General features: G+C 37.0%; 1 pseudogene; it reads right to left on the bottom strand.

Moving 5' to 3' along the window:
• Window positions 1–104,503: 104,503 nt before the first annotated feature.
• On the bottom strand, window positions 104,504–104,655 carry LOC136321483 (U2 spliceosomal RNA; annotated as a pseudogene).
• Window positions 104,656–144,179: the final 39,524 nt, after the last annotated feature.

Consider the following 144,179-nt stretch of genomic DNA (forward strand, 5'->3'; position numbering starts at 1 on the left):
TATTTTCAAAAATCACTTTATGGATAAGAAACTAAAGCTTAGTAAAATTAAGTAACATCAAATTTAGGGTTTTTTGACTCTAGGGCTTAAACTTTAGAATTTGTTTTCTGTGATGCTGAAGATTCTGGTCCTGTGACCACACTTTGGGGAACTCTGCTATGATAATTTTCTCAACTTCTTGTTGAAGGTCTCCGAAAATCACATTAAAATGCATATGCATACTTCTTAAATGAAAATATAACACTTTGAAGGAAAACTCTCCACAAGAAAAACTGTGATGACTCCAGTCCTAAGTTAAGATACAGGCACAGCAACCCCTGTATTAGATGACTTCTTCAGTGGCTGAAGGTATTTTGTGGTAAGCTTATATTTCCCACAATGCCTAGGGCACATAACTTAGGTACTATGGTGCCTAACTCTGTGATTTATGATTGTCATTTGAAATAAAATACTTCTATGCATAGTAAAACAAAGCAGGAAATGAGGACCTGGAAATGGTTGTGGTTTGTCAATGGTAACTCATTGGTATAATGATTATTTGTTTGTTTCTGAGGTTTTAAAAATTGCTTTAGAAAGCCTTGGGGCAGAAAGCTTCACTTAATTAAAATATTTTAAATCAAGTCATAGAAACTTCAGTTCACAAAGCCTCAGGGTACAACCAGCAATTGTAAGAAACTCAAATGCAATAGGGCCGATGAATATAATAATATGGGGTATAACTTTCTGTTATTATTTCTGTTTGCTGGGTTAAAGTAATTGCACAACAGAAAATCTTTAGTTAACTATTAAAATTCTGAGAATATTCATTAATTGCTACACAAATGGTTTAGTGTTTCCCAAAGAGTGTTCATGGAGCATTGGGATAATGTTTCTGGGTTGTGCAGTGAAGAAAGGATCGTCTTTAGAAAGTGTTGCTCCGCTCTGTTGGAAATAGACATTGCCTGTTTGCTTAGGAAAGGTTCTTAGAAGGTTCTGCAGTAAAGAAACCTGCTTAACCAATTTAAACCATCATTTTGCAAAGTGTTTTGGCCACAAATCTTCTCTCCCCACTCTTTCCAAAAATCCTACTACAATTAACACCTTTTACAAACTATAGGTCTAAAAAATTTTTTAAGGCAACACTGATGCATATTTTTAAACCAATATTTGTAATGTACCAGTTGTGTGTATATATTTCAAAGCTAAGTTTCTCCCACCCATAATTCCTACTTTTTCATAAGTGTTGTCTATTTGCTCTTTGCTGAAATAAGGACATGAATCATTTGATGACAAATATATACAGCAGGGGTCGAGAACCTATGGCTCGTGAGCCAGATGTGGTTCTTTTGATGGCTGCATCTGGCTCGCAGACAAATCTTTAATAAAAAAAATAACATTAAAAATATAAAACATTCTCATGTATTAGAATCCATTCATTTCTTACCGCTCATGTTCATGGTTGCGGGTGGCTGGAACCAATCACAGCTGTCCTCCGGGACAACACCAAATTTTTATTGGATAATGCCTAACGTACACAGGTTGTTGTATGGCTATCACGGAATTACATTTTAAAATATGTGGTGTTCATGGCTCTCTCAGCCTAAAAGATTCCCAACCCCTGATATACAGAGTGGGGCAAAATAGGTTTATGGTTGAGTATGTGAAACAAGAGTTCTTATATTACTATTTATTAATTATTGTATTATTTTTTTTATACAGACAACTGTAAATTTACTTTTGTCCCATCCTGTAAACAGTAAGAGATGCTAGGATTGCTTTCTGAGTATATCAGTAGGTGGAATTCAGTAAAACCAAAGAAATTAGCCTAATTTGGAGGGGGTGGGGGAGGGAATGGATCAACCAGACTTGTGGAAAGTTTTAAAAAAGTTTTAATTTCATTACCTCCAACAGATAACTTTTATTCCTTGAGTACTGCCTAGAAAAGGTCCTTGGGGGGAGTCTATTCTAATGACTAGAAAGAAATGATTTATAATTACAGTAGCACTTGTTTATCTGTTAAATTTACTTAAATTGTCTGAAAACTACTTGCTCAGTCAGTGAGATGTTTTGTCCTTGGAAGTAATAATTTGCCTGGCAAACTTACTTTTCCTGGGTACAGAAAGTAATCCTCAGCTACTTTTTCCCCAGCTGGAGGAAAGGTAAACTTTAACCTAACCATTTTTTTCTAATTATCACATGTTTTGAATTAATAGGGTTCAAATTAATTAAGGTTTTATTATAGCTTCATCCTTAGGAGATAAGGTTTTATTTCTCTCTTTCAAAGTATTTTCTGTCTGAATCAAAAGATGATTAACCCCGCCTTTCTCACTGCTAGAAGCCAATGGGTTACACCTACTTTTTGCCTTCTCTAACAGACCAGATTAGGAAGAACTCCCTCTGTAAGGGAAAGATGAGGTGCGTGGGGGGCTATAATTAGGAAAATCTCCCCCGGTGATTCTGATAAGCTCCCTTACCCTTCTTGAGAATCCTGGGTTTTTTGTACCCCTCAAGCAAGCATGGAATTGGGGCAGGAAAGGCAGCAGAGTCCCCCTCAGGACTTCAGCTAAGCGAGGGCTCTCTGATGGCAGGGGTTTTGTCATAAGTAGTCAGCAAAGGCACAGAGAATCAAACGTACAGCAGGCACCATACGCAGTACCAACAGTCAGCTCTCTCCACCATTTGTACTGACTGAACTTTGGGTGTTGATAACCCAGGGAACAACCAGAAGGAAGGAGGCTGAAGGCCTCTGGTATAAGCAGAGGTGGAGATTAATGCTGGATCTATGAATGAGATGGAAAAAAGAACCACATCCATGTGCTTTCCCATCCTTTCTCCAACCTCGGCCACAGTCTTCCGAGGTTGCTGATAAAGAGAGACGCTATTAAATATGGGTTCATAGGTGATAGAAGTGGGGTGTCTCTAAACCAGGCAGAGGGGCTTAAAGGGGACTTGTAGAGAAAATTAACAGTACAATAAAAATTATTAATAAAATCACCATAGTTATTGCTTTGAATTTTTATTTTGAGCTCTTTTGAAGGCTTAGATGACATAAGAATAATAGCTGTTGAAGATAACCAAATATTTAAAAATCCCATTTTTACTTGTAAGCAAAATGTTCTATGTTGGTAAGGTTCACATTTCCTTTGATAGTGATATACTGAATATTGTAGGTTATTAAACAAAAAGCCCTTTGGGATATAACTTGCCCTTACCTAATGCTCTTATTGTTTTCCTTTGTTCCAGGACTAGTTAGACGCTTATATAATTACATCTGTATTCATTTAAGTTCCTTTTAACTGCTTGTCCACATTTGATAACATTTTAGTTGTCATCTAAATATTTTAACTTGAGGGCAGATCTGTTGATTAGAGTTAAAGACTGATATAAAAGAAGATCACCGCCTCTCGATGCTGTCTCCTCTCATACATTCCAGGATGTCATTTAAAGCATGTGAATACCGAATGACTCATGTTCACTCATCACCGAATTGGAATTAAATCAACAGGATTGGGCTGGTTGTCAAGAGCTCTGTGTTCTCATAGCTCTGTGAGCACAAGCAAATAAGTCACTTCAGCTCTTGGAATTTCAGTTTCCTTGTCTATGGAGTAATGGTTTCTTCCTGAGGCTCCTGTCTGATTTTGTAGGTCAGTGACATCTCACTTAAGTTTTAGGTTTTGGACACTAGGTGGTGATGTTGTGCTGCATTTTAAGAGATCTGGACCAAATGTAGTCAAGGGTCTCGCACTAGGCTTCTCATTTTCACAGATTTTAATAAATAGGGTGTATGACTAATGAAACCCTAGCCATGAAACAAACATAATTGAGCATGGAAATAGCACAAGGAGCCAGAAAAAATACCCCAAAATAACCTCTGCATGCGTTTTGATATGCTAGCTTCCAAACACATTGAATCTTATCTTAATTAATGTAATCACTCTTTGGCATCCCAGGTATCTAGCTCCTTTTCTCCTCTCACGTTTATGTCTGACAACACATTGATCTGTTGCAGCCTCACTGTCAGACCTGGCTCCTGGTACTGACTTCTGTTTCTCCCTCATCTGGTACTCACCCCCTCAGATACCTGGAACTTGTTCTCCTCAGAAACACTTATGAGGCTTTTGGCTGCATATTGAAATGCCAGAAATACACATTTGACCCTTGAACAATGATGGGACTAAGCCTCTAACACATCCATCCATCCATATACACACATACACAGTCAAAAATCCTAGTGTAACTTTTGCCTTCCCGGAAACCTAACTATAGTTGGCCTTCTATATCCACCAGGCATTGGTTCCACGATGTGGGCAGTACCTCAAATTCAGGGATGTTCAAATCTCTTATTTACAGGGTGGTGCAAAAGTAGGTTTGCTATTGTTCATATGGAAAATAATACAATAATTAATAATAATAATAAAATAATAAACGGTTTCATGTACTCACAACTGTAAATCTCCTTTGCCCTACCCTGTGGAATGGTCCAGAACAATGCATACTGCAGCCTAATGTAGGCTTTGTTCAGAAACCAACTGCTCAAGAATATGTTTCCTCATCACAGGTCAAAGAGCCTGACAACAGTTTTCTCAGGGCTTCATCATTGACCACGTATTGCTTGTTTACTAGAGCAGCTAGGTGAGGAGAGGGGGTTTACTAAAGTGGCGGTTGCCTCTCTCTTCTTGGGAGTATTTTTGAGTTCCAAGCACAAAAGGAAATGCTGAAAAGTGCTTCAGGAACTTGTTTTTATTGGGGTCCTTCAATTCCCTGTCCTGGCTCTGCAGATTTGCTGGAGGGTTTCATGCTGAGCTTGCCTAGCCCAAGCTCCTCCCCTGCAGAGGGCCAACTTATTAATGAAAGCAGATGTCTGCTAAAACCTCCGCCACCCTGGGCCTTCATCCTTCAAACAGGGAGTAGCACTTTTGAAGACAATATGTTCATTTTGAATAATTCAAAAGATCTTTTTATTTTAATTTTATTTTTTTAATGGGGCGACATCAATAAATCAGGATACATATATTCAAAGATAACATGTCCAGGTTAACTTGTCGTTCAATTATGTTGCATACCCATCACCCAAAGTCAGATTGTCCTCTGTCACCTTCTATCTAGTTTTCTTTGTGCCCCTCCCCCTCCCCCTTTCCCTCTCCCTCTCCCTCTCCTCCCTCCCCCCGTAACCACCACACTCTTATCAATGTCTCTTAGTCTCACTCAAAAGATCTCTTTAACATGATATAATTCACTGAAAAAATGCACCTTTACCTTTTCCCTTGTCACGGCACACTCCTTCATGGACATGAGTAATTGGAAACAGGAAGACCCTTTACTAGGGATCTCATGTGCTGTCCTGGGCAGGGCTGGGAGACTGTGCCACCTGTGGGTACTGCTCCCCTCAGGCACGGTCATCCTCATGACAAAACTGACACTTGCTCTGGTTCTCTCTCTCTCTCTCTCTTTTTTTCTGTATTTTTCCGAAGTGAGAAACAGGGAGGCAGTCAGACAGACTCCCACATGCACGTGACTGGGATCCACCCGGCATGCCCACCAGGAGGTGATGCTCTGCCCATCTGGGGCATTCTCCTTTGCGGCTGGAGCCATTCTAGAGCCTGAGGCGGAGGCTGTGGAGCCATCCTCAGCACCCGGGCCAACTTTGCTCCAATGGAGCCTTGGCTGCGTGAGGGGAAGAGAGAGTCAGAGAGGAAGGAGAGGGTGAAGGGTGGAGAAGCAGATGGGTGCTTCTCTTGTGTACCCTGACTGGGAATCGAACCTGGGACTTCTACACACTGGGCTGATGTGCTACCACTGAGCCAACTGGCCAGGGAACTTTGGTTCTCTTGATAGGTGAGGTCATTATATGTCATGACCTAATCCTAGATCTCAACCAGAGCAGATCCATCTCTGCCCTCTCTTGGCTAGGTGACACGATTGTCACTTTACTTTTCTTTGGCTTATATACTTGAACACATTGAAATTTAATTCATTTGAGGCTTATGTGGAAAAAAAAATGGTTTTAAATTTGAAATGTCTCACTCCAAATAGATAAGGCTGAATGAAAATGAACTTGACTCTTATAATCCTTTAATTTAAGGTTAAGAGAAAGGAAACCTTTTCACACTGTCCAGAAACATGCACTTCATAGGCATTTTTATTGCTTTACCTGACGCAGAGATAGGCTCCCCAAGCACTTAAGACTCAGAATTTACAAATTGAATTCTTATATGGTTTTCCCCCTTCAGCGAGCAATGGAAAAAATACAACTAAAGAGTACAAATAAACAAAATGTGAAAGTAATGGCAAAGGGTACTTAGAGATAATTTTATATAGCCAGAAAAATGGACTCACAGTGGAGGTAGAAAGAAAATTTTTTTAAGTGAATTCAGCCTGTACTTAGGTGATAGCAAGGAGATAAATACATCACGGCACAAATGAATAGACATTCATTCTCACAATTTCTCAAACCATGTCTGCTTTAATTTCATTGTACAGCTCTATCAGAGAAATTTATAAGACCAGAATAAATGTAACTCAAATATTTCTCTATCTTAGATTTTACAAATATAGTTTGAACTAAATTGTGGCAAATAAGTAAAAAAGCTATGGAAATAAATACATAACAGTCTAGCATTATACTTAAAAGGGAATAAAAAACACTAACCAAATAGACTCTATATTTTAAAACATGTTCCAGATATTATTTAGGGATTTTTTTAATCATTTTTTGGGTCATATGGTAGTTCTATTCTTAATGTTTTTGAAGAGCCATAATACTTTCTTGAGGTATGGCAGATAATGGCAAATATAGTAGGACTTGTTAAGAGAATTTCATCAGAAGCAATAAATAGGTAGGATAAAACCTGATTATATTCTTATTTATGTAGTTCATTTAAGTTCTGGGCCATTTCTTCTGGCAAATGTAGATTCCTTGAATCTAAAATTTCTATAAGAGTGATTTAGTCACACATAAAAAAAGGCTTTATACTTGGGTACCATATAAGTTTTAATCATATTCTTTCTCTTCTGTTCTGTGTTTTCTATATGAGGCCTTTTAGCCCCCAGGATTATTATTTTCCACTGGGAACCTTTATTTAAAAAAATAATGTAAGGGATGAAAAAAATTCTTAAATCTTTAAAAAAAATTATTTAATTTATATTAGTTAATAAATTATACAGGTTTCAGGCACACAATTTTATAATATATCATCTGTATATGGCATTGTGTATTCACCACCCCAAGTCAAGTCTCCTTCTATCACCATCTAACCCCTCTCTCCACTCTCCCACCCTCTCCCACCTTCCTTGCCCTCCTATAATCCACACACTGTTGTCTATGTTTATAAGTCTTTACTTTGCTCCATCCCTTTACTTTTCACTCAGTTCCCCAATCATAATTCCCTTTGACAGCTGTCAGCCTGTTCTCTGTACCAATGAGACTGTTTCTATTTTTTTTGTTAGTTGATTTTGCACATTAGATTCTATGTATATTGTAAGTGAAATCATATGGTAATTGTCTTTTTTTGACTGGCTTATTTCACTTAGCATAATCTCCAAGTATATCCATGCTGTCACAAAAGGTAAGATTTTCTTCTTTTTTTATGGCTGAGTAGTATTCCATTGTGTAAATGTACCACTGCTTTTTTATCCACTCATCTACTGATGGGCACTTGGGCTGCTTCCAAATCTTGGCTAGTGTAAATAACACTGGAATAAATATAAGGGTGCTTAAATCTTAACAGAAGCTTTTTTATTTGTTTGTTTTGCTTTGTTTATATAAAAAACCCAAAATTTATTTTTTACAGTAACGGAAGCTAAAAGTCCAAAATTAAGGTAACAGCAGGTTTGTTTTTTTCTTCATTTTAAAATTTTATTTAGAAAATGAAATTTAACAGGGTGACATTGATCAATAAGAGTACATAGGTTTTGCCTGACTTGTGGTGGCACAATGGATAAAGTGTCAACCTGGAATACTGAGGTCACCGGTTTGTATCCCTGGGCTTCCCTGGTCAAGGTACATATGGGAGATGATGCTTCTTGCTCCTCCCCTTCTCTATCTCTCTTTCTCGCTCACTCTCTCCCTCTCTCTCATCTCTAAAATGAATAAATTAGTCTTAATAAAAAAAGAGTACAGCCTGACCAGGCGGTGGCGCAGTGGATAGAGCATCGGACTAGGATGCAGATGACCTAGGTTCGAGACCCCTAGGTTGCCAGCTTGAGAGCGGGCTCATCTGCTTTGAGAAAAAGCTAACCAGCTTAGACCCCAGGTCGCTGGCTTGAGCAAGGAGTTACTCGGTCTGCTATAGCCCCATGGTCAAGGAACATATGAGAAAGTAATCAATGAACAAGTAAGGTGTTGCAACAAAAAACTAATGATTGATGCTTCTCATCTCTCTTCACTCCTGTCTGTTTGTCCTTCTCTATCCCTCTCTCTGACTCTCTCTCTGTCTCTGTAAAAAAATAAAAATAAAAATAAAAAAGAGTACATAGGTTTCAGGTAAACATTTCTATAGCATTTGAACTGTTGATTATGTTGTATACTCAACACTCAAAGTCAAATCATTTTTTGTCACCTTATATTTGTCCCTCTTTAAACCCTACCCCCTACTTCTTCCCCCCACCCCCTTCCCTACATTCCCCATCCATGATAACCACTTCATTTTTATCTATGTCTGAGTCTCAGTTTTATATCCCACCTGTGTGTGAAATCATACAGTTCTTAACTTTCTCTGATTTACTTATTTCACTCAGTATAATGTTCTCAAGGTCCATCCATGTTGTTGTAAATGTTAGTATATCACCATTTCTTATGGCTGAATAGTATTCCATTGTATTTATGTACCCCATCTTCTTTATCCAATCCTCCATCAAAGGACAGTTTGATTGTTTCCTTGTTTTGGCCACTGTGAATAATGCTGTGATGAACATGGGGCTGCATATGTCTTTATGTACCAGTGTTTTCAAGCTTTTGGAGTAAATACCCAGTAGATGCATTGATGGGTCATATGGTAGTTCTATTCTTAATGTTTTGAAGAGCCATCATACTTTCTTCCATAATGGTTGTACTACTTTACATTCCCACCAACAATAGATGAGGGTTGCCTTTACTCCACAGTCTCTCCAACACTTTTTATTACCTGTTTTGTTGATAATAGCTAATCTAACTAGTGTGAGGTGGTATCTTGTAGTTTTGATTTGCATTCCTAAAAAAGCTAGTGAAGATGAGCATCTTTTCATATACCTCTTGGCCATTTGTATGTCCTCTTTGGAGAAGTGTCTTTTCAGGTCATCTCCTCATTTTTAATTGGATTGTTTGCTTGTTTGTTGCTGAGCTTTCTGAGTTCTTTGTATATTTTAGATATTAACCTCTTATTGGAGCTGTAGTTTGCAAATATCATCTCTCAGTTACTTGGCTGCCTATTTGTTTTGTTGTTAGTTTCTTTTGTTGTGCAGAAGCTTTTTAGGTCGATATAGTCCCATTCATTTATCTTTCCCTTTCTTCCCTTGCCTTTGGGGTCAAATTCATAAATTGTTCTCTATAGCCAAAGTCCATGAGCTTAGTACCTGTGTTTCCTTCTATGTAAGGCTTTCTTTTTTCCATTGTGTGTTTTTGGCTCCTTTGTTGAAGATGATTTATCTATATATGTGGTTTTATTTCTGGGCTCTTGATTTTGTTCCATTGGTTTGTATGTCTGTTTTTCTACCAAAACCATGCTGTCTAGATTATCGTGGCTCTATAGTATAAATTGAAGTCAGGTAGTGTGATCCTCCAGCCTCATTCCTTTTCTCAGGATTGCTTTTGCTATTCGGGATTTTTTATGGTTCCATAAAACCTGGTAATTTTTTGTTCTATTGCTTTAAAGAATGACATTGGAATTTTGATGGGGATTCATTAAATTTGTATATTACTTTGGGTAATATGGCCATTTTAACTATGTTGATTCTTCTGACCACATGAACATGAAATATTTTTTCACTTCATTGTGTCATTTTCAATTTCTTTCAATAATGTTTTATAGTTTTCAGTATATAGGTCCTTCACATATTTTGTTAAGTTTATTCTTAGTCATATTTTGTTGTTGTTGTTGCCATTAAAAAAGAATTGCCTTTTATGTTCAATTTTCCAATATTTTATCATGGGCATATAGGAAAATAGTGGACTTTTGTATATTGTTTTTGTATCCTATGACTTTATTGTATTGGTTTGTTGTTTCTAATAGTTTTTTGGTACAGTCTTTGGTGTTTTCTATATACAGGATCATGTCATCTGCAAAAAGTGATACCTTTACTTTTTCTCTCTTAATACAGATGCCTTTTATTACTTTCTCTTGCCTGATCGCTCTGGCTAAAACTTCTGGAACTATGTTGAATAAGAGTGGAGAAAGTGGGCAGCCTTGCCTTGTTCTTGATTTTAGAGGAAAAGTCTTCATTTTTCATCATTTAGTATGATGTTAGCTGATGGTTTGTCATATATGGCCTTTAATATGTTGAGGTACTTTCCTTATATTCTGATTTTATTGAGTGTTTTAAACATAAAGGGATGTTGTATCTTATCAAATGCCTTTTTTGCATCTATTGATAGGATCATATATAATTTTTCTTATTTGTTTTGTTGATATGGTGTTTTATGTTAATTTCTATATGGTGAAACATCCTTATGCTCCTGGAATGATTCCCACTTGATGGTGTTGTATTATTTTTTTTCATGTGTTGTATTCAATTTGCTAGTATTTTGTTTAGGTTTTTACTTCTGTATTTATTAAAGGTATTGGTCTGTAGTTTTATTTTTTTGTGTTGTCCTTGCCAGGTTTAGGTATGAGAATTATGTTGGCCTCATAAAATTAGTTAGGGAGTATTGCTTTTTCTTCTATTTTTTGGAAGACTTTGAGAATAATAGGTACCAAATCTTCTTTGACAGTTTGGTAAAATTCGCTAGTATAGCCATCTGGTCCTGGACTTTTGTTTTTTGGGAGGTATTTGATAATTGTTTCTATTTCCTCACTACTTGTAGGTGTACTTAGGTATTCCACTTCTTTATGATTCAGTCTAGAAAGATTGTACAGTTCAAGCAATTTGTCCATTACCTCTGGGTTGTTGGATTTGGTGGCATGTAATTTTTCATAATAGTCTACTGTGATTCTTTGTATATCTATGATATCTGTGATAATTTCTTCTCTTTCATTTCAGATTTTGTTATATGAGTCCTTTCTCTCTTTTTCTTAGTGAGTCTAGCCAGTTGTTTGTCATTTTTATTGATCTTTTCAAAGAACCAGCTCTTTTTTCTTTTTCTTTTTTTTGTGATAGAGACAGAGAAATAGACAGAGAGATGGACAGATAGGGACAGATAGACAGGAACGGAGAGAGATGAGAAGCATCAATTCTTTGTTGTGGCACCTTAGTTGTTCATTGATTGCTTTCTCATATATACCTTCACCAGGGGGCTACAGCAGACTAATTCCTTGCTCAATCCAGTGACCTTGTGTTCAAGCTGGTGAGCTTTGTGCAAAGCAGATGAGCCCGCACTCAAGTCAACAACCTTGGGGTTTTGAACCTGGATTCTCTGTGTCCCAGTCTGATGTTCAATCTACTTCATCACTGCCTGGTCAGGCCAGTTCTTTCTTATTTTGTTTTTTTTAAAAAACTTTATTTATTTACTCATTTTAGAGAGGACAAAGAGAGAGAGAGAGAGAGAGAGAGAGAGAGAGAGAGAAAGGGCGAGGAGCAGGAAGCATCAACTTCCATATGTGCCTTGACCAGAGAAGTACAGGGTTTTGAACCTATGACCTCAGCATTCCAAGTCAATGCTTTTATCCACTGCGCCACCACAGGTCAGGCTAGGCCAGCTCTTTCTTTCTTTTTTTACAGAGACAAGAGAGAGTCAGAGAGAGGGATAGATAGGGACAGACAGACAGGAATGAAGAGAGATGAGAAGCATCAATCATCAGTTTTTCATTGCTACACCTTAGTTGTTCATTGATTGCTTTCTCATTCATGCCTTGACTGTTGGTCTTCAGCAGACTGAATAACCCCTTGCTCAAGCCAGCAACCTTGGGTCCAAGCTGGTGAGCTGTGCTCAAACCAGATGAGCCTGCGTTCAAGCTGGCAAACTTGGAGTCTTGAACCTGGGTCCTCCGTGTCCCAGTCTGATGATCTAGAAAGGCAAGCCAGCTCTTTCTTGTATTAATTTTTTCTATAGTTTTGTTCTCTATTTCATTTAGTTCTGCTCTAATTTTTACTATTTCCTTTCTTCTGCTGACTTTGGGTTGCCTTTGTCCTTCTTTTTCTAGTACCTTATGGTGGGATGTTAGTTTGTTTATGTGGGATCTCTCTTGTTTCTTGATATAAGCCTGTAATGGTATAAAGATTCTTCTTTTTACTGCTTTCATTGCATCCCAGAAATTTTTATATGTCAAGTTGTCATTTTTAATTATCTGTATATATCTTTTGATCTCTTCTTTTATTTCTTTTTCTACCCAGTCATTTTTTTAGAAGTATGTTTTTTAATTTCCATAGTTTTGTGGGTTTCTTTACTTGCTTTTTACAGTTGTATTCTAATTTCAAAGCCTTATGGTAAGAAAATATGCTTGGTATAATTTCAGTCTTCCTGAATTTGTTGATGTTAGTTTTGTGGCCCAACGCACATTCTATCCTTGAGAATGTTCCATGTTCAATGGAAAAGAATGTATAATTTGATGTTTTGAGATGAAATGTCCTGTAAATGTCTATTATGTTCATTTGGTCCAGTATGTCAGTTCAGAGTGATATTTCTTTATTAATTTTGTTTAGATGATTGATCTGAAGCTGTCAATGGTGTGTTGAAATCTCCAACTATGATTGCGGTTTTGTCTGCGTCAATTCTTAGATCAGGTTTGTTGATGTCTTATATATTTTGGTGCTTCCTGGTTCAGTGCATATATATTAAGAAGTGTTATGTTTTCTTCATGCAATGTCCCCTTTGTCATTATGAAATGTTAATCTTTGCCTCTGGTAACCTTCATTGTCTTGATGTCAGGTTGTCAGATATGACTGTGGTTAAATTTTCTTTTCTTTGGATATTATTTGCTTGGAGAATTGTTTTCCACCCTTTCACATTGAGTTTACTTTTGTTCTTGAAGTTTAGGTGTGTCTCTTGAATGCAGTATATGATTGGGCTTTGCTTTTATATCTAATCTGCTAGTCTGTGCTTCATAATTGGTGAGTTCAGTCTATTTACATTTAGGGTAATTATTGACTTGTGAAGATTTTCTATAACCATTTTATGTTGTTTTGTGGTAGTTCTCTGTCTTGTTTGGTTCTTCTCTTTTTTGTTTGTCAGTTTCTGTTTGGTGATGTTCCATACTTTTTTCTCATTTCTTCTTTTTTTAAGTTATGTGCTTCAATAGTGGCTTTTTTCATGGTTGGTTACCATTAGGTTAAGAAAAAAATGTTCATATGTATGGAGTCATTTGTCATATGAGTGCTTGTGCACTCCATCTTCCTTTGCTACTGCTTATATTTATCCTCTTGCCTTTTATGTTATTGTTCTCACAGATTATCCTTGTTTTAATTGTGACCCTGTTGGAATTTTTACTTGGAGTTTTGATTTATTTTTTTCTTTATGTCTAGTCTAATAACCCCCTTGTTTTTTTTCTGCAGTGGGGATTTTCTGGTGATAAATTCCCTCAGCTTCTGTATGTCTGTAAAAGTCTTCATTTCTCCTTCATATGTGAAGGATGACTTTGCTGGATATAGTATTCCTGGCTCATAATTCCTCTCTTTCACTGTTTTGAATGCTTGGGCCCACTCTCTCTTGACTTGTAGAGTTTCTGCTGAGAAGTCTGATGATAGCCTAATGGGCTTTCCTTTATATGTTATAGTCTTCTTTTCCTTAGCTGCTTTGAAGATTCTGTCTGTGTCATTGATTTTTGACAATTTTATCATTATGTGCCTTGGACTAGGTCTGTTTGGGTTGAGGTAAATCAACATTCTCTTTGTTTTTTTGGATTTGAGGTTCTAACTCCTTCCATTGGCTTGGGAAGTTCTCATTAATTATTTGTTTAAATAGGTGCTCCATTCCCTTCTCCCTCTCTTATTCTTCTGATATCCCTACTATTCTTATATTGCTCTTTCTGATGGAGTCATATAGTTTTTGTAGAGCTCTCCCAGTTTTTTTAAAAATTGTGAGCCTCTCTTCTCTTCTCTCTGTAGCATCTCTAGTTGCCTGTCCTCTATGTCACTGATTCTTTCCTCTATATGACTTGTTCTATTAGCCAAACTTGCTACCTTAGTCTTTATTTCTTGTATTGAGTTCTTCATCTATGTTTTTAAAGTTTCAATCTCCTTGGTGAATTGTTTGTTTTGTTCATTAATTTGTTTTCTGAGCTCATTAAGTTGCCTATTGGTGTCTTCTTGTATCTCATTAAATATTTTCAGAAGCTTTATGTCTTTAGCTTTTCTGCTTCAGCTTTCCAGCTTTATGACTCTAGCAATGGCTATCTCAGGGTTCTGGGTGCTCCTCCCCATGTCTCACTAGACCTGGGGACTGAATGCAGAGCACCTCTTTTCTTCAGGGAAGATAGTGGCTCTGGATAGCTAGCTGTGGGGTTTATCTCTGCCACTCTCTGTACCATGAGGTGAGGAAGGCAGCATCCAGGAAGCTTGGGGACCACACTTTAGTTTTCTTTGTCTCTGCTAAGTTTGAGCTGCAGGCAGACCATGGGAACACTGGCTGTGACTTCACAATCTGTCTGCTTTGGTTTATCTTCCCCTCTGCCCCTCTATCTCATTGCTCCTCCTGACAGAAGGAGATCTAATCACTCCAACTTTCTCTCTCTGTATCCCCCAGTCAAAATCCAAACAGCCTGAGCTTTCCTCCTTTCCATATTCTGATAGAGAAAAAAATAACTCTGAATTTGTCTCCTCCCCAGAGCCAACTGTGATTGCGTTTTATCTTCTGTCTCTCTTTCCAACCCATCCTACCTTTAGTCCATTCAGTGCATGAATCTTTCAGGCGTGCCTGTGAGCCTAGCTATGGTTCCTTCTCTGCATTATAGTTGTTCAATTTGTTGAAATTTTAAGAAGCAAGATCAGGAGTATTTATCACACTGCCATTAGTCTGACGTTATTCTGTTTGTTTTTTTTCTGATGCCTTCTTGACCTGCACATGGCAACCTTCCTTCTGTGTCTTCACATGCTTATCCCTTTGTGCATGCACATGTCTTCTCCCATTCTCTCCCTTCTCTCTCTTTGTCCTAATCTCCTCTTCTTTTTTTTTTAATTTTATTTTTTATTTTTTTATTCATTTTTAGAGAGGAGAGGGAGAGAGAGAAACAGAGAGGGTGAGAGAAGAGAGAGAGACAGAGAGAGAGAAGTGGGAGGAGCTGGAAGCATCAACTCCGATTTGTGCCTTGACCAGGCAAGCCTAGGGTTTCGAACCAGCAACCTCAGCATTTCCAGGTCGATGCTTCATCCACTGTGCCACCACAGGTCAGGCCTAATCTCTTCTTATAAGGACACCAGCTATGTTGGATTATAATCCACTCATACTTTCTCATTTTACCTCAAATTTTGTTAAAGTTCCTGTCTCCAAATACAGTCACATTCTGAGGTAGTGGGGGATAGGACTTACACATATAATTTGGGGGTTTGGTAATACAAATCAAAATCCTATGTTTAATTCTATGAGAAACTGCCAAATTGTTTTCCAAAATAACTATACTGCTTTATATTCTCACTAGTGAGGCATTAGGGTTCCAATTTCTTCAAATTCAAAACAACACTTGCTATTGTCCGTCTTTTGATTGTAACCATTTTAATGGTATGAGAAGTGGTATCTCATTGTGGTTTTGAATTACACTTCCTTAATGAAGAATGATGTTGAGCATCTTTTTATGTGCTTGCTTATTGGCCATTTGCATATCTACTTTAGAAAATGTCTGTTCAAATCATTTCTCTATTTTAAAATTGGGTTACTTGTCCTTTTATTGTTTTGTTCTAGGTGTTCTTTATATGTAACATGCAGAATATGTAGTATGCAGAATATATATATATATATTGTATATATATATACACACACACATTTTGTATACTAGGCCCTTATCAAATATACAATTTGCAAGTCATAAAACAAATATACTATTTGATATTTATGGGTATATTAGGAATGAGCCCCTATCTAACTCATTAATAGTCATCATGATGAGGAGTGAGATTTCTTCTACCTCACTGCAAAAAGAGAACTTTCTTCACATTGTCTCTCTGGTGGTGAAAGAAAGGGCTTTACTGCTGTTGGAGTGGGCAGGCTATGCTCAGGTGTCATACTGAAACCAGTCCCTCCTTCAACAGATATGATTCAGATTCACTAACTGGTACTCAATGCCAGGGCCCAATACAATGGTAAAAAAATAAACCCCTTAGGTGAAGTCAAACATGGAGCAATAGATTCTATAAAGAATAAGTGTTATATAAATGTACAGGGCTCTCCAGAAGGTCTAGAACAGGGGTCCTCAAACTTTTTACACAGGGGGCCAGTTCACTGTCCCTTAGACCATTGGAGGGCCAGACTATAAAAAAAAACTATGGACAAATCTCTATGTACACTGCACATATCTTATTTTAAAGTAAAAAACAAAACGGGAACAAATACAATATTTAAAATAAAGAACAAGTAAATTTAAATCAACAAACTGACCAGTATTTCCATGGGAATTAGGCTCCTCTCACTGGCCACCAATGAAAGAGGTGCCCCTTTCAGAAGTGCGGCGGGGCAGATAAATGGCCTAGGGGGGCCGCATGTGGCCCACGGGCCATAGTTTGGGGACCCCTTGTCTAGAATATGAGAGAAGGCATGGGAAGGAATTAGCTGGGTGAAGGAGGCAGGTAGCAAGAAGCAAAGCATGTGGAGGCAGAAAGCTATTGGGGAGCATGACATGTGATATGATGGTGTGGGAAGCAGGGACCATGCCATGATGGAACCTCAAGGCTCTACTCAATATAATGAGAAACCTGAGAAATATTTTAAACAATAGAATGTCATTAATAGTTTTGCCTCCATCATAACAATCTGATTATAATATATGAGTTAATATTTGAATTTTTCTGCTGTTTTTAAATTTTTTCTGCTATTTTTAAATCTTTAGAGGAAGTCTCATTATGACTTTTATTAACAGCACAAATTCATTCAAGTTGTGAACTAATTTTATTACCTAATTTAGAGAAGGCCATTTGAGTTTTATATGAGAATAGAAGTTCTTATTAAAGTTACTAAAATTATAAAATGATAGCCAATTTATAAAGATATACTTTATAAACTGCTTGATGTAAGAACCTTTTTAGGCCCTGACTGGTTGGCTCAGCAGTAGAGCATCGGCCTGGAGTGTGGAAGTCCCGGGTTTGATTCCCAGCCATGGCACACAGGAGAAGCGCCCATCTGCTTCTCCACCCTTCCCCCTCTCTTTTTTCTCTATATCTGTCTTTCCTTCCCGCAGCCAAGGTTCCATTGGAGCAAAGTTGGCTCGGACACTGAGGATGGCTCCATGGCCTCTGCCTCAGGTGCTAGAATGGCTTCTATTGCAATGGAGCATCACCCCTTGATGGGCATGCCAGGTGGGTCCTGGTTGGGTGCATGCAAGAGTCTGTCTGACTGACTCCCTGCTTCTCACTTTGGAAAAATAAAAGGAAAACAAAACTTTTTTTTTTTCATTTTTCTGAAGCTGGAAACAGGGGAGGCAGTCAGACAGACTCAGCATGTGCCCGACCGGGATCCACCCGGCATGCCCACCAGGGGCGATTCTCTGCCCCTCTGGGGCATTGCTCTGTTGCATCCAGAGCCATTCTAGCACCTGAGGCAGAGGCCACAGAGTCATCCTCAGCGCCCAGGCCATCTTTGCTCCAATGGAGCCTCGGCTGCTGGAGGGGAAGTGAGAGGCAGAGAGGAAGGAGAGGGAGAGGGTGGAGAAGCAGATGAGCACTTCTCCTGTGTGCCCTGGCCAGGAATCGAACCCGGGGCTCCTACACACCAGGCCAACGCTCTTCCGCTGAGCCAACCAGCCAGGGCCAAAAAACACAACTTTTTAAAAGTAACCTTTGTAGTGATTTAATATTTATCCTGGAAAGTTTAAATATAGTTTTGAAAGGATAATAATGTACTCATTTGACCAACTCCCAATTTCAACTACTATAATTTTTTCATATACTTTGTTTAATCTTAAAAATCCAATAGGCAATTTAAAATAGACATATAAAGACTCATTACATCAGTGGTAGTCAACCTGGTCCCTACCGCCCACTAGTGGGCATTTAAGCTTTCATGGTGGGCAGTAGCAGAGCAACCAAAGTATAAATAAAAAGATAGATTTAACTATAGTAAGTTGTTTTATAAAGATTTATTCTGCCAAACTTAGCAAAAATCTGACATAAAGTACTTGGTAAGTAATTATTATTATATGCTTTAACTTGCTGTAACTCTGCTTTATAAATTTTATAAAGTAAAATTACTTCTCTACTTTATAAATTACCATTACTGTGGAACCGATGGGTGGTTAGAAAATTTTACTTCTAACAGAGATACAAAAGTGGGCGATAGGCATAAAAAGGTTGACTACCCCTGCACTATATGGACCTGCTGGAAAGTCAATAAGCAATTAATTTACTGAGTCCTCTGACATATGATATTTTTAAATGCAGTAATGTGAAAGGGAAAATTTTATTGGAAGTTAGATCAGTTTAATTCTGATTTTTATGGATGTTGTGGAGAAGAGATATGCGATTATCACTATAATCTCTAAAATAAGAATTGTTTGTGTCATTAATAATTGATAATTTTAGAATTATCAAAGTGAGGATAAGTTTTGCTCTCTTTAAATATATGTGTGTAGGTATAATTGTGTATATATATGTACTTATATGTATATATGTGGGTATACACAAACATAGACACATATTCAACTGTGCAAGAAAAAAATATCATATTATTTTCTAAAAACTAAGAAACTGTTGTCCCAAGTTTTCACCACACCAGAGTGATGAGGAATTCAGTCCCATTTGTTACTGGGTATCCCTTTCTGAATAGATTGATAAGAGAGACCAGAATTTTATAAGTAGCAACATGTTTGAGGCAGCCCTTTAGTTTTGGTCAATCTGATATCCTCATGACTCTTAAAGATGGTACTTCTTCTTGTTCCAGGCCGAGCTTGGTTCTGGGAATCTTTGCTGAGCTCTGGAACCTTGAACAATTACTTTCTGAGGTCCTGATACCACTTCAAGCAAAAGGACACAGATTCTACTATTCTCAGTTTCTTGCCTGATCTTGAAAAAGCTTTGAAAAGACTTCTAAGAGTTTAAGCTTCTGAAGCTGAAAGCCAGGGAGTGGTCAAGGGATGTTTGTAGCTAAGTTCTGTGCTCAACACTAGAATACAGCACACACAAAAGCATTTTCTGACCAGGAAAAGGGCAAATACAGTGAGAATGAAACAAAGAGTTTTTTTTAGATTATTTCACCATTAATGTGCTTTTTATTTTTTATCTAGTCAATTAACTAGGTGCTATGAGTTTATGTATGTTCCAAAATTATTATATTCATCTAATATAATAATTAAAATAATGGTGAAAATAATAGCCAGAACTGAGCATTGCATTCTTACTGTATGCTGGGTTACTGGGAAGCTGAGAGATTTATAGGCACTGTTGACTCATTTTCTCCTCACAGCCCATGAAAAGTGCTCTATTGCTGTCACTGTTTTAGAGGTAAGGAAATTGCAGTTTATCAAGGTTGAGTAACACAGGTCTTAGGTGGTAGGGCTGAAATTGCTCTGGCTCCAGAGCCAAACTATTCCAGGGTTCCCCAATCTTTTTACACAGGGGGCCAGTTCACTGTCCCTCAGACCATTGGAGGGCCGCCACATACAGTGCTCCTCTCACCGCCAATGAAAGAGGTGCCCCTTCTGGAAGTGCAGCAGGGGGTGGATAAATGGCCTTAGGGGTCCGTAGTTTTGGGACACCTGTACCTTTGCCTAGCTTTTGCCTTTTTCATAAGAATCACTCCTCATGCTTTGGGAAATGTGGGCTTTTCACTGTGATACACTGTCCTCCATCAGCTCCAAAGCAACCGGAAATAACCGTAAACATGCTGTTTCTTTTCCTTACCACCAGAGTTCTTTTGCTGCAAATTTCCAGTGGATTGACATCACATAAGGGAACATTAAAAGTGCTTAGAAACTGAAATTGGATTTAAAATAAAGTCACTGATTTTAAAGACATGATTACAATGCTGATATTGAAACACGTGCTCTAGGGCAGGCCCCTTTGCCAACATGAAGCCACATGCATTACTCTTGCTTTTATCTTCATGTTCCTGGTCTAGGGCATGTTTTGGCATTAAGCAGATTTATGTGAGGCATTTCAAGTCAGTTTTATAATGACAAAACTCAGCTGTAAATTTATTTTCTAGACAAATTGCTATCTATTATTTTGTACAATGCTTCTCTTTAGGCTAATAAATGAAAAAACACCCATGTCAAAGAAAGTTCATTTACTATCTTGCTGCTTTGCCACTTCAAATACTTTTCAAAGCTTTTATTATGCATACAAATGCACATATAGATATATTCATTCATACAAACACATATATAAATGGGTATGTGTGTATGTTTTCCTCAAAGGAAACATTAGGTGTGTTTCAATATATTCATGATATTATGTTACAATATTTCAATAATATATTATTTAGCAATTATGTTTATTTATGACCCATATTGTTTTACTTTAATGAGTATTAAGGACATTTTTAAAATTTTATTTAGACAATTTAAATGGGGTGACATTGAACAATTGGAGTACATAGATTCAGAGAAAACATCTCCAGATCATTTTGACATTTGATTATGTTGCATATCCATCACCCAAAGTCAAATTGTCCTTTGTTACCTTTTATTTGGTTTTCTTTATGTCCCTCACCTCCCCCCAGTCCTTCCCTCTCCTCCCTTACCATCCCCCTCATAACCACTGCACTCTTATCCATGTCCATGAGTCTCAGTTTTATGTCCCACCTATGAATGAAATCATACAGTTCTTAGTTTTTTCTTATTTACTTATTTCACTCAATATAATGTTATCAAGATCCATCCATATTGTCGTAACTGATCCTATATCATCATTTCTTATGGCTGAGTAGTAGTATTCCATAGTATATATGTACCACATCTTCTTTAGGGTTTTTTGGTTGTTTCCATGTCTTGGCCACTGTGAACAGTGCTGCGATGAACATGGGGCTGCATGTGTCTTTACGTACCAATGTTTTTGAGTTTTGGGGGTATATACCCAGTAGAGGGATTGCTGGGTCAATGGTAGTTCTATTCTTAATTTTTGAGAAGCCACAATACTTTCTTCCATAGTGGTTGTATTACTTTACATTTCCACCAACAGTGAATGAGGATTCCTTTTTCTCCACAGCGTCTCCAACACTTGTTATTACCTGTCTTATTGATAATAGCTAATCTAACAGTTGTGAGGTGGTATCTCATTGTAGTTTTGATTTGCATTTCTCTAATAGCTAATGAAGATGAGCATCTTTTCATATATCTTTTGGCCATTTGTATTTCTTTCTGGGAGAAGTATCTGTTCATATTCTCTTCCCATTTTTTTATTGGATTGTTTATTTGTTTGTTATTAAGTTTTGTGAGTTCTTTGAATATTTTGGATATTAAGCCCTTATCTGAGCTGCTGTTTGAAAATATCATCTTCCACTTAGTTGGCTGTCTGTTTGTCTTGTTGTCAGTTTCTTTTGCTGTGCAGAAGCTTCTTAGTTTGATGAAGTCCCATCCATTTATCTTTGCCTTCACTTCCCTTGCCTTTTGAATCAAATTTATAAAATGTTCTTTATGGCCAAGGTACATGAGTTTAGCACCTATGTTTTCTTCCATGTATTTTATTGTTTCAGGTCTTATATTTAGGTCTTTAATCCATTTTGAATTAATTTTGGTGCAAGGAGACAAATTGTAGTCGAGTTTTATTCTTTTGCATGTGGCTTTCCAGTGTTCCCAGCACCATTTATTGAAGAGGCTTTCTTTTCTGCATTGTGTGTTTTTTGCTCCTTTATCAAAGATGATTTGACTATATATATGTGATTTTATTTCTGGGCTCCTATTCTATTTCATTGGTCTGAGTGTCTATTTTTCAGCCAATACCATGCTGTTTTGATTATTGTGGCTATATAATAAATTTGATGTTAGGTATTGTAATGCCCTCAGCTTCATTCTTTTTTCTTAGGATTAATTTGGCTATTCGGGTTTTTTTGATAGTTCCTTATAAGCCTCATGATATTTTTTGTCATTTCTTTAAAAAATGACATTGGAAATTTTATGGGAATTGCATTAAATTTGTTTATTGCTTTGAGTTATATGGTCATTTTGGCTATATTTATTCTTCCTATACAAGAACAGGAATATTTTTTTATTTCACTGTACTTTTTTCTATTTCCTTTAACAATGCTCTGTAGTTTTCATTATATGGGTCCTTTACATTCTTTGTTATATTTATTCCTAGGTATTTCATTTTTTTGTTGCAACCATAAAAGAGATTTTTTAAAATTTATTTTCTGATGTTTCATTGTTGGCATATAGGAAGACAATAGACTTCTATATATTAATTTTATATCCTCTGACCTTACTGTATTGGTTTATGATTTCTAATAGTCTATGTACAAGATCATATCATCTGCAAAAAGTGAAACCTTTACTCTTTCTTTCCCAATATGAATGCCTTCTATTTTGTTCTCTTGTCTGATTGCTCTGGCTAGAACTTCCAGCACTATGTTGAATAAGAGTGGAGGGAGTGGCAACCTTGTCTTGTTCCTGATTATAGAGGAAACATTTTCAGTTTTTTGCCATTTAATATGTTAGCTGATGGTTTGTCATCAATGGCCTTTATTATGTTGAGATATTTTCCTTCTATAGCTGTTTTCTTGAGTGTTTTAAACATAAAATGATATTGCATTTTATTGAATGCCTTTTCTGCATCTGTTGATAAGATCATATAATTTTTGTTCTTTGTTTTGTTGATATGGTGTATTATGTTAACTGTTTTATGTATATTGAGCCATCCTCATGATTTTGGGATGAATCCGACTTGATCATGATGAATTATTTTTTAATGTGTTGTTGTATTCAATTTGATAGTATTTTGTTTAGGGCTTTAGCATCTGTATTCATTAGAGATATTGGTCTGTAGTTTTGTTTTTTTGTGTGTGTGTGTATTGTCCTTGCCAGGTTTTGGTATGAACGTTCTGTTGACCTCATAAAATTTGTTTGGAAGTATTGCTTTTTCTTCAATTTTTTGGAAGACTTTGAGTAGAATAGGAACCAAATCTCCTTTGAATGTTTGATAGAATTCACTAGTATAGCTGTCTGGCCCTGGACTTTTATTTTTTGGGAGATTTTTGATAGTTGTTTCTATTTCCTCACTGCTTATGGGTTTGTTTAGGCTAGCTACTTCTTTGTGACTCAGTCTAGGAAGATTATATTGTTCTAGAAATTTATCCATTTCTTCTAGATTGTTAAATTAGGTGGAATATAGTTTTCATAGTATTCTACAATAATTCTTTGTATATCTATAATATCTGTGGTGATTTCTCCTCTTTCATTTTGGATTTTGTTTATATGAGTCCTTTCTCTTTTTTCCTTAGTGAATCATACTAAAGGTTTGTCAATTTGGTTGATCTTTTCAAAGAACCAGATCCTGTTTTATTGTTTTTTTCTATAGTTTTTCTGTTCTCTATTTTATTTATTTCTGCCCTAATTTTTATTATTTCCTTTCTTCTGCTGGTTTTGGGTTGCCTTTGTTCTTCTTTTTCTAGTTCCTTAAAATGTGATGTTAAGTTGTTTACTTGGGCTCTCTCTTGTATTTTTTATATAAGCCTGTAGTGAGATGAACTTCCCTCTTATTACTGCTTTTGCTGCATCCCAGAGATTCTGATATGTTGTATTGTCATTTTTGTTTGTCTGTATATCTCTTTTGATCTCTGCTTTCATTTCTTCTTTGACCCACACATTTTTTTAGAAGTATGATGTTTAATTTTCACATTTTTGTGGGTTTGTTTATTTCTTTTTTGCAGTTGAATTCTAGTTTCAAAACTTTATGGCCAGACAATATACTTGGTATAATTTCAATCTTTCTGAATTTGTTGAGGTTAGTTTTGTGGCCCAACACATGGTTAATTCTTTATAATGTTTCATGTACACTGGAGAAAAATGTATACTCTGACTTTTTGGGATGAAATGTCCTGTAGATGTCTACCATATTCAATTGTTCTAGTGTTTGGTTTAAGGCCAATATTTCTTTATTGATTTTCTGTTTGGATGAAGAATCTAGAGCTGTCAATCGTGTATTGAGGTCTCCAAGTATGACTGTATTTTTGTCAGTTTTTATTTTTAGATTAGTTAGTTGATGTCTTATATACTTTGGTTGTCCTTGGTTTGGTGCATATATAGAGAGAAGTACTGTCTTCTTGATTCAATGTCTCCTTTCTCATTATGAAATGACCATCTTTGTCTCTGATTATCTTTGCTGTCTTGTAGTCAGCATTGTTAGATATGAGTATGGCTACACCTGCTTTTTTTTTTGGTTGTAATTTGCTTGGAGAATCATTTTCCAACCTTTTACTTTGAATTTGTTTTTATCCTTTTAGCTCAGATGTGTTTTTTGAAGGCAGCATACAGTTGGATTTTCTTTTTTGTTCCATTCTGTTACTCTGTATCTTTTTATTGGTGAGTTCAATGCATGTACATTTAATGTAATTATTGACACTTGAGGGATTCCTATTGCCATTTAATATATTGCTTTCTATAGTTCTGTATCTTGCTTGGTTGTTCTCTTTTGTTTTTCTGTCATTTCTTTTTGTTTGGTTGTATTCCATACTTTCCTGTTTCTTTCTTTTTTTAAATCATGTGTTTCTGTAGTGGTTTTTTTAGGGGTGGTTACTGTTAGGTAATAAAAAAATATATATATCATATATCATATTCATTGTAGTACATTATCTCATGAGTGCTTCTGAACTCCATCCTCTTTTGCTATTGTTAATCTTTGTCCTCTCCTTTTTTTGTATTTTTGTCACAGATTAATCTTGTTTTTATTGTGATCTTGTTGGAGTTTGACTTGTAACTTTGTCTGTTTTGTTCTTTGTATCTGGTCAAATAACCTCCTTTAATATTTCTTGAAGTGGGGAATTTCTGGTGATAAATTCCCTCATCATTTCTATGTCTATAAATGTTTTTATTTTCCCTTTGTATTTGAAGGATAGCTTTGATAGATATAGTATTCTTGGCTGGACATTTCTCTCTTTCAGTACTTTAATTACTGGGGTCCACTCTCTTCTGGCTTGTAGAGTTTCTGCTGAGAAATCTGATGATAGTCTAATGGGCTATCCTTTATATGTTGTATTCTTCTTTACCTTGGCTGCCTTGAAGATTTTTTTTGTCATTGGTTTGTGATCATTTCATTATAATGTGTCTTGGAGTTGGTCTGTTTGGGTTAAGGTAACTCAGTGTTTTGTTTGCTTCTTGGATTTGAGGCTCTAATTCTTTCAACAGGATTGGAAAGTTCTCATCAATTATTTGTTTGAATATGTTCTCCATTTCATTTTCTCCCTCTTCTCCTTCTGTTATACCCATTATTCTTATGTTGCTCTTTCTGATGGAGTCAGACAATACCTATAGGGCTTTCTCTATTTTTTTAATTCATGAGTCTCTCTCTTCTTTTTGTAGTATCTCTAGTTGCCTGTCTTCTATGTCACTAATTATCTCCTCTATTTGACCTATTTCATTAGCTAATCTTGTTACCTCATTTTTCAGTTCATGTATTGAGTTTTTCATCTCTGTTTGATTCCTTTTTATAGTTTCAATTTCCTTGGTGAAGTATTCTTTTTGTTCATTAAATTGTTATTTGAGCTCACTAAATTGCCTTTCTGTGCTTTCTTGTATTCCCTAAGTATTTTTAGGACTTCAATTTTTAATTCTCTATCTGACTCCAAGGTTTCCAAGCAATTAAAATATTTTTCTAGAGATTTTTCATCATATATCTGAGCTATATCTCTGTGTTTTGTATCCATGATATTTGATTTCTTTTTTCTTAATGGCATTAAGAGTAGTATTGTTAATAATGCTAATAAGAGATAATTAAAAACTAGAATAAAAATTGAAAAGATACAGTGAAAAAATGAAAATTCTATAATATGTAGAACAAAAACTACAGAGAACGGGGAACAGGAACTGAGAAAAAATGACTAGATATAAAAAATAAAGTAAAAAACACACAAAATGCCACAAAGAAAAATACAATTTCAAAATAAAATAATTTGTTGATAAATGATGATCAAATCAGAGAAATAGAGGAAAAAAATGTATAGGTTTTTGAAATGAAACTCTCATAAAAAAACAAGAATGAAAATGTAACAACTATAAATAATAAAGTTCAAAAGGAAAAGGAAAAAATAAAAAAGAAAGACGATAAAATGACCAAAATGAAAAAAGAAAGTTTTAAAAATATATAATTTTTTCGGTTTTGAGAGGTAACTTCTTCCTTTTTTGGGGCAGTTGGTGCTGCACTACAGGTTTTGCCCCTGTGGGGCTCTTGAGTAGAGGTTTGCCTTCGTGTCACTGTGGCAATGACATAGGCTGGGCCTTAGTCTTGTTGGTAGGTGGGGCTTGTTAGAACTTAGAGGCTCTGACAATGGGAGTATCAGTTTTCCAGGTGCCTCTCTCCACATTTCTCCCACCTGAGCCAACAGCCTGGGGACTTAGTTGTGAGGTTCACCCCAGCCACTGCTTGCAGAGCAAAAGGCTCTAAGTGAGGCCAGGTTCTTTCTCCACTACCATTCAAAGCACAGTTCTGGGTAAGGCTGTGCCAACCAGAGCAAGACCAAGAGCAGGCAGAGCTGGGAGCCGATTGCAGATGTAGTGCCTCTCTAAGGCCCGGTGGACAGGTCTAGCACATCTCAATTTACTGCATGCTGGGAGCCAATTGCAGATAAAATGCCTTTCTAAGGGCCTCAGGCATGTCTAGTATGCCTCAGTGCTCCATGGGTCTAATCTCCAGAGGCTTCTCACTTGTGCACTGTTTGGTAGCCTGCAGCAAGCCACATGCACCAGCCCCCATGACTTCAGCAGTATACACGGAGGTCTGCTCCCGCCCACTAGGTGCACAGCGCCTGTGATCTCAGTCAGAGCCGGAAATGCAGGAATGAGCTTTGAACCTGTATTGGCCTGTAGAGGTGCCCTGCCTAGACAGTCTTAGGCCTAGGGATCCTGGCCCATACATACATCCCATGCTGGTGGTTGCAGCACTGGGAATACACAAAGGTGCTGCCAACAGCTCACACAGATGTTCACCACTTGTAATCTCGGATTAAACCCTCTAGCCCACAAGTGTGCATGCCCAAGACAGAGGTGCCATGTGGTGCCACTTGCACACCAACCATGATTTCAGAGCTGGAAGCGAACAAAGCTTCTGGCATTGGTGCTGGCTCTCATGAGCACCCCACATCGGCAACCTTTGTCGGAGCCTGCCGCCTGTGCTCACCCTGTGTCTTCAATCTCAAGCAGAACCGGCACATTCTCTCCTCTGCTTGATCTCCCACTCTAACCCAGATTCTTCCCTCTGCACCAAACCCTCCACTTTGCTCTGTTCCAGACAAAAGCATTTCTTCCTCAGATCAGTGAGGAAAGTGGAATACTTTGTTCTCCAACTTAATTTTTTCAGAGTGGATTATATATTCAGCCACCTTTTTGCCCAATCATACCTTTGTCTGGTGTGTGTATACTTCAGGTGTGCCTGAGATTTTCTCTCTGTCTTTAGTTGTTGAATTTGTTAAAATTCCAAGGGGAGATATTAGGAGCACCCCTCAAGGTGTCATTTCTCTGACGTCACCACTGTTAAGGACATTTTGATGAAACATGTTTGACACCCTGAATGCTGTCTTCTGTCCTGTTGTGGGAGAAGACATTGAAGACAGGCTGGAGTCACCATAGGGTTTCAGCAGGTACTTCTCCCCAAGCACCAGTGAGAATCTTGACAACCCACCAGAAGGAGTTTGATGCTTCTTTCTGGTGTAACAAGTCACTAGGAGGGCATCTACTTTTCTCAAAAAGTAGATGTGTTGAGATGTGGAAATAAATGAATTCCAAGTACAAGACAGGGAAGATTCCAACCATTAGATAGCAACACTTAAAATTCTTCTACTGCCCTGGCCGGTTGGCTCAGCGGTAGAGTGTCGGCCTGGAGTGCGGAGGACCTGGGTTCGATTCCCAGCCAGGGCACATAGGAGAAGTGCCCATTTGCTTCTCCACCCCCCCTCCTTCCTCTCTGTCTCTCTCTTCCCCTCCCGCAGCTGAGGCTCCATTGGAGCAAAGATGGCCCGGGTGCTGGGGATGGCTCCTTAGCCTCTGCCCCAGGTGCTAGAGTGGCTCTGGTCATGGCAGAGCGACGCCCCGGAGGGGCAGAGCATCGCCCCCTGGTGGGCAGAGCGTCATCCCTGGTGGGCGTGTCAGGTGGATCCCGGTCGGGTGCATGCGGGAGTCTGTCTGACTGTCTCTCCCCGTTTCCAGCTTCAGAAAAATACAAAAAAAAAATTCTTCTACTATAAGATTGGCTTCTATTGCCTTAGGCTTTTGAGGAAATTCCTTTTGCTTCATTAACATGGGGAAACTTTATTATATGTTATTTCATGACATAAGAGTAATGGCAGCATGAGAGATACTCCTGATCTCTCGCCTTGAAATTTCAACAAATTGAACAACTGTAATGCAGTGAAGAAACACCAGCTGGGCTCACAGAAGCACCTGAAATATCCACACACCAAATTAACTAAAGGTGGGATGGGGTAAAAAGTGGGGTACAAGATAAAATGCAATTGGGGTGGGATGTGCAGAGGAGAGAAGACAAACCTGGTATGACTGGGTTTTTTCTTTTCTCTACTGAACTATGGGAAGAAGAGAAGCTCAGGCTCTCTGGGTTTTGTCTGAGGGGTATGGAGAGGGAAACTAAGAATGACTGGATCTCTTCTGCTAGAAAGGGTGGTGCAATAAAGGGGCAGAAGGGGAGATAAAATAAAGTGGTCATAGTGGGGGGCCATGGCCAATGTTCCCGCAGTCTGCCTGTGGCCCACACTCAGCAGAGACAGATAAAACTAATGTGCATTCCCCAGCATCCCAGATCTCATCTCCTTCACCTTGCAGTGTGAAGAGTGACAAAGACAAATCTCACAGCTAGCTCTCCATAGCCATTCTTTCTCCTGAATAACAGAGGTGCTGCATGTCTGGTCACCAGGTCTGTTGAGACAGGAGAAAGAACACCTGAAATTTGAAATCACCATTGTTAGAGCCGTAAAGCCCTCACAACACTCCCACTTACCAATGTGACTGTGGTGCTGAGTACATTACTGTGACAACAATATCTCAGTGGACAGCCCAGGAACTTCATAGAGCTAAGAGTTGTAATACAGCAACACCTACTGGAAGAAACCTCACAAAACTAAAATTTTTATTCTTAATTGGGTGTTTTGTTTTTGATTTTTTTTGCTTTTGATCTTTCTTTCTTGTGGTTTTTCTTTATTATTTGTAATAATTTTTAAATTTTTATATATTTCATAGTAGTTTTTTAATTTTTCAATTCTTTTAGTTGTTTTCATTTAGTGGTTTTCTTTTTTGATAGGGTGCGTAACAATATCACTCTCAAATGCCATCAAGGAAGAAGAAATTGAATACCATGACTACACAAGACAAAGATGTTTTTCAGAAAGAAAATGTAAAATATCCAGGAAAAAAAATCTCATCACATAGAAGTCTTGGAGTTAAAAGAGAATTGAAAATTGAAGTTCTGAAAATACTCAACAAGATGCAAGAAGACACCAATAGGCAACTTAATGAGCTCAGAAAAACAAATTAATGAACAAAACAAACAACTCACCAAGGAGATTGAAAGTTTAAAAAACAGAGTTGAAGAACTCAATCTGGGAACTGAAGACTTAGGTAGCAAGTTTGGCCAATAGAGCAAGCCATATAGAGGAAAAAATCAGTAACATAGAGGACAGGCAACTAGAGATGCTACAGAGAGAAGAAGAGAGAAGCTCATGATTTTAAAAAAACTGAGAGCTCTACAAAAACTATATGACTCCATCAGAAGGAGCAATATAAGAATAATAGGTATATTAGAAGAATAAGAGAGAGAGAAGGAAATGGAGAGCTTATTCGTACCTTGACATATGAACAGACCAATATACAATTTTTTTTTTTAAGATATGAGCTGAGACTTGGTCGGCATTTTTGTTCGAGATCCGAGAGAAATTCTGAGATATGAGTTGTGATTCAGGAAGCTGCCGCTAGTTGGCGTGTTAGTGCACAGGTCCAGGATTGGCAGTTTGATATACAAGTTGACTGACTTATGAGATTGGTTACAGAACAAATTAAATTCATATCTCAAGGTACCACTATAATTAATGAGAATTACCCAAGCATATGGTTGGAGTTAAAACCTTGAATCCAAGAAATGAAGAGAATGCTGATTTACCTCAACCCAAACAGACCTAGACCAAGGCACATCATAACAAAATTATCAAAAATCAATGACACAGACAGAATCCACAAGGCAGCTAAAGAAAAGAAGAATAAAATGTATAAAGGAAAGCCCATTAGTCTATCATCAGACTTCTCAGCAGACATTCTACAAGTCAGGAGAGAGTAGGCCCAAACATTCAATGCAGTGAAAGAGAGAAATTATGAGCCAAGAATACTATATTCATCAAAGTCATCCTTCACATATGAAGGAAAAAATGAAGATTTTTACAGACATATAGAAGCTGAGGGAATTTATCACCAGAAAATCCCCAAAGCAGAAGTACTCAAGGAGGTATATTAGACCAGACACAAAGAAAAAAACAAATCAAAACTAAAAGTAAAAGTTTCAACAAGGTCACAATAAAAACAAGGATAATCTGTGAGAACAATAACATAAAAAAGGAGAAGATAAAGATCTGCAGTAGAAAAGGAGAACGAAGTGCACAAGCACTCATATGGCAAAGACTTTGTACATATGGACATTTTTTCTTAACCTAATGATAACAACCCACAAAAAAAGCTGCTACTGAAAACACAACTTATAAAAGAAGAAACAGGGGAAAAGAATATGGAATACAACAAAAGAAAAACAATTTACAGTAACAAAAAAAGAAAGAACCAAAAGACACAGAGCTATCTGAAAACAAAAAATAAAATGGTTATAGAAAATCCTTAAAAGTCAATAATTACCCTAAATGTAAATTGACTGAACTCACCAGTAAAAAAGCACAAAGTGGCAGATAGAATAAAAAACCAAAGTCAAATCATATACTGCTTTCAAGAGATATATCTAAGCTGCAAGGACAAAAGTAAACTCAAAGTGAAAGGTTGAAAAATGATTTTCCAAGCAAATAATATCCAAAGAAAAGCATGTGTAGCCATAGTCATATCTGACAACACTGACATCAAGACAATGAAGGTTACCAGAGACAAAGATGGACCTTTCATAATGATAAAGGGGGATTGCATGAAGAAGACATAACACTTCTTAATATATATGCACTGAACCAGGGGACACCCGAGTATATAAGACATCTACTAACTGATCTAAAAATTTAAGCTGACAAAATCACAGTCATACTTGGGGATTTCAATGCACCATTGACAGTTTATTAAATAAGTCATCCAAACAGAATTAATAAAGAAATATTGGCCTTAACTGACATACTGGACCAAATAAACATAATAGACATTTACAGGACATTTCATCCCAAAATGTCAAATTATACATTCTTCTCCATTGTGCATGGAACATTCTCAAGGATAGATCTTGTGTTGGGCCACAAAACTAACAACAAATTCAGAAAGACTGAAATTATACCAAGCATATTTTCTTACCATAAGCCTTTGAAATTAGAATACAACTGTAAAAAAAAAAGTAAAGAAATCCACAAAACTGGAAATTAAACAATATACTTTTATAAAATGACTTGGTCGAAGAAGAAATAAAAGCAGAGATCAAAAGATATATACAGAAAATTGAAAAGGACATGACATCTCAAAATTACTGGGGTGCAGTGAAAGTAGTAATAAAAGGGAAGTGTATATGATTACAGGCTTATATCAAAAATCAAGAGAGATCCCAGGTAAACAACCTAACATCCCACCATAAGGAACTAGAAAAAGAAAAACAAAAGCAACTCAAAATCAGCAGAAGAAAGGAAATAGTAAAAATTTGGGCAGAACTAAATGAAATAGAGAACAAAAAACTATAAAAAAATTAATAAAACAAAGGGCTGGTTCTTTGAAAAGATAAAAAAAATTGATAAACCAGTGGTTAGATGCACTAAGGAAAAGAGAGGAAGAACTTGTATAAACAAAATCCAAAATGAAAGAGGAGTAATTACCACAGACATTATAGATATACAGAAGATCATAGTAGACCCTGACCAGGTGGTGGTGCAGTGGATAGAGCATCGGACTGGGATGCGGAGGACCCAGGTTCAAGACCCCGAGGTCGCCAGCTTGAGTGCAGGCTCATCTGGTTTGAGCAAAAGCTCACCAGCTTGGACTCAAGGTTGCTGGCTCTAGCAACGGGTTACTTGGTCTGCTGTAGCCTTACGGTCAAGGCACATATGAGAAAGCAATCAATGAACAATTAAGGTGTTGCAACGAAAAAATAATGATTGATGCTTCTCTTTCTTTCTGTTCTTGTCTGTCCCTATCTATCCTTCTCTTTGACTCTCTCTCTGTCTCTGTAAAAAAAATAAAAAAAGATCATAGTAGAATATTATTGAAGTTTATGTGCCACCAAATTCAGCAACCTAGAAGAAATGGACCAATTTCTAGAACTATGCAATCTTCCTAGACTCAGCCACAAAGAAGTGGAAAACTTAAATAGACCTAAAAGAGGGGCAGAAATAGAAGCAACTATGAGAAACCACCCCCCAAACAAAAGAGGAAATGGACCAATTTCTAGATCTATGCAATCTTCCTAGACTGAGTCACAAAGAAGTAGAAAACTTAAATAGACCTTAAAGAGTGGCAGAAATAGAAACAACTATGAGAAACCTCCCCCAAAACAAAAATCCAGGATGAGATGGTTACAGTAATGAATTCTACCAAACATTCAATGATTTAATACCTATTCTTCTCAACATCTTCCAAAAAATAGAAGAAGCAATGCTCCCAACACATTTTATAATGCTAAAATTAACCCTCATACCTAAACCTGGAAAGGAAAACACACATACACAAACTACAGATCAATATCTAATCAATACAGATGCAAAAATCCTAAAGAAAATACGAGCAAATCAAATGCAACAACACATTAAAAAATAATACATACCATCAAGTGGAATTCATTCCAGGAGTACAAGGATGGTTCAACCCACAGACATAGATCAATGTAATATACCACATCAATAAAACAAAAACCAAAAATTATATGATCCTATCAATAGGTGAAAAAAAGCATTTGATAAAATATAACATCCCTTTATGTTTAAAACATCTGGAATAAAATCGGAATAGAAGGAAAGTACCTCAACACTATAAAGTCCATAGATGACAAACAATCAGCTAATATCATACTAAATGGTGAAAAAAAATGAAGGCTTTTCTTCTAAAATCAGGAACAAGACAAGGCTGCCCACTCTCTCCACTTTTATTCAACACAGTGGTGGAAGTTTTAGCAATAGCAATCAGACAAGAGAAAGAAATAAAAGGCATCATAACAGGAAGAGTTAGAGTCGAATCCAAGAAGCAAATGGGATGACGAATTACTGCAACCCAAATAGACCTAGTCCAAGGGACATTGTAAAGGTATCACTTTTTGCAGATGAAATGATCCTGTATATAGAAAACCCCAAAGACTCCACCAAAACACTATAAGAATCAATAAACCAATACAGTAAAGTCGCAGGATACAAACTCAACATACAAAAGTCTACTCCTTTTCTATATGCCAATAATACAACTTCAGAAAATGAACTAAAAAACAAAAACAATTTCTTTTACAATTACAACAACAACAACAACAAAAAGTACCTAGGAATAAACTTAACTAAGAATGTGAAAGACCTATATACTGAAAAATACAAAACATTTTTGAAAGAAATTAAAAAAGATACAATGGGATGGAAGAATTGACATTGTTAAAATGGCCATATTACCCAAAGCAATGTACACACTTAGTGAAATCTCCATCAAAATCCCAATGTCATTTTTTAAAGTAGAAAAAATTTTACCAGGTTTGTATGGAACCATAAAGAACCCTGAATAGCCAAAGCAATCCTGAGGAAAAAGAATGAGGCCAAAGTTATCACACTACTTGACGTCAAATTATACTACAGAGCCACAATAGTCCAAAGAGCATGGTATTGGCAGAAAAACAGGCATACAGACTATTGGAACAGAATTGAGAGCCCAGAAATAAAATAATGCCATATATATATATATATATATATACACACACACACACACACACACACACACACACACATACACACACACACACATACACATACATACACACATACATATTATTTTCAACAAAGGATCCAAAAACATACACTAGAGAAAAGAAATCCTGTTCAATAAACAGTACTGGGAAAACTGGAAATCCACATGCAAAAGAATGAAACTTGACTACAGTTTGTCCCCCTGCACAAAATTAATTCAAAATGAATCAAAGACCTAAATATAAGACCTGAAACTATAAATTACATAGAAGAAAACATATGTACTAAGCTCATAGACCTTGGCCATAGAGAACAATTTATGAATTTGACCCCAAAGGCAAGGGAAGAAAGACAAAAATAAATGAATGGGACTATATTACACTAAAAAGCCTCTGCACAGCAAAAGAAACTGACCACAAAACAAATAGGTATCCAACTAAATGGGAGATGATATTTGCACACCACAGCTCCAATAAGGGGTTAATATCTAAAACATATAAAGAAATCACAAAGCTCAGCAACAAACAAGCAAACAATCCAATTAAAACATGGGTAGAGGACCTGAACAGATATTTCTCCCAAGGGGACATACAAATGGCCAACACGTATATAAAAAGATGTTCATCTTTGCTAGCTTTTTGAGAAATGCAAATCAAAACTACAATGAGATACCACCTCACACCTGTGAGATTGGCTATTATCAAGAAGACAGGTAATAATTGTTGGAGAGGTTGTGGAGAAAAAGAAACCCTCATTCACTGCTGGTGGGAAAGCAAATTAGTACAACAATTATAGAAGTAATTATGGCGGTTTCTCAAAACATATAGAATAGAATTTCCACATGACCCAGTAATACCCCTGCTGGGTATCTACTTTAAAAACTCAAAAATATTGAGACATAAAGACACATGCACCCTTATGTTCATTGCAGCATTATTCATAGTGGCCAAGACATGGAAGCAACCAGTGTCCCTCAATAGAGGACTGGATAAAGAAGATGTAGTACATATATACAATGGGATACGATTCAGCAATAAGAAATGATGACATAGTGACATTTATGACAACATGGATGGACTTTGAGAACATTTTACTGAGTGAAACAAGTACTAGTAAATCAGAGAAAGCTAAGAACTGTATAATTTCACACATAGGTGGAATATAAAACTGAGGCTTATGGACATAAATAAAAATGAAGTGGTTACTAGGGTGAAGGGAACATGGTGGAGGGGACTTTAGTCAATGGGGAGGGGGGGAAGGGTCTAAAGAGAGAAAAATATAAGGTGACCGAAAATGATTTGACATTGGGTGATGGGTATACAACATAATCAACACTTCAAATGCTATAGAAATGTTCACCTGAAACTTTTTGATCAATGTCACCCTGTTAAAATTAATTTTCTAAATAAAATAAAAATATATAATTATTTCATATTGACCAAATCCCAAGTCTATCCAGAGGAAGCTAGCAGGTCTGTGGGGAATGGCATAGCTCATTACCTCCATAGAAATGTGGTTGTTCAGTACCAGCTTCCATAGATACGTGAATGTGATCTTTTCAGTGTTTGTGTGGCCTGTGTACTCATTCTGGGGGAAGAGCACCTTGCCCTTGGTTTGATACCTCTTTTTAATAAGGCATCCATGCTACTGAACATTGTGTATTGTTTGTCCAGCATAATTTTGAAAATGACCCTTTCAGTGCTATTGAATCACAGCCCTTAAATGTCCTTGACTCTTAAATGCATTCACATTGCCTTTAAACAGAATTTGTGTTTTGAAAATTTAAAGTGTTTCTGCTGCCTCTGACACCTTTCACAAATCTTCTCATCATAAAGTCTGTCCAGTTTGTCAATCCACAGGAGGAATTTGCTGGAAAATTGTGTTCTTCCCTGTTTCTTTTCCTAATCATTTATAATTCAAGTTCTAACATGAAATTAAAAAATTCTTTTATAATTTCATTATCTAGGAAGCGATTTTGCAGTCTGCTGAGAATCCAGTGTTGAAGTACAGCACAGTGTACCAAATAATTCTTGTTCTAATATATCACTATGGCTCTCAGAGGGGTCTCCACTCAGCTCAGTTTATCATTAACCTCTGCATTACTCAGGGTTCCAAGTCTTTAATTTAAAATGAAAATTAAACAATATTCATTTTGCCAGGGCAGTTCATACAGACACTGGTTCTGAAAACCTTCTATTTTTCAATTAGGAAGTCTCTTACTGTAACCATGTCGAGTTTTACTAATTGTTTAGAACTCAAACACTAGATGCCAGAAAACCTTCAGAGAATGGATTCAGAGCTCCAGAACCCCATGGCAACACACACCATTACTACTGATGAGCACTAGTTAAAACCTTATAAAACCACTAAGCACATCACAGGAAACCAAAAATCCAACCACAACCCCCAGTGAGTTTTTCAGGAGATCCAAAAAGCATTTTTGGCTTGTGTATGAATTTTAAAATCAGTATTTTTTTTAACTAGGAGTAATTATCATATTTTGGCTTATTGAGGTTAGGCCATGTTCATATCCAATTATCCTAAAGCCTCATGGCATGGTGGAAAGGCATGAGCTTTGGGGCTTCAAAACACTGGAGTCAATTCAGCTCTGCGCTCAAGTGAAGCAAGTTGACGTTGCCACTCAAAGCCTCAGTTTAGTCATTTGTTAATGGGAACCAATCATACTTCTTTACGGGGTTGTTACGAATATGGAAGAAAAATAGGTGAAAGCACCTGGCATTACAACTTGGCACAGAGCAGCCTCCTATTAAATTTTCCTTTCTTTCCCTTTCACCTATCAATTATTTAAAAAATGAGACTGAGTAGAAAAGCATAAAAGTAGAGCCTCTTGAATTTCGCTGCTGAAAGTCAGGCTCAGATAATGGAACAGGTTTTTATAAAAACCTCACTAAACTCTCAGGATTGATATTTCTATAGGATTAACAAAGGAGAAAGATGATTTTTTTTTTCTTCCTAAGACCTATTTTTTTTAATTCTTTTTTGTTCACTCACTTACAGTGGATTGAAGTGGAAATCACTTCAAGCCCTTGAACCACCCTCCAAAAACTTTTCTAAATCCCACACTTTTCAGTTTTACTCCAGATACAGTACTGTGTCCCCAGCCTTTGAAGCCTTTGAAGTGTCCACATTGTAGGCTGAACCTGCGGTGCAGCCCAAACTCTGGTGGCTTCGACTGCACAAATCCACTAAAAGCGGGGACAGGTGGAATTGAAGCAGGATATGAGAAGGGGTGGTGTTCGCTTTCCTTTCTTGACCCCCACCTCTTTCCACTCTCAGTCTCTTCAAACACCCCTGCTATAGTCGCAGACATATCAAAGAGTGCTCTACTATGGCTGCGGTGACACTGAGGCTGGAAGTGACTGCTTTACCGCCCATAGCTGCTCACTGCCTTAGGGGAGTGCACTGAAGCAGGAAGTACATCATGAGGTCTTCAATTGCAACCAATGACCTCATGTTTCTTTCCATGGGAGAGATTTGAATCAGGAATAAGGGATAAGATAAGACATTTAGAATGTAGTATTTATAAATTATAAAATTTTATTATTATTGTAAATTATATTGTAAATGTAAATGATGCATGTTTTTACAGTTCTACACTGTACATGCATATCTTTGAACATTAAATTATATGATATTGTTTTGCAGTTTAAAAAATAAATATAGCTCTTCTTCACCAGGTGGTGGTGCAGTGGGCAGACAGTTGGCCCGGGACACTGAGGACCCAGGTTTGAAACACTGAGGTTGCAGGCTTGAGTGTGAGCTCATCCGGCTTGAGCGTTGGTCTCTGGCTTGAGCGTGGGATAATAGACGTGACCCCATGGTCACTAGCTTCAGCCCAAAGGTCACTGGCTTAAGCCCAAAGGTTGCTGGCTTGAGCAAGGTGTCACTGGCTCAGTTGGAGCCCCCTAGTCAAGGCATATATGAGAAAGCAATCAATGAACAACTAAAGTGCAGCAACTATAAGATGCTTCTCATCTCTCTACCTTTCTGTCTGTTTATCTTTTGCTCTCTTTCTCTCTCCTTTGTTTAAATAAATAAATAAGTAAATAAGTAAGTAAGTAAGTAAATAAATAAATAAATATAGCCCTGGCTGGTTGGCTCAATGGATAAAGTGTTGGTCTAGTGTATGGATGTCCAGGGTTTGATTCCAGGTCAAGGCACAAGTATGAAATGACCATCTGCTTCTTTTCCTTTTCCTCTCCCCTTCTTTTACTCTTCCCCTCCTGCAGCCAGTGGCTTGACTGGTTTGAGTGTGGCCCTGGGTGCTGAGGATAGCTTGGTTGGTCCAAGTGCTGTCAACCTCAGGTGCTATAAATAGCTCAATTGATTTGAACATCAGCTCCAGACAGGGTTGCCTGGTGGATACTGGTTAGGGTGCATGGGGGAGTCTGTCTATCTCCCCTTCTCTCACTTAAGAAAAGAAAATATATAGTATACTATATGATTAAAAATTTAGACTAATACAGTAGTGAATGAAGTTAAAAACTAAATTGAGTTGGATTGCTTCTTTGCCACTAACTGGCTATATAGTCTCAAATAAGTCACTTTATCTTTTTATGCCTCAGTTACCTCATCTGTTAAATGGGATTCTAATAATACCAACCTCTTAGGCTTGTGATGGATGTTAAATATTAACATGAAAAATATTAAATAATATATGTACGGCACTCTGTAAAACAAAACACTAGGTGCACTGTAAACACTGTGTATTTGCACTTATTATTGTTAACATGTTTTTGAAGTTTACATGCTTTGATTGATTATTTTAAATGCTGTATCATTGCTCATTTTAACTGCTGTATCACATACCATTGTCTACATATGTCATGATATATTTATACATTATGCTGTTGATTGATGATTACTCCTTCCAATGAGAACTAAGAACAATAAGAAAATGAACATTTTACACTCTTTGCCTTGAATACAAAAGGTAAAAATATGTCAAGATGAATACTCTGAAAAAGAATTTATAGCTTATAGGGTATGAACAAACAGATTTACTCAATATTGCCAAATTGATCTCTAAACAGTTGGGCTAATTCATGCTCTTAATGTCACTGTGTGAAAATTTCCATTGCTCCACATTCTTGTCAATTTTAACATTTTTACCAATCTGGTGGGTGTGAAAAAGGGATAGTGAATGACATCTGATTATTTCCACTTTATTACCAATTGGGCTGAGAGCCAATTTCGTGAGTTTATTGGCCATTTGTGAGTCCTCTATTGTTCCTATTCTTTGCTCGTTTTCTACTGATTTCTTTTTCTTATTAATTTGAAGGAATTCTTTGAATATTTTTAGATAATAATTATTTACTAGTTATATGGGTTGTAAACATCTGTTCCAAGTCTGTGACATACCTTTTAACTTTGTGCTCTTTTTTTGTGAAAAGTTTTAAATTTTTTAATTAGTTCAATATCAGTTGTTTCCTTTATACATTAGGCTCTTTGTACCTTGCCCTAACTAAAGTTGGCAAAGGCACATGCCTACATTTTCTTTGAAAATGATCAGAGTGATACTTTTATTTAGAAATCTCTAGTTTAGCTGGGATTTGTTTCTGTTTATTATATAAAGTGTGTTTCTATTTTTTTTCTGTATTGATAACTAATTAGCTCAACAAAATTTTGTGAGTAGTCTTCATAGTGGGTAATGCCAATACTATCATATAAAAAAATAGCCATATATTCAAGCATTTCTTTTGGGGCTCTCTATTCTGTTTTATTCATCAATGTGTATATCTTTGCATCAATACCGTATAGCAAACTAGCTTCAAAATGCATCTTAATATTTTGTAGGAATAGTTTTTCCTCTATGCTTCTTTTAATGATGATCTTAGAAATTCTTGATATTTTGTACTTTTATGTGTTAAGGGCCATAAAAAGTTCTGTTGGCATCATAAAATTGAATACATTGTATAATTTCAGGAAAAATGATATCTTTACAATATTGTGTCTTCTCTATTACTGGTAATAGTGTTTTATTTATTTATTTATTTATTTATTTATTTATTTATTTATTTTGTATTTTTCTGAAGCTGGAAACGGGGAGAGACAGTCAGACAAACTCCCGCATGCGCCCAACCGGGATCCACCTGGCACGCCCACCAGGGGGCGATGCTCTGCCCACCAGGGGGCGATGCTCTGCCCCTCCAGGGCATTGCTCTGTTGTGACCAGAGCCACTCTAGCGCCTGGGGCAGAGGCCAAGGAGCCATCCCTAGCGCCCGGGCCATCTTTGCTCCAATGGAGCCTCAGCTGTGGGAGGGGAAGAGAGAGACAGAGAGGAAGGAGAGGAGGAGGAGTGGAGAAGCAGATGGGCGCTTCTCCTGTGTGCCCTGGCCGGGAATCGAACCCGGGACTTCTGCATGCCAGGCTGACGCTCTACCACTGAGCCAACCGGCCAGGGGCAATAGTGTTTTATTTATATAGGTCAATTTATAGTTTTTACTTGTATTTTTCTCATATTTTATAGTTTTTTCACATAAAAGTCTTGATCTTATTTCTTATATTTCTAATGAAGTGGCTAAAAGTTTTAGTTGCTATTGTAAGTGAAAAGGCTTCTTTTTCCACTTATGATTTTTAACTTGCTTATACTGATATGTATGAATGCTCTATTCTTTCAAAGCCTTAGTAGTTTATTTGTAGGTCCTCTTGAATTTTTTATGTAGGCAATTATGTTTTTTGTCTTTCTTCTAAATCTTTTTAACTTTTTGTTCTTTTCCCTTGTCTTATTGCATCATCTAAGATGTATAGTACAGTGTTGAATAGAAACCAGAATAGAAGCCTTTTTTGTCTGACCTCAATACCAGTATGGTCACAAGGTCACAGACTGCTAAATACTTCAAGTTTTTAATCCATAACTTTGCTCAGGTTAAGGAAACTACTACTAGAATAAACACTATAATTTTTCTAATAATTTTGTCTTAAATCTTGAATTTTATAAAAAGTAACTTTGTATCTATCGAGTCAATTGTTTATTTTTTTTACTTTAATTTGTCAACATAGCATTTTTTACAAATAAATTATTTTTGTATAAACTATTTTTTTTTTGTATTTTTCTGTAGTGAGAAGCAGGGAGGCAGAGTGACTCCTGCATCTGCTTGACTGGGATCCACCCAGCATGCCCACTAGTGGGTGTTGCTCTGTTGCAACCTGAGCAATTCAAGTGCCTGAGGCAGAGGCCATGGAGCCATCCTCAACACCCAGGCCAACTTTGCTCCAATGGAGCTTTGGCTGCAGGAGGGGAAGTGAGAGATAGAGAGAGAGGAGAGGGGGAAGGGTGGAGAAGCAGATGGGCACTTCTCCTGTGTGCCCTGGCTGGGAATCGAACCCAGGACTTCCACATGCCAGGCCTATGCCCTACCACTGAGCCAACTGGCCAGGGCCTGTATAAACTATTCTTTTATTCCTGTGATACATATGACATGGTATGGATAAAGAGTGGGAGAAAAACTGTAAATATCTTAGAGAAGAGTGTTCCACAAAGAACAAAGATCAGCAAGGGTTTGGTTATCTGGAAGATGACTGAGACACGTGGTCTGATGAGGGTGCTTCTCCAACTAGAACATCTCTGGTAACCAATTATCCAGGTGTTCAGTCAGTTGCAGCCTATCAGTAGTGATGCTATTGGCTAAGAATGACTGAGGCACTTGCCTGGGCTCATATTACTTGTGGTGAGTTCCATACGTTTTCCTACCTGAGCCAGAAGAAGAATTTTTTTTCTTTTCTTTTTTTTACAGAGACAGAGAGAGAGTCAGAGAGAGGGATAGACAGACAGGAATGGAGAGAGATGAGAAGCATCAATCATTAGTTTTTCGTTGCGACACCTTAGTACTTCATTGGTTGCTTTCTCATATGTGCCTTGACCGTGGGGCTACAGCAGACTGAGTAACCCCTTGCTCAAGCCAGTGACCTTGGGTCCAAGCTGGTGAGCTTTGCTCAAACCAGATGAGCTTGCGTTCAAGCTGGTGACCTTAGGGTCTTGAACCTGGGTCCTCCACATCCCAGTCTGATGCTCTATCCACTGTGCCACTGCCTAGTCAGGCAGAAGAAGACTTGTTTCTTGTAGGTCCTGAGGGCATACTGCACATCTGTGGGTCACAGAGTTAGGAAGCAGGGAGATAGAGTGGTAGGGAGCAGGACTTGGGGCTCTCTCTGCCTTTATTAATGTTTGAAGGAAGGCAGGGTATATAAGGTTTCATGGGTTAATTCTTTATTAGTGAATTAAAACACAATAACAGGAATTAGGGAGTAGGAAAGAAGAAGCAGGGTCATTCAAGTGATCAGTTATCTAGAATATCTATGGCTTTCTAAAAGAGGACTTCATGGGTGCAGCAGTCTGCTCCTTATTTAGTTGGTTTGCTAGTAGTTGTGTTGTATAGCTGGTAGTATGATTATTCAAGATAGATGTCCTTGAAATCCATGCCTCAGTAATTGAAAGCTTAATATCTGGCTTTTACCCTATAGCAGGCTAGACTCAGGGCTTCCAAGGCAGCGTGTTCTTCACACACCTTTCTATCTTCTACTCTAATTCCATTCATTCAGACCACCCATGTGACCCCTTTTCAGCTCTTTCAAGGCAGAGCTAAACAGTCCTCTTGGTCATAAAGATGCATCTCTATAGGCTGACCCTTCTCTAAGTAAAGGTGAATAATTTGCCTCTGAGATTCTTTGGCCAACGTTCAACCAGGATCTATGTCCAGTGATGAGCAAACAGCAACTATGCCTGAGCCACGCTCTAATATCACACAAGGCTATACTAGTGAATACTCTAAGTGCTTGTGAAAGACGTTGGAAGAAGATCCAAAGTGTGCTAAGTTGATTCTGATTGCAAGCAGTAAGAAAAGAAGATACCACTCTCTGTCAAGGGTGTTGAATTAATGAAGGTATATTTTTCTTGCTTTAGTTCAAGATATTCTAGCAGTCTAAGAATGGTAAACACACTCTTTGCATACAGAGAACTTAAGGTTGCTCTTTCGGGGGTAATACTGGAAGGCAAAGAAATAGAAACACTGCATGGGGTGCATGTAGTACTTTTGAAGAAAGCTAGAGGGAGAAAACACTAGAGCTCTGTCTCAACTATGTGTGGGGCCAAAGGCAGAACAATCTTTATTTGCCTTTTGGGACAGATAAACCCATCCATCAGGCTGCATCTGGTGCACAGACTGAGGCCTTGACACCCTGGTGCTGAAGGATTTATTGGCCTTGTTTGGAGACTCGTAAACTTCCCTCTTGGCGTCTTTTCTCTGGCTCCTTGTCCACGCTGTGCTTTGACTCATTAAGCCTATTGGTTATGCTCGCTGGTGTCTCAGTCCTTTCCTTTGTGAAGGAGACAGCGTTGTGCTTCTTGTGCCTCTGAGTGTCTCGCAGGCTCAGACAGCAACTTAGCAAAGAAATCCTCACACTTGCCAACAGACGACACAATGACAAAAACAGGGGGCTGTATTTTTTCTTTCACCTTCTCTCTGTCCCCTTTTTTACATTTTGCAGAAGCACAAAGCTTTGACTTGTAGGCCAGACAGCATTTTTTTTTCCTTTTCTTAGACTGTTTCTGCTTGCTTAATGACCATTTGTGTCATGTGACACATATCCTCTGTCATGGTTTTGTGGCCTCAGAGAGCCAATAGCTCAGAATGTTGCCTACTTTCGTCTTTTGACATCATTGCAGTTTTTTTTTCGGTCCTAAGACTATATTAAGCATGTATTTAATGGGCATAGGAGGTAAACTGTTCTTGTTTCAAAGAGCAATTTTTCTGAGAAAGCACTTATCTTGGGATTTGTTGTTACATGTTAAACTCTCCAAATGCATTTCAAATTAATTCTAATGTGAAAATTCTTTTTAGATACCCAGTTGATGTACAGTGTATGGATCGGTACCTGTGGCTATTGTAAGTTACAAGGGACAACTAGACTTAAAACATATTTGAAATAAATTATCATCTTGAAACTGTTCAGATCAATGTAGCATTTAAGAATGATGAGCTGTCCTGTGCTGCATTTCAAACCCCTTGAAAGGTGTGCAGGGAATGTGTTACTAGAGGCAGACAAGTGTCTGATTTTAAAACAATAGTGATAGTTATATATGATATATGAATTCTTACTATTCCATATATTTCCCTTATAATGTCTCTTATTATTTTCATAGCAACCCTTTGAGGTATGCACTATTTTTAGTCTATAAAGAAGCAGAATAGTGTATGAAAGCGTGTTTTTTGGATCCAGACTGTGTTTAAATCTGGAATTTACCACTTATTTAATGTGCAAACTTGGGCAAGTTATTTAACCTCTCTGTATCTCATATTGCTTGTCAAAAGATCTAAATCTCTTGGAGCAGTATCTGGCGTATAATAAATAATATTAGCTCTGATGATCTGCTCTTACACATAGATGAACGTTTTTTTTTTAATTTTTGTCTATTGATGTTAGAGAAAGAGAGGAAGGGAGAGAAAGAGAGAAACATCAATTTTTGTTGTTCCAATTACAGTATTTATGCATTGATCGAAGAAAAATGAAAGACTTGACAGAGTATCTTAACTTCAGAAGAAACAGAAACAACCTTAGAATTACCAAGAAATATTTTTGCGTGGTTATTTATTCAAGGATGTTTAAACTTCTTAGCACAATAATAATTTTAATTAATTTAATTACGAGTATATTTTTATAGTGCACTACTCTGGATGATTTTCAAATTGCCTTAGAGTTGAATAAAGTAACTCAGTTCCTTCAAAGATGGAGAGTCACTTCAGGAATGGCCAAAAATATGGTTCTATACTAGTTGCTATAGCACATAAATGCTCACCTTTCTTTTAAAAAAAATTTTTTTTATTTACTTATTCATTTTAGAGGAGAGATAGGGAGAGGAGGAGGAGAGGAGGAGCAAGAAGCATCAACTTCCATATGTGCCTTGACCAGGCAAGCTCAGGGTTTCGAGCCAGTGACCTCAGCATTCCAGGCCAAAGCTTTATCCACTGCGCCACCACAGGTCAGGCCTCACCTTTCTTTATTTGGTTTTCCATTCAAATTCTTATGGTAACTCTAGTTTTTAATGCTCTTAGATAGTGAATTTATATATTTCATCAGATTTGGGAAGTTTACAGTATTTATTTTTTCAATATTTTTCTGCCTTCCTCTGTGACTTTAATTTCACACTTTAGACTTTTATATTTGTCCCACAGGTCTCTGATGCTGTGTTCATTTTTTAAAGTCCTTTTCTTATTCTTTTCAGAGCTTCATTTTGGAAGAGTTTCCATTAATGTGCTTTCAATTTCATTCATCTTTCTATTGCAATATCTAATCTGCTTCTTTTTCTATCTTGTGTATTTCTTTTATACAAGATAACAGTATTTTCTGTCTTTTGAAATTTACTTTGTGTCTTTTTTATATCTTCTGGTTTTTTCTTCATCATCTTCATGTTTTCCTCTATATTCTCTAATACTTGTAGTGTAATTATAACAATTTTGACATTCATGTCAGCTAGTTTTATTATCTGTGATTTCTGTCTGTTTATACTGATTTTTTTTTCTGGTTATGGGTCATATTTTCCTGCTTCTTTGCATACGTGTCAATATGCAAAGATTATTACTATTCTTTGAATGCTGGCACCATGAATTTTAATTGGATGACAGACATTGTGAATTACACACAATTGGTTGTTGGATTTTATTACTGTCTTTCAACAATTGTGGCACTTGTTCCGATGTGCAGAAGTTACTTGGACTCAGTTGGGTCATTTTGAGTCTTCCTTTTGAGTTTCTATAAAGAAGATCCTGAGACAACTTTGGTCTAGTGCTAAAGTGATACTTCCCAAGCATTCTTCCCAATGTTCTTGTCTTATTGCTCTGGTTGGTGAGAACAGAAACTATTCTTAACCCTGTGCAAGTTCCATATATTGATATTGTTTAAATTCTTTTTTTCTACTATAGCCTATCCTGGTCTCAAGTAGGTATTCTTATACATGTGCAGAACAGTGTTCAACCAACTTCAGTAACTATTCTGCAGACTTGTAAAGCTCTCTCTCTGTCTAGAGTCCTCTTCTGCTACTTTTCCCTGCACATTCAAGCTGCTGTGGCCTTTCCAAACTGTAATCTCTGTCTCCTTAATTCAGTGCGACACGTGAACTCAGTATCCCTCCTCTCTGTGCCATAGCCTGGACAATTTTTAGGCAGCAAGCAAGGGCTTGCTAGTTGTTTTATGTGGCAGGATAGCTGTGGTCCCTGTTATCTTTGTTGGAATTAGAAATCTTCCATTGATACCATTTGACATCCTCCTTTGTTTTCAGTTCTCCATCATCATTTTAAATGCCAAAGGACAGGTGAACGAAAGGCCAGTATTTAGTGAGAGGTCAGTGTATGTTAACAGAAATTGTAGGTAGAGGTGTAATAAAAAGATAGTTTTAAACAGGGGCTTGAAAGGGATACCCCTAAACGTATTTGTGCATGGAATTATCTCTGTGCTTTTTTATACTTCTATGTTCCACTGCTCACCAGCTGTGCTTATTAAAAATCTCCAGGTAATAGTTATCAACCTTGCAAGTAATAGGGACTGCTACATCCCTCAGGACATCTTTAAGAGATATTTGAATCTCAGAAATAGCCACTTGTGCCAGTCTCTCAGCATTCAGTTAACAAGAATTTTCTGTTCCACTCCAAACACTTCATTTTCTGCCTCTCTTCGCAAGTAAGAGATGTTACATTGAAGAACTGGCTAATGATTCAGTTCCACATCACTGAACTACCTCAAAGGAAACATAAAATGCTACAGAATCTTGATTACTTATCCAAAGAGTATGTGGGATTTTACAAATACAGTCTTAGTGCCTGGATGAATCTGTTGATGCAATAATCACTTTAATCTCTTTCTTATCTTGAAGAAATCCATTGGCATGTTTTATATTACATATATGGCTACCCTATATGGAAATTTCAGAGAATAATAGCATAGCTTTTAGGATAGACCTACTATGAAAAATACAAATAAATATAGGACAGTCAGTTTCACTGTCCTATATTTAAAATATAAAAATATTTTGTGTGTGAAGGAAATCATATATACAGAGAAACTTGAAAACTGTAAGGGAATAGTTTAATAAATAATAGAATGTGAACATGTATGTTACCAGAGCCAAGGTCAAAGAATATAGTAGTGACAAGACCAAAAATATCCTTCATATATATTTTAATTTTTATTTATTTATTTATTTATTTTCCAAAGTTAGAAGCATGGAAGCAGTCAGACTCCCACAGGCGCCAGACCAGGATCCACCCAGCATGCCCACCAGGGAACAATGCTCTGCCCATCTGGGGCGTTGCTTCATTTCGGCCCGAGCCATTTTAGTTCCTGAGGTGGAGGCCATGGAGCCGTCCTCAATACCCAGGCCAACTTTGCTCCAATGGAGACTTAGTTGCAGGAGAGAAAGAGAGAGATAGAGAGGAAGGAGAAGGGAAGGATGGAGAAACAGATGGGCGCTTCTCCTGTGTGCCCTGCCTGAGAATTGAACTCAGGACTTCCACATGCTGGGCCGACCAGTTAGGGCCTCCATATATTTTTATTACATATGTATGCATACATAAAATTATATATGCATGCATAAAAGTAAATGTAATTTACTTACATTTTTAACTGTATTAGATTATCAAATCTGGATTTTGTCTTCCTCCTTTACTCAATTATATATTTATGAGATCCATCCATGTTTTAAGTAGCCATAGTTTATTTATTTTTACTGTTTTATAGTAGTTCCTAATACTGCATTACAGTGTGCTATAATTATTTATTTAGTCTATTGCTGGTGTATATGTAGATATTTTCAATTTGGGTCTCCTAAGTACAGTGCTAAAATGGCCATTTTTGGACATGAGCTGGAGTTTCTTTAAGGTAACTACCTAAGAACCTATAGATATACAATATTAGTTCATTGGGGTTGTTTTAATTTGTGTTTCTCAGGCTACCAGTACGGTAAAGTTTTTTGCAGGCTATATAATGTGATGTTTTCTTTTTCAATCCTGGTAGTAGTTTTTTTGTGTTTTCTAAGAATTGAATTTTAGATTTTTAAAAATTTTATCTACTATATGTTGCTCTGTTTGATTGATTTTTTTTAGCTTATCTTTATTTTTTTATCTCCATTCTAGTTTCGTTGCATTTCTTTTAATATTTTTATATGGATGTTTACCACATGAATTTTGAAAAAATTTAAAATATAAACAATACATATAGTCAATAATTTTCCTTATAAATACTGCTTTAACTGCACCACCACAAATATGATTAAGTAATATATTTTTATTCAGTCTAAAATACTTTCTAAGTTTGTTTATGATTTTTCTTTCACTTATGGGTTACTTAGAAGTTTGTTTACTGCAACATATTTTCACATAGAAGGTCTTGGGTTTTTATTCTGAAGTAGTTGTACTTTGGTTGGAGAATATACTGTGTATTACTTCAATATTTGAATGCTGTTGGTACTTGACTCTATGATTCAGTTTATTTATATCTTTTTCAAATGTTCCACGTGTGCTTAAAAAGGATATGCATACTTGACCGAGCAGCGGCACAGTGGATAGATCATTGACCTGGAACACTGAGGACCCAGGTTTGAAACCCTGAGGTCTCTGTCTTGAGTGTGGGCTCATCCGACTTGAGTGTTGGGTCACCGGTTTGAGTGTAGAATAATAGTCATGACCCCATGGTTGCTGGCTTGAGCCCAAGGTCTCTGTCTTGAGCAAAGCATCACTGGCTCATCTGGAGCCCCCTGGTCAAGGCACATATGAGAAAGCAATCAGTGAACAACTAAGGTGCTGCAATTAGAAGCTGATGATTCTATCTCTTTACCTTCCACTCTGTCCCTCTTCCTCCCTCTCTCTCTCTCTCTCTCTCTCTCTCTCTCTCTTTCTTTCTCTCTGTCTCAATCTCACTAATAAAACAAAGAAACAAACAAACAAAAAACCAGGATGTGCACAATGCAGTTGTTAGGTAAGTATGTTCTAAATATAACTACTAAATTAATATTCTTTTCTCTACTGTAGTAATTACTAAAATTGAAATGTTAAAATCTGCCATATGAATGTGGGTTTGTCTATTTCTTTTTGAAGTTCTACTTTTTTTTTTTAGCATTATGTAATTTGATAAGTATGTTATTAGATACATGCACACAAGTAAAACATTTTATATCTTCTGGGTCAATAAAAATTTTTATCCATATAAATTGCATCTCTGATAAATTTTTTGTCTTATAGTTTACTTTAAAATATTAATATAGTGATACTCTTTTCTTTTGGAGTGGTGTGTCCTATAACTTTTTCTGTCTTCTTGCTTTCAAATATTCTGGATTTTATGTCTTAGATTTGTCTATTATAAAAAAGCATATAGTTGGATTGTAGTGTTTTTTTTCCAACTGAAAATTATAATATTTTAAATAGAACATTTAGTGCATTTATATTTTATATAATTGCTTATATGACATATAGAAGTTTAAATTCAACACTTTATTCTGTGCTCTTCATTTATCACACTTGAATGCTTTGTTTTGTCTTTCTGTCCTCTTCTGAACTGTCTTGGTGCCCTCTTCTGAACTGACATTTTAATCTTTCCATGTTTTCCCACAGTATTTCAAAAATCATGCACTCTTTCTTTTCTTTTTTCTTTTTTTTTTTTTTAGTGACTACTCTGGAAATTATAATATGCTTTCTTAATTTTCTGATATTTAAATTTAATTGTAGATAAGACAAAGACACTTAGATTACTTTCATGACATTTTTTCTCTCCCAATTTATACATACCTAGTGTGCATTTTTAGTCTATCTCTTTTATTCACAGAAAATCTTTTTAAAAAGGAGTTTTCTAAATATTACAATGTCTTTTGCTTTTCATGTCTTCTTGTTTCTCAGAACCTGCATTTGAGCTTGATTTTCTTCTACCTAAAGTCTAACCGCTGAAATTTCCTTATTTGGAATGTGCTTGTATTTTGCTCTCTCAATATTTTGGTCATCTAAAACTGTCTTTATTTTGATTTTATTATTGAAGGATGTTTTTAATAGGTATAGAATTCTGGGTGGACAGAAAATAGATATCAATCCATTCTTTTATGGCTTATATTATTGCTACAGAATAAGTTAGTAGTTAAGTAATCACACATTGGAAGATGACTTTTTTTTTCTCCAGATGCTTTTAAGACTTTCTATTTGGCTTCAATTTCTGTAGTTTCACTGCAATGGCATAGATATAAATACATTTTTATTTTTCCTGATTGAAATTTCTTGGGCTTCTTGGATCTATGATGTAGTATCATTTGTTATATTGAAACATTCTGAGTCATTATCTAATCAGTATTGCTTCTGATATACTCTCTTATTTGATGTTAGAGACTTCTAAGATAGTGTATATGGGATTGGGGGAGAGAGTGCAGAGGAAAATCATCCTGATTGGAAGATTGGTATCATGTCATTATTAACTAGCAATAAAGCTACTATTTATTGGGTTCTGTCTGTGTCACATACTCTACAAAAATGTTTTATATTTGCATATTGGTTACCTAATCTGCAGAACAAATGATCCCCAACAGCAATTAAAAGCAATAATTAGGTATTATCTTACACAGTGTCTGAGGTTTAGGAATCCAGGAGTGGCTTAGCTGGATAGTTCCAGCTCAGGATCCTGTGCTCAGTCCCAGCCACGCAGTTGGCCAGGGCAGCAGTCATCTTGACTGGATAAAGGATTTGCTCCTAGGCTAACACAATGGTTGCTGACAGGATGCTTCAGTCCCTTGCTGGCTGTGGTGATATGAGTTCCAACTTATGTCCAGTCTATACTTGTCTCCCATTCAGAACTCTGCAGACAAAAAAAAAAGTACTTGGCATTAGTTGCCCTAAGAATCATGTCAAAGTTAGCAAACTTCAAATAAATTAAATTGTATAAAATTGGCATGTCCTTTAGTCTACCTTTGTTTTTAATATTCATCTTTATTAATTGTATCTTGAATGTGCACATGAAGTCCTCTGGATTAGAGACCCATTTCTCATGAATTACCTCACAATAAACAATAAATGCATCAGTCTCCCTACTCCTCGCCCCCCGCCCTTACCTCAGGCCTTCCCGCTGGAGGCATAATGATGAACGCTAGGTCAAATGTCTAATGTGAGAAGCCAGACACTTCATAGGTAAAGATCAAAGATAAAAAAGGCAGCTAGCTGTTCCCTCTCCTCCAGGAAGGATCTCACAGGACAAGAAATGGTCCTGAATCTCAACTCTAATCCTTTGTTATGCTAATAAAATATCTGCAGAAACCAGATAGCCTTACAGGTCTCCAACCTAGAGATGTTTTTAAGTTTGGGCCTTTGTCTCTTTTGACATGTAAATACCTAGGAAGACAATGGTCCAGCTGCCCTGTCGTCTTCGGTTGTCACACAGATGCTCATCCTGAGATGCAACTGTTGGCTTTAGGGAAAATAAAAGATGTTTTATTAGTCTTTGGATCAGATGAATTACATAAACACATGACTATAGATCTAATCTTTGTGTGTGTGAGAATGTTTCCATGAGAAGTGAAAGCAAAAATATTTTTATAGCTCAAGAGGCTAAGGGTTTTTGCAAGAACACTGAGAAGTCCTGGGGAAGTTTTATTTTTTCATAGTTGTCCTCCCTGCTGGCCTGAGGAATGTCTGTTGTGCCATATTGGTCTAAAAAAGTAGGCTTTGCAATTGGTGTCTCTACCTCTCCTCCATGGGTTCTTGGACTTATTTCTGGAGAGGAATTATTTTCTCCTAATAATAAAAGACAATAAATATTTTTCCTGGAACTCTTAAAAAGAATAAAATCCTCCTAGGAACATCCATGGAAAATACTCTTGTTATTGTTAAATCTTTGGTTTCTTTAAAATCTAAACTGATCATTTTGCCAACAAATTCCTTCCTAGAAGACCAGCTGTTCATTACTTATAGAATGATCAAATCTCACCATATTAGTCAACTATTGTTGAGGTAGTGCTACATACTAAACAAGGCTTCAAAACTTAATAGCTTACAAATCAAACACTTGTTTTATTTGCTCCAGATTTTGGCTGAAATCAGCTGTACTTGATTTCAGAAGCAGGTTAAATTCAGTTCTGCTCCACATAACTCCCTGTTCTGGGAAGGTGACAACTTGTGGCATAGTCTTTTCACAGTGGATGGCAGAGAAATCAGAGGTTTCTTAAGGCCTTACAGTGGAACTGGTACCTCACTTTTACCCACATTCACTGGCCAAAGCAAGTCATCTCCTAATGCCCAATGTCAGTGGATGGGGAAGTGTTCTCGGCCCATAGAGGGAGACAATTTATAGACTCACAGCAAGAACATGGGTGTATGATTCTTATAAGAGAGGGAGTAAAATATGAGGAAAATGATCTAATCTGCTATCCTCAAGTTTTGAAGTTTAGGATAGCTTAGAAATCTTCTAAATTCAATTCACCAGTAGATGTTTAATATTGGAGTTTGTTATTTAGGAGTTATGTGGCAGAGCTGGCTAGCTGTCCATCAGAAATGTATGGTATTTCTTCCAAGGGGCGATGGTTTTGTTGAGAAGCAGAAACCCGACAGGGAGTATATTCCCCAGACCCTTTTGCACCTAGAAACAGCCAAGTGTCTACTTTTCACCAATGCAATGTGAGCATAATTAGGGTCCTTTGTACTTTGACATGCTTGAATATGTTGTACACCTCCTTTCTTCTTCAGCTAGCTAGAAATAGGATGCTGAGTTCCCGGAGGAGGATGAAACCACAAGATCCACAGAAACCTTGGGTCCTCAATCACCCTCTAGGACAGCGGTCGGGAACCTATGGCTCGTGAGCCAGATGTGGCTCTTTAGATGGCTGCATCTGGTTTGCAGATAAATCTTTAATAAAAAAAATAATAACATTAAAAATATAAAACATTCTCATGTATTACAATCCATTCATTTCCTACTGTTCATGTTCATGGTTGCGGGTGGCTGGAGCCAATCACAGCTGTCCTCTGGGACAACATCAAATTTTTATTGGATAATGCATAACGTACACAGGTCATTGTATGGCTCTCACAGAATCACATTTTAAAATATGTGGCGTTCATGGCTCTCTCAGCCATAAAGGTTCCTGAACCCTGCCTTGGGAAAAACCACCTGCTATCCAGAAACACCCACACTGGACTGATACATAAATGAAAAATCTGTTATACCCATGAAATACAGAAATGTACTTGTTATATTTATTCCAACAGCTTGTAACTTCTTTCATATTCTCATAATTGAGGAAGAAAAGTCTTGAAAGTCATTTGGCAGCTTCATGAGGTAACAAGAAAACAGTAACTGCCTAGATTTAAAATTAAGTTATAGTGTCTAATTCTGATCTGCTGATGAGGAACTGCTTGATGCTAAGGACATTTTTAAAAACAGTGGTTGGGACTAGTTAATATTTAAAGTTCCTTTCAGCTTTATGATTTTTGAAGGAGGTTTTCCCATAGCCTTTGGAGTAGATAGAGCAAAACCTGCATTCTCCCTTAAGTGCCTTTTAAGTCTTTCTGATAGACAGAAAATGGGCAGGCACTCTTATGTGAGAAAAAGAACAAGAGGGCTTGGTTTTCACTCCACAGCAATGCCTTACAGTGATGCTAGTCCAGCACCATACGTGAATTAGAAATCTCTGTGCAGCTGCTTTAAATGGTCTTGGCTGAGTCATTTAATGTCTTTGAGACATAAAATAGAGATATGAGCAACTTTGTAGTATGATTTTGAGGTCTAAATGAGCAATTATATACAAATTTTATGGTGCACTGATTGGCACATAGTAATCACACAATAAATATCCAATATCACTATTGCTGTTATTCTTGTCTAGATTAGGGTAGCGGTAAAGGCTTTGGGCTACACGTGGGACTAGAGAATTGAATGATTAAACCCCAGGAAAGATTGAAGAAGGTGTCTTTGTGGAGACCTAGAGTCACAATAATAAAACCCAAATAACATAGATCTATGACTATAAATCTACTGGGCTTGGGATGACAGGAGAGGGCACTTACACTGTAAGAACTTCTCAGTACATCAGGGAATTTTAAATGAATTTGCTGCCTTACGCTGTCCTGACTGGAACAGTGAGCTTTTGGTTGCTGTGTGAAGCAGACACGGTGATGCTGAGACAATACAAAGGGAGGCCACATATCTGAGCAATCATCAAGGACTTGTCTGCCTTGTTTTGCTTTGATTGACACCAAAGAAAAGAAGGAAGCCAATAGTACTTTGCAATTTAAAAATATTCATGAGATAAATATTAAAAACTCTTTGAGAGTAATGTTTCTAATACTGTTTTTAATGACCACTGGATCTTGGCTAAAAGACAGAAGCCCCTGCCTACTCTTCAAGAGAATCTTAGCTTGACCACGCGGTGGCACAGTGAATAGAATGTTGGCCTGGGATGCTGAGAACCTAAATTTGAAACCTGAGGCTGCCTGCTTGAGTGTGGGCTCATCCGGCTTCACCGCTGGCTCACTGGCTTGAGTGTGGTGTTGCTGACTTGAGTGTGGGATCCTAGATATCACCCTATGGTCGCTGGCTTGAGCCCAAGGTTGCTGGCTCAACTGGAGCTCTCCCCCACCCCCCACCTTGCCATCAAGGGCACATATTATAAAGCAATCAGTAAACAACTAAGGTGCTGAAGCTATGAGTTAAAGCTTTTCATCTCTTATTGTGTGGCTCTGGATCACATGGTGTGAGTTGCTTATTGAGGGCAGGTGGGTGCCATAGGCTCCTTTGTGCCAGGGAGGCTTTTCAACATGAGAAAGACTGACTTCTATCTGGCTATCAATTAGGCAAAGTTAAAAATTCTTTTAAGAAAACATATGAGATCTCTGAACTCTAGTCAAATAGCCAAGTCCTCCTCAGGGTTAAGGATACTCAGTGCCATCTTTCCCATCCTCTCTGTCTCAATTTGATCTTTTCTCTCCTTCATAGTATCACCTAAAGTTACAATGTTTGGTATAATTATTTGTTTGACATGCACAAATTGCTTCCCTATGTAGACTGCTAAGCCTTTTGATCTCTGAATGTAACTAGCAAAGGGCTAAATATCAGGAGTTTATTAATAAAAACTAATTGAAATGACTTTTCAACCACCTGTACAGAGGACATATGATACTTTTCACTGGGTAAAATTGGGTCAATTTTGAGATTTTAAGGCAATATTGAAGGTCTCTTAAGTATATAAATTTTTAATTAACATTTCTATTTGTTCTAACTGAAAGACACAAGATTCCCTGGGTTGCCCACCAGGTTTAAGGAGAAATATTGTGCAACTTTGGAAGTTGAGAAAAAGAAAAGTTAACTTGGAAAGTTCTTGACTCTCTGAATTCAACTCTGAGTGAAAAATATTAGAGTCACTATTTTCCAAACTGTCAGTGATAAACCTTTTCAAAAGCCTAATATTTTAAAACTATGCCAATTTGAAAGATGTAATTTGAATGTTAGGCACATATATCAGTGATGTCTGTTAGATAATTTTGTATGTAAAATATATTTTGTAAAAGCAAAAAAAGTGGTAGTTAAAGGCAAGTGAGTTTTCCAATCAGGCATGTTCAAAAGACTCTAATTCTATTGTCTTGCTGATTTATTTTCTCTAATGTACATTTCCTTTGAAAGGGATACTTGGTTTAGAAAGAAAAGAAAAATTCATTCTTATAATGTGAGAATTCTCTATAAATCTCTTTCCTAATTGACCCAGAATCCTTATTTCACTTTCCCCCTTCAGTGATAAATTATCTTTAACTACTGTGACATTAAAAACTACTTATTAAGAGTCACCTTGATTAGAGAGAAATTATTGGGTCAAATTTTGCCTCTAGGTTCCTGAGCATATTTTCAGAAAGTGATCTGCTACCAGAGTTGTGTCTTCTATTGACTCTTCATGTGACACAATTTATTATGACCATAAATGAAAGACCATGGGCACTTTCAACTAGTTAACTAGCCCACAGTCATTTCATTGCACCACAGTCCTTAATGGAACAATGAGGAAAATAATTATGATCTACAAAGGAGACAGATAATTACTCTACTGATGAGTAACAAGGCGCAGTCTTCTTACAGGGTCATGGAATGCAAAGATGGAGTTCTGGGAGTGTCTTTAGGATTTTCCTCCTTAGATTAAACTGTAGCATTGGTTAGGTAGCACATATCAACCCTGTGTATTTTATGATTCTGCCAGAAGTTTGAAGAAAGAAATACTAACAGTGAATTGGAAATTGAGTTTGATGTTGGAAGGAATCACTTGAAGGAGTATGTGGGGCACTAAGAAACAACTTATAGTGGTAAATGAACCCATGGCAAGAGGGCTGGCTTTGTGCTTCCAAAAATGTCTAGCTACTGAATGGTGCAATACTATAAAGCTCTTGGCTAATTACAATCAACAAGATTTTTCTCAAAGGAGAATAATGGTCTCAATTGAAACCTCTATATGCAAGTTTGTTTGGACATTTAACCAAGGCTGTTAGCTATGCAAATAGTGAAATTACATTTTGTCAAAAAAACCAAAGTGAGACATTGTCCTTTATTTTACTATCTTTTTTCCTCTCTGATGCCTAGCCTCAACTACAAACATTTAGCTTGAAGTTTGGTTATCCAGTTCTTTTGGCTATCCATTTAATAAACAAATTAATTTTATAGTTTCTTTCATTGCACTTCAGTCAAGCTTGTCTTATAGTAAGGACAGTGTTATTTCAGATTTCCTTCTGTCATCTGAGACTAATTGGTCTAATTCATTATGTAAAAACTATATGGGCAATGAGACAAATGAGGTCATGTATTTTGAACACTAATGTAATTGCTAATGAGATCTAATGTGAGTAAACTGACTGTAACTTAAGTGTTTCAGCATGATGGATATGCTATACATTATAAGGAAAGAGCTAAAATAAGTTATAACAGCAGTTACCAATGCGTTTATACACAAAAACAGAGAGCAAGGGATAGTATAATTTAGATTAAAATATTTTACTTTAAGGTCAATTTTTTAAATGTGTGTGTGGTGTTGTTCCAACATGATGGATTTGAATAAAAGGCAAACTCATGACCGTATGCTGTTTGAACCAATGTAGCAGCACATTCATCTGTGTGTGGTGTTTCCAGAAGTGTTGCTATTACAAGAGAGCTAAGGTCTAGAGAAACTTAAGGTATTTATCAGTCAGGATTGAAAAAATTCACATTCCATTGTGCAGTGACAAATCTGGGATTACAATTTACAAATAATGCAGAGTCTATGTCCTTGAGGGAATTAGGGAAAAGAGTTTCTCTGACTATAGTTTTGCCCACAACTTTCTTTTTTGTTACATAGATATTTGAGGATTAATAACAGACACTAAGGTGAAGAGAAAGATGTTTGTATCAATACAAAAAAAGAAAGAGATGTTCAACCAAGTAGGCAAGACATAAAGTCTATGAGCAATCTCTAGGGACAATCAAAGACTAGTCAGCACTTCCAAGTCTTATACAAGATATTAGTGGATCCCACTACTGACTTAATAGTAGTGATCCAGAGATGTGATAGTCAGAGACTAAATGGGCCAACTCTTGCTGAATACCTATCCCCAAACTTGGATTATTTAGAGTTAATGAAGTGTCTCTGGATTTTAGTCCAAGAAACTGGCAAGAATTGGGTGGGCTTTAAACCATAAGAAAGGTCTAAAACTAGATTTTTTAGAGTACAACATTCAAGTGAAATGAAAGCTAGGGAATTATTCTATGAACTATGGACCTTGGCTGGGACACTCAAATATATATAGGTCCTATTGTCAAAATGAGTTCCTGTAATGGAAGACAAAATATATTAACTGACATTTGGGAATCAATGTAAGATGCCAAAGGTTAGCACTTCAGGTTAAGGTAGTAAAGAGAGCCACTTTACTAAAATGGAAATTCTATCAAAGAAGGCACCTACTTTGAATCTCCAGTACCTAGAAAATAATTTGGTGCATAGTGGGTTGTATGTGATATACAGAGTTCTACATGCATATAAAAGTGATTTAGACAGTCCATATTAGCTATTGCTCACTTAAGACAAAGTGAAGATTTGAAATAGTTCTGCTTATCTGATAGGAAAGTCAATGGGTGCAAGAGGAGATTGGAGAAGGGAGGTACATGATGGGTAAGAGACCTAGAAGGGCTGGCCTAGCCAATAATACACCTTCTTCAACACCTGCATCTCAGTATCTCAATCATAGGGTCATTGTCATACCTTGGGAACTAATATAAGGAGCCATTTCAATTTTTAGTACTTAAGGTTAAAGTCCCATCTAAGCCCTATATGAGACCACTCTCAGATTCCATCATGAATTATGTATAATCTAAACAAAATTGTTTATAAACCAATCTTTATCCACTTACCTCACCTATTTTGCCTCTTTCTAGGACTGGCCATTAAGGTGGTGAGGTAGAAGAGGTAGATGTTGGCTATATATTGTTTTCAATATCTTTTTACTAATTAAAAGACTTAAGGAAAGATATATTTTCAAAGGGATGTGCCACAGGTTCAAAAAACATGTATAAATATGTAATATAAACTTGTTGCTTTAGAAATGCTTGATGGTAATTATAAAGAGAAAAAAATGGGTGTGATAATTTATCAGTCTTGTGTTTAATCAAGAATTTTCAGAGGATCAAGTATGTTCTTGACTGCTTAGAGCAATGGATAAATAGGACACAGGTAACTTTACTCAGAGCAATAGAAACTAGCTAGAGAAAGTTACTAGAAATATACTAAAATGGAAAACAATAATACAAATTAGGCCAATAAAAAAAACTTACATGGTAGAAACTGTCAAATATGAGAGCAGTAGAACTTGCAACAGTTTTTCCAATAAGACAATTACAGATACCTTGCTTTCTGATGTCTCCCATGTAAAACTCAGGAACAAATAGATTTGGCTCAGTCAGCATCCCTCTCTACTCAAAATCAATATCCAAACTCTAGCAATCAATACTTAGGAACTGAATATATTCACATAGAGAGAGATGTTTGTGTATATACACACTTGTGACAATTTAGTTAACAGAGATATTCCCCAGAACACATACTGGAGAGCACACATACTACATAATAACATGATAGCCACAGTTGGTCTCTGGCTTAACATCCTTGGACCAGGTGCTTGGACAACAGCCCTGCTGAGTGAGTTCTACTCTTGGACTTGGCGATTTCTTGCACTCTCCTATAGGCCTCTGCTCCCACTTCGCTGTGGGTAACTGAATGTCCCAGCAGTGTCTCAGTAATTCACCTTAGTTGCATTCAATGATCATTTTATACGAGTGTTCCCATTCTCATCGCATCCCCATCTCTTGGGCAGACAGCCATTGGTTAGCAGCTGGGATAGTGCTTTGGGGACAGCCCACCTACATTTCTATCTCTAGTCATGGCTATAACCATTTTGTCATTGTTGTTTACAAATTTCCTTTTTCTAATTTGTGTTCGAAACTGCAAATTGCCTTCCATTATCCATTTGACCCAGGGAAAAATCCACCTAGCAAGAAATTACATTCCCTAGCTTTATGTACCTCCACATGAGCATGTGACTACTTTTTGGACAACAAGATGAGAGGTCTGTTCTGTTCCTGTGTTAGGCTGGTTGCTTTCCGTTCCCCTTTTCCTCACCCCTTTCTGTGAGAAGTGATTACTGGAACTGTCACCTCCACCCAGAGATGGAGGTTCCCCTTCACCCTGAAATGTTCACCTCTGGACTGTTACATGAAAAAGAGTCTAGTTTAATCCATTGTATGTGGCAACTCTCTGTTAGAGAAACAACCTGACTCACAGAATCAGTTTTTTCTAGGGAGTTATGTGACTTTGCACCAAGTGCTAGACCTCAGCAACACTTGTGAGACCTGAATTCTTGAGTCATTTTAATGTTTCTAGTGGTTTTGATTTCTTCTATCCTGAGCAAGCTGATGGCCCAGTATGTCTCTTTCTTTCTCTTGGAGTTTATGATGCCAGCCGTGCTCCTCTATGAAGCCAGTTTCATGTTTACTTCTGAATAGGCTGGTTTTTCAGGACTTGATGACTGACTTGTCTTCAGCTCTCTCTGTGGGGCTGGCTATACGAGTACATCAGCGCTCTCCCACGTTCAGACACTGTGCTTGTGCTCTGTGTCTGCAATGCTCTTTCTCTAAATTTTTGCATCATTTACGTCTCAGCTCGAGTATTACAAGCCCCAAACTTTACCTCACACCACATTCTCTCTTTCGTTACCCTATTATATTTCCTTTATAGCATTTCCCACTACCTAGGTGATGCATTTATTTGTTTATATGTTTATTCTACTTATATATATATATAGTAAACATCTGAGCACAAGAGATTCATTTATCTTAGTCACTGGCATATTCCTACTTCCTAGAATTCTGTTTCGTAGAAAGTAGGTGTTCAGCTAATACTGGTTGAATGACTGAATCTCCTAAAGGAAATTAAGGTAATAAGTTACAGCAACCTCAAGTAGGTAGAAGTCTCAAGCTAAATACACAGATTTTAGTAAAATTTCAACTGGATCTGGAAATTTTTTTAAAAATATTTTTTTATGTGTAGCAGCTTATACCTATTAATTTATAGTGCCAGAAAATATCATACAGGATAATTTAGATATGGAAAGTTTTAGAATGAAAAAACTAATCATTCTTGAGAAAATTGTGTCAATTATTTAATAATAAAACAAATTATAACTTCAATATTAATTAATTAATCAGCATAGAGAAAAAGAACAAATTATCCTGAGAATTTTTTAAAAATGGTCTTTGTTTGAATATATGCATTTATTTGAACTTGCTACAATATCTTTCTTTCCAATTTCTTATGTCTCTGTATCACTTCCTCAGGTTTTAATCCATTTAGGTTCCAGTGGTTTAGTTAATGTGCACCTCCTATCCTTCTACTAAGACTTCTACTTCTACTTGTAGGAGGGGTTTTATATGGAAACTCAGGAGTTTACATATTTTGGTGATGAAAACTTGCAGACTTTAAGTTGTTAATAATGTCTCTACTGGTCCTTCAAGTTTTTTGTCTTGGCTCTTTTTCCTCCTGGTAATCCATCTGCAGTGCGTTGAGTAGAGTCCTCTAAAACGCGTATTCATCCAGAACCTCAGGACTAAGATCTTTGCAGATATAATTAATTAAGGTAAGGATCGGGATGAGGTCACACTGGATTAGAGGGGACCCTGATTTCAATGAGTAGTCCTCGTAAGAGACAGAAAGGGAAAGGAAGAGACACTGAGAAGATGATGTGAAAGGGAGCAGAGACTGGAGTGATGCATCTGCAAACCAGGTGACACCGGGACCACTGGCAGCCACCAGAAGCTAGAGGAGAGTTATGAAAGGGACCCTCCTTCGGAGCCTCCAGAAGGAAGCAACCCTGCTGACACCTTGGTTTCAGACTTCTGCCCTCCCAAACCATGAAAGAATAACCTTCTCTTGTTTTAAGCTAACCAGGTTGTGGTCATTTGCGATGGCAGCCCTAGGAAGCTACTGCAGTGTCTTTCCGGCTTCCCAGGCACCAAGCTGAGTAGACTCTCTGAACTCAGTCTTGGGCAGGGAGGCCATGTTGTTATTCAGACTCAGCTGATTATAATGTCCCTCTCCCAAGGCTATCTCTGACACAGAGGACAAATTAACAACCTTTGAAAAGAGTGACTTCTTTTAAGCTATAATAGACAGTGGAATCAGTTTTAGTCCAAATTCCGACTTTTGCTATTTATGCCTTGATTCATAATTTTGTGAAAAAATACTAGTTATACCTAACCTTTCATTCTTTCTGGCAATGGAAAAGTATAAATTTAAAGCATGATTTTTAATCTATACCTGTCTTAAGGCATTTTAAAAAATTACCAGGCCAACTGTGTCCAGTGTAGCTCCAGGAACCATGAGGTACTACTAGAAAGAATGTGGGCTCTGTAACCTGTCATTTCTCTATTTAATTTCTGCTAAAGAATTCCACTGCATCCTTTGGGTATCTCCATTTCATTCATTAATGAGTCCTGGGGATATGAAGTGAATGATGGAACTAAACTGTCAGGCAGGAGAGAAATACTGTGGATTTTTTTTCCCTGTGTGATACTGCTGCTTTGATCTTGACTCTCTTGCTTCAGGTCCCTATCACATTAGCCCTGTATTTTTGGAAAAGGACTAAATAAAAGCCTAATGTTAATTGATTTTGGTTTCCTACTTAGCGTTAACTCATTCTTACTATTATTTTTAAATTTTAGGCTCTTATTCTAAGTTTGTTGGCAGTTTATAATGAATAGCTTTAAATTAAGATGATTTTGGTTTTTAGGTCTTTTGGGTAAATTATTTATGTGAAGGATGGAAGGAAAAAGACCGATTATTTGGTGTTATTTTGATACTCCCTAGAAAGCATTTCTTGAGTAAATGCTAGGGCACACTAGAAATGGCCATGTAATTTGCTTTTATTAGTCCATGATGGAGTTTTTGGAAATATCGGCATAACATTATTTTTTTGTTACTTTTCTTTTGTAGACATAGATTGCTATTTCACTGTTAGAGTAGTCCCATAATTCACTTAAATGAACGATTTTGCATTCTATTTTACTTGGTGAAGAAAAAAGCCAACTTCTAACACTGATATATGGCTGTGTGTTTCATATCCTTGTGATAAGCCTGTTTATTCTTACAACATATGTTTACTAGTCAACTCTAAGTGTTAGAGCCCCAATTATACCCCCCCAACTGAACTTAAGCCAATTTTATTTTCTCCACAAACCATCCATCAGTTCTGTATTCTTTATTCAAAATGGTGGAATTGTTACCCACCAGGTTATCCAAGATAGAAACCTTCAACTAAACCTCAGCTCTTTTTTTTTTTTCTCCACAGCCAATCAGTCACCAATTCCTACAATTTCACCTTTTAAGTATCACTCCCTTGCTTCTCCCCTCAGCTCTAATGTGTATGCTCAGTTTGGGCACCGGCATCTCTTGCTTACTTTATTAACAACTCAGATCCAATGCTATCACTCCACTCCTGGACCACTCACTTCTAGGTATCCTCCTGGAATTAAGAGACTTTTACATGGTCTGAAATCACTGTACTTTTTTTTTATTATTTTCAATAGGACTTTCTTTTTTTAAATTTGAAAGGTCAGGTTTTTAAGAAATAAGAAGCTTCTCTAAATTCAGAAATAACCCTTTCTAGATTTGGTCTCCACAATTTTTTTTTTTTTTTTTTTTTTTGTATAGCCAGACCAAAAAATATCATAGACTTTTACCTGCTGTAGGCGTAGATTGTTGTTTCACTTACGTGAATAATAAACTCAAGTAAATGGTTATCCATTCTGTTTTACTGGGGAAATGATGATAAGCCAACTTCTGACGCTGGCATATTAATTCCACATTTCATGTCACAGGGCTGGGAGAGCAGCTAGAGGAAAACAGACAGGCAGCAATTGAGATGTGTTTCCAAGTTCCTTCCCAATGGTTGCTACTCTTGAGATGATGAAATTCTAGAACAACTAAGCCCTGGCTGGATAGTTTGGTTGGTTGTATTGTCATCAGTTCAGAGGTTGAGGATTTGGTCCCTGGTCAGGGCATATACAGGAACAGCCCAATGTTCCTGTCTTTCTGTCTCTCTTTCTTAACTCTTTCTTAAAAATAATTCTAGAACTACCCAGGTAGGTTTTGAAGTATAAGAAAAGTAGAGGAAGGGCTAGTTCTCCCAGTTACCCATGGTCCAAGTGTAAGCTGTAAGACACCAAGTTCCCACCTGCCTCAATGGAAGTATGTGGTAGCTTTGAGGACACAGGTAATATTAGATACAGTATGGATTGGGATGAAGCAGTCAGGAGCATGGTACCCCAAAAGACCAGAAGTTGCCACATTTCAATGTACAATAGCACAACCATCTCAAGGAAGGTTGGCAAGGACTCAGAAGAAAACATGCTCACTGGAGACCTGTCTTCCTGACTCTTCGAAAAGTTCCAACATCTTGCTACTGTTGGCAGCAAAACAGCACCAGGTGCTAGACCTGTGGAGTCAGACTGGACCTCGGTTCAGCAACCTTGGTATTTGAGTTCCAACTAAGGAAGAATTCAGAGCCAAGATTCAAACTATGACCAAGTTTATTTAGAAAGTAACAGAGGTAAAAGAAGTGAGCCATAGAAGAAATGGTCTCAGGAAACAAGTGACAAAGGCACAAGAGCAGCCCTTGAGCTTAAGAGTTAACAAAGGCAAGGGAAACGTCCTGGGGGCAGGAGTGGGAAAGGCACTGTGTTCTCCACAGAGAAAGCTATGCTGGGTCCTCTGTCTGAGAGCTGTTGTGTTTTTTTTTTTTGTTTTTTTTTTTAGTGACTGAGACAGAGAGAGGAATACACAGGGACAGACAAACAATCAGGGAGAGAGATGAGAAGTATCAATTCTTTGTTGTGGCATCTTAGTTGTTCATTGATTGCTTTCTCATATGTGCCTTGACCAGGGGCTACAGCAGACCAAGTGACCCCTTGCTCAAGCCAGTGACCTTGGGCTCAAGCCAGCAACCTTAGGCTCAAACCAGCGACCTTTGGGCTCAACCCAGCGACATGGGGTCATGTCTGTGATCTTACCCTCAAGCCAGCAACCTCACACTCAAGCTGGTGAGCCCACGCTTAAGCCAGATGAACCTGTGCTCAAGCCAGCAACCTTAGGGTTTGAAACCTGGGTCCTCTGCATCCCAGTCAGGCACTCTATCCACTGTGCGACCACCTGGTTAGGCTGAAGGGCTTTTAAGTGCAGGGATTTTAAGGGAGGTTTCAAGGGAGAATTTCAATAGAATATTCATCAGCCTTCCAGGTTTGTCCTTTCAGGGTCCTGGTCTCTACTGATTGGTTGGCACCAGGACAGAGTGTCATTAGTCACAGCAGCTGGTCTCGATGTCAGCCATGGTGTTACTTGTCTGGTTTTGCTGCTTCTCTCTGCCTGGAGCTGAAACACACTGAGGCCTAGATGTATTTGATGTCCTGGGGGCTTAATACTTAATGGCTATTCTCCCACCCTTTGCTCCTCCTCACAAGACTAGCAGCATGTCAGGGGAATAAAGGTCAGGGGAGGGTCTAAACTGCATGGTCAGCAATATGAAAGATCAGGGGGTCTAAACCATATGACCAATGGTATGCTAGGGGTAGAAAGGTCACCCTGGAGGTGAGGTCCTTATTTTCTCAGTTTTGTTCATTGCTAGACACCTGGGGCTTTCCACTCTGGTACCTTCTGTACTGGGTCCATCGTCCTTGCTCTGCTCATATCTGTCTAACTGCCTATCAGAGTAGCAGAAGCAAACCTAGAACTAAGGAGGCAGAGAAGAGATCTCTAAAAAGAGAAATAAGCTAATTCAGGGTTTAAACTTTGAATTGGTTCAAATGTGTGACATTTTAATGTCAGATGAAACTAAGTTATCTTTAACTGGCACATTTTTTATTCTTTGCTTTTGTTATCAGCTAGAATGAAGATTCACAGGAACTGAAAACTGATATTTCTTTGTTCCACTCCTCCCTCAGATCTGAGCAAATCTGAATAAATTTCGACCCAACTACAGGGTTCTGTTGGTTTGTTTTTAAGTTGAATTTGCATATAAGTTGGAACAGGTACATTTACCACTTAAATGCAACCTAGATAGATGTTTGTCTTAACATAGTATTTATTTTTACCTTTCTGTGCATATAAATACTTAAACATTTTCAAGTACAACCTTAAACAATCTTGGACAATGAAGAAGATGTTGGACTTGTTGGAGAGGATGGGACTGGTGTTAGAGAGTCTGGATTTGATTCTGCTGCTGGAGTCAGTTTCTTGATGAAGGCATCAAGGGAGGTTTGTACAGAGCTTTTCTTTTTCTCATCATAAATGGTCCTGGAGCATCTCCGACTTTTGGTAACTGTTCAATAAACTTCATTAAACCTCTCTGTATCAATATTTTGCTCCTCTAACTATGCCATTTCTGCGTCAGTGAGATGGAAAGTACCAGCTAACTCTTCTGTAGAAAACTTTTTTTGATTTTGGAGTTTCTAAGTCCCTGTTTCCTTCCCTAAATGCTATCATCTGCTGCTCTGGTTCCATAAGGCCTTCATTGGTTAGTTCTTTGCCATGGAAGTCCAATAACTTTATGATATCATTCTCATTGATGTCCAACTACAATTGATTACCCATAGATAGCCTTTATGACACTCTGTTCTTAAATATGAGTTGTACATAAGTTGGATGTTTGTAATTGGGGACTTACTATACAATCAATTTACCATATGCACACTTCTACAGGATTCCTTTTTCCTGTAGTGTAGAAGTCACACTCCTTTGGGGAGGGGGGAGGAAAGACTGGGGGGGCACAAACAAGTTCTCTATTGTCTTTTCCCACCACTGCCCTTCTTAATTCCTTTATTCCAAGTGCTCTGCTTTCCCCTTAAATCTGGAATCCTAGGTTCCTTCCCATCTTTGTAGTGCTCTATATGCTATCTTTGGACCTGGAGTATCCTTCTCCCGGATTGCACATGGAAAATGGCAACTCATTTACTGAGACCTAAAGAAAGTAGCATGGTCTTCTTCCTATTTGTTACTGCATTTGTTTTATTGAAGCTCTGTTTTTAACATACCTGCCTGCTACCACATGAGCTCAGCCCAGTTCCAAGTGCAGAGCAAAGAGGCAAAACATCACATTCATTCATTCAATATTTGTTGAATTAATTAATGTTACTTACAACATTTTTTAACAGAACTGTCTGGTGTTTACAGTATATTTCCTCTTAAACACTATAAAGCTTTTCAATTTTCTTGCCAAAAAATTGGTTGTCAGTCTAATTGCTTAGTCACAAAACAGAAAAGCTATAGTTAGTGAAATTTTGATTCAGATATAAGCTTTTAAATGCATGATGCTAATGGCCATTATTATTCTATCTATAGTACACCTCTTGATTTGAAACAAGAGTTTTCGAAATAATTGTCATTTAATATAGTTTTAATTACTTGAAGCTTTATGCTTTGACCCTGACTAAAGACAAAAGACTTTAGTCTCATTTTTTGGATGGGTATGTGCATAATATCTCAGAATCTAAATTCTATGCTTAGATGAAATAAACTAAAAATAGTAATGGGAAGAAGAAAGCAGAGTGAATAATTTACCAAAATGTGATCCTTCAATATGTTCTACAATACTGCTTCAAAGTAGAAAGAAAAAAATTAGTCCCAGAAAACTTGGCATTAAAGACTTATTTTTAAAATTACTGGCTTTATATGAACCAGAATGTAGCAATGTTTATGAAATATCTTCAGAGACCACTTTCAATTGGAATAGATTAGCTAGATTGAGGTAATGTCATATTATTTTGTAATATATGTGAGTATATTTTAGAAAAACACAAAAGGATTTTAGAAAACAACCCCCCATAGTGTTCTAAAGGTCACTGTATTTACAAGCAGAAAACCAGAGTTTAATCCCAAATTTACCAACAGCTATATGACCTTGAGCAACTTAACTTTACTAGGAATGGAGTGATAGAGAATTTCCAAGTTCGCTTTGCGAGTTATAATTTGTTAGCATCTAAATCAAAGTATCAGATTAAAGAAGGCACGTTGAAGCAGAAACTAGAGCAATATTAAAGGAAGAATAAAATTAAAAGGGTAAATGGCATAGATTTCAAAACCCAGGCAATAGGCAAGCAATCTGGATTTGTGAAGTAAAATACTATTCCTTCAGGCATATTTTCAATAAAACTTATGCCATCGCAGTTTCTTTTGTTGAATCTTAATAACTATTTTCAGACTAGGGCAATACTTCCAGATTTTAAAAATATCTAGGTCAGTTCATACACACACACACACACACACACACACAAACTCACAATCCAATTATAAATTTTTTGTTGAAGATTCAAGATCACAGTATCATACCTGTTCTTTTATAAACCTTCCATATTTTGTTTTTTTTTTAAATTTTTATTTTTCAGTCTAATGCAGGGGATCTCAAAGTGGAATATGTGTCACTCTGTGGTGGACAACATAATGCATTGGGGTGAAGGAAGAAATTATTTGAACATCTACTAATTTTTATTTTATGTGATATTTTTCTGATTTATGTTGAAATAAGCTTTATGATATTCATAATAATATCAACATATACTAGTACACATATAACAATTTGAAGAATATATGTATATTATTTTAATTAAGAATTCCTAATTGAGAGATTTATACTGATAAGGTTGTATACAAAAGCTAAAAACTCATCTAGGAGAGATGCTAGCCATTAAAGATTTCTTCCCTTCTGAGATCTATCTATCAATTTATCTCTAGATATACCTCTAGTTTATATAACTTATGTTTTATTGTAAAATTTTAATATAGTCAAGAAAGAAAATTTGAGGAATACAAAAATATGTATAAGGAGAGATAAATGACATAATCCCCATGTCTCCTCACCCATGTACACATACACAATCATTGTTCTTTCAACAGCATAATACCATAAAAATTTATTAAAAGGGTACATGTCCAAGATAAGTCACATGAAGATAAAAATTTTCCAAAACTCTTTATGATTATGTCTTTGAATAATTAAATGAATTGTTATAATACTTTGTTAGTTTCTGCTAAAATATATTTTAAGAGTAAGGGGTCCTGTGGTATAAATCTGTTATTTAATTTAATTAGCACCCTAGTTTAAAATACATATCCAAAGCATTACTTAAGGGTTGGTACACAAACTTGAAACTAGAAGAGGTAACTTTTTTTTAAGTCCTAGAAAAATAACCAAAACCAGAATGACCAGTTATTGAAACAATTACTCTTAGTACTTAATGTACATAGAGCACCAACAGCAGCAACTAGAATTCTTTTTTTTTTTCTTTTTTTTTTTATTCATTTTAGAGAGGAGAGAGAGAGAGGAGAGAGAGACAGGGGGGAGGAGCCGGAGGCATCAACTACCACACATGCCTTGACCAGGCAAGCCAGAGCCCGAACCAGCAATTTCCTCAGCACTTCCAGGTCGACACTCTATCCACTGCGCCACCACAGGCCAGGCAGCAACTAGAATTCTTAATGGTTCTCTTTGTACAATAGCTGAGCCTGGTTCCCAGGTACACAGGACTTCCGGCTATTTTTGTCATTGTGATTTTGGTTGTTGTTGACATTAGTTATCTGATTCTCCAGATATAATAAAGATAGTTCGGTGAGAAAAAGTAGTTTCTCAGAATGACTTTTACTTGTACTTTTCCTACCTAGTAACGGGGACTCAATTCTCATTCTCTTTTATGCATGCATGTACTTAATGCAATAAATATTTAAGTAGTTCAAACCTACAAAGCACCATCCCAGATATAATCTGGATAGCCTTTCCTTTCTGCATTTTACTTTCAAAATGTCTTGACTCACTATTTTCCATGGACTTTGCTATGCATCTTATTAGCATACTATGAACATGAAATTTACCTATCCGAGCTCTCTTGAGAATAAATTTATTTTTAAAAATTTGACTTGCTATAATATTTTGAAACTTCAGTTTGATTCATAAGATAGATATTCTAGAGGTCATTCATTTCTTCTGAGATACTTTGGCTTCAGTAAGAATAAGAACTACGAGGACTAGAGTGAAGTTCTCAGCCTGAATGACATGACCTAAGATTGTGATTCTAAGCAATGACTTCCAAGGCTAGTGTCTTTTTAAAATAAAAAAGTTAAAGCTCTTTTTTTAAAATAAACTATAAAACTTTCAAAATAAATTATTAAATTTATAACTACTTATCTGTTTCATAACGTTCTCTTTAAACATTTTTAATTTTTGTGAACACCAGTAATTCCTGAGTTATGATGGACTATTATTCTACATACTGACCTATTGATGTTTTATTGCTTAAGTAAATGTCATCTTTTCTATTTTTCTGAAAGCATTACTTTACTGGGTATAATTTTCTAAATTTAAATCTGTCTCCTTTGTTTCCTCATTTATAAAATGGGGACAATACTAGGATCCATCTCCTAGGATTCTTCGGAGAATTAAATGAGTTAATAGTGCAAAGTGCTCATATGAATGCTCCAAAATGAACCTTTTCTCTTAAACTCTGTATAACTACTTTTATTTATCTAATTGTCTTAAGAAATAACCAAAGTTACAAATTAAGTGAATATAATGGGAATTTGGAAAAAGCTATAGAACTTATTTCTGCATTTTGGTTTCTTTTTTTATGACAATTGTATCTATGATATTAATTCTATTTTACTCACATATTATAAGTTTGGAAATAAAATTACCCCAATTTTATATAATTAGATGAAATAGATGGATGATTTTCAGTCATGAGGAAGTGCTATAAATCTTGAACACATTCCCGAAATACTGTTTCAATCTCTCCTTGAATTTCCTTCTATTTGAGGAATCTATTTTTGAGTATACACATCCTAGGGTCACTATAAAATTCTTGGAAGTCCTAAAGTTTTTCTAATAAAAAACTTGTCCCCAACCTTGAAGTTGTATACGTGTTTTTTTTCTCACTCCCTAGTAGAAGGTAAAGGGTGGTCTTCCTTTCTCCCATGCCTTACTTTCCCTGTGTTTCTATCCATTGAAAGAGAAAGAAAGAAAACAATCTCATTCATGGAGAGGAACAATTCTTCCCTAGTAGTGAGACCAATGTTTCTCTTGTGCTTAAGAAGATTATTTTCAACACCCCTTTTTTTATTGAATTCAGAAAATGCTTCACTTCAAATTCCTCATTTTACACATTGTTTCTTTGTCAGACAGCCCCAACACCCATATTTGGTTCTCAAAACTCCTAAACGATATCTTGTGAAAGAAAACAATTCTTTCTATATAAGACTGCAATTTAAAATATCTAAAATAAATGAAATAGCTTAAAATAATCTGACTGATTTTAAAACTACAATGTTCTGTGGTTTTTGTTTGTTTCATTTAATTCTAATGCTGAGGATTAAATTGGGATTATGGGAGTCAAGTTCCCTCCCTTTCTCCGTAGACTATTTTGTTTTCTAGATCCCAAAATTCACAAATATTTGACCGTTACCCAAAATTCATAGTTTCTAACCTCTGAGCTTAGATTTCAAAGAAAATTGCAGAAAAAATGTTTTTTAAAGGAGTAAGAAAGGATGACTAAGAGAGTTTAAATAGTTTAAAATTAGGCCCTGGGCTAATCAGTTACTGTTTATTCTCATGGTTATGAGATCGTTGTCTTATTCACTGTAGTAAAAATCCAATACTTTAGGCAGTTGGCCCAAGTTTGATTCTTGGGCATTTTAATTTATAAATTGAATTCTTTGTAACCTTTACAGGATTCCCAACTCCATTATCATGCTATTACTTTTGTAATGTGTTTTGAGCACTGCCAATGTGCTCAGAATGGAAAAGCATGTTAAAGTGAGCTTATTCCTACAATTTTCTAAACATGTTAACCGAACTTTTTATTTTTCCACCTCTTCACATTTTGAAAATGCTATGGTATATTATTTCCCCCAGAACAGAAGTTCCTTTCAGAGTCAATGTTTGAGAGTTCTCATTTGCTAGTGTGGCTGGACTCTGGATGGTGTTCTTCGGGGGCTCCTTAGTGGTACCTCAAGGTGACAGCCATCATCCCATTATCACTCATCCCATTATCAGCCATCATCCCATTATCACTCATATCTTTCAAAATGTTTGGGCTTCATTTTAAGAAATGATCTTCAAAGTATTCTTGTTTTCCTCTAATATATGTATGGAAAGTGTCCAATTTTGTTTTAAAATTTTTAAATTTTCTTGTTAACCCAAGTCTATATTTTACTTGTGATGGTATTCACATGAATATGTTATGACTTTCTTAAATTAAATGTCAGAAACCTGAATAAGCATCTTAGTCTTTAAGTGTTCCTCTCTTTTAACTTCCCTAACAGTTGAAGATGATACAGTTGTTCATTTTCCAGGGAAGCATCTGAAAGTCACTTTAAGGTGATTATCTTTTTATTTTCAGACTCACTGAATCGTTGAATCCCTTCTGCTTTCAGGCCTGCAAGACTATTATGCTTGAAATTTTGACTATATAATAACAAATTCAAGGTATCCAGGGTTTAGTTATAATTTACATGTCATTCACTTAACTAAGAGGCTCAGAATTTTATACTGACTTTCAGTGTTCATTTTGTGATATTAAGCTTGTCAAATTTGGGAAAACTATTACTTAGGTTTCACCTAGAACCATTTAGGTAGATTTTTAAAGCCAGTGTATTCAAGCCAATAATGACACATCTTTACTCCTCATTGTTCACTCCCATGGTTCATACATCTAGATGCCAATAAGTTTGGAAGCAGTTTATTAGTCTATTAAATTGCAGAAGAATAATATGATAAAAAAGAATATTTTTAGTCACTATTTGGTAATTCAGAAACTTGGCTGGTGATGTTTATTTTACTTGTTTAAAGATCAAACGAAAAGAATAGCTCTATCGTTTTTACATTGACAATAATCAACCACTGAGCCATGCTTGACCTTTATAAAGTGATTAGTTGAAATAAGCAAAACTCACTTTCTGATTCTAAATTAGACATTTAAAATGAATGATAGAGTAATATCTGTGATTAATGAAGATGATCTTGAGATGTAGGGCTCACTATTCACATTTCAATGTTAAAATAACACTTAAAATCTTACTGTCATCTTCATACAAATGAACTTTAACCATCTCTTCATCCTTGTTGCATATTTTTAAATAATGAAAGCTTTATGGTAGCTGCCGAAATTTAAAAGACATGTAGAAGCATGGATAAATACTAGAAGAAGTAATTATTGGCTGAAAAATAAATCTTAGTATGCAAGAATGCTAAAAGCTGATAAAATTAGGGGTAGTGAAATTAGCTGAAGATTCAAAAAAAATACTTATTTAGTAATTGGAAACATTCATTTGTGAACAGTGTCCTTTTGAGCATTTCATTTAGTGACAGAAAGAACATTTTAATATTTTTAAAATGTTGCCAAATAACTTGAAGAGGCAAAAATGACAAAAATTAGTCTAAAAATGAAAGCCTGAATAAGTAGTAGAAATTCAAAATACCTATAAAGGCTACAAAACAATCCCAAGGTCTTGCTAAAATTACACACTCTCTTTAGCCCAATTTTGCCAATAGTGTGTTTTAATAAATAGACAGGAATGCTCAAAGGCAGACACAGATTTATCCTTCATTATCTTCCTGGTGCACCAACATTGTCATCCCCCTTTGTCCTCCTGAAACGTATCTTCAGACTATACCTACCTGTGAAAACTCAACTCCGGCCTCAGGGCATAAGTGTCTCAGGGATTTCTAAGAACTCTGTAATATCTGATTTGGGAGTTGGGTGGAAATAGATACTAAGGATGACAGGGTCTTGCTAATGAGATTTTAAACAAACTGACTTCCCCGTGTCTTGAATAATTAAGGGGTAAATGTGACCCAGTAGTACTGTAGAGAAGGAAGCACGGTCTTGCAAGGGGGCTGGAAGTATAGCCTGCCTGGGGGCAAGTATCAGTTTCCTTAGGTACTAGTGTGCTCATGCTGCTGTAACAAGGTACCGCTAACTTGGGGCTTAAACAACACACACTTATTTCTTGCAGTTCTGGAGGCCAAGTCTGTGATCAAGGTGTTGACTGGGCTGATTCATCCTGAAGCCTTTGAGGAAGAACCTGTTCCATGCCTCAGCCCCAGCTTCTGGTGGTTTGTTGGCAATGATTGGTGCTCCTTGGTTTATAGAAACATTGCCCTGATCTCTGCCTTCATCTTCACATGGGGTTCTCCCTTCATGCATGCTGTCTTCAAATTCCTTTATTTTTTTAAATAAGAATGTCAGTAATTTTGGATTAAAGCCTTCCTAATACTCTCATTTTAACTTGATTATCTCTTTTAAGATCCTATTTCCCACTGTCTGAAGTAGTAAATGTTAGGATTTCAATATGAATTTTGGAGGGGACATTATTCAACCCATAACACCTTACTTGGGCAGGGAGACACAAATTAGAGAGAACACATTATCTCTGTTCTTAGCTTCATTCATCCAACATGTATTCAGCCTCTACTTTGTCCCAAGCACTGTGTAAGTGCTGAGATACATTGGTGATCAGAATAGATTTTCTTGACCCTGCCCACTTGACTCTTACAATCTAATGACTGAATCTCTAACTTTCAGAGACAGCTGGGTTATAGTCATGAACATAAGTCACAAACAAAAATACCTTCACCAGATGTCAAACATGGAATGTGGTGAGTCAAGTTTACTAGAGTAACAAAAACTACATCACAAACTGGCATCTGAAATTCAACCTCTGGGTCAGGGAGACACAGAAAATGGAGTAGGTTGTGGACCCACAAGAGAATGTACAACCTGTCTAAATAGGGCACCCCTCATGATTCTTGTGCATGGATTATGATAGAGTTTTGACATAGGCTCCAATTTTTCAAAAGAAATTAGAAATCTGTATTTTTTTATGCAGTCATCTGATTTTTTAATGTTGGCATCTTACATGTCAAGTAACCATGTAAAACAAATGTACTGGTGCAAGTGGCCTTGCTCTGCTGGTCTACGTCCTTGGCTTAGAGCAGTGGTTCTCAACCTTTCTAATGCCGTGACCCTGCAATACAGTTCCTCCTGTTGCGGTGACCCCAAACCAAAAAATAATTTTGGTGGCTACTTCATAACTGTAATTTTGCTACAGTTATGATTCGGAATGTAAATACCTGATATGCATTATGGATTTTCCGATGGCTTTAGGCGACCTCGCCAGGGTCACGACCCACAGGTTGAGAACCGCTGGCTTAGAGGAAGGAATAGCTCATCAGGAGTCTGATGGCACAACAGTTGTAATCACCAATCATATCAGGAAGGGAAATTAATAGTCTTGTTTGAATCCTCTGCCAAAAATGAATTGAGCATGTTCCAGGTAGCTTGGAGAAGACCACAAGACAATGGCTGTTCTACTAACTGTATCAAAGGGAGGTGGCAAATAGAAGATGAGTCAGACTGTCAGAGCAAAGGTGAATGGTGTTTCCAGGAGGGTAAAAACACAGTAAGAAGAGATCAGCTATTCTTAGGATCAACTAGTCACTAGAGCCAACATCTACTAGTGTTAAAAAGCTGATATATTTTAGTATTTGCTTTGAATACATTAATAAACTCCACACACTATCCAAACTCTATTTTTTTATTTCCCTTCATGGAAGTATGCACATTTACAAACTTTGCTTGAATTTTCTTTTCACAATCTCCAAACAATTAGGTTTCTTTTTTTCAGATGTACTGATGTATAAATTATGTCAAGTGCCTAATGATTCTTTTTTACATTTGTTAAAAACTTGCTTATTTAACTTTAGGTTGACAATGTCTTGTGTTCACCTTGGAAGCACATATACTAAAAAACAAAATGTCTCCATTTTACAAAGATGCTAGTCACTAATATAACTGGACACTAGAATATATTTTCCATGATGAGGCAAGAATCCAGCTACCAGTATTCCAGCTTCCCTTTTGTGCATATTTCTGAAGGGAACCTAAACCTTCAAAGATTCAGGTTGATTAAAGTTTGAGAAAAGGGTTGGGGTTTGCAGTGAGCCACACTTTACCCCATGGTGGCAGAGTCAGGAGAAAGGTTGAAGTGTGAAGAACATATGGGTTGATGGGATAAAAAACTTTGGGGACAAGAGACGCTCCTCTGGACAGTTCTGTTGGAGGCCATATGGTGTGTATCAGTGTAACTAAGCAGGTGCTTTCAGCATCCCTTTATCCTTTTTAATATTACCTGTGCCACTGGTGTAATGGCTCATTATACCTGTTATGGAATATTATTACCCATCTCGGGTTTAGCTGCTGATTTAAATGAAAGTACATTCTCTAAGTAGTTGAATAAGGGAGTACACAACTGAAGTCCATTTCAGCATCACCTGTATTTCTCCGTGTTTTAGCAGGTTAACAGCTTTCCAGGGCAATTGTTTCATGCGAGTGTTTTCATCAGAATTTGAACAGAATTTTGTATTCACCAAATGGCAAGAAGAACTTTGTTGAATACTGCACTTATTTTTCATTACATATCAGTTATTTCCTTTTACAAATATCAATTCAAATGAGCTACATTTCCCAGCAATGATGTAATGAAAAAAAGAACAATTTACTAAATGGCATTTGCACAGCTGGTGACAGATTAGGTGCTGTAAGAGATTAAAACACATACTCATGCACTCTCACATACAGTGTAAACTAGGAGATAACCCTGACTTTAAGGATTCCAAAGTATAATCTGGGCATAGAGGGATAACTTTAATAAGCATCTAGTGACAAGTGAAAGATAATATACAATTAATTCAAAAATAGATTGCATGTTTCAGATTTGACTTGCTTTCCAAATTCAGTGCTCTAATAAAAATCATAGGTGTGCCCTGAGCTCTTCTTTGAAAAAAGGTGGACTATTTAGATCGCAGGAAAGAGATTACAGGGGTTTGGACCCTCAATGCTTGGGTTGGGACAGTAGCAGGACAATAGGGTGGAGACCTCAAGTAAGAAAAAATATTTGTATTTTAATAAGAAATGAGGCAAAACCGTACTATCAGGCCAGTGGATCTCCCAGGACCCAATTCAGAAAATGATGTTGCATTAAGTTGTCATTCCTTGGTCTCCAATTTGTAACTGTTTTTCAGTCTTTCCTTGTTTTGTATGATCTTGATGTTTGAAAGTGTCTCAACCAGTTTGAATTTCTACTTGAAAAGTATTTTAATAATTTTATTTACAATGTACCAAGACAATATCACAATCATTTTGTAAGCATAGTTCATTTAAAAACTTTGCTACCAAATTTCACGATTTGTGTAGAAAAGAATAGTACTTTCTAGTGTATGGCTTAATGCCTTCCACTGTGCAATGTGAGTTTTTAACTCTGTGACCTGTTGGTGCACCTCCATTTCTGGAGCAACATGTGCAGTCTCAGGACTTACAGGGCTCTGTCTGCCTGTTCGCAGCCGATGGATCATTGAGACACTGGGTCTTGCATAAGACAGAGTGTGACTTTCAAACAAAAAAAAGTATTGGGGGTGTCTGTGCACAGCCTATGTGTTTGGGTGTCTCTGTGTGAAAGGGTGAGGAAAGAAGGGAATCAGAGATGGAGGGAGGGAGAGAGAGAAAGAAAAAGAGATACAACCAGTGGAGATTAACACAATAAATAACTAGAGGCATATTAGAGGGCCCCTCTGCGCAGTCTGAGATAAAGTTGGGGCCTGATAGAGTGGTTCTTTGATCTTTGCTTCCATTTTTCTCTCCTTTTCTGCCTTTAGACCTTGGGGCCAGGACTAAGTTGTTTACTTTCTGTAGTACTCCAGCCCGCTGGGAACTACCAGTGTCTCCTGGAAGAAACTTGCTCAAGACACAAACTTATGCCAAAAGGAAGAGAGACCCTGGCCGGTTGGCTCAGTGGTAGAGCATCAGCCCAGTGTGTGGAAGTCCTAGGTTTGATTCCAGGCCAGGGCACACAAAAGAAGCGCCCATCTGCTGCTTCTCCACCCTTCCCCCTCTCCTTCCTCTCTATCTTTCTCTTTCCCTCCTACAGCCAAGCTCTATTGGAACAAAGTTGGCCCAGGCACTGAGGACAGCTCCACAGCCTCCACCCCAGGTGCTTGAATGGCTACAGCCACATGGAGCATCGCCTCACATGGGCAGAGCATCGCCCCCTGGTGGGCATGCCTGGTAGATCCCAGTTGGGTGCATGCAGGAGTCTGTCTCTCTGCCTCCCGGCTTCTCACTTCAGAAAAATACAAAAAAAAAAAAAAAAGGAAGAAAGTGGGAGGCCTGCCAAGGGCAACCAAGACGACCTCCTGAATTTCCTTCTCCCTTAGCTTTTACTGATCAGAAGCAGAACAAAGGTAATAGGATTACAAGGGAGGGATGCCAGGTGATAAGGGGAAAGAATGACTAATGGCCATTTTGCTGACATGGAGAAAGGGTTAAGTTAGTCAATACCTTCTTATCTTTTGCTAATTAACAAGCACAAAGGAGGGGCAATTTAGAACCTCTAGGTCAGGGGTAGTCAACCTTTTTATACCTACCGCCCACTTTTGTATCTCTGTTAGTAGTAAAATTTTCTAACCGCCCACCGGTTCCACAGTAATGGTGATTTATAAAGTAGGGAAATAACTTTACTTTATAAAATTTATAAAGCAGAGTTACAGCAAGTTAAAGCATATAATAATAATTACTCACCAAGTATTTTATGTTGGATTTTCACTGTTTGGCAGAATAAATCTTTATAAAACAACTTACTATAGTTAAATCTATCTTTTTATTTATACTTTGGTTGCTCCGCTACCGCCCACCATGAAAGCTGGAACGCCCACTAGTGGGCGGCAGGGACCAGGTTGACTACCACTGCTCTAGGCTAATTTTCTAAAGCCCATTCACATGCATTCCTTCCTTTGTGTCTGCAGAAAGGTCACTCATTCACACAGCCTCTTGGTGTTTGCATCCAAGAGACATTCACTCAGGGCTTTTAGCTCAAGTTCTCCCATCCAAGTCATAGAGGGTTCAAGGTTAGATGGGTGATTCCCTACAACTTTCCCAGGCTCTTGACTTACTACCTTAGACAATGAGGCCCTGTTCTGTTTGCTCTTCACTCATGCTGCCCATCTCCATTTCCTCCCACATAGGGACCCATTGTAATGGGTCTTCTGTGTGTCCTTGAAAATATGTAATTTTTCTCAAAATTTAAAAATATTTTGATGTTGTCAAACCAGTTCAGTTTTCATCTTGGGTTTTATAATTTTGGAGTCTTGTTCAAGTGTCCTACTTTTAACCTTTATTTCTCTTTAGAGTTTTACCTTTCACATTTATTTGTTTTTATTTAATCTATAAGGTGTTCTATTATATATGGAGTGAGAGAGAAACCCAGCTTTATATTTCTCATGTCATTTTTCTCAGTGCCATCTATTAAATCACTTGCCCTGATTTGTGGTGCTACTGTGTAGTTTCCACACTTCCATGGGTCGGTTTTAGAAATTTCTAGTATGTTCCATTTCTTCTATTTGTATGAACCTGCCTTAGCAGTACATTGTTATTATGTAAAAATTGTTTCTAGGATTCTGTAGAATTTTTTGATCTGTTAGACAAGTTCTTTTACTTTTCAGAGTTGACTCAGTTTGCATGGGTCTTTATTTTTCCACATAAATTTAAAATATTTGTTTGTTTCTTAGGAATTTCCCATGCAATTTAATTACTATTGTATTTATAGGTTAATTTAGTTAGAATTTTCATTACATTCATGAATATATTTCTCTCTCTTTTCTCTTTGAGTTTTATGAGTTTTAAAGGTTTTGTATTAAAAGTCATAGGTACTATTCATTAGAATAATATCTAGATATTTAATGGTTTTGTTTATATTGTAAATAGTACCTAATTTTCCTGTTTAATTGCTATTGTTATGGATAAATAATGAATTTTATTGAGTTTTATCTGGCAACTACTGTTTCTATAAAATTATTTTAATGTAGATAATAAGATTATCTGAAAATAATAATTTTATCTCTACACTTGAGAATTGAAAAAATTGCTATTTGAAATATTGATCTTGTCTAATATGAAGGGAGAAGTTAAAGTTTTTACATTTTACTACAAATTTTGACATATAGCTTTTTAAAATTAAACAACTTTTTTTAATTCTTATTATATCATAAGTATGTTTTGATATATTGATAGTTTGACACTTATTCTCAATTTATTGACATAATGGATTTTTTTTTAGTTTGTTCATGTGAGAATTATATTTTTATATTTGTTGATATCAAAAGATTCCTGAATTCTTTGAATAAGCCATATATGACAATGATGAATAATTTTAATATATTTTTGATTAAGTTATCTAATATTTAATTAAGAGTTTTTTTCTCCTATGTTCATAAGATAGTTAAAACTTTTCTTTTATTGGCTACTGTTGGGCAAATAAGTTTATAAAATTTGTGTTATTTGGTTTTGCTAACTTTTATTGTTGAAAATGGTGCTGCCCATGTGAATGGCCATTGCCCAGGTGATAATATTAATTATCTTTCTGCTTGGGAAGGGGCTTGGTTATGCTAATGAGCATCAGAAAAGTTTTTTTTTTCTTTTAGTAATTTTATTTTTTTAATGGGGTGACATCAATAAATCAGAATACATATATTCAAAGATAACATGTCCAGGTTATCTTGTCATTCAATTATGTTGCATACCCATCACTCAAAGTCAGATTGTCCTCTGTCACCTTCTATCTAGTTTTCTTTGTGCCCCTCCCCCTCCCCCTTTCCCTCTCTCTTTCCCCCCTCCCCCCATAACCACCACACTCTTATCAATGTCTCTTAGTCTCACTTTTATGTCCCACCTACGTATGGAATAATGCAGTTCTTGTTTTTTTCTGATTTACTTATTTCACTTCATATAATGTTATCAAGATCCCACCATTTTGCTGTAAATGATCCGATGTCATCATTTCTTATGGCTGAGTAGTATTCCATAGTGTATATGTGCCACATCTTCTTTATCCAGTCATCTATTTGATGGGCTTTTTGGTTGTTTCCAAGTCCTGGGCACTGTGAACAATGCTGCAATGAACATGGGGCTGCATGTGTTTTTACATATCAATGTTTCTGAGTTTGGGGGGTACATACCCAGTAGAGGGATTGCTGGGTCATAAAGTAGTTCTGTTTTCAGTTTTTTGAGGAACCACCATACTTTCTTCCATAATGGTTGTACTACTTTACATTCCCACCAACAGTGTATGAGGGTTCCTTTTTCTCCACAGCCTCTCCAACATTTGCTATTACCTGTCTTGTTAATAATAGCTAATCTAACAGGTGTGAGGTGGTATCCCATTGCAGTTTTGATTTGCATTTCTCTAATAACTAAAGAAGATGAGTATCTTTTCATATATCTGTTGGCCATTTGTATTTCTTCCTGGGAGAAGTGTCTGTTCATGTCCTCTTCCCATTTTTTTATTGGATTGGTTGTTTGTTTGTTGTTGAGTTTTATGAGTTCTTTGTATATTTTGGATATTAGGCCCTTATCTGAGCTGTTGTTTGAAAATATCATTTCCCATTTAGTTGGCTTTCTGTTTATTTTGTTATCGGTTTCTCTTGCTGAGCAAAAACTTCTTAGTCTGATGTAGTCCCATTCATTAATTTTTGCCTTCACTTCTCTCTTGACTTGCCATTGGAGTCAAATTCATAAAATGCTCTTTAAAACCCAGGTCCATGAGTTTAGTACCTATGTCTTCTTCTATGTACTTTATTGTTTCAGGTCTTATGTTTAGATATTTGATCCATTTTGAGTTAATTTTAGTACAGGGGGACAAACTGTAGTCCAGTTTCATTCTTTTGCATGTGGCTTTCCAGTTTTCCCAGCACCATTTGTTGAAGAGGCTTTCTTTTCTCCATTGTGTGTTGTTGGCCCCTTTATCAAAAATTATTTGACTATATATATGTGGTTTTATTTCTGGGTTTTCTATTCTGTTCCATTGGTCTGAGTATCTATTTTTCTGCCAATACCATGCTGTTTTGATTGTCATGGCCCTATAATATAGTTTGAAGTCAGGTATTGTAATGCCCCCAGCTTTATTCTTTTTCTTTAGGATTGCTTTGGCTATTTGGGGTTTTTTATAGTTCCATATAAATCTGATGATTTTTTGCTCCATTTCTTTAAAAAATGTCATTGGAATTTTGATGGAAATTGCATTAAATTTGTATATTGCTTTGGGTAATATGGCCATCTTGATTATATTTATTCTTTCTAACCAAGAACAAGGAATATTCTTCCATCTCATTATATCTTTTTCGATTTCCCTTAACAATGGTTTATAGTTTTCATTATATAAGTCCTTTACATTCTTTGTTATGTTTATTCCTAGGTATTTTATTTTTTTTTTTGTAATCGTGAAGGGGATTGTTCTTTTGAGTTTGTTCTCAAATGTTTCATTGTTGGCATATAGAAAGGCTATTGAATTCTGTATGTTAATTTTGTATCCTGCGACCTTACTGTATTGGCTTATTATTTCTAGTAGTCTTTTTGTGGATTCTTTGGGGTTTTCGATATATAGGATCATATCATCTGCAAAAAGTGATACCTTTACTTTTTTTTTTCCTATATGGATGCCTTTTATTTCTTTGTCTTGTCTGATTGCTCTGGCTAGAACCTCTAGTACCACATTAAATAAGAGTGGAGAGAGTGGACAACCCTGTCTTGTTCCTGATTTAAGGGGGAAAGCCTTCAGTTTTGTGCCATTTAATATGATGTTAGTTGATGGTTTATCATATATGGCCTTTATCATGTTGAGAAAAGTTTTAAAAGGAGGAGCTAGGAGGTCATTTTGGAGGAGACCACGTGGTTGCAGGGAGAAGAAGCAGCCAAGATAGAGATGTGCAGAGGGGACTGAGTGAGGCTAGTGAGGCCTTTGATTCTAGGAAACTTGGATGTATTAGTAGCTTTGTGAGTGCTGAACGAGTGGGTTTTGGAGCCTAGTGTGTTTGGTTTTTACTCGCTTGCTGAGTGCAAACTAAGAATAAAGGTAATGGCTCACCAGTTCTTGGCTCCATTGTTTCATTATGATCTATCTGAATCAAATGGGAACCTGCACGGGCCAGGCAGCAATGAAGACGGCCGTGGCTACTGCTTTACAGCTAGCTATACAGTTTTGAACTAAAACATATTTATCTTTTCAAAGTTTTCTATTTGAAACAACTAGCATAACAGAGATTATTGATAGTATGGAAGAACTATCCTGCAAGACTCTCTGAGCCTGAGAATTTAAAACATCTTTAATTAACATTTTAATACTTTGGGAGGGGTATTATTGCTTATTGGAATAATAAAAAATTTACTATGTTATCAACTCACCCTTACTTTCTATATCTCTGTGGTGCCCTTGAATCTATTTCATTTTCTGACTGAGTACTTCCACCAAGATTTTTAAAGACTGTTTTAGAGCTAATGTTCTGAGGCCTTGTAAGGCTGAAAAATACTGTTTTCTGTACCTATATTTTTGTAAGAGGCTACAAAAAATTCTGATTCTCCTTCTTTTAAGATCATCTGCTCATCAGGAAGCTTTTATAATTTTCCTGTCTTTGAAATTACTAAATTTTACTATATTGTGTCATAATATTTCTTTATCTTTTTTACATAGTTTGCTGCTCTGAATACTTTTATTTAAAGTTTCTTATTGTTTTTTAAATATGAAAAATTATCCATCACTATCTTCTACCTTTGAGTTTAGGAATGCAGGGACCTGCCTTGTGCAAAGAACCTCTGCTTTTATAGTTGGGCTGGACCACCCTTGATTTGCCACATCCTATTAAACCTGTCCGGGCCTCAGAGAATTTCCTTGAACCTTCCCCCGTTAACACTTTTATTTACCTGAGTTACAAAGAAGCCACAATGTGAAGGGGAGTGTCTGTCTGCAAATGTTTCTCACCCCCTACCTTAAACAACTAGAGCCCCACCCTATTGTTGCCAAGCCTTCTTGCCTGGGCTGGACTGCTGCTGATGTTAGGTGTCTGCTTTGCTTGGGAAATGGGCGAGCAATGATCCATCCAAGTAATTTAAAGAGAAAAAAGAGCTCAACTAAAAAATTTCCTTCATACCCAGACTGTTCCCCAAAGATCTCCTATGCTCTTGTACTTTGAAATCTTCTCATTCTAGGGTTTTCTTACCCCTAAAAAATATTATATTCTCAGAACTACCAATATCCCCCTTGATTATGAGGAGCCACTGAGCCACTTCACCCGCAGGTGTTGTAAGGTACCAAAAACTACAGAATTAATATTAATATCTTAAGAGGCTTGGAGAACATTTTATTAATTTGGGTTAAGGTGTGCAGAGAAATTGTGAGAATAGTCTCTGTACTGTGTGATTGGCATAACCAGGATGGCCCTTGGCATTGTATTGTAAATGCGAAGGGGAGGAAAACATGGATTCCCAGACATTCCACCACACCTGTGGGGAAAAGGGTGAATGGCTAGCCAGGTGCAGAGAGAGAAAAGCCAAAATAAACCTTTTCTTATAGCAAGGAGTCATTTGCGGGCATTTGTCCCCACGGAAACTACCTCTCCTACGTAAATGCGTGTAGTTAACACGTGTGACTCTGGACAGAGAGATAGCAGATGAACACTAGATAATATAGGAATGCCTTTTAATATGTAAAGAGATATCTTTCTACCATTGTGTTGGCTTGTAAATTTTGTTTTCTCCAAAAGGATGTATGGATTGCAAATTGAACATGGTCCTATCATGTTAAAGGACATATGACTATAACCAATAGTGGTAAAGGACTCCTAATTACAATTTTTGCTTCTGTACTTCCCACTTACAAAACTATAAAAACTAAGTAGAACAAAGGGCCAGCGCGTTCTCCCTCAGACCACTGTCGGAGTTTGCCGCCACTTGGCCAAGCTAGTCAATAAAGCTTTGGTGTGTAATCGACGGACTTTGTTCATGTCTTCAATGTTTCGGGTCCCTCAGATTAGGATTAACAATTAGAGCATTGGTTTTGGTTCAGGAAGGGTGCCAGCTGCTTATATTTGTTCACTATCTTGTCAAGGACCCTTGATTTTATTTTCTTCATTTAATTATTTGGGGATGGTGATCATGGTGACCAGTTATTGACTGTTCTGTTTCTTTGGACCCACTGTATATCCCTCAGTTTTTCTTCTCAGGTTATGTTTTCAACACCATTGTTGATTAAAAATCATTTATCATTATTTTTCTTATTATATATCTGTATTCCTGTATTGTTTATTACATATTCCCCAAACTTCACCAGAGAAAATCCTTTCTCAGATTTTAGATTGATTTTGTATTTAATGACAGTGATTTTAGGGTTCATAGACTGAATCATAATTTCAGCTGTTTCAAACTTATAAATCAGTATTACTAAGGTGTAGTTAAAGAACTGAAACACTTTTATTGCAAATCCGGGTGATAACATGGGCTTCAGGATTGCCCTGGAATATGGATGAGAACAAACCATTGAGGAGCAAATATTCTGGCTGATAACAGACAGCCAGCTAAACGCAGCCTCTGATAAAGATAAATAACCTGTACTCAGGGAAATTTTTTGCATCATTAAACATGGTGAGCATATTAGCTAGCAGGGGGTGGAGCTGAGTCCCCAAAGAGATAAATCTAAATTATGTGCACTGCAGTGATCATAACCGTAATGCACCATCTTGGCTAACTAGCTGACATCAATGGGAAAGGAAATTTCAGATATAAATGAACCAAACTAAAAAGCATTTCAGTGCACATACAGATTAATTGGAGCATGTTCATGAACTTTTCAGCCCTATTATGCTTCTTTTTTTTTTTAAACTGGTGCCAAGTACAAAGAGCTTAGAATTTTTCTGTCAAGTCTTGCATCTTTGTTTTTTCTTCTCACTTTCTTATGCAGCTTGATTAATTACTCTCTAATCTGCTTTCCATTAGTCTCCCTCCTACACAAGTTGTATCAGTACTTGCCAAAACTTTTTTCTTTTGTGTGCAACCAAGACAGATAATGTAAGTTTAGTGACACTTCTTTTACATGAGTCAATAGTCATTTATTCATACTGTATTTTTGAAACACATTATATCCTAACAAATTTAAAAAGTATTATTTTTTTTTCAGAAGACTTATCTTATTGATAATATAACTGTTTTAGAAAAATCTGAGACAGCTTTATGATGATCAAATTTGATTTTTTTATTCCATTATTTGTGTTGGACAATATTTTGATGAACTCTATAATGAAGGTCACAATACCTACCTTTCTTTCATACAGTTCCCTTTGTACTTCTAGGAAATTGTAGTACTCATTGGTAAATGGAAAAGAAGAATCTATTGATTTGTGTGGGTAAATTAGCCAATATATAAAGATGTGTTTTTTCATATGATACCTGTATTATTTATAGTCATTGTGTCAATGTATAGTATAATCATGAAATAGGTGCTCAGTAAATATTTGTTGAATGAAGATTTTTTTGTGTGTCTATGATAAGGAATAATTCATATAAACTTGTTGTTAGTAAGTGATGTCGCAAAGTTGACTTATTTTAGCCAGGGGAGAAAACTGCTAGAAACAGACACCATCAAAGATTCATTATTGATTGCTTTTCTTATATATTTGTGACTGCCACTCATTTTCATTATTAAGATTTATTTATTAAAGGCAAATTACCAATAGCCAACTCTAGTTAGATATCTAGAAACAATCTAGATTTAAATTATATTTTAGCTACTTATTATAGAGTGAACCCAGTCGATCCTCTGATCTCTTTCTGTCTTATTTTACTTTTACAAAGGGTGGCACGATACTTTACACCTGGGGTTGTTGTTAAACTTAAAGCATCATCTGTGATGAAACACTTCACAACATACAGAAGGTAAATGGTAAATATAATTTCCCTTTTTTCTGATTTTTTACTTTTCCAAGACAAGAAAACATTTTGTAAATCACAACCTTTTATTCAGGACACTCAGTTCTCATAGATAATTAATGTTTTTATATTTAATTGTTCTTAATTTTAAAAGTTGCTAGAAACACGACTATAACAATACTAAAGCATAAACTGGTAGTCTTACTGAAAATAAATTAAATTTAAAGCCTAACTTTTTTATCTAATCTATTTCTTCTAGAAATGATAACCTAAATCTATTTTCTCTTCATGACTGAGACTTCTTCTTTCCAATTTTCTAGGAATCTGTTAAAAATTAATTTGTGATTCCACTGCCTTGGCCTCTGGGTACTCTTTCTGCCTATAATGGAAGGTGTAGATATGCTCTCCTGCTCCTTTGTAGATGTCTACAAAATGGAGAATATTAGCAACACCTATGTCTTTTCCTCTGATTTTTTTTTAATTAAAAAGAAATCCAGGCCCTGGCCGGTTGGCTCAGTGGTAGAGCGTCGGCCTGGCGTGCGGGGGACCCGGGTTCAATTCCCGGCCAGGGCACATAGGAGAAGTGCCCATTTGCTTCTCCACCCCCTCCCCCTCCTTCCTCTCTGTCTCTCTCTTCCCCTCCCGCAGGCAAGGCTCCATTGGAGCAAAGACGGCCCGGGTGCTGGGGATGGCTCCTTGGCCTCTGCCCCGGGCGCTAGAGTGGCTCTGGTCCGGCAGAGCGACGCCCCGGAGGGGCAGAGCATCGCCCCCTGGTGGGCAGAGCTCCGCCCCTGGTGGGCGTGCCGGGTGGATCCCGGTGGGGTGCATGGGGGAGTCTGTCTGACTGTCTCTCCCCGTTTCCAGCTTCAGAAAAATACAAAAAAAAAAAAAAAAAGAAAAAAAAAAAGAAATCCAATTTACAGCCCCTATGACTCAGCTCTTCTTTTCCCTGAGTGCAAACACATACTCATAAGAGAGGGAAACTAATCATGTTGTCTGTCTTCATAATAAGACCCCTCCTCTTTTTAACCTAACCTTTTTCTACAAGATTCCCCTCTAAAGTAATCAAATTAAACATTTTAAAATGCATTTATACTTATCTAGGATATTATGTAGAAAGCTAAAGATATTTTATCTTTAAAAGATACCAAGTAGAGGGTTCAGTTTGAGAGAAAAGAAATGAAAAGTTAGCTAATGGATTTATTGTGATTCAGTTACTTTGCTCTGGCCAGATGTACTCATCTAATTCAGCTTCTTATTCCCCTCCTCAAAAAAACCAAAAAAACAAAAAACAAAAAAAACTCCCACAAACGTTTAAGAAGTTAAATTTTTTAGAATAGTTCTTTCCCTATTTACTTTGCTCTCAAGAGACTTAGCCCAAGTATAATAAGACTTTAGGGATTCAGCACAGGAAATGATTATCAAGGGTAAAAAATTTATGGGGTTTGGAGGGGGATTTTGCTCAATCCACCCTAGTCTATCTTGGGGGTATCTATTTAATACCATTGCAAAAACCATAGGAGAGAAGTACTTATCTTTTGGTTTCTTTTTTTTTCCCAATATTGGGTCACAGCCCAACAATTTAGATTTTATTTATTTATTTTTATTAGAGAGAGAGGAGAGAGAGAGAGAAAAAGAACAGGGGGAGGAGCTGGAAGCATCAACTCCCATATGTGCCTTGACCAGGCAAGCCCAGGGTTTTGAACCAGCGACCTCAGCATTCCAGGTCGACGCTTTATCCACTGCGCCACCACAGGTCAGGCTTGATTTTTTAATTCAGAACAAATTTCTTCAATTTCTTCCTTGTATCTAATTATTACCACTTTGGAACATCCCTATTCCCTGTAGCTGCTGTCACCTTAGTCTTACCTTATATGAAAGACCTGCTTTCAGTCTCCATTGGTGATGATCCTGGTTCTTCTCCACCTCCTCACCTGCCCTTAGGGTCTGGGAGTAAACACCTTTCTCTGGCTCAGTTCGGGATCTATTTTCATTCTCTTGGTTCAAGAATTAGAACTAGACTGTGATGATTCAGAAGGATTTGTTCTATCTCTCTTTGTAGCAAAGCTATAAGAAAATCATCTAAAAATTTCTTCTTCATAAAATGTCACTTATAAATTAGAAATTCATGTGGTGTGCTAATGGAGTCAGAAATATTTAGTTATTTAGTATCTTTATTCGTATTGTTAATATCCTAGTTTTAAATAATAACTTGTAAAACATATATCTTATAGCTTTGCTGAGAAAAACTCTGGTAGAAATACAAGGTAACTCCTTGCAAAATAGAAATGACCAGCTATGTCTGTTTCTTATTTGTTTTTGACAGTGTTTTATCATAATTTTTTGTTTTGTTCACACCATCCTTAATTGTTTTTGTTGTTGTCATTATACTCGTTTCCCCTTTATTCCAATTAGAAAGAGCTGTATAGAACATTTTTTAAATCAAATTACTTTATAAGAAGAAAAAGTACAGAACAATAACAAACTTTCAGAAATTTATGTGGTTTAAATATTGCATGACTAGGCCCTGGCCGGTTGGCTCAGCGGTAGAGCGTCAGCCTGGTGTGCGGGGGACCCGGGGTTCGATTCCCCGCCAGGGCACATAAGAGAAGCGCCCATTTGCTTCTCCACCCTCCCCTCCTTTCTCTCTGTCTCTCTCTTCCCCTCCCGCAGCCAAGGCTCCATTGGAGCAAAGATGGCCCGGGCGCTGGGGATGGCTCCTTGGCCTCTGCCCCAGGTGCTAGAGTGGCTCTGGTCGTGGCAGAGCGACGCCCCAGAGGGGCAGAGCATCGCCCCCTGGTGGGCAGAGCTTCGCCCCTGGTGGGTGTGCCGGGTGGATCCCGGTCAGGCGCATGCGGGAGTCTGTCTGACTGTCTCTCCCCGTTTTCAGCTTCAGAAAAATACAAAAAAAAAAAAAATATTGCATAACTATGTGCTAAAAATTGTATAGTCATCCAGGTCTGGGTTGAAGTCTTTCTTTCTATATAGAGACATTAAATAATATGATAATTATAGTTTGCTTGAATTATCAAACATTATCTATGCATTGCAGTTGGTTTTGGCTGCCTCGTAAAAGTCTTTCAGTGTATATATGTTTTACATAAGGCAGTTGCATGTATGTTCCTCTTTTTAAAACATTATTTTTCAATTAAGGTAATTTACGCAATGTTGTTGTAGTTAGATAGACATGAAGGACTGTAGGCCAGAATAGAAGGTCAGCAGGGCGGAGAGCCCCAGGTGCCTAGCAATGTGTAAAACTGTGAAAACAAGGATCTTGCTCCAGGTTAACCTTTTTTTCACTATCATAGCTCTGGTCATGCGGGTTATACCCCCTTAGTGGCCGGGGGTGGGGGAGGATAAATAAGGGGGGCAGAGAATATCCTTTAAGCATTAAACCTCCAGAAAAATGAGATTCTGACCTGTATCAAATACATCTAGACCTCAGTTATGTTTCAGCTCCAGGCCCAGAAAAGCAGCAAAACCAGACAGATGATGCCATATCTGACCTCAGGACTAGCTGCATTGCCTACTGACTCCCTGCTCTGGTGCCAACCAATCAGTGGAGAATACAATCCTGAAAAGCTGATGAATATTCTATTAAGATCCTCCTATGGGACCTTCTTTACGATCTCCATCCTTAAAAGACCTTAGGACTGAGAACTCAATGCTCCCCTTACCAGGAGCATGTCTGCACCTTTTCCCTCCTCTTCTGTCTCCTTCGCCTCCTCTTTTTTTCCCCAGGCAAGTTTTCCTTGGCGCTCTCTTTCTTCTGAGCTTTATGGGACCCCATGAAACTTGCAACTAAGGGAGCAGTAGGCAGCAGCAGCTCATCCGGGCTAACACCCTAAACCTATTTCCAAGGTACCATTTTCTTTGCCCACTCAGTCCCTCCTGAGTGTATTCTTGCACAACCAATAAATTCTTCCTTTCCTTGCTGTACTTTGTCTCCTGGTTGAATTCTTTCCTTCAAGACAACAAGAACCAAGATCTTATCATTTTGCTGTTAACAGTATGGTAAATATAATATCTAATACAGAGTAAACACTCAACATGTGGCCATTATTATTGTGTTGTTATTGTTATTATGACATTGCAATATCAAAATACTTGCTTGAAGTTTGTTGGTTCATGGATCTGTGAACTGGCATCTATTGTCCATTCTGGAAAGTTTTCAGCCATTATCTCTTCAAATAATGCTACACTTTCCATTGTTTCTACTGCTTTCCTTTAAATTTTAATGGATGTTCATTGTTTAATTTTTACCCTTTATAAGTTTTAAGTTCTATTTCATGTTTTTCAATTCAGTGTCTCTGTGCTGCACTGAGTATAACTTCATCTGCTCTAGCTTCCAGCTCACTAATTGTTCATTTCAGTATAATCTCCTGTCACCATATCTAATGTTTTTACTTTCAATTAAATTTCTAATTTCTAGATGTTTTATTTAGTTCTATACATCTTTCTGGTAATTTTTTATAATTATATAATTATTTATGTTTTTTCAAATGAGTTTTTAAAATCTTTTAAATATACTTATTTTATAGTTTGTATTTGATCATTGATATATTTGTACATTTTTTTTATCTGGTTTTGTGGATTGTTGTTTTTACTGACTTTCCTTATTGGTGTCTTGCTTAATTGTGTATTTGGTTGTTTATTTACTTTCTGAGAGCTTTTGTTTATTGGAATATTATCTGTAGAAATTATTTGAATACTACATTTCTTTCTTCCTCCTGAAGGTGTTACTACATGTCAGTTGCTACTACCAAAAAACGTCTGCTTTTAATGAAAATATTAACATGTTGTAATTTTTTAGACCTTGAAATGAATATGGATTAAAATAAATAACTTTTCTTCCTTTTTCTGGTTCTATGTTATATTTATTCCTCATTTCCATGGCTTCCAGCTTTATTGGGGGTGGTCTTCTTACATTTCCCCTCCATGGCCCCTTTAGTAACTGATACGCTATATCAGTAGTTCTCATTTAGGGGTAATTTTTCCCCTATAAGGGACATTTAGCAATGTCTGGAGATGTTTTTGTTTATTATAACTTGGGGGAGGTGTCACTGGAATCCACAGAAGCCAGGGATGCTCCTAAATATCCTACAATACACAGAACAGTTTTATCAAAGAATGATCTGGCTTCAGATGTCACTAATCACTAATTGTAGGCTGAGAAACCATGTTCTAGGTCAAACAGCACTAGTAGGTGCCACAAAGCAGCAATAGCTTTAGCTTACTTCCCTAACTTCTAACTTCCGCCTTGTTCTAGCCTTGGGGATTTTTTAACTTTCATCCATGCACTTAAAAGGACTTCAGAATTATTTTAATAACTTAAAAATATTTAGTATTTATATTATTTTGCCTGTTATATTACTTGACCGAGTTCTCTCCTCTTTCTTTAATGGCTGCAGAATTTTTTGATGTCTGCCTTCACTATACTTTGATTAGTCTTTAGTTATAGCTCAGCAGGTCATTATTAATCATTTGCCATTACCAACAATGCACCAATGAATGCCACTTTGTAATGTATGTCTTACATTTTGATAAATACTGACATATTCTCCATAGGGGATTGATCAGTTTATCCTCCCACCAGCATTATATGAGAATAACTTTTTCTTATACGGGTTGAAATTCAAACCGATCAATTAAATGAACTTTATAATATGCAAATATAGAACAAATGACCCTTCATATATCCATCAGTCAAATTTAACAAGTATCAGAATTTTGGCACATTTGTTTTAGTGATCTCTCTGCTTCCAGTTTTTTTTTTTCTCTCTCTCTCTCTCTTTTTTTTTTTTTTTATGGTTGAACTATTTAAAAATGATCCAGCCATCATTCTCTTTCTTCTCTATACCTCAACAAGCATCTCTAAAACATGTGGACATTTTACTGTATACACACAATGCCATAATAATGCTTAATATGTATTGTTCCATATCATTTAATAAGAAATCTTAAGGAGATTTGTTTAAATATGAGGGGGAAAAAGTCTTTTTGTAGTTGGTGTGGTTGAATCAGGATCTAGACAAAGTCTACTCATTACATTTGTTTCTATGTCTCCTTTCTTTCAAATTAGAACAGTATTCTTTCCTTTTGACCTACTGACTTTGGCTTATTGAAACTGGATCGTTTGTCCTATACAGAATCCCACATTCTGGATTTGTCTTTCACCTCCTGTGGTGTAATTTAACTTGTTTTCTGTAGAGAAAAGTTAACACCTGACATTTGGTTAGGTTTGGGTTCAGCAGGTTAGCAGTACTTCATGGATATTAGAGAATGTTTCATGCTTCTGCTACTTTCTGTGATGATCAGACTAATAATAAATGGATTCAGGTGGTCATAGTCAGATCTGTCCATTTTAAAATTCTCCACTTATATTTTATCACATGGCTTCATTCATGTGTTCATTGCTTAAGGCATTTATTTATTTATTTATTTATTTATTTATTTATTTATTTATTTATGACAGAGACAGAGAGAGACAGAAAGAGGGACAGATAGGGACAGACAGACCAGAAGTGTGAGAGATGAGAAGCATCAGTTCTTCATTGCAGCATCTTAGTTGTTCATTGTTTTGCTTTTTCATATGTGCCTTGACCATGAGGCTACAGCAGAGCAAGTGACCCTTTACTCAAGCCAGCAACTTTGGGCTCAAGCCAGAGACCTTGGGCTTCAAGTCAGCAACCTTGGATTTCAAGTCAGCGACCTTTCGGATCAAGCCAGCAACCATGGGGTCATGTCTATGATCCCACTATCAAGTCAGAGACTCCGTGCTCAAGCTGGTGATCCTGTGCTCAAGCTGATGACCTCGGAGTTTTGTACTTGGGTCCTCTGCATCCCAGTCCGATGCTCTATCCACTGAGCTATCACCTGGTCAGGCTTTAGTCATTTATTTTTATGAAGGATTGCAGAGTGGTGATTTTAAAAAATACAAAAACTCTAGCCAGAGGGACAGCTGTCAGAGGGAAGGGGGTTGAGGGGATGGGATAAGGGAAGGTGAAGGGATTAGTGAAATTATATATACATAACACAGAGATACAGATAACAGAACAGCAAATCCCAGAGGGAGAGGGGGCAGGAGTTAGGGAGAGGGGGGCAAAAAGGGATTAAATTAAAAAAAAAAAAGACAAAACAGATTTGTGGTTGACAGAAGCAGTGGGAAAAGTGAGAAGGAAAATGAGTGAAGATGGTCAAAAGATACAAACTTCCAGTCATAAGATAAGGCCTGGGGTCTAAAGGGGTGAGGGTGTTATATTCAGTGGGACACTTGAATCCATGTTAACACAGTAAATTAAAATTAATAAAACAAACACACAAAAAAGAAAAGCTCTACCATTCCGTCCATAGTTTTAGTTAGACCTTTTCAATAAAAAATAAACTTTCCACACCAATTAGGGCTAATTATTTTCCTTGACATGTATTTCATGGAAGAAAGGCAATATGAATTTTCTTTTAACTGCCTATTCTTAGAATAAAAATATAGGGCCCTCCTTGTTATTTCTAGCAGTGTTCAATTTGTTTTATTTAAATTTTAGGTTCTATCTCTCTTATTGAGGAGGCTGTCAGTAAAACTCTTGAGTTTTCATATTTTATGTGCTTCAATCATTTGCATTCATTATTCGCTTTTCAAGCTCAAATTGTTACATAATGGCCAAATTCCCCTCATATTGTCTCTTCCATCCTTGTGACATGGCTCATTTAGTTCTTGATAGTTTTATTGCTTTCTGGCCCAACCTGATGTCCCAGGTACATCTTGTATATTTTTATCCTTGGACTAGGAATCAGCTGTTTTTTGTTGCAATTTAAATTTTTTTGTTGTTGTTGAGAAAGCCGGCACATTTTTATAGATTTAAGAGTATTTGTATTTTATTATTTTCTAACCTAAATATTTGTCTATGTTTTCCTTAAAGAGTTGATGTTTTTTTTCTAATTGACTCATACGAATTGTTTTGATATAGACAACTACCTTTGTCTGTGATATGAATTATACTTATTAGCCACATTTGCTGTTTTTCATTTGACTACGTATGGTGTTTTTATACCTTATTTATTAATTTTTTAATGTAGTAAAATTTACTAATACTTTTATGGCAGTTGGTTGTAAATCTTTTTTTTTTTTTTTTTTTTTTTTTTTACAGAGACAGATAGAGAGTCAGAGAGAAGGATAGATAGGAACAGACAGACAGGAATGGAGAGAGATGAGAATCATCAATCATCAGTTTTTCGTTGTGACACCTTAGTTGTTCATTGATTGCTTTCTCATATGTGCCTTGACCATGGGGCTACAGCAGACTGAGTAAGCCCTTGCTCAAGCCAGTGACCTTGGGTCCAAGCTGGTGAGCTGTGCTCAAACCAGATGAGCCCATGCTCAAGCTGGCGACCTTGGGGTCTCGAACCTGGGTCTTCCGCATCCCAGTCCGATGCTCTATCCACTGCACCACTGCCTGGTCAGGCTTGGTTGTAAATCTTATTGAACAAATTCTTTTTTCCTTTCTTTTTTTTTCTTTTTTTGTTTTAGGTGATAGGATAGGAGATAGTGAGGTAGAGTCCTGCATGTTCTCTGATCAGAATCCACATGGTAATGCTGTCTGGGGCTGATGCTTGAGTACCGAGCTATTTTTAGCACTTGAGGCTGATGCACTTGAACCAACTGAGCCATCCTCCGTGCCTGAGCCACGCTTGAATCAATCAAGCCACTGGCTGCAGGAGTCAAAGAGCGAGAGAAGTGGGGGAGAATCAGTTAGTCACCTCTCCTATGTGCCCTGGCTGGAATTTGACCCAGGGACATCCATATGCCAGGTCAATATTCTATTCATTGAGCCACTGGCTAGGGCCACACATTCTTTATCAATCTCAAATTATTAAAAAGAGTTTTCTCTAAATTTTTTTGGAGTTTTAATTTTTAATCTTTTAATAACCTTTGACCATCTGGAATTTATCTTTGGTTAAGTTGTGGAGTAGAAATCCACTACTTTTATTTATCTTTACCACACTGATTTGAAATATAAAATTTACTACTGAAATTAGATTATTTCATAATATGATAAACCACACCTTGTCATAGAAATACATTTTTTTATATCCTGTTGTATTGTTTGCTTTTTAAAAATTTATTTATTATTTATTTTTTAAAGTTTTTCCAAAGTAAGAAGTGGGGAGGCAGTCAGACAGACTCCCACATGCACCCAACCAGGATCCACCTGGCATGCCCACCAGGGGACAATGGTTGGCCCCTCTGGGGTGTTGCTCCGCTGCAATCGAAGCCATTCTAGTGCCTGAGGCAGAGGCTACGGAGCCATCCTCAATGCCGGGGCCAACTTTGCTCCAATGGGGCCTTGGCTGCAGGAGGGGAAGAGAGAGACAGAGAGGAAGGAGAGGGGGAGGGGTGGAGAAGCAGATGGGCGCTTCTCCTGTGTGCCCTGGCCGGGAATCGAACCCGGGACTCCTGCACGCCAGGCTGACGCTCTACCACTGAGCCAACTAGCCAAGGCCTGTATTTTTTTAAAACATTTATTTGATAATTTTGCTAGAGTGAGATTGATTTGAAATATTTTTTCTTCTGAAAAGATTTGAAAAATTATTATTTTCTATATCTTGGATCATTTCAAATTACATTAGAGTTACCTGTTCCTCTGATATTTCTTGTTTAGCTATGGGCCCAGTATACTGGGGACATGTTGTGCTTTAGTAATATTTTCTGTTTCTAGCAGACACTTTCTTTCTCTTTCATAGTAAATTTTTCTAATTTCTATTTTCCAAAAAAAAAAAAATCTATTTTATATGGATTCTTAAATTTATTTACAATAACTAAGTATACTGATATTTTAAGATTCTTTTAATTTCTTGTATCTTTTTTGTATAATTATTTTCTATTTTGTATGTTTGTATTGTCTCACTTTTTTTCTTGACTAGATATTCAGTGATTCTCTATTCTCTATTTACTCTCTTTCTATAGCTCTCTGTGTGTGTGTGTGTGTGTGTGTGTGTGTGTGTGTGTTTACAGTCTGTTCTTATGAGTTTTATCATTTTTCTGAGCCACTTTGTTTGTGGTATTTCTATTGCATATAGCATATAATTGAGAATTGCTTTCTAGTCTTATCTGATATTTTATTTATTATTATTTTTTAATTTTTAAAAAAATCTTATTTAGAAAATTAAATTTAACAGGGCAACATTGATCAATAAGAGTACCTAGGTTTCAGGTGAACATTTCTGTAGCATTTGAACTGTTGATTATGTTGTATACCCATCACCCAAAGTCTCTTGATTTTCTGTCATCGTATATTTGTCCCTCTTTACTTCCTTTTTCCCACCTTCTCTCCTGATAGTTTAATGAGTGAATTTATCTCATTTGTACTTTTATATGAAATATATAGATCCTGCCTTAAATATATTGTAACATTCTATGTTATACTTTCCTAGTAATGACCAAACTCATTTCTGTTCATTTTTTCCTTTTTCATTGTTTATGTTGACCATTTCAAATAAGCTTGCAGCTATTTGATTTATCAACTAAAATGTCTTGACCTATTCCCCTATAAAAGCCCTACTTCTCCCTTGTCTTCTCATTTGTGCTGTTAGCATACGTTACATTTTCATTCTCTTCTCCAACCACAATTCTCACATTTGTTTCAGTCTTAGTTCTCCTCTTAAATGGACTCAGTGCTCACAGCCAGGGCGAGGCATTCTGACATAGTTCTTCCATTCATTAATTTGTTGGCTGAAATGTATTTTTTATTTAATTCTGTATTCAAAATCATTGTTATGAAGAATTGTGTGTTTTAATTATGCTTGAACAACCATTTGTCTAAGAATATAGTTATGAGTCAAAACATCTTTCTTTGAATACTTTGAAGAAACTACCCACTTCTTTTAATATTATGAATAAATCTAGTATGTTAAAATATTATTTTATTCTTTATACATAACTTGATTTTTTTAAATGTTATTAAGTTTATTGGAGTGACATTGGTCAATAAAATTATATAAGCTTCAAGTGTACAGTCCTTGTAATACATTATCTGTCTATTGCACTGTGTGTTCACCACCCCAAGTCAAGTCTCCCTCCACCACGATGTATTTGACTCACCCTTTACTACCTTCCCAACCCCCTTTCTTTCTAGCAACTACCATACAGCTGTCTATGTCTCTAATTGTTTTTTATTTTCTATCTGATGAAAGATTTTCTCATCTTCGAAATCTTGTAACTTTTTAAAGATGTGCCATTGAATTAATTGTTCTAAATTAGTTTTTCTCTTTCTGGGATACAGGGTGCCTTTACATTTTACAGATTCTGATCCTGTTTATTTCTGGAGAGTTTCTTCAACTATATCCTTCAATATTTATTCTGTCCTGTAAATTTGGTTTTCTTATTTACCAACATGTATCTATTACTTGTGTTTCAGTGCTTGCTACCCATCATCTATATCTATAATTTTCATTTCAGGTCCCCTTTGACTTTGTTTATTTTCACTTCCCTTTGTTTTCTGTCATGCTCTCTTATCATCTTTACTGTGTTCCCACAATTCTGAGTCTTCCCTGTGTTTCTTCCAGTCAGACATGCCTATTACAATTGTGCACACTGCTCCTCTACCCCAACAAGGCTCATTTTTCAGAGTATTAAAATTTCTTCTCTGATTACTTATATTTTGTCTCTGTCCTCTCTTATAAAGCAAACTGACTTACTCAGTTTTGAAAATTCAGGGTGATATAGTTTTTACTTGTTCATTGCTATGTTTTATTTTATTTATTTATTTTTTGGTGAGTTTTCTTCATTTTTTTAAAGATGAATATGCTTTTAATCAAAGTTTTTATTTTTTGGTTCAGATTAATTATTTTAATTTATTTTTTCAATTGCAGCTTACATTCAATATTATTTTATATTAGTTTCAAATATACAGCATAGTGGTAGACAATCACGCATCTACTTTACAAAGGGTTGCCCTTGATTTTACCAGTACCCATCTGGCATCATACATAGTTATTAGAATATTATTGACTATATTTTCTGTGCTGTGCTTTACATTCCTGTTAGTGTTTTGTAATTACCAATCTGAACTTCTTAATCCTCTCAACTTTTTTACTCAGCTCTCTCCTCTGGCAACCATATCTATTAGTCTGTTTCTATTATGATGGGCTTTTTTCATCTGCCATTTGTATCCCTGGTATGCTCCTAATTTTTTCTTTGTGACATCATTGTATAGGTCCTTTACTTGTTCCCTTTAAATTATTATTATTTTTTTAAGTTGAGAGGATGAGGAGATAAAAAGACAGACTTCAACATGTGCCCTGACCATGATTCACCTGGCAACCTCTGTCTTGGCCAGACGCTCGGATTACCCAAGCTATTCTCAGTGCCTGGGTGATGATCAGATCCACCAAGCGATTCTCTGTGCCTGAGGCTGATGCTGGAACCCATCAAGCCACTGTCTGTGAGAGGAGAAAAGAGAAAGAAGGGAGAGAAGAAGGAGAAGAGAAGAATATGGTCACTTCTCATGTGTGCCCTGACCAGAGATCAAACCAGGCTGATGTTCTATTCACCACGCAAACCGGCTATGGCCTATATTTTTCTTATTGTTACCTATAGTAAGTTTTTCTTTTATTATCTATTATGGCAAGTTCATGTTGAAAAGGAGCCACAGATAGCTGGCTAGCTGGACTTCTATTATGCGTGTGTGTGTGTGTATGCGTATGTGTGTGAATGCAGAGAGAAAGAGAAAAATATTTGATACTCTAGGATTGTTTACATTTTCAACTCTTTCTTCTTCTACCATTACGGTTCCCCTGTCCCCCAGAAACACCTTACAGGCTAAGCTAACCCTACTCTCTACTTTAACAAGTTTTTATGCCAAATGGGGCCAAGTGAAACACTGTCCCTAGTCCCCAGAATCTGTTCCATTTTTGAAACTGAGTTATTGTTTTCTGTCTGTTTGTTTTGTATTGTTTTAAAGTTCAGGATGTGTCACTCTCTTAGAAGATTTGTACTTGGCTAGTTTTTTTTTTTTTTCTAGTATCTGTAGTTACAAACATCCTCTCTTCTGGTCTTCCCAGACCCTGCTTTGAATTTCAATGCATTTATTAGAGCTCCTTCCTACTTTGTCATCCAGAGGTTAAAGCATCTCTGTTTCACTGGGGACATTATTTGCATTTTCCTGTTCCCTTTGCTGCTTTAAGAAAAGTTCCCAGAGAACAATAAAGACAATCTAACTGCATTAACTCATTTTAAAAGTATATTCTTATTTAAATTTTCTTCTTATTTGTTATTAATATTTTTCAGATATGAGGATATTTTCTTTTGTTCTCCCTTCAGTAGGCACAGAGAATTCTTGCTACTGTTCTCTTAGCTTTTTCTTCCTTCTGCTGCCTAATTATAATTCTTTTGGTCATTTCTCATGGTGACAAAATAAAAATTCCAAAGGTTTTGATCTTCTTGTAGAAACACTTATAAGTGTATGGCACATATTTACTGTTCAAAAATGTTAGCTTAATATGAATCTCATTACAGTTTCTTGTTCTTAATCCTAAAGAAGAAAATAAACTATAATATAAATTAAACTTTAAAATTACTTTCTAATTACAGCCAATGTATTCTGAGATTTTGCACTGAGTTCTAATGATAGAAACATGATGGATGTGTCTTTGTATCTGAAATATTAGGCATTGAGTTAGAGAAAATGTGAAGTACTAAAATGTACCTAAAGTGAAAAATACATCTAGAGTTCCATGTAATAAATCATAAAAATTATTAATTTTGGAGTCTTTCATTTATTAAAAAATTATATTGAGCTTGTATTAGCACTTGCTAAATCTTGAATCAGAATCATGTGGCCCTATTATTTCCCTAAAGACCACATATAATTTAAATTGGATACTTTTCCTGGTTCATGCTTTAGCATGAAGCAGTGGAAAATAAAACACACTGTGGGAAAGTAATGAGACTGAATTATATTGATTATATTAGATACATACGATCATAACTTTATAGTCATATTTCATAATAGTGTTCTAATTAAAGTAACTTTTTAAAAACTAACTTTTCTGCTAGTTCCTACTTTGATGTTTTCTTCACATCTTTCTTTGTATAAATTTGCTCTTGAATACCTTTTATGTTTTTACTTGGATTTTCCTCAAGTGACATCTTAGATGTTAAATTTCTAGTGGCTAGAAAAATATCTATGTTGTATTTTACCTGATCTTGTGGTCTTTAAAAAATATTTTCATTGAATTTATTGGAGTGTCATTGGTTAATAAAATTATACAGGTTTCCGGTGTACAATTCTATAACACATCATCTGTATATTGTATTGTGTGTTCTGTGTTCACCACCTCAAGTCAAATCTCCTCTTTTGAGGTTGTGTTTAATAAATGCGTTGTAATGGTAATAATCTGTAGCCCTCTGTCCCTTCTCTTTGCTCTATTTTTTTTTCTCTTTTGACACCTACATGTAGTCTTTGCTAGACTTCTATTCTGTTCACTTTTGCTATTCTGTTTAAGTCTGCTAGTGGTTATGGGATTTTTCTAAAGCAATGGTTCTATTTTTCAGAGGAAAAAAGAGTTAGTGATTTATTTGATGCATTTTCAAACAGCATGTCTTTGGCTGCCTGGAGTAATCTGGAGAAGTATGAAGTTTCAGATCATTGAAATCTCTTAATTTGGACAGTTCCCATGGTCATGTTACACTGAGGGCAAATCTGCTTTCGTCCTGGTGTCCTTTGTAAAGGCAGAAGCCTGGGAGCTATCTGGGATGGAGAGCCACCTCATTTATAATTTAAGTTCTGGAATCTACTATCCACATTCTTGGTACCATACAAATAAAGAGTAAAGAATGCCACCAGAAAGCACAAACAATCAAGTGTTGCCAACTGTAAAACTCTGAAGGGGTGAGGAAGAGGCCAAGAAGTGAAATGTAATAAAAAATTAGGTGTAAACTGTTCCATGAAAGTAATTTTTTATTACAAAGACAATAACACTTTTCATCAACTTTGTACAGCAATCTTAATAACCTTTAGTGACTAATAGTAAATCATTTTGGCCCATAAGTTCCCTGAATGGCTAGAAATAAACATGTACAGATTAACCATGTTGCTGCTCTTCAGCTTTCTTCTGCAAATAATTATATACAAGATCAGACCAGGGCACCATTGATATTGTTTGGCAACCAATTTATTCCTAAGATCCCTGATCCCATTCTAATGTGTGCATTCAAAAGAACATGCCATGTGGCGTTGCTAGCTGCAGCCACCAAAAACTGGAAAAGTTGGCAACCCCTCCCCCTCTCATTCCTCTCTGTCTCTCTCTTCCCCTCCTGCAGTGAGGCTCCATTGGAGCAAAGATGGCCCGGGCGCTGGGGATGGCTCCTTGGCCTCTGCCCCAAGCGCTAGAGTGGCTCTGGTGGCAACAGAGCGACGCCCCAGAGGGGCAGAGCATCGCCCCCTGGTGGGCAGAGCGTCACTCCCTGGTGGGCGTGCTGGGTGGATCCCGGTCGGGGGCATGCGGGAGTCTGTCTGACTGTCTCTACCCGTTTCCAGCTTCAGAAAAATACAAAAACAAAACAAAACAAAACAAAAAAAAACCACTGGAAAAGTTGGCATTTTTTTCTCCAACAACAGGGGCTTAGAAATACTGTCAGAAACTCATTTAATGCAGCTGAAAGTTCATGCATCATTTAAAAAATTTTTGATTTGACCAGAATGTTTTTATTCATCATGTAAATGTAATATGTCAGATGTGGCATGAGACTTGCATGGAAGAGCTAAAAGTGGACCTAGTAAAGTAAGGCTTTTTAAAAATAATATATATATTTTTAATTTAGAGTGACCTCAACTAACTTCCCAATTGCTTTCCACTCTGGTGTTTTTCAACAATGTGCATTTTGTCAGATTTCAAATACTGTTGATGGCTTTTTCTAAGTATTACTTAATTCAAAAGTTTGAACTTTTCATTTTAAAACACATCATTTTAAATGGAAATGGAACTCTTTGAAACTAGCTGGATTGAACAAAAATAAGCAAATTCATGTGGTAGTTCATTTTGAGTTATGGATACTATATTCGGGAAGCAGGAAATGACCTGAAAGGTGAATACAAAGAAGAGAGAATGAATCATAGGAGAAAATTTAATCTAATGTGCTTTAAAACCAATTATATTTTTAATACCGTCTATCCTCAGTGGGCCCTCAGGAGGCATACACATATTGCTAGAGCTGTCATTAGGATTTCAGGAAGGACTCTAAGTCTTTCTGTGGCAAATATTTCCAATCATTTGTAAATTCAATTATCAAGTTAGCAAGCACCCAGATTTCATTAACATGTTTGCAAACATGATTATGCACCAGAAACCGCATCTATACTTTCTCCCACAGATATCCCTTTGATCTCTTCACACTGCAAGGCTTGTCGGGGCTCAGATTAAGAACCTGTATTGGAAGCCACAGATGTAATATCTGTATATTACAGTATGAGAAAAGGCGAGGTTTGTTCTCAATTCCCCTTGCTGTTATTTTCTACCTTTGTAAATTATTGAAAGCAACAGATTCTCTCAACTTATATTTTATGTAAGTCTCAAACGGTATCATAAATAGTGTATGCATAGACATATACTCCTCTATTAGCCAAAAAAAGAAGCTGCTACTAAAATTCAATTTAATGAATTTCTAAAGCTCCCTGTTAATTCTATTTTATGGTAGCTTTGCATTTTAGGGGCATTTAAAAGCACATGTTGTAGTTGCTAATATCTGAAATTATTAATTATCAGTAAACTAGAAAGTTCAACAATGTTCTTTTTTATGATTCATTCATATAAAGACAGTATCATTTATATTTTATGTGTTTTCCCAGTATATACTTACTGGTACATTCATGTTAATTAACTTAAGATGCTGGGTTTCTAGTCTACTAATTAATTATTATACAATAACTATTAATATGAGGCTTAACCAATTTTATTACTTACATGGTTTTCTAAAGATACACACACACACACACACACACACACACACACACATACACCAGAATATTGTTTCACATATCTTAACCAATTTTACTTAGTTCAAGAATATTTTGGTCTCGAAGAGCAAAAGCGAGATATATTTTTCTTTCCAGATAGTTCCCTGGAGAATCCATCTGGACCTACCCTGATACCTGGGGTGGTTGATGGGCCTCCATGGACTGTCTTTGAGGTAGAAGATGAGAGATACAGATACTTATCAGTGGTAGGTTCTCTATTAAGAGGACAGCTTAGACCCAAAAGATGTTGCAAGGGAGCTTTTAATAGGAGTGTTTCCTTCTGTCACTGGTGCTTAAATATTTTTAAAGGAAGTTAAGAGATAGGTAATTTAATTCCCTTCCCCTCTGAAGCCTTTAAGTTATGATGCTGAGTAGGGAGGAATGGATGATAAGAGGGAGTCTCCAGGGGCATATGTCTGTCGGGGGGATTCAGTGGGTGGTGCCTACAATCCTTCGGTGCACTGCCTAGGGTGAGGTATGATGCCTGGGGTTGCTAAGGATTCTAGAAATTCAGTTGTGTACCTTTTAAACAAGAAACCCGGAGAAAGTAATGTGGATCTCCTCTTTCACATTGAAAATAAAGGAAATAGTCTGCTTCTCCACCAAATAATCTCACTCTTCAATTTTATTCTAATTGACTAATATTCATTTTAATTGACTAATAATTATTAACTGATACAGTTTAGGAAGATACTAGCAAAGTAAAACAAAACACAATAAATCTATAGTGTGTGTGTAACAAAAGCCCTTAGGAAAATCACAGTACAAGACAGAACCTCAAATGTTATAGAGAATTTCTACACTTGATCTTAGCCAAAAGGCCGAGAAGCGATATATAGAGAATTTCTACACAGGAAGTTGCCACTGGGTTTCACCTTCCCTGAAAGGTTGTCTCAGTTTATCTTGTTGAATTATGGCTCTGTACTGCCCCCACCAAAAAAAGTTGAATGTGAAAACAAACAAACAAACAAAAAAACAAAGCTAAAGGTTAGACTGGCCAACAGGATTTTACTTAAAGAGAGATGTCAAGGGGGGTCTTACTCTTCCACATTTGTTGTGCTCAGAGAAACCTTTGCCCCTTTTATTGAATTTTCCCATGGATGCTCCTCCTGGAGCATTCACCCTCCTTAGCTCTGTCTGTCACAGATATCAAGGAAGCCTTTTCCTCTCTTGCTCTATTGCCACAGTCCCGCTTGAGTTTGCAGTCTAAATGCTTGCTTTTCTTGGAGGTTCATTGAGTATCACACTTTGGAGTTCTGGTTTTCTTTTTATTTTATTTTATTTATTAATTTTTTTTTTTAGAGAGGAGAGAGAGAGGGGGAGAGAGAGAGACAGAGGAGAGAGAGACAGAGAGAGAGAAGGGGGGAGAAGCTGGAAGCATCAACTCCCATATGTGCCTTGATCAGGCAAGCCCAGGGTTTCGAATCGGTGACCTTAGCATTTCCAGGTCGACGCTTTATCCACTGCGCCACCACAGGTCAGGCCAAGTTCTGGTTTTCTGGAACATTTTATCATCAGGTAGCCCCAAACATTTTATCATCCAGGAGCCTTCTACAGAAATCCTGGACACCACAGGTACATGAAACTAACAATCTTCTACAAAGTGTGACAGCATATAGGCAGTCAGCCCAACCTAGAAGTTAAGTTCAAGAGAGCATCAGTCTCCTCATCTGTAAAATGGGAATAACAATTCAACCGACCTCATGGAGCTGTGGTGGTGTTAATATACTTGTGCATATTGAGTGAGGCATGGAATGCTGACGCAGTTGACATTTTCATGTCGACAAAGGAACTTTCTAGATTCTTAGGTTGTACGTCCTCATCGTCAGCCTACCACCCACAGACTGCTGCCCAAATGAAGCGTATCAACCAGCCAGATGAGAGACATTGCTGGTGAAATGATCTATCCCTTTCTTGCAACAAGATAAGATATATGTAAAAACTAACTCTAACTCTTCAGCTAGGATGTCCGAGTTCACAGTTTCTACCTCTCATACTTCCTCTGGCTCACTGATGTTCTAACGTCATCAATACTTGGGAAGTCTGGGGCTCCCGGATTGACTTTTATGCTACCTTCTGGATCATCAAGTGTTATACAGGGATTGTCCTCATTTGCATAAACTGTAAGAAAGACACATGAATAAAAAGTATTTTTGTCTCTTTTATCATCCTTGGCCTGCACTAGAAACTTAAGGAGTATTTCTTTAAAGACTTTGAAATTATAGATATGTGAGTCCTATGGCTTTTGCACTGATACTTCCAATGCAATAAACTCTACCCAGCTCATTTGATCTCTACGCTGCTATCCTAGATTACTCTGTATATAGGACAACGAAATGCTTATTACTGTCAATATTGGGGCCAGCATTAATAATCGGTCTTCTGATTTAAAAAAAAAATGCTTCACCAACCACATTCTGCTTCCAAAATGAGTGAGAATTATCCATCAACCACAGAAAAAAAATCAAAGAATGAAAGGCCCAAAGGGTGGTCCTAAGAGAAACAATATGCCTTATGTTTACTATGTATCTTTCTCAACTTTTCAGATTTGTTAACTAGGTGAATGGTGTATATATCAGAATGTTCTAAATTATGGTAAAAAGTAACAAATGATCCTAGATCTCAGTTATTTCCATCAGCAAAGGTTTATTACCTGCTGGTGATACATGTCCGTTGTAGGGTGGCTGCAACTCTCTGAAACCCCGTTGGTCTTACAGAGGACTTTAAAAATAGACTACAAAAATAAAAGTAAAAAAAAAATAAATAAAAATAGACTACGATGAACCACAGCCATGATCTTGAAGCATCTATTTAAAAATTATGCATGTTACTTTTGCTCCTGTTTCTTTTATCAGAGCATGTCACAAGGCCAAATGTGATATGAAATGTATAAGAATGTATAAATCCTTCCTTAAGGAGAGGCAACTCATTTTGAAAATAAACATAACTTATTAGCTGTTTTTTTGTTTTGTTTTAGATTTTTCTACCACAAGCTGACTTTTTTTTTTTTTTTTTTTTTTTTGCTTTTAAAATTATATTTATTGGAGAGACATTGGTTGATAAGATCATATAGTTTTCAAGTGTACATTTCTTTTTATTTATTTTTTTTTTAATAAATTTTTATTAATGGTAATGGGATGACATTAATAAATCAGGGTACATATATTCAAAGAAAACATGTCTAGGTTATTTTGTCATCAAATTATGTTGCAAACCCCTCGCCCAAAGTCAGATTGTCCTCCGTCACCCTCTATCTAGTTCTCTGTGCCCCTCCCCCTCCCCCTAACTCTCTCCCTCCCTCCCTCCCATGTCCTCCCTCCCCCCCCCCACCCTTGGTAACCACCACACTCTTGTCCATGTCTCTTAGTCTCATTTTTATGTTCCACCAAAGTATGGAATCATGTAGTTCTTGTTTTTTTCTGATTTACTTATTTCACTCCTTATAATGTTATCAAGATCCCACCATTTTGCTGTAAATGATCTGATGTCATCATTTCTTATGGCTGAGTAGTATTCCATAGTGTATATGTGCCACATCTTCTTTATCCAGTCTTCTATTGAAGGGCTTTTTGGTTGTTTCCATGTCTTGGCCACTGTGAACAGTGCTGCAATGAACATGGGGCTACATGTGTCTTCACGTATCAATGTTTCTGAGGTTTTGGGGTATATACCCAGTAGAGGGATTGCTAGGTCATAAGGTAGTTCCATTTGCAGTTTTTTGAGGAACCACCATACTTTCCTCCATAATGGTTGTACTACTTTACAGTCCCACCAACAGTGAATGAGGGTTCCTTTTTCTCCACAGCCTCTCCAACATTTGCTATTACCCGTCTTGTTGATAATAGCTAATCTAACAGGAGTGAGGTGGTATCTCATTGTAGTTTTGATTGCATTTCTCTAATAACTAATGAAGCTGAGCATCTTTTCATATATCTGTTGGCCATTTGTATCTCTTCCTGGGAGAAGTGTCTGTTCATGTCCTCTTCTCATTTTTTAATTGGATTGTTTGTTTGTTTGTTGTTGAGTTTTATGAGTTCTTTGTAAATTTTGGATATTAGGCCCTTATCTGAGCTGTCGTTTGAAAATATCAGTTCCCATATAGTTGGCTGTCTGTTTATTTTGATATCAGTTTCTCTTGCTGAGCAAAAACTTTTAATTCTGATGTAGTCCCATTCATTTATCTTTGCCTTCACTTCTCTTGCCATTGGAGTCAAGTTCATAAAATGTTCTTTAAAACCCAGGTCCATGATTTTAGTACCTATGTCTTCTTCTATGTACTTTATTGTTTCAGGTCTTATATTTAGGCCTTTGATCCATTTTGAATTAATTTTAGTACACGGGGACAGGCTGTAGTCGAGTTTCATTCTTTTGCATGTGGCTTTCCAGTTTTCCCAACACCATTTGTTGAAGAGGCTTTCTTTTCTCCATTGTGTGTTGTTGGCCCCTTTATCAAAGATTATTTGACCATATATATGTGGTTTTATTTCTGGGCTTTCTATTCTGTTCCATTGGTCTGAGTGTCTATTTTTCTGCCAATACCATGCTGTTTTGATTATCGTGGCCCTATAATATAGTTTAAAGTCAGGTATTGTAATGCCCCCAGCTTCATTCTTTTTCCTTAGGATTGTTTTGGCTATTTGGGGTTTTTTATAGTTCCATATAAATCTGATGATTTTTTGTTCCATTTCTTTAAAAAATCTCATAGGGATTTTGATGGGAATTGTATTAAATTTGTATATTGCTTTGGGTAATATGGCCATTTTGATTATATTTATTCTTCCTATCCAAGAACAAGGAATATTTTTCCATCTCATTGTATCTTTTTCGATTTCCCTTAACAATGCTTTGTAATTTTCATTATATAGGTCCTTTACGTTCTTTGTTATGTTTATTTCTAGGTATTTTTTGTTGTTGTTGTTGCAATTGTGAAGGGGATTATTTTTTTGAGTTCGTTTTCTAATATTTCATTGTTGGCATATAGAAAGGCTATGGACTTTTGTATGTTAATTTTGTATCCTGCGACCTTACTGTATTGGTTTATTGTTTCTAATAATCTTTTTGTGGAGTCCTTCGGGTTTTCGATGTATAGGATCATATCATCAGCAAAAAGTGATAGCTTTACTTCTTCTTTTCCGATATGGATGCCTTTTATTTCTTTGTCTTGTCTGATTGCTCTGGCCAGAACTTCTAGCACCACGTTGAATAAGAGTGGAGAGAGTGGACAACCCTGTCTTGTTCCTGATTTAAGGTAGAAAGTCCTCAGTTTTATGCCGTTTAATAGGATATTGGCTGATGGTTTATCATATATGGCCTTTATCATGTTGAGATATTTTCCTTCTATACCCATTTTGTTGAGAGTCTTAAACATAAAATTGTGTTGTATTTTATCAAAAGCCTTTTCTGCATCTATTGATAAGATCATGTGGTTTTTGTTCTTTGTTTTGTTGATATGGTGTATTACGTTAACCGTTTTGCGTATGTTGAACCATCCTTGAGATTCTGGGATGAATCCCACTTGATCATGATGTATTATTTTTTTAATATGTTGTTGTATTCGGTTTGCCAGTATTTTGTTTAGTATTTTAGCATCTGTATTCATTAGAGATATTGGTCTGTAGTTTTCTTTCTTTGTGCCATCCTTGCCAGGTTTTGGTATGAGGGTTATGTTGGCCTCATAAAATGTGTTTGGAAGTATTGCTTCTTCTTCAATTTTTTGGAAGACTTTGAGTAGAATAGGAACCAAGTCTTCTTTGAATGTTTGATAGAATTCACTAGTATAACCGTCTGGGCCTGGACTTTTATTTTTGGGGAGATTTTTAATAGTTTTTTCTATTTCCTCCCTGCTGATTGGTCTGTTTAGGCTTTCTGCTTCTTCATGACTCAGTCTAGGAAGGTTGTATTGTTCTAGGAATTTATCCATTTCTTCTAGATTGTTGTATTTGGTGGCATATAATTTTTCATAGTATTCTACAATAATTCTTTGTATTTCTATGATGTCTGTGGTGATCTCTCCTCTTTCATTTTGGATTTTATTTATTTGAGTCCTGTGTCTTTTTTCCTTGGTGAGTCTTGCCAAGGGTTTGTCAATTTTGTTGATCTTTTCAAAGAACCAGCTCCTTGTTTTATTGATTTTTTCTATAGTTTTTCTGTTCTCTATTTCATTTATTTCTGCTCTGATTTTTATTATCTCCTTTCTTCGGCTGGTTTTGGGTTGTCTTTGTTCTTCTTTTTCTAGTTCCTTAAGGTGTGAAGTTAAGTGGTTTACTTGGGCTCTCTCTTGTTTGTTCATATAGGCCTGAAGTGATATGAACTTTCCTCTTATTACTGCTTTTGCTGCATCCCATAGATTCTGATATGTCGTATTTTCATTTTCATTTGTCTGTATATATCTTTTGATTTCTGCACTTATTTCTTCTTTGACCCATTCATTTTTTAGAAGTATGTTGTTTAGTTTCCACATTTTTGTGGGTTTTTCCCCCTCTTTTTTGCAGTTGAATTCTAGTTTCAAGGCTTTATGATCAGAAAATATGCTTGGTACAATTTCAATTTTTCTAAATTTGCTGATATTGTCTTTGTGGCCCAACATATGGTCAATTCTTGAGAATGTTCCATGTACACTAGAGAAAAATGTATACTCTGTCGCTTTGGGATGAAGTGTCCTGTAGATGTCTATCATATCCAGGTGTTCTAGTATTTCGTTTAAGGCCACTATATCTTTATTGATTCTCTGTTTGGATGACCGATCTAGAGCCGTCAGCGGTGTATTGAGGTCTCCAAGTATGATTGTATTTTTGTTAGTTTTTGTTTTAAGGTCAATAAGTAGCTGTCTTATATATTTTGGTGCTCCTTGGTTTGGTGCATATATATTAAGGATTGTTATGTTTTCTTGATTCATCTTCCCCTTAATCATTATGAAATGACCATTTTTGTCTCTGAGTACTTTTTCTGTCTTGTAGTCAGCATTATTAGATATGAGTATTGCTACACCTGCTTTTTTTTGGGTGTTGTTTGCTTGGAGTATTGTTTTCCAGCCTTTCACTTTGAATTTGTTTTTATCCTTGTTGCTTAGATGTGTTTCTTGTAGGCAGCATATAGTTGGATTTTCTTTTTTAATCCATTCTGCTACTCTGTGTCTTTTTATTGGTGAGTTCAATGCATGTACATTTAATGTAATTATTGACACTTGAGGGATTCCTATTGCCATTTTATAAATTGCTTTCTGTTAGCTTTGTATCTAGTTTGATTCTTCTCTTTTGTTTTTCTATCATTTGTTTTTGTTTGTTTGTGTTCCATACTTCTTTCCTCTGTTGCTACCTTTTTTAAGTCAAGTGTTTTTGTGGTGGTTTTTTTAAGGGTGGTTACCATTAAGTAATGAAAAGGGTACCTACCATATTCATTGTAGTACCCTATCTTATAAGTATTTCTGCACTTCATCATCCTTTGCTACTGTTAATCTCCATCCTCTCCCCCCTTTTTTTCCTTTGTTGCCACAGTTTAAGTTTGGTTTTATTGTGTTCTTGGTGGAGCTGTTACTTGTGGTGTTGTTTTTTTTTGTTCTTTGAATCTGGTTGGAAAACCCCCCTTAGTATTTCCTGGAGTGGGGGCTTTCTGTTGATAAATTCTCTCATCTTTTCTGTATTTGTGAATGTTTTTATATCTCCTTCATACTTGACGGATAGCTTTGATGGGTATAGTATTCTTGGCTGAAAGTTCCTCTCTTTCAGGGCTTTAAATATTGGGGTCCACTCTCTTCTAGTTTGTAGAGTTTCTGCTGAGAAATCTGATGATAATCTAATAGGCCTTCCTTTATATGTTGTACTCTTCTTTTCCCTGGCTGCCTTGAGAATTTTTTCTTTGTCATTGGTTTGTGTCATCTTTATTATGATGTGCCTTGGAGTGGGTTTGTTAGGGTTAAGAAAACTTGGTGTTCTGTTTGCTTCTTGAATTTGAGGCTTTAGTTCCTTCCACAGGCTTGGGAAGTTCTCGTCTATTATTTGTTTGAGTATATTCTCCATTTCATTTTCTTTCTCTTCTCCCTCTGATATACCTATTATTCTTATGTTATTCTTTCTGATGGAGTCAGACAATTCCTGTAGGGCTTTCTCATTTTTTATTATTTTTGAGTCTCTTTCTTCTTCTCTCTGTTGTGCCTCAAGTTGTTTGTCTTCTATTTCACTAATCCTATCTTCAATCTGGGCTGTTCTGTTAGCTAAGCTTGTTACCTCGTTTTTTAGCTCGTGAATTGAGTTTTTCATTTCTATTTGATTTGTTTTTATAGTTTCAATTTCCTTGGTAATATATTCTTTGTGTTCATTGAGTTGTTTTCTGATCTCCCTATATTGCCTTTCTGTGTTTTCTTGTATATCTCTGAGTATTTTTAAGATTTCTATTTTAAATTCTCTGTCATTTAGCTCCAAGGCTTCCAATATGTTAAGTCTTTTCTCCATAGATTTTTCCACATCTATTTGTGTTACCTCTCTTTCTTTTGTATCCATAATATTCGATTTCCTCTTTCTTATCGGCATCTGAGGGTGGTCTTATTGATAGCACTAATTAGAATTAATAAAGAGTAAAAAGAAAAAAAAAAAAGGGTAAAACACCCCACAAAAAAAAACAGTAATAATTTATTATTTCCCCCTTTTTTTCTCTCTTCTCTTTCCCTCCTCTCCCCTCCTCAGGGAAATATCGTGCCTATAATGGAGGGCCTGATTTGGGGTGAAGAGTTCAAGGGGCAAAAAAAAGGGAGTAGGGACCTACTAAATGCAAAAAAAAAAAAGAGAAAAGGAAGAAAATCTTAGACAAGCATAAGATGATTTGCTTGTAAGTGATGGTCAACTAAGAGATATAATGAGAGGGATAAGAGGGAACCAGAAAAAAGGACCAAAAAAGAATAATAAAGAAGAAAAAATAAAAATAATAAGTAAAAATCTGTTGTATTAAGTGGAGCGAAGACTAAATACAATGGAGACCTTGGGTTGGGAGGACCCAAAATGCCACAAAAATAAACAAACAAGAGAAAAAAAATAAAAACAAAAGCAGAAAAGAGAAATAAAGCCAAAAAAAAGCCTTGAGTCCCAAATTAACTAATTTGTTCGTGATTGAGGATTATATGGGAGGAAAGTAAAATGAGAAAAGAAAAAACGAATAGAAAGGAAAAAATAAGAAAAAGAGAAAAACGAAGGAAGAAATAAAATAGGAGGAGAAAAAAACAAAATAAAGCAAGACAAAAAAAACGAAAGAGCAGAGAGTGAGAGTTAAGTGTTTTGGAGTATAACCTTAAAGGAGGGTGAGGATGAAGAAGAAAAATAAAATGCAACACTCATGGGTAGTGTAGTTCAAGAAAGGGGAAGCATAAGATGGGCAGAGAATAGAAGGACCGAGGTGGAGGAAATAAAGGCAAAAAGATAGAAGAAACAAACAACAACAATAACAAATAAATTAGTGGATCAAGTTGTAAAGTCTGTGGGTTTTTCTTGATTTTGAGAGGTTAACTTCTTCCGTTTTCTTTTCTCTCCCTCTTCCTAGTCGGTGACTCTGTACCCCAGGCTCTGCCCCTGTGTCACTCTTAGGTAGGGATTTGCAGTTGATGGGATTCTATGGCAATGTCATATAATTGGCTTTAGTCTTGCTGGAAGTAAAGGCTTGTTGGCGTTTGCAGGGTCCAACGATGAGAGAGTTTGCTTTCCTGGATTCTCTCTCCTAGTCCCCCCTTTCTGAATTAGCAGCCTGGTGATCCAGCTATAAGGCTGCAACTGCTTCTGCCTGGGGAGTAAGAGGCTCAAAGAGCTGGGAAATCCCCACTCTATCCCCACTCAGTGCAAGGCTTTGGGAAAGGCTCTGAGAGTCAGGGCCTCCAGTGTAATCAGGCGGGGGTGGGAGTCAATTGTTGTCAAGGTGACTGTTCAGCGCCTATCATTTAGTTGGACCTCTCAACCCAGGCTTTCCACACTTTGTAGCCTGTTTTTGCAGGGAAGAAGAGGCACTAGTCTCTGCTTACGACTAGTGTAGTATAGACCTTATTATCTGCCAAGTCCTTCTTGTTAGCGTTTATCCCTGAATATGGAGGCTCTATCAATCAGAAGTTGCCCCCGCCCCTTTAGCGAGAGGCACTTAAAAAATATCACGCCTCTTGTCTTGGATCGCTGAACTGAGAGAGATCTTATCAATTAGAACCGAGGGTGTGCAGATTTTATGGGTTAAGCTAATTTCAGTGATTGGGTCGCAGCTGTGCTTCCGAAGGTATTTTAGGCTGCCTGCGCACGCCCCTCCCCCAACGCTTGATTGTTAGCTTGAATGGCTGGGTGAGGTGCCCCGCCCACGGAGAGAATCTCCCAAGCCTCTCCCGCTGGCCCCGCCACTGGCGGCTGGACCGCACCAGGTGCAGGGTAATGGAGCCCCCTGGGTGTGCGGGCCAGCAGGGCTCCCTGGGCGCGTGGAATGCCCAAGGCACACGCGCGAATGGGGCGCTCCGGGCACCGGTGGCCGGCGACCCCCACTCGCAGTGTGCGGGCTGCTGGGAACATCAGCGGTGCTCAACCGGACCGGGCGCGCGCGCTCGGCTGCTCGCGGCGGCTTGCGGCGGCGGCTCGTGGCGGCCGCTCGCGGAGGCGGTTCGCGGGGGCTCGCGGCGGCTCGCAGTTCCCAAGTATATGGGCTGACTCACCGCAGGCGCACTCCCTCGCGGCTTGAATGAGCGTCGCTGCGGTAGCTTCCTCCACACCCTCGTCTCTCAGATTCAAGTGATAACAGTCCTTTTGCTTTCAGTTTGTGTGGAACTCCGGAATGCTCCGAGGATAAATTTTTCTGTTTCTAGTTGATAAATTTGTTGTGATTTAGGGGAGAGCTGTCGGACGTGCTTCTCACGGTGCCATTTCCGTGACGTCACTCCCACAAGCTGACTTTAATTGGGCACTCTATTTTCATGTACTATTTCCTGAAAGACAAATTTTAAATACATTGCAACCCTTGCTCTGAAACAAATACCATGTATTATTTTACTCTGGTAGCCATAACAAAAACCATAAACTAGGTGGCTTAAATGATAGAAATGAATTTTCCTGTAGTTCTGGAGGCTGGAAATTCAAGATCAGGGTGACGGCAGGGTTGGTATCTAGTGCGAGCTCTGCCCATGGGTTGCAGATATCTGCTTTGCTGCTATGTACTCACATGACTTCTTTGAGCAAGCTCAGAGAGAGAGAGAGAGAGAGAGAGAGACTGAGAGAGAGAGAAAGAGAGAGAGAGAGAAAGCAAGTACTCTGGTGTCTTCTCTTAGAAGGGCACTGATATCATCTAACACCAATTACCTCCCAAAGGCTCCATCTTCCAACACCACCACTTTGGCGGGGTAGGGCTTCAACATACAGATTTTTGGGGAGACATAGACATTCAGTCCAGAACAACTCCTGCCTCCTGCAAACAACTTGGCCTCAGAAGCAGTAACTATCAGTGTTTTTATTTCTTTTCTGGACAGGCATGAGCTTTCGGGATACTCCATATTTACTGCTCAGGTTGCTTGACTTTGGGCATAGCTGAACATATGGAAAGCTCTCTGTCCCAGTGCAGTGCTGGCTGTTTCTTTTTTGTGTTGAACAGTAGTTCACTTCCCCAGAGCTGAGTCTCAAATCAGTATACCTCAATGATAGACCTGAAGAAAAATATTTTCTAATTCACTCCCGAACACTTCCTGTTCCTCAGCCCCCTTTCACATTTCCTGCAGTTCTTACTCACTGCTTTCCCTGGTTCTTTCTTTTGTCTCCATGTCACAGAGCCCTAGTTAATTCCATCCGGCATGATTACCTCAATTGTTTTTGTGGGTAGCTGCCATATATCTATCTCTTCTATTTCCTACTGACTTTGTTATCTTCATTCATTCTTTTCCTTTCATGTCCAGACAAGTAAGTCATTTACAGTCATTTATGGTCTCCAGTTCTCCTGTTGGTTTTCTTACTACGCATTCCAATGATTTTACTTCTTTGTTTGAAGCTCATCCAGGCATCCCAAAACTCTTAGGATAAAATTCAAAATTCTCATCATAGCTCACAAGGTCCTGCAGGATATGGCTCCTGCCTTCCTCTCTGACTGTGTCTCATACCATTCTTACCTTTGTTCACTCCACTTGTGCCACACAGGACTTCATACAAACAGTTCTTTATACTTCTGGACTTCTGTCCTTCCTGTTCTAATGTCCCCTAGCTCTTCATGAGACTGACTCTATCCTCATCACAGTGCAACCTTCCCTGGCCCTCCTATCTAAGAAAGGCATCTTTCAGTTTTAGATCCTCATATCTCCCTAAATCACATCCTTTATAACAATAATAGCTATATATAATTTTTAATTTCTTTGTCTCCCTTGTGATAATGTGTTTAGGACAGAGATTTTGTATTCAGTATTGCTATGTCCCAGGACTTCTCGAATGCTGGACACTCTGACATATCTCCTAAGTGAATGATTAAATCATTACAGCACTGTTTCATTACACGATATTAGAATTTGTTTTCTTATAACCTCTATTGGGAAAGCTTAGTTTGACTCTCTGGGATCTTATAGAACACATTTAATCTGCCTTTCTTATAACAAGTTATTAAATATTATAAGATTTTTTTGGGTCTCTGTGTGTCTTCTTGTTCATAGGCTTAACATCTTCAAGTCCCTCAGTTATTATTCCGGTAAAATATGTTTATGACTTTCCAACACTCTGTTCATTCCATCTTGGATTTAGTACTTAAAAAATACCTCTTTTGGCATTTGGTCCATCACCATAGCCAGACCACCTATTTAATTATCTTCAGAAAAACAACAGTGTAGATGTTAAAAATGGCTTCAGTAAAGGAGGGTCAGGTCCCCCAGACACACCCATGGGGTCCTTCCAAGACGTGATCAACTATGTCCTCCCAGAATCACGGACTTATCTAGCCTGTTCAGTGGGCTAAGACAGAGCAGTGCAAGATACTGTTGGAAGAAGAATGTCCTTCTCCCTGCTCTAAGAATGTCAACTATTACAGTTTTTTTAGATCTTCTCTCAAAGCAAGGGAAATTTTTAAATTTCTTGTTCAGCACTAAGGAATTATTAAGTCTGCAGTTATTTATTAGTGGATACTGTCTTTGTACTTTAAACAGCACAAACCCAGATTTCACTTTCTTTTTTGAACTACTACTCCTTTATTCTCTCTCTGGTTGTACATGGCTGTGTCAGTTGACTCAGATATATTCTTGGGACCCAGTGAAGTTTCATTTTATGTTGGGTGAAGGGGAAGGGAGTCCCATGTGTACCCAGTTTTCCTAATCCTTCTCCTGACTTCTACATTTGAGTGGAGGGTATTTACATGGCCATGAGTAAACCCCTCAAATAAAAATGGATAATTAGTTAAATGTGCTATAATTTATTTTCTTATTATTCCTGATTATTTTATCCATCAGATTCTATAATGTTCTAGTTACATATAGTTTTAAATTTTATCAGCCATATATCAATATCCTTAACAAAACTTCAATAGAATAGAATTGAATGCAGAACTTTCTGTTATGACATTAGACTCCCCCAGTATACTAATAATATTCTTAACACACAGTTCTATGTCAAATTATTTGCTAATTTATATTTGCTATGTGAAGATCATTACTCATGTCTGTTTACCTTCAGCCTAGACCAAAGTCTCTGTGAATCTATTCATTTTAGTATTGATTCATCTTATTACAAATTCATAACATATAGGTTGCATCAAATACATTATGCAACAATCTCTTAGTTATCTTAAATCAAGTTGAGAGAATTTACATCCTCAAGTCCTTTCTGATAATAAAAGCTATATCATCTTCTTTGGACTGATAAGTTAGAAAACTCTGAAACAAATTTGAAGTTCAGGCCCTCCATGTCTGTTCACTATTTGATGATTAGTTTATTTGGTTCCTCTTATGGTTCTTGGTTCTGTATTTTATTATTGATAAAATGTTTTATTTATTATTTGTAATATATTTCTACATATAACATATTTTAATTATAGGTAGTATACATAAATACATACCTATATATGTTTATTAACACAAATTTAAATACCACTGCTAAAATCATTACAGAGGCAGAAACTGTCTCATAAGATATGGTTCCAAATTATATCAAATGAGCAGCATTTTAGTACTGCTTTTATTTTTTTTATTTTTTTGTTTTGTTTTGTATTGTATTTTTCTGAAGTTGGAAACGGGGAGGCAGTCAGACAGACTCCCGCATGCACCCTACCAGGATCCACCCGGCATGCCCACCAGGGGGCGATGCTCTGCCCATCTGGGGTGTCGCTCTGCTGCAATCAGAGCCATTCTAGCGCCTGAGGCAGAGGCCACAGAGCCATCCTCAGTGCCCGGGCAAACTTTGCTCCAATGGAGCCTTGGCTGCGGGAGGGGAAGAGAGAGACAGAGAGGAAGGAGAAGGGGAGGGGTGGAGAAGCAGATGGGCGCTTCTCCTGTGTGCCCTGGCTGGGAATCGAACCTGGGACTCCCGGATGCCAGGCCAACGCTCTACCACTGAGCTAACTGGCCAGGGCCTTAGTGCTGCTTTTTAAAAACCTATTATTGAAACAACTTGATAAATAATTTAGAGACATGAGTTTGCTTACTGTATGCTCTTGGATCATGATTTTGAAAAAGTTGATGTAAACTCACGCATTCTTTTTTTGTGCCAAAGTAGAGCTGTGGCTTTGAAATTACCACCACAGTTTGATGGAATAAGAATAAAAAGAAAGTGGATATATAAAAAATATTGGGTAAGTAAATCTGCACAGTTATCCTAGGAAGATGTCTTGAGATCAGCATTCTCTTTGGGCTGAAGATATGCTATATATTTAAAGTTAGGCTATATTAGTCAATGATTAACTTATTTAGCTATTCAGGGATGTGTTTTGCGGTAAAATATTTTGAATGGCACAGTGGCATACTGTTCTGAAAATTAAAAAGTGACTGACCTGTGGTGGCGTAGTGGATAAAGCGTCGACCTGGAATGCTGAGATCGCCAGTTTGAAACCCAGGGCTTGCCCAGTCAAGGCACATATGGGAGTTGATGCTCCCTGCTCCTCCCCCCTTCTCTCTCCCTTCTCTCTCTCTCTCTCTCTTTCTCCCCCCTTCTCGAAAAATGAATAAATAAAATCTTAAAAAAAAAAAAGTAATAGCAAAGACACATTAATGTTCCTTTACTTTTTTAAAGGGGAAGGGCAGTTGGATTAAACAAATCTAAAACATTTTAGGGTCAGGTTATATTGTTCTATGCTATATAGTGTAGAACTTTGAGACCACAATAAATTACTAGAAAGGAAGCATAAGAAAGTTAAACTATATATTTAATTAAAAAATATATATGTATATATATTTTGCATAAAAGCACATGATCTCTGACCTGAAGTGATGGTAGTCATGTATATTTATAATTATAAAGAAAACTGGATTATAAAACATAGTGCATATTCTGATCTTATTTCAGTTAAAATATATAATGCAATAATTATGTAAATATAAGGGAGATCATAAAATTGAAGAAGAGCTCTAATGTCACTTTACATATAGCTGGCTGCAGATGTGTGTGTGCGTTTCTGTGTTTGGTTGATATGGAAGTATATATAGCAAAATCAGTTCTCTATGAGTGGTAGAATTTTACATAACCTGTGTGTGTACATGATTTTATATTTTTAAATTTTAAACAATGAAGAGGGGTACTATATTTTTTTCTTTTCTTTTCTTTTTACTTTTGTATTCAGTGAGTGGAGGGGAGGCAGAGAGACAGACTCCTGCATGTGCTCAATCCAGATCTACTGGCAAATCCACTAAGGCAGAGGTCGGTAAACTCATTAGTCAACAGAGCCAAATATCAACAGTACAACGATTGAAATTTCTTTTGAGAGCCAAATTTTTTAAACTTAAACTATGTAGGTAGGTACATTCCTTATTGAGTTAGCATCCGCACTGGTATTTTGTAGAAGAGCCACACTCAAGGGGCCAAAGAGCTGCATGTGGCTCGCAAGCCGCAGTTTGCTGACCAGGGCACTAGGGGGTGATGCTTTGCCCATCTGGGGCATTGCTCTGTTGCTCAACAACTGAGCTCTTCTTAGTGCCTGAGGCAGAGGCCATGATGCCATCCTCAGAGCCCAGGGCCAACTTGCTCCAATTGAGCCATGGCTACAGGAGGAAAAGGAGAGAGGGCGAGAGAAGTGAGAAGGGGAGGAGTGGAGAAGCAGATGGACACTTCTCCCATGTGCTCTGACTGGGAATAGAATCTGGGACATCCACATGCTGGGCCTACACTCTACTATTGATCCAACTGGCCAGGGCCAAGGTACTACTTTTTCAATGAGATAAACTTTATTTTATTTTTTTTATTTCCCCTTTACTCTCCTTTACTTTCCACCCCCCTTACACTGGCAATCCCCACATTATTGACTGTTAATTTTTAAATTATAAGATGTCTATGCTTTAAAATTTGAGTTCTTAAATTTCCAATTTAATGTAAATTTGTCTCTCTTCTCATTTTAATCAACAAAAATTATCTTTCTCTGTATTATTTGACTGTCAAAAGCAGAGTGTCTAGACTGTTTTATCAGACTTTTACAAAAATGCCTTTGCTGAGTTATGATAAAATTGTATGCCCTCTGTTGATGTGAGAATTGTCCTCTTGACCATTTTATTTATGCCTTTGGAGAAAAAAGTGTAATTTTTTGATAGTATCCATTGTAAGACTCTGTGTACTTTATATAAGAAGTGTTGCCATAAATTCCTACATGAGAATAGTTGCAAGAGCAGTTTTGACTCTGTAGATGAAAGTTTTATTCTTTTTTTTTGTCAGGGAAATAAAAACAATGTAATATAACAGATTTCCCACTTCACCTTATCTACTGAGAAACAGTGGTGAATCTATTGTCCAAAAATTGTAATCTTCTCAAATATAATTACTGGAAGAATTAGCTCTGCTATTTTTGGGTGGATAAATTTATTTGAAATATAAGTAAGTGAATTAGGTTGCTTCGTGTTTAAACAGGTAAGTTATTTTAAACCCTTTTAGATACAGTCAAGGTAAAAATCTTATATTATAAAATTCTTATTTAATAAAAAGAGCATGCAGCAACAACGTGTTTGCACTTAATTTATTGCTTTATTTACATCCCAGGGTATAGTTCTATGGGAAAACATCAGTGAGGATTTTTGCCCCTGTGGAGCTTGCATTCTAGAGGGAACTCTGATAATGTTATGGATAAATCAATTGTATAGTATGTCAGAATAAGAAATGTGTTATAAAAAATGATTAGAGTCATGTAATAAGTATTAGAAGTTTTTGAAAACACTTTAAACCATGGTAGTAATAGATAAAACAGTCTTATTTTGAAAAAGCCCAGTCAATACTGAATAAAATTCCTATGTGATTAAGCAAATATTACAATTAGACTTTTCTTTAAAGTGTATAAATTTGTCATTTTGAAACATATTTTTATTGAGCAACTATATACCTAGCGATGTACTAGGTTCTAGAGATATAATGGTGAAAAAAACATGGTGCCTGTTCTTGTGGGATTCAAAATGCAGTGAAAGAGATGGGCAGACACAGCTCTAAGAGCTTATGTGCAAGAAAGTGTGATAGGGAAGTGCAGGATGCGTGGGGAGTGTGGAGACAGGAAACTTCACCTTGTTTTTCTTTGAAGAAGCAATTATATCATGAGAGGCATGCTATGGGTTGGTAAAAAAAAAATAGTAGAGAGGTAGTTCTTGAAAGATGAAACTTTGTATTCAAAGCCATAGAGGTGAGAAAGAGCAAGACAACATTCAGAGAAATATGAGGTGTTCCATGTGGCTGGAACAGGGCGTCTGGGTAACTTCCTAGAGGAGAGTTAGGCACGTGCCAGGTTAGCAAGAGGTTTAAGCCACATGAAAGAGGTTGGGCTTATCCTAACAGCAATGGGAATGACCCAAGGAGTCAAAGCCTAAAGCTTTTTGAACAAGCAGATTTTGATAGACACACACAGAAAACAATTACATCTTTCAAACAATAGCCACTTTCTTTATTTATTGATTTTTAGATTAGAGGAGAGAGAGAGGAGAAGTAGGAAGCATCATCTCGTACCAGTTGCTTCCCGTATGTGCCTTCACTGGGCAAGCCCAGGGTTTTGAACCAGTGACCTCAGCGTTCTAGGTCAACGCTTTATCCACTGTGCCACCACAGGTCAGGCAACAATGGCCACTTTTGATCAAGCTCTGTGGACTAGCTCTTTCTCTGTCTTTGGAAGAAATCTCAGATGGTGTCTATATACTTTCCAGTCACCCTTAAGTACCTTAAAGGTAGGTTTTCAGTAATTTTAGTCCTCTATCTCAAGCCCTTGGTCTCCTATGATTAGCTTTCCTGACTCTACCTTTCTGGCAAACTTCTTGTCAAAAATGATTCGCTCTTCCTTACCTCTTCACTTTCTTCTTAGGCTTCAACCTCATGAAAATCTGGCATATACACTCACTTTCCCACTGAAACATCCCTCTTCATAATCCTCAGTGACATCGCCCTACCTTTAATCCTTGAGTATTTAGTACGTGTGCAACCAATCACTGTTTGACATCTTCACTGACTCCTTCTTAAATAATCAGTTCACTTGGTTATTTTCTTTAGTGTTCTCATCAATTTTTGGCCATTTCTTGTGAATTACTTTGGCATGGCAGTTTTTCCTTTTTCTGATTATGTTACATTACTAGTGTTGCTCTGGGCTCATTTTCAGGGCCTTTCTCCTTGTTCCTCAATTCTCCCTGGGCAGCTGCACCCACTCGCACGGTTTCACTTACATCTGTATGCCAATAACCCCAACACCTGTACGTTACACAAGCATTGTCTCCTCAATTCCAGAATGTTTGAAATAGCTAGGATGGAAAATTAGAGAGAGTGCTAACCACAGAAATAAAGCATAATATCTAGACTGTGTTGAGTTTCCAGTTGAGATTGACTATTATTTAATGTTGCCAGCAATCTGTACCTTTTGGCAGACACTAAATTTTCTGAATTTTTCCAGATAAGAGGACAGAAAGGCAGGAGGAAAAAGAAAGTGATGATATGATCAATAGCATTTTGGGGGTGGTGAGCTAACCTGGATAAGAAAATAAAACCTGTAGGGTATGAATAAAGATGGAGAAAGAAGATTGGCCTGTGATTTGGAGGCCCTGAAGGAAAGTTTATTTATATTGATGCATAAGAATGCTGCAAGGTGACAAAGTCATGGTGAGAAAGTGTGATGTCTAAATTTATCAATTCAGAAGTGGAAGAGTGTCTATATTAAGGGCATAAAATGGGTGGCTTCATACATGTAAAAAAGAATGTCTCTAAAAGTGAGACTAAGAGACATTGATAAGAGTGTGGTGGTTACGGGGGGAGGGGAGAGAGGGAGAGGGAAAGGGGAAAGGGGAGGGGCACAAAGAAAACTAGATAGAAGGTGACAGAGGACAATCTGACTTTGGGTGATGGGTATGCAACATAATTGAATGACAAGATAACCTGGACATGTTATCTTTGAATATATGTATCCTGATTTATTGATGTCGCCTCATTAAAAAAATAAAATTATATATATAAAAAAAAGAATGTCTCTGGAGATGGAGGTGCCCAGGAGGAGCCAACAAGCCAAGTGACTGAGTGTGGCTATCATGTGCATGTGCCGATTACATCTTGCCTGTAGGATAATGCTGAACTCGAAAGTAGAGAATAAAATTCTGAACCGGGACAAGGTCTGTATGAAGAAGACCCCGAGGTCCAGAGATGACACGGATAAATTTGTTGCATCACTGACACATAGCAGTAAGTGTGTTGTGTTAAGTAATACACAACCAAGAGATTTTTCAATTTACACTTGTTCCATCTTTTCCCTCTGCTGCGTTGTGGTTGGTAAGAGGAGGAAAGCAGGGAAGCGTGATATTTTCTGACCATCTTAAAATAGTTGTCACATAATTAAGCACTGCAATTTCAAGGGTCCTTGCACAACACACAGGAGAATATAAATAGCTTACTGGACCTTGTTTAGAATCAGCATTTAAAAAATATTGACAGCACAATGTCAGTCACCTATGTTTACACTTTCCCAGGCTTGTGAAATGACTATGAAATGATTTCTATTTCATATTTGAACCACTGGGGTTAGAAAGCTGATATGTTGAGGAAGATAAAAGTTTTAAGTTGTGCTATAAAAAGTCATTGATTTTTTTTTTGAGAAATTTGTTTAACTATGTTGCCATAAAAATTATATGTGTAACTTAATGTTTGTAAGGGGGGGGAGACAGAGAGTGAGGTAAGGACCTCTATTTAGAAGACTGCTGAAGGAGAAACCCAAGGTCGGTGTGTTTTTCCTATTGATTATGTATTCCTGGGCACGGTGGCAAGGAGCCAAGCTGATCTTGAATTCCAGCCACTCAAACCTTCTTGTGAGGGAGGGAGCAGTGTGCCCGAGAATCAGGCCAGTATCTTCAGCGGTGATAACAGCCGGTATCACATTATAATTTCAGGAAAATCTGATACACTAAGACAACCACGTTCATGACTGCAAGTACTGTGCTTTCGGTAGATGACAGTGAGGTGTGATGATGTCTCATTCTCCTCGTAACAGTTTGATGTGAACTGAAAAGTCCTCCTGTGTATTCATTCACCTGACACTGCCAAGGAAGAGAAAAGGGTTGAAACATAAATCTTGTCTTATTAGCAAACCTAAATTGTTTCCTCTGATTTTGTCTCAGTGCCTGACTCTTGCCTTGTTCCCCTGGCATAGTGAATTTCTCAACCTACAATCTCAGTAAAATCCTCCATAATTTATTTTTATCTTAGAAATTGTCATAAAGCTTCACTGACAAAGTGAATGTGGAATAAACTATCTTGATCTGTTTGTATAGATAGAGATACACTACTGCTCTCAGATGGAAACAGTAACTCCTCTTTGTTCCCACAAAAGAACATCTATCAGTTCCAGTGAGCATTCAGGGGAGAAAAATGTGCAAGTCCTTTCACATATACGAGTTAGGAAATTGAGCTGGATGGAATACTACTTATTTCTTCTCTTAGTATGGTTGCTTATTGCATTTTGTACAAGTCTGATATTAACATTTAAACACCTAAGGAAATGGTGTAGAAATAAGATCTTCTCATATATCTTTGCTGAGATGGCACAGCTAGAATACTATTTTTAGAATAATAAGCTTAGTGGTTAAAGTGTCATGCACTGAAGATTAAGTACTAGAAGGAAATTAATCAGGAGACAAGTATGGGTTATGAGGAAGAAATCTTAGGCTCTCATTAATAGAGTCAATCATAAATTTTTAAGGCACAGTTTTTAGCCCTGGTATAATTTTGGGGTTCTTATTTCCAACTTCAGGGAATTTGTCTACATTTGTTATATTTACATTCTTTCTTAATTAAAGGTCTCAAGCCTTGAAGGATACAAAATTACAAAGCATCTTTGAGGTGTTCAGCACCCGGGTTGTTTCTACATTTCCGCCCTGTGTGCCTTCCTTTTAGCTCACCCTAAAATGTCAAGAGTCTCTCTCTGGAATAAGTCTTATTGAGTTGGATACTTACTTTGAAAAGACAGAAAAGAGGAAAAAGAAAGAAAATCAAGAAAGAAAAGACCAAAGAGCAAACAACAAGCAAGCTAGCAATTGTATTTTTTTTCTCCTTGGGGATGTCAAGATAGAAATAATCCAGGAAGAACTAAGTCAGAGAGAGGGCTGATGGGTTTGGGTAGAGAAAAGAACTTTCTATTTCTTGTCTGACGAATCTGAAGTAATATGTTTCTCCCGACTCCCTCACTTTCAAAATGAAGCACCCAGCAATTCTTGGGAGTTTCATTTTGATTTCAAAGCTGATCAGATATTTTTGGCCCTGAGAAAGAAATGGGTAATTGTGGAGAAACTGCTGAATAAAGCTGCTTATGTTCTTTGTCTGCAGCATGGAAATGGACGGCTCTTTCAGAAACAAGTGTTTCCTTTCAGAAGTCACCGATGGAGCCCGGTGTGTGGAAACTAAAACCTGAAGGAAAGAAATAAATGTGTGTGGCTTCAGGTCAGGGAGGGGACAGAGGAGGGCAGCGAGGGTGGAGCAGGCTGCTGTGGAGATGGCAGGGGACCGTCGGGGGCTGTGCAGGCTGCTGAGGGAAGGCTGCTGCCTCTTTTCTTCAGCTCCCCAGGGAGTTGGCAATGGTTCTTTTCCAGCTAAGCCATTGCATGCGGCAGGAAACCGTTTCCTCTGCTGTCAGAGAGGGAAACAGAGAGCTGAAAGAGAGAGCTAGTCAGGTGAGCATCCCCAGGAAACACCTTCCCCCCACCTATTCTCACTTCTTACCTCCCTCATCCCCTCCTTGTGTTATAACCACGTTAGTCTACTAACTGGTCTCCCTGTTTCCGTTCTCTTTCTTTTCAATCCATTCTTCATCCTGCCACCGAAGACCCGGGTAAACGGATGTATTTCCCAGATCCCAATCCTGTAATGGCCTTCTTCGCCTGCAGGATGAAGGACTCTTCTCAGCACAGCAGAAAGGCCCCTTCTTATCTCCCTGTTGATGGGCTCCCCCACTTCATATCTCATTTGTAACTTCATCCTCACTTTCTGTTTTATAACACTGACCAGTTCAAAGCCCATGCATCTCTTGTTCTTGTAGAACTCTCCTTCTCCCAGATAACTTTTGTTTCCTTCAAACCAACGCTCAAGGGTGGGTCACTTCTTAATCCCCTCACCGCTTCTCTCCAGTGGAACCACTTACCCTTGCTTCCACGGGAGCTTAACTATTCCGACCCCATCAAAGCTGAAGAACTAGATTCCCATCAGTCCAAGGGGCACCTGGAGCAGAAGAAGGGACTTTGCCTTCCTTGTCTGAGCACTCTCTACACCCGGCACAAAGCAAGAACTTTGAGAAATAATAAATGAACTTGGATTCATAAAGACAAACTCCAGGTTTATGGCTGTAGTTATTATTTTCCAATCCTAGTATTCCTTTTAGGCAGACACTCTTGGTTTCCCTGCTGAGAATTAATAGCTACTATTCTTAAGGCCTTTAGGCCAAGTTTGCTCTGTACTGTAATTTCTCAACATTTTATAGTCAATTCCCCCTTATTTGAAAATTCATAGCAATGTTTCTTTAAGTTTTCTTCTCTTTGTAGTAAAGCAGTATAATATACTGTCAGAAAATGATGTGAAATGTAGAAATAAGCAAAAGAGAATGCTGGGTGTTTTTTTCACAACAGAGCTGAGCTTGACTATTTATTCGGCTATTTTAAAAGTATGTATCAACAGAAGTTAACTTGTAGATATTTTGTCTGGTAGAGATGTAAGTGTTTTTGGTCAAATGAAACAATAACTCCAACAGTTTGGGGTTTTGGTCATCTTAGGCATTAACCAGTTTCGTTCTAACTCAGCAATCTGTTAAATTGCCTACATGAGCCTAGTTTCTTAAATGGTCTTTGAACTGGTTTAACATTTTACTAGTTACTTCATTAATTAACAAGTTATAATAAACCTTAGACATATGTTCATTTTGTTGAACCATTTAGTGTAATTTGCTTAAGGGTAATGACTTTACCCTTTTGAAAGTTATTCTTTAATAATACATAGCAGAAAAGCACTTGTCTTTGTGGGGATAAAAAATTTAATCTTGAATCTACTTTAACTGGTTGTTTTGGGGTAGCCACACTGAGGAGCCTTAGTTGTGTTTTTGTTTGATTGTTTGTTTGTTTTTTTATCTGCGGAATAGGGCTGCTTGCTGCTAAGGATCAGGTAAGGATGAAAATCATGTATAAGCTGTAAAGTGAAACACAAATTGGGCATTATGTATGTATCCTGACACTGAGATTTGTGCATTTTTAGCACAGCAAGACTGAGTCATAGTGACAATTCCAGGAAACAAAACAAAATTAGAAGAATAATCAAACACATTCATTTTTAATCACTACTTAATTTTCTCATTTTACCTTTTATAGACACAAGGGATTTATGCGTTATTCATCATTATAAAAATATAGGAGTTATTTAAATAAAGTAGTTAGAGTGAATACACTTTTCCTGGTTATTGTTTTAGGTTTAAACATCTCTGAGACTGGGCTTGATGTTTATTTACAAGACAATTTTCTAGCAGCCTTATTTTTTATTAAAAATTAACTTGGTCTTAAGGACAATAGCTTTCAACTCTGCAACAAGCCCTACCTAGCAGCAGCTTGTGGAAGTGGAGACAGGTAGACGACTTTTTGTTTTTAATGATTGTTTTGAGAGTTTGTCTGAAATAGGGTTTTAAGGCTATATAAAATATTTTAAAAATTGTGACCTTGAGAATTTACATTCAAGTGGAGAAGGGCCTGGAATAAACTTACTTAAGACCATGTAAAAGATGAGGTCGGACTTTTAATGTAATTGCATGCATGCATATTTTATTTTTCTCTTAAAAAATCTAATCTAAAATGCATATTATAAAATGAATGCTTAAGGAAATAGACCTGAAGAACATTTTGAAATGAGATGTAAAACAATAGCAACAGAGTTTTTGAGAATTTAAAATAGCAAGCCTATATTTTCAAAAGAGATAGTTTCAGTTTTAAAAATGTTTTCAAGAATCTCAATTAAAGAACATTTTAAATTTGTACAGTAAATCCTTCTTTTAAGTCTGTTTTCTCTCATACTCAGTGTTTACCTTGTGATGCTGATAAGCAGTTACATGAGTTGTCTCATTTCCTTAAAATTCTTTCTTTCTTATACTAAGCACATAAGTGAGTGATTTAATTAGGGAAGTCACTTACATTGGTCTGACTCCCCCATCAATGTGCAAAATCAAAGTTACTGAGGTAGATTTGCTTGCTAAGAGTCTTTTAGCAATGAAGAGGAGAAGTTTATGATTTTCTAGTCTATCAGCAGACCAAATATGAGCTAACTGAATTCTACCACAAATAAGTACTTGACTACAGTTGTTATATCAGCTAAACTACTAACTCTCTTAAGAATTCCCCTTCAAAGATAACATATCTAACTAATAAACATTTATTGAACATTGTTTAATATGCCAGGAATTGTGCTAGATATTGAGGCTGTGAGGCACAACATATTGTGTATACTTTGAACAAAAGGAAGAGGGAGGCATAATCTCAAACCCCCACATTCCACTGTGTTAAGGACTGTGTGTGTGATAAAGAAATGCACACTGCTGCCTTCTGGGAACGCAAAGGAGCAAGCATTCCACCTGGGGGTGAGTTGAAAGGCAATGTAAGCATCAGAGAGAGAATGACATAGAAATAGCTCTTAAACTCTGCTTTGAATTTTTCCTTAGAAACTGTTGTACTCATTGCTACTAAAAAGTACAGGACAGAATGCCTTTCTACTTCACTAATTGTTTATTGGTCACTTAAGAGGACTCTCTGTGGGGAGGAGAATTTGGCAAAATATTAGATTCTTGAGGTCATGCAGGATGGGGTTTTGAACCATTAACGGGAATATGAAATACATTTGAGGAAAACATAATCTTTGAAAACTAGAGAACTTGGATACACATGGACTAGGGCCAAAATTCCCCAGAGTTCTCATAAAAAAGGTATTAAGTTGACCATAATTGTCCCTTATTAAAAAAATAAAATAAAATAAAAAGCAACCATTGTCCTAGGTCCTGAAAAATGGAAGCCCCTTTTCACAGAGAAAAGGCAGATAGGCAGGTAGAGTCTGTTTTCTTCCCCTCTATGTTGGTACTCATGATATCAGATAATCTATTTGGAATCCAATTAGTGAATGTTTAGGGCTCTGATCTTCCCCTAGTAATCCTAGAAACATGACTGTTCTACACAACAAGGGTTTAACATGGATTTTGTAGCTGGCAAGAGTGACAGAAATAGCAGCTTATCCATGACAACAGCAGAAGCTTCTCTCTTTTCCAGCTGAGATCTGCCACAACTAAAACTACCTGCTGTCTGCATTTGACTTTCTGGAAGCTTTACATTAGGGCCTGCAGCCAGATGATTCCAAATCAGTGAGCTAATACCCTAGTCTTGTTTCTTGAGGCTTTCTGGTTGACTTGTATCAGAGGTGTGACTAGAAACCTCCCACCAAATGTGGCTTTTTACTTTGACTGCTAAGCATTTTCAGTCTCACAGGAATGCCTGAGATATAACTGACGATTCTCTATTTTACTTGCTTAAAAAAAATTAATAATCAAGGAAGTCATATTGTTGCAACATTACTGGCTTCATTTTAACTTTAAAGGAAAATCTCAAGTTTCTATAGAGGATTTACTCTCCATATTTGAATAGGAAATAAAACTAATTTAGAAACCCTTTTAAACTTAAATTAGAGAAGATATTTTTAACAGTTAAAAGGAAGTCATCTTGTAAGTCATTCAAGTCATCAGAATGACTAGCAGGAAAAGCAAGAACATTTCCTGGGAATAACAGAGGTTGTGTGTTCTTTACCCAAGTTATGCGCTTTATTTTTACCAGTTAAACTTTCTAAAGACAATTACTGATTTTAAAATGTTGTAAAACAGGCCCTGGCTGGGTTGCTCAGTGGAGAATGTGTTGACCAGGCATGCCAGAGGTTGCAAGTTCGACCCCCAGTCAACATACATATGAGAAACAATCAATGAGTACACAACTAAGTGGAACAATGAGTTTAGGCTTCTCTGTCTCTCTCCCTCCCCTTTCTCTTTCTCTCTTCCTTTCTCTCTCTCTCTTCCTCTCTTTAAAATCAATGGGAATTTTCTTTTAAATGTTGTGGCACAAGTTAGTGGCTATTCTCAAGAATGTATAAGTGGAGAGACTAGGCAAGTGAGGAGACTGCCAAGTGAAACATGTAGACGCTAGCTTCTTTCATTGCTTAAGAGATTCATAATGCCAAACAGCAGTTTCCAGATCTTCCGTGAAAAAAAAAGAAAAACATATTCACATTTCTGACACCCATCCATTGAACTGACACACCACAAAAATTTGTCTGGTTGCTTCTATTTATACCTTCTCTAAAAATAGAATTCCCAACAAGGATTTGGTGATATGTGTCCCAGGGGACAAGGTCAGACTTGTCAAATTTTATTTCTAGTTGTCATCTAGTAAACCATATTTCCAATCAATTAATACTGGAATGATTTGATTCAGACCTGTAAGCTGAGTAAAAACTGAATAAGGCAAAAGATTCCATGGAGTTATATTTTTACTATCTTATAAAGTCTGAGGGGACAGAAACCTCATAACTCTGCTTTTAAGATAGGAAATATGCTGATAACAACAGAAGGCTGCAAATAAATGTGAAACTGCTACTGTAATAAAAAAAGGGGGGAAAGATACTAAGACATGCCTCTAACAAAGGAATTAGAAAATATTTCATAGACACATGAATTAAAAGGAAAAGATTTTTGTCTCTCTTATGAGTGATCTCCTTTGTTTCTGAATCATAATGTTTTAAGAGAGACTGGGAATGAAACGTCCATTTTACTTTTGAGTTTTGTTTTTTTTGTTGTTTTTTTTTTGTGTTTGTTTTTTTATTCAGTGAGAGGAAGGGAGGCAGAGAGATAGACTCCCACATGTGCCGCTATTGAGATCCACCCAGCAAGCTCTCCAGGAGGTGATGTTCTGCCCATCTGGGTTATTGCTCTGTTGCTCAGCAACCAAGTTCTTAGCACCTGAGGTAGAGGTCATGGAGTCATCCTCAGTGCACAGGACCAGCCTGCTTCAATGGAGCCATGGCTGCAGGAGGGGAAGAGAGAAAAAGAAAGTGAGAGAAATTAAAAGGGGAGGGGTGGAGAAGCAGATGGGCACTTCTGTATGCCCTGACCAGAAATCAACTTGGGGCATCCACATGCTTGGCTGACACTGTACCCCTGAGCAAACCAGCCAGGGCCTTACCTTTGTGTTTAACAAAACTTTTTAATATCATATACCCGTATTGGGCTGTGTAGGGCCTGAAAATGTAGTAAAAAGAGAAAAGCTGATGTCAGTAAAAACAGATGCAGAAAGTAGAGAATTGATATATTTTTTGTACAAATTACATAAAATTATATAAATTATAGCAAATAATTAGTGTGCATATTTGAGAAAGTTTTCTGACCATAATTTCTGTGGTGCTCACTCTGAAGCTTGAATAAACGCACCCTTGGGGGGGGGGGTTGGAAGGGGAGAAAGGGCGACAGAGGGGACCAAGTAGTGATAAGAGACATAGCACATAAACATATGTGAATTTGGGTGTCTGATGAACCAAGTTCCCAATCTCCACATGGCCACTCACCATTGTGGACCTCAGCTCCGTTGTTTAACCTCTTAAGCCACATTGCTTACAGCTTCTAGAGGCAGAAATAATTATTCTTACCTCAAAAGGTTGTTGATGATCAATTAATATAATCCTTGAAATGTCCTTACCATAAAACCTAGTAAGCTTTCAACAACTGGAAGATGTTATTATTAGCACTATATTTAGTACTATTGTGACCACAGGAAAGAAGGGACCTGCCCAAATGAAATCGGACTCTTGTTTCCTTAGCTGCGTGTTTGAGGTAAAATGTTTGTGAATATTTACTCACTGGAATATCTCTGAATCCCAATCTTGGATTTGGTGGCTGTGGATTCCTGAGAGGGCAGACAAGAAGAATTTGTAAAAAAATTATTTGTTTTGCTAACCTCACATCTTATGAGTCCTTTGCTTATGCCGCCTCACTGCTCTTGGCTATTTGCTAAAATAATTATCTGCCTTTGACAAAAGGGCCTTTCTCTTCTTCCTGGCAGAGTGAATGTTTTTCCCAGCTGTCCTTAGCTTTCCACACAGGTCAAGTTTTATTGTTTACCTGCATTATTGGACATTGTTTAGCTGTTTTGTTTTGTTTTGATTTTTTTGGAAACACAGAAATCCATAGACCCAAGCCCAACCCGTGTTAGGTTTTGCCACTTCCTAGATAAAGTATCATTTTTTTTTTTTTTTTTTTTTTTTTGCATTTTTCTGAAGCTGGAAACAGGGAGAGACAGTCAGACAGACTCCCGCATGCGCCCGACCGGGATCCACCCGGCACGCCCACCAGGGGGCGACGCTCTGCCCACCAGGGGGCGATGGTCTGCCCATCCTGGGCATCGCCATGTTGCGACCAGAGCCACTCTAGCTCCTGGGGCAGAGGCCACAGAGCCATCCCCAGCGCCCGGGCCATCTTTGCTCCAATGGAGCCTTGGCTGCGGGAGGGGAAGAGAGAGACAGAGAGGAAGGCGCGGCGGAGGGGTGGAGAAGCAAATGGGCGCTTCTCCTATGTGCCCTGGCCGGGAATCGAACCCGGGTTAGATGAAGTATCTTTAACAAGTCACATTGCCCTTTGGAACATCAGTTTCCCCAATAGAAAATGAGAACATTAACCTATACTTGCTCAGATTGTTTGAAGATAAAATGTTATAATGTTTGTAAAGTGCATGGCACACAATCAGTGCTCAGCAAATGCTCATTCCCTCTCTGCTCTTCTTCATCAAGAAACAAAATAAAAATAACCTCTCCACAAACTTGAGCTAAACAAATTCCCAGGGAGTTATGTCATTTTGTGGGCTGTCCATGTAAGTGGTTTAGGAGGGAACACATCTCAGATGCAGGTCATTGCTGTTTTCCCTGAGAAACTCATAATAACTTATTGGGCTATGAGTAAATACCTTTCTGATAACAAGACTCTGGTTCTAAAGATGAAAGGTGCTTAAAACTCAGCAAAGAAATAATAGAAGATCGGGTTTGGGAATCTGTTTTATTTGGATTGAAATGGAGTAAGAACTGGATCATTTTATTAAATGCTACTTTTAGAAGGATGGAGAAATATAAATTCTAAAAGCAATTTCTAGTTTTCATGGCACTGACCATTTTCTTGGTTCTTTTTGCTCACTTCTTAGTGACAGTGAAAAAACTTTGCAGGATCAACACTGTTACTCAATTTGGAGTTGACAGGTTGAATGTTTGTAAGTGAATATACTACTTTGAAGGAATTCCTGACCTACTTTAAAATTAGTTTTTCCAGTAAATTCAACCTTTAGTGATTGTCTTAGCCATGAATTTTTCTGAAAGAGAAAATGTATTTTAACCCAGCCTTAATTTACTTTAGTAAGTAATCTATTTTTTCTTTAGAATAATATCAATTAAAGAACAAAAATTTAACAATTAAAAAAAAAGAGGCAGGCTTTTTTGTTTATTTTGTGTTTGCATTTTGAAGAAAGCAGGTTATATTATTCTTCCATAGCTCTGTTGTTATTTTTATTTTTTTAGTTTAGACTTTGTACTGGACTATCAAATTATGAAATGCTATAATTCATAATCAAATCAATGTTATATATTATGTGTGTATATATTAGGAATATCTATATTATATATAGATATGTATAAATATATATCTAAACAAAATATGTTCATGCTTACCAGAGACATATTCCAATATTTAACATTCATTTTGAGGGCTTCTTTCATTATTGAGTTTCTTTTGCATGTTTTAATTTTGATACATTTACACCTAACAATCTACCAAAAAGACATTTGGGTTAAAAATACATAGAACTGAATTTCTAGTACCTACTTTGATGTGCTGTGAGTACCAACAAACCTCATCCAAGGATAACATCCAGAAACACAGATTCTTTTGGAGATAATTTTGGAGACACTGGCGTACTGGGGTGAGTTTCATATAGGAATACCAAATTTAATTGAAAAGTGAAAAGAAGTGATCATTGCTGAGGGCTTACTGTGTGTCAGATACCATATTCTGTTTCTCACACTTTAACTTAGTTAAATTCTCTTGCAAGTTTAGATTGTGCCCAACTTTACATCTTAAGCATCAGTGAGGTGAGATCAGTCTCCCAAGGTCACAAAGTTAGTAAGCGGTGAACCTGTCATATCAGTCCAGCTCTGCTATTTTACAGCTCATGTTCTTTCCTTTCATATCATCAGTGGAAGATGAAGAAGCTGCTTTTAAGCTGTTTTCGATACTGTTGCAATCTTTTAAGGAGTTTTGGTGAACTTCCACCACCATTAACATGTTAACGTTTTTTTCCACATATGTATGCATTCACTGATTCATTCTTTCAACAAATATTTATTGAGTGCTTACTATATTTAAGAACTGCTTCACAATCTGGGTTTAAGTGAACAACACAGGCAGAAATCCCTGATCTTGTGGCGTTTGTGTTTTATTGTAGGCATCTGTACCAATGTCATGTGACTTAGCTTCTTATTCCAATATGCATAATTTCACTCTTAGGACCTGCAACTTTTAGATGACACATAGTTGCTTGGAATAAAAACTACAAGTCCCAGCCTGGTTTTCAGTTAAATATGGCTCAGAGGCTAAGTGGAAGTCTAGCCTAGTACTGCTTTTTTCAGGAACTTTCTGTCAAAGGAGAGCTGTTCAGTGCCATTGCCCCTTTCTTCCTTCCTTCTTCCTGCTGCTTGGAATATGGGTTAATTGGATAGAACTCCATCCTGGAGAATGAAAACAGAGGCCATATCATAGGGATAGCAGAGCAAAAAGTTGGAAGTAGCCTGGATTCCAGGTGATCAAGGAGCTTCCAAGATAGTTCTGGATACAGTTGCCTATATCTGGATTATTTAGAAAAAGATAAATAAATTACTTTATTATTTGGATCTTTGTTCCTAGCAGGTGAACCTAATCCAAATGAAAACATTTATGTTTTTTTGTTGTTTTTTTTTATACAAAGAGAGAGAGTCAGAAAGAGGGATAGATAGGGACAGACTGACAGGAATGGAGAGATGAGAAGCATCAATTATTAGTTTTTCATTGTGACACCTTAGTTGTTCATTGACTGCTTTCTCATATGTGCCTTGACTGTGGGGCCACAGCAGACTGAGTAAACCCTTGCTCGAGCCAGTGACCTTGGGTCCAAGCTAGTGAGCTTTTGCTCAAACCAGATGAGCCCATGCTCAAGCTGGCAACCTCAGCATCTCAAACCTGGGTCCTCTGCATCCCAGTCTGATGCTCTATCCACTATGCCACTGCCTGGTCAGGTGAAAACATTTATGTTTTAATGTGTAGTCAATTCTGTGTTTCTCCTTGCCCCCTATATCTTTCCCTTCACTGAGCGCTACCCCACCCCCACCCCGTTCCCTTTACCCATTCACTAATTTTTTTTTTTGGTGGGCCATCATTTTTAATCTAGCTTGCACCCTGCGGGCAAGTAAAATACACACTGGGCTCCAAAACCCACTCACATTCAGTGCTCACAAAGCTACTGACTTATCCGAGTTTCCTAGAATCAAAGGTTCCTAGCTCACCAGACTTATTCACCTCTGTTCCTCATCTCCTTCCTTCTCCCTGCACAAACTCTGCACAAACTGGCCTCTTATTCAACACTCCACCATCTTGGCTGCTTCTCCTGGTCTCCTCCACGTGGCCTTTCTCTGTTCTCCTCTCTAATGCTAATCCAAGGAACCAAGAGAGATCACTGAATTTTCTTAAGAAAACATCACCTGAGAGACCTGAATATGGCAGCGGAGTAGGCGGATGCACAGACACCCAGCTCTCACCACCAAACTAGAATACAAATCAATTTAGGAAAAATCAGCATGAAAAACCAACTCTGGACTACAAGAACAGCTCTGAAAAACCAAGGAGCAAAGAAGAAGCCACAACAAACCTGGTAAGAAGCACCTGAATCTCCCCTGCTTACAGGAATGGAGGGGGAGGGGTGAGGCTGAGAGCCCAGAGGGGATCTCACTCCAGGAAAAAGAGCAGAAAAGACTGCTCACAGCCACTTGCCTGGCGACCAGGGAGCAGGGTGTGTTGAAAAGGCCAGCTTATCTCCCAAGTGGAAAGGAAAGAGAGAGGGACAGACTCTGAGGGGCTAAGGAATGCAGGAGATGACTTAGAAAAGCTGACTCATTTGTGCTGGAGGCAGCCATAGCTGGGGGAGGGACTGATCCTTCCCCACAAAACAGTACTGAATTGCTTCTGGATAAGAGATCTCCAGACATCTCTCCAGCTCCAATCAGTGCAACAAGACACAGCTGAAAACAAGAAGTGGGGAGGAGGGGCAGTAACTCAGGACTCCATGGAGATCTGAGATAAACCTCCCCCCACTGAAGCTGAGAAAATACCCTGCCCCCAGAGAGATTAGTTGGTGGAAGAGGCCTTCAGAGTCTCAGGTTACACCCATCGCATTCCTGGATACAGTTTCAAGGAAGCCCCCTGCTGAGATCAGTAAAAAGACTATCACCTGTTAAGAAAACAAACAAATCAAGACTTCAAAGCTGCCCAAATCTGAAAGTGGATTACAGATAATAACTGATACCAACTCAAGAAGACCTAGAAATAACACAACTGAAAACTGGAGGCAGACAACACCAAGCCTAGACTCAACCAACTCTACAAACAAAACACTCAAACACAGACAATGAGAAAACAAAAAAGTGCAATCCAAATGAAACCACAAGAGAAATCTTCAGGAGATGAACTGAGTGATATGGAAAAAATCAAACTTCCAGATGCGGAGTTCAAAATAATTGTAAGGATGCTTAGGGATCTTAGAACAACAATGGATGGTCATTATGAACACTTAAATAAAGAAATAGCAAGTATAAAAAAGAATCAGTCGGAGATGACAAATACAATATCAGAAATAAAGACCACAATGGAAGGAATTAAAAACAGGATAGATAGAGCTAAGGATCAAATCAGTGAGTTGTAGGACAACAGGAATGAAAGCATGAAAGCAGAGAAGAAAAAAGAAAAGAGACTCAAAAAGTCTGAGGAAACTCTTAGAGAGCTCTGTGATAACATGAAGAGAAATAACATCCGCATCATAGGGGTTCCTGAAGAAGAAAAAGAACAAGGGATAGTGACTTTGTTCAATCATATCATAGCTGAAAACATCCCTAAATTAATGCAGGAGAAACTCTCACAAGTTCAAGAAGCACAGAGGACTCCATTAAAGAGAAACCAAGACACATCATAATTAAAATACCAAAGCTAAGCGATAAAGAGAAAATATTAAAAGCTGCAAGAGAAAAAAAAAGCTATCACCTACAGAGGAGCCCCCATAAGGATGGCATTCGACTTCTCAACAGAAACACTTGAGGCCGGAAGGGAATGGCAAGAAATATTCAAAGTAATGCAGAACAAGAACCTACAACCAAGACTACTTTATCCAGCAAGGCTATTGTTTAAAATCGAAAGAGAAATAAAAAGCTTCCCAGACAAAAAAACAATTCAAGGAATTCATTACAACCAAACCAATGCTGCAGGAAATGTTAAGGGGCCTGGTGTAAATAGATCAAAGTAGGAAAAGAATATAGCAGAAAAGGAATACAGCTTTAAAGAATAAAATGGCAATAAACAACTACATATCAATAATAACCTTAAATGTAAATGGATTAAATGATCCAATCAAAAGACATAGGGTAGCTGCGTGGATAAGAAAACCCCGTACATATGCTGTCTACAAGAGACACATCTTAGAACAAAAGATACACATAGATTGAAGGTAAAAGGATGGAAAAACATATTTCATGCAAATGGAAATGAAAAAAAAGCTGGGGTAGCAATACTTATATCAGACAAATTGGAATTTAAAACAAAGGATATAGTAAGAGATAAAGAAGGCCACTACATAATGATAAAGGGAGTAATCCAACAGGAAGATGTAACTATTATAAATATCTATACACCTAATATAGGAGTACCTAAATATATAAAGCAGACTTTGATGGATTTAAAGGGTGAGATCAACAGCAATACTGTAATAGTAGGGGATTTCAATACCCCACTAACATCACGAGGTAGATCCTCAAGAAAGAAAATTAACAAAGAAACAGCAGACTTATTGGACACACTAGATCAACTCGATTTAATAGATATCTTCAGAACCTTTCATCCTAAAACAGCAGAATATACATTCTTTTCAAGTGCTCATGGTACATTCTCTAGGATAGACCACATGTTAGGACACAAAAGTGGTCTCAACAAATTTAAGAAGACTGAAATCATATCAAGCACTTTCTCCAATCACAACGGCATGAAACTAGAAATGAACCACACAGAAAAGCTCAAAAATTCTCAAACACATGGAAACTAAATAGCAGGTTGTTAAATAACGAATGGATTAAGAATAAGATTTAAGAAGAAATAAAAAAATTCCTAGAAATGAATGACAATGAGCATACAACAACTCAAAATTTATGGGACACAGCAAAAGCAGTCTTGAGAGGGAAGTTTATAGCACTACAGGCACACTTTAAGAAGCTAGAAAAAGCTCAAATAAACAACTTAACCCTGCATCTAAAAGAACTGAAAAAAGAACAGCAAGTAAAGCCCAAATGTAGTAGAAGGAAGGAAATAATAAAGACCAGAGCAGAAATAAATGACATAGAGGCTAAAGAAATAATACAGAGGATCAATAAAACTAGGATCTGGTTCTTTGAAAAGGTAAACAAGATTGATGAACCTTTAACTAGACTCACCAAGAAAAAGAGAGGACTCAAATAAATAAAATTAGAAATGAGAGTGGAGAAATAACAACTGACAGAACAGAAATACAAAATACTGTAAGAAAATACTATGAAGAACTGTATGCCAAAAAGCTAGACAACCTAGATGAAATGGATAAATTCCTTGAATCATATAATCTTCCAAAAATCAATCTGGAAGAATCAGAAAACCTAAACAGACTGATTATACCAAATGAGATCAAAACAGTTATCAAAAAACTCCCAACAAAGAAAAGTCCGGGGCCTGATGACTTTACAACTGAATTCTACCAAATATTCAAAGAAGAACTAACTCCTATCCTTCTCAAACTATTTCAAAAAATTCAAGAGGAAGGAAGACTTCCAAGCTCCTTTTATGAGGTGAGCATAATTCTCATTCCAAAACCAGGCAAAGACAACACAAAGAAAGAAAATTATAGGCCAATATCTCTGATGAATATAGATGCTAAAATCCTCAACAAAATATTAGCAAACCAGATCCAGCAATATATGGAAAAAATCATACACCATGATTAAGTGGGATTTACTCTGGGGAGGCAAGGCTGGTACAATATTCACAAATCTATCAATGTGATTCATCACATAAACAAAAAGAAGGAGAAAAACCATATGATAATTTCAATAGATGCAGAAAAAATCATTTGATAAAATCCAGCACCCATTCATGATCAAAACTCTCAACAAAGTGGAAAAACAGGGAACACACCTCAACATGATAAAAGCCATCTATGAGAAACCCACAGCCAACATCCTACTCAATGGGCAAAAATTAAGAGCAATACCCTTAAGATCAGGAACAAGGCAGGGTGCACCTTTCACCATTCTTATTTAACATAGTCCTGGAAGTCCTAGCCACAGCAATCAGACAAGAAGAAGAAATAAAAGGCATTCAAGTTGGAAAAGAAGAAGTAAAACTATCATTATTTGCAGATGATATAATATTGTATATAGAAAACCCTAAAGTCTCAGTCAAAAAACTACTAGACCTGATAAATGAATTCAGCAAAGTGGCAAGATATAAAATCAATACTCAGAAATCAGAAGCATTTTTATATGCCAACAATGAACAGTCAGAAAGAGAAATTAAGGAAACAATCCCCTTCACAATTACAACCAAAAAAATAAAATACCTATGAGTAAACTTAACCAAGGAGACTAAAGACTTGTACTCGGAAAATTACAAAGCATTGATAAAAGAAATCAAGGAAGATACAAACAAGTGGAAGCATATACCATGCTCATGGTTAGGAAGAATAAACATCATTAAAATGTCCATATTACCCAAAGCAATCTATAAATTCAATGCAATACCAATTAAAATACCAATGACATACTTCAAAGATATAGATCACATATTCCAAAAATTTATATGGAACCAAAAAAAGAACACGAATAGCCTCAGCAATCTTAAAAAAGAAGAATAAAGTGGGAGGTATCACACTTCCTGATATCAAGTTATACAAGGCCATTGTACTCAAAACAGCCTGATACTGGTATAAAAACAGGCATATAGATCAATGGAACGGAACAGAGAACCCAGAAATAAACCCACAGCTCTATGGACAACTGATATTTGACAAAGAAGGTAAGGAAATACAATGGTGTAAAGACAGCCTCTTTAACAAACGGTGTTGGGAAACTTGGACAGCTACCTGCAAAAAAATAAAACTAGATCACCAGCTTACACCACTCACAAAAATAAACTCAAAATGGATTAAAGACTTAAATGTAGGCCGTGAAACCATGAGCATTTTAGAAGAAAACATAGGCAGTAAGCTCTCTGACATCTCTCAGAGCAATATATTTGCTGATTTATCTCCACGGGGAAGTGAAATAAAAGACAGGATAAACAAATGGGACTATATCAAACTAAAAAGCTTTTGCACAGGCCTGACCTGTGGTGGCGCAGTGGGATAAAGCGTCGACCTGGGACACTGAGGTTGCCGGTTCGAAACCCTGGGCTTGCCTGGTCAAGGCACATATGGGAGTTGATGCTTCCTGCTCCTCCCCCTTCTCTCTCTCTCCCCTCTCTCTAAAAATCAATAAAAAAAAAACATAAAAAAAATAAAAAGCTTTTGCACAGCTAAAGACAATAAGAACAGAATAAAAAGATAAACTACACAATGGGAGAACATATTTGACAATACGTCTGATAAGGGGTTAATAACCAAAATTTATAAAGAACTTGTAAATCTCAACACCAGGAAGACAAATAATCCAATTCAAAAATGGGCAAAAGAAATGAATAGACACTTCTCCAAAGAGGACATACAGATGGCCAATAGGCATATGAAAAAATGCTCAACATCACTAATCATTAGAGAAATGCAAATTAAAACCACAATGAGATATCACCTCACACCAGCCAGAATGGTGCTCATCAGCAAAACAACACAGAATAAGTGCTGGCGAGGATGTGGAGAAAAGGGAACCCTCCTGCACTGCTGGTGGGAATGCAGACTGGTGCAGCCACTGTGGAAAACAGTATGGAGATTCCTCAAAAAACTGAAAATCGAACTCCCTTTTGACCCAGCTATCCCACTTTTAGGAATATACCCCAAGAACACCATAGAACAGCTCCAAAAGGAGAAATGCACCCGCATGTTTGTGGCAGCATTGTTCACAATAGCGAAGATCTGGAAACAGCCCAAGTGTCCGTCAGAGGACAAGTGGATTAAAATGCTTTGGTACATATATACTATGGAATACTACTCAGCCATAAGAAATGATGACATTGGATCATTTACAACAACATTGATGGACCTTGATAACATTATATGGAGTGAAATAAGTAAATCAGAAAAAACTAAGAACTGTATGAATCCATACATAGAAGGGACATAAAAATGAGACTCAGAGACATGAACAAGAATGTGATGGCAATGGGGGTGGGGGACTGGGGGAGGGAGGATGGGGCAAGGAAGGAGAGAGGGGGTGGGGAGGGGAGGGGCACAAAGAAAACCAGTTAGAAGGTGACAGAAGACAATATGACTTTGGGGGAGCGGTATACAGCACAATCAAATGTCAAAATAATCTGGAGATGTTTTCTCTCAACATATGTACCCTGATTTATCAATGTCACTGCATTAAATTTAATAATAATAATCATAATAAAAAAGAAAGAAAACATCACCTGAGCTCCAGGATACAAATGCTCCTGAATTTACCATATATTTCAACTATAAGAAGTGATATATTCTTTTTTCACTTCAATCAGTTTTAGTTTGCTAGGGAAAGAGTTCAGACTAAACAGTATGCATACACTTATTTATTAATGTGTGCATTTATTATTTTTGTTATAAATATGTTATGTTTATAAGTATTACGAACATAGATCAATGATTAATTAATATATAAGTACTTACTGTATAGAGATTTACTTAGTCCTCCCAAATTTACAGTTCAAAAATCTAAGGTATAAAAAGATAAACATTTTGCCTGAAGTCTCACTAAAAACTTATGACTCTTGAAGAACCAGTGAGTCAAAAACTGTACCTATTTCTTTGATGTCATCTTATCCACTGTACATTTTAAATTGCAATGCTCTAATACCAGTTACACTTTCATTTTTATTAGTTGTTCTAGTATAGTTATTCCTGGAGAAAAAAAATAAAACCTTGTATATGCGAAGATAAAAAGAATTCTCAATAATCTTCTCTCCCCCATTCTTTTAAAAATTTTATAAAACAGTAGAAAAGTATAGGGATGAAACATGTCATAGAGTTCAGGTTCTTCCCAATGCATAACTGATTCTTTGAAAATCCTTCCTAATATGTATCCAGTCCAAGTTTAAAAGTCTCACATACTGAGACTTTTATCAATTCCTTTTGAAGGTTATATCGCAAGTAGTTGATTGGAACATACCTAGCAGTTCTGAAACTGCTTGTTTATTGCTGTCACTAGTGAGATTTGGCTGCCCAAGCACAGTTCTCTTTCTTTCCTCATTAATGTCCTCAGTAACTCTTTGTTTTTGTTCTCATCTTGAAACATTCTATTAGTCACGTATCTGTACAGATTAAGTTCCTCTTCACTGGTAAAGTCATCTGATTTATACTGAATTCTGAACCCTTCCCCCAAAATTGTGAAATATATCCTTGTGAGAATTACTTCACATTTTAGATGTAAAGACAGAACTTGAGTTTTTTTGTGTAAGTGTAAATATGACAGCAAGTATATAACTCAGCTAATTATCACAACCATTTACCTAATAATAATACTCATATATTCTTTAAAAATATAGTTTTAAATAGCTGTGTTCAAACATTGGTAAACTTAAATAATTTCTATGCTTAATGTTCTGGTTAAATAAAACAATTTTTATATTCTTCTTGAACAGGTCAAAAATTAATTTTCTAGTTGACAGTCATTTATTAAAACTCTCCAGTATACTTCCTTTCACCTTTCAATAAGATTCAAACTTCTTAATGTGAGCTATGAGGTTCAACTAGACCTAGTCTTGCTCTCCTTTCCAACCTCACCACCTTCTCCCAGTCTGGCTACTCAAGGCTTAGATAGACAGCCAGTCATCTAGTTTCAGCTTATAAATCCCCCTCTGCTCCAAGTCCATTTTATTCTCTTTTAACCCTCTTCATTTTCTACTTATCTTCATTTGTCATTATTGCTCTAATTTTTCTGTTTCCTCCACTAGATTGTAAGCTTCTTGGAGCAGGAATTACATACTGGCTACATGTATTTTTTTTTAATCACTGTATTCTTTCTCTATTATACACTGCTTATGCCATAGTATATATGTGTAATAATATTTGGCAAACAAGTAAACATACAAGCAAATGTATAAGCTTGGAGTAGAAGAAGGTAATTATTTTTTTTAAACTATGTCAGACATAATTAAATTCTATTTTGACAGTTGATTATTCAAACGGTTGATTATAGATTCAAAAAATCATAAAATATTATTA

Source organism: Saccopteryx bilineata, chromosome 1, assembly GCF_036850765.1.
Source record: "Saccopteryx bilineata isolate mSacBil1 chromosome 1, mSacBil1_pri_phased_curated, whole genome shotgun sequence".
In the NCBI taxonomy this organism is placed as follows: domain Eukaryota; kingdom Metazoa; phylum Chordata; class Mammalia; order Chiroptera; family Emballonuridae; genus Saccopteryx; species Saccopteryx bilineata.